The sequence below is a fragment of the Magnolia sinica genome, chromosome 15, assembly GCF_029962835.1.
Source record: "Magnolia sinica isolate HGM2019 chromosome 15, MsV1, whole genome shotgun sequence".
Taxonomy (NCBI): Eukaryota; Viridiplantae; Streptophyta; class Magnoliopsida; order Magnoliales; family Magnoliaceae; genus Magnolia; species Magnolia sinica.
This window is the reverse complement of record NC_080587.1, coordinates 72,836,579-72,980,757: the sequence shown is the minus strand read 5'-3', so window position 1 is coordinate 72,980,757 and position 144,179 is coordinate 72,836,579. Positions and strand designations below refer to the sequence as shown.

The window sequence follows — 144,179 nt, the reverse complement described above, 5'->3', positions numbered from 1 at the left end:
GCTTAGGAAAAGGTGGGGGAGAGTCAGCAGACATCAGAAAACATGAAACAATGGGGAAAAAACCACAAGCAAAACAAAACTAAAGAGTATAACTCAAAGGAGAACACAAACCTCAAATTGAGAAAGCTGAGATTAAAGCAGGCGAGATCCACTTCCTTCAAATTAGCAGACAAAGAGAGGTTTAACGAAGACAGATGGAAACAGCGAGCCATTGGAGGAATCACTACTTTTTTAATGTTCTGGCACCCGACACAGTTGAGGTTCTGAAGCAAACGGTCAGGATGCTCAATCAAGTCGTGGTCATTTGGTAAAGACATGCACCCAGGTGAAATGTTGTCGCTTGATGACTCAGAAAAAGTTGCACGACTTGAACACCAATTGAGGTCGTGCATGTTAATGCAGCCATTCAAGCTCACATGAGTGAGATGTGTGCAGCAAGTAAGAAGCTCCTCTATGGCAGACTGGCAGATGGTCCCATATGATAAATCCAACTCACAGAGTGCCGGGAGTGCACCTTCTTTATAAAGGGAATCCAAAGAAGAGTTAGAGAGGTACTTGCACGCCTGCAATTTCAAAACCTGTCAAAAGACATGGTCAGAGACTCATAATTCAAATAGTACACATCCAGAGGTACATGCGAACATAGCACTGTGACAGTTCAGTGAAGCGCATGTGAAGACTTCTTCTAGGGGCTGTTTAGGGTGATGGATTTGGAGTAGGGATTTGTAACATCAGCGGATTTCAAAGCTCCCCCTTTTTTCTGTTGGGAGGATTTGCCAATATAGACCTCCATAAATCCATGGTTTGGCGCAAATCCAGGTCCCCACAATAACTAAACACTTGGCAAATCCTCAAAATGAGAGACCTTTTATAAACCAAAAAGGTAATTTCTTTGCAACCAATGCTCTCCAAATTCATGGATTTGTCATTTAGTTCCCAAACAGTGGACTTCCGAATTTGCCAAATCCAAATCCATGAATGACAAAGTTCATGGATTTATCAAACTCATGTTCCCATTTCCTTGACCCCCAACAGGGCTTTAATGGACTCACTGGACTTCCCAAATTCTCAAGATATTCTCAAGATATGGGCATCGAGCAAGGAAAGGATCAGGTTTGGTGGACCCCAAATTCTTAGGATAAGACTGCAGCAAGGATTGCTTACAACTCATATAAGTATAATCAGGTTTTAAAAAATCCGACAAAAAAATATTCACGAGTACTGTTCAAAGTCACAGTTAAATAATAATTGCTGGAAAAATATATGAAGCATAGATTTTAGGATAATGGTGGGGCAAAGATACAGGACAACTCATAAGTTGAAATATTCCCTTCACAAGTTAGACTTGATGCCTTTCACAAAAAATAAATTATACATATTGAAAAAAAAAAAAAAATGCATATATGTGGGAAAAATAGAGATTTTCAAATGGTGGCAGTGGTGGTGGTGCACAAGTAACAGTGTCCGGAGACTTACCTTTAACTGCAAACAAGATTCAAAAACAGGCTGCAAGTTCATCAAGAAAGTGTATGATAAATCAAGGTAGGTCAAATTTGGAAGCCGACGCAAAGAGGAGAGCCCATCAGGGCCAATAGACGGGCATGACATCAAAATTAGTGACTCGATATATGGGCATGAAGCAGTTGTGGCAGCCAAGCAATCATCCGTAAGCTGGCTGTATAAGCAAACATAATTGTCAGCCTGGGTACAAGAAATGAAGAAAATGATGTGAAATACAGGAGTTGAAAATATCACCTGCAAAAGGAAGCATCCAGAGATGTCAGGCAAGGACATATGATGGATGCTTGGGACAAAACACCACAACCCTTCAGCTCCAGACATGACATTTGTGGCGCTACAATCTGCAGGCTACTCAACTTGGGGCATATCCCCAGATTAAGTGACCGAAGACCGACCTACACAAAAAAGCTTCTTCAGTTTAGAATGAGCCACGTAAGATCCCCAATGCATTAACATTGTCTAAAGCAGCATTCAAAAGTATTGGACTTAGTGGCATTCTAAACTCGCAATTGTTGGTATTTTGAAATACACATGCAGATGGTGCAATTTTTCCAACAATTTCCAATATATGAAATTAACAGCATATTCAATACACTAAATTTATAAAATAAAAAAATAAAAAATAAAAAAAGCATATTCAATACACTGGCAACGATGGAGGGGTCTTCGTGGGAAGATCCATCATCACAATACAAAAGGGAAAATTCTTATGCATGCCCCACAGGTCACATGGTGTGATGGTCTTATTTTGCTGTCCCAGGTAGTAGACTTGAAATTGCATACTACTGATTGGATTGATCTGGATGTTTCAGGGCCAAGTAGAATATGTCCCCGAATTGGACTGACATGCTTTCTTGAGTAGAACCGTCCTACTATGATCTGGAGCTCTTGGAAAATGGAAACCAGACCAAGCAGAATTCCATTTCCACACTTTTCATGCCCCAAATATCAACTGGATAAAAACGGAGGTAAGATCCCATTCTTATCTGCATCCCAACCAACACTAGTGGCTCACGTACCGAACATGTGTCATACATACAAGAATGTCAATCCAGGCCATCCATGCCAATGGCCCAGTGTGGACGGAGCACAGGCAGAAAATCACACTTACCATTCAATTGGGGACCATCTCATTGGAAGGAAAAAATCTTACAATAGTCCAAACCCAATGTCTGGTATCAAATGGTTATGATTGTTTGATCAGTGTGATTTTGGGCTACGCTTCATCAAGATGGGGCTTACAATTTGGACAACTTCAATTCATGTACATGTATGGTTGATGGCTCACCACCAGTGTTGTCATTATCGTACGATTCGTATCAATCGTATGGTCGAATCATAATTTGAAGTGAATCGTATGATTCAGATATGGATCGTACAATTAAAACATGAATCGTAAAATTCGATAATGCACTCGCAAAACCGGAAATGCCCGGTCAAAATATCAAAAAAAAAAAAAAAAAAAGTTCTTCTTTTTTTCTTTTTTGCATTAGGAATTTCTGTTTTAAAGTGTATTTAGGCCCCACCCTCATTAGAAAAGCATATCTTTTGCAATAGGTAAGAATACATGTAAAATATTTAGTTATTCCTCTCTATTTCATTTCTTTCATATATTGGTAAAAATATGGATTTTTCGGAAAAGAAAAATAGAATATTTCAATTTTTTTTCAGCTTCTCCAAGACCGCAAAGGGGAAGCATGTTCAAGACATAGTTTTGGTCGATGTAAATTTTTGGTCATTTATCAAGTTTTACTTGAAGATCCATCGCCCATTGGTCAAGGTGCTACAACTAGTTGATTTAGACGAGAGGCCAGCTATAGGATATATTTATGAAGCGATGGATCGAGCGAAAGATGCTACAGCAAAAAACTTGGGAGAGAATGGAGATGAGTGTCCATTCGGCTATATGAAAAAATGTGGGTGAAGAAGCAATATTCGGCTATATGAAAAATTATATAGCAACAGCGGAATCTTTAGTTGAATAGGCCCTTACATGCAGCAGCTTGTTTCTTAAATCCTAGATTTTAGTATGATGACAATTTTCATCCAGACTTGGAGATTAAAACCGGGCTATATGATTGTATTGAAAGAATGGTCCCTTATCCAAGGCAAAGGGTCATCATTGATGAGCAAATGGATAAGTTCAAAAAAGCCCTATGATTTATTTGAAAGAGAGACAGAAAAATTAACTAGAACAACAAAGCAACCAGTAATTTTACTTGCAATTATTTTGCTTCAAGTTTGATTGTGTGCCTATTGTTTATATAAATTATATATGATTGTGTTTTAGGTCTATGGTGGGAGAGTTATGAAGATTAGTGTCCAGAATTGCAGAAGTTGACTATTCGTATTTTAAGTTTGACATATAGTGTTACTGGAGCACTTTTGAGCAAGTGAGACATTATTGAATTCATTAATCAACTTATGAATTCACCATGTAGACTGTAGTGAACAATAGCCTTATATTATTACATTCATGGGCTTGCAGATACATTCAAAGAAGAGGAATTAGACTTGAGCAACAGAGATTGAATGCACCCGTCTTCGTAAACTATAATCTCTAGCTCGAAGTCTGTTATGCAAAGAGAGAAATGACCAAGGGTTTGATCCTATACGCTTATCAGATATGAAATCTAATGATGAATGGATCAGGGAGAAAGAAGATCCTGCACTTCCTACAGATAACAACACCTAGATGGACATGGGTGAATGCTTTGTTGAAGGCTTGGAGGATGTGCAAGGTGTAGGCGGATCCACATCAAGACCAGATGGGCAACTTCGTATGACTTGTATTCGTATTGTTTAGTCTTGTAGGCTTATAATTATAAACTAATAGTCTTATATTATAATGAATTTTGCAACAAATATTTTGCGGTTCCTAGAAAACTTGCTATTCGAAGCAAGGCGAAGGAAAAAAGCAAAAATGATAGAAGCAGATGAGGAAGATGAGTTTATTTCAACATCAAATTCTGAAGATGAAGATGATGTTGATAATGTTGACCTCATTGGTGATGAGGATGATGATGATGGCACAGCCAATGAAGAATAGATTTGTTTGGACTTTTTTTCCCCTTTTGAATTATAGAAACAAGTGAATAGAAAATACATGTAAATTATGCAAGTAAATTAGGACGGGGAAAATGTTATTCTTTGAAACAAATAGAAAACTTACATATATATGGGATGGGAAAAGAGACTCATAATGCATGGCTTCAGGAATGCATGGAAAAAGAACCAAAAGTTTGACATGCATGCATGCCTTTTGAATGGCATAGAAAGTTGTATTTTGTTTTCAAAATTTATAGTCTGCATTGGGAACTCAATCTTGTTAACTAGTCATCAAGTGTGTTTACAAGGAGTTGGTGTAATTGGTCTAAGGGCACATTTGCAATGAGATAAATTCCCATTTGAGTTAAAATTAATTTTTTTTTGAACTCAAAACGGAATTTATTAATATTGCAGATGGGTCCTTTTTGCATAGACCAATTACACCAGCACTCACAAAGAGTTTGCTGTAAACAACATAATCATCGTTAAATTAATGATATATCTTACAGTAGATAGAAAAGCATGAAGTTAATCCACTTACAGGGCAAAAGGAGGCTCTTTCAAGATGATCACAACCATCCAAATGAACTTGCTCAAGATTAGGACATGCAAGTTCAAGAGAGGTCATTGCACGACAACCAACGAGTGAGAGACTGACCAAAGAAGTGCTATGGAATCCCACCATCATCAAACTCTGAACAAAGATGGCCACTCTCAGTTAGGAAAAGCAACTCCAGTTTGCACATATTAAAAAACAATAATTCATTGAATTAACCAAAAAAAAATGCATATTAACAAATGATAGGATTTAACAGGTAACAAAATCAGATGGCAGAACAATCTAAACACCGTCAGAAAGCAACACTTCCTCCCATTTGAATCAGAGACACTAAGCAATATTTCCCTAACAATATAATCATGTTAAAATGTTTCTCTAGCAACATAGCAAGCTGTGTCTGTAGCCCAAATGGTACACTTCAATCTCAATGCCTAGTCGTTTTGAAGCTCAATGTCCCAGTGCATGTAGAGTTTATGCCTCCGGGGGAGATTCCTAATCCTTCACCCATACTGAAGCATCCAAGTATCCAACTCAGGTATTCTAGTATTTCAAAGGATCCAAGTATCATAGGCAACAACATTTACCACGAGTCTTCTCTTTCTACAAGACAACATGCAATTTCCACTTCTTCTTGGACCAATTCAACAAAGAGTGAATGCCATGTGGTTGCATAAACACATTGTATCTCCATAAAGCCTCCATTTTGGCAAAAAAAAAAAAAAGGAGACTTGAAAGAATTCCGAAATATTCACTTTCAAATCTTAAATAAATAAACCATCACAGATAAGAGCATTTAGAAACCCTGGATACCGGATATGAACAGAAACTAATTCACAGATTTAAAACTATGCAGATTGATTGCAAAGGATTGCAAGAATGTTCAAAAAAAATCGCAACGGATTGCAAGAATGGTGGGCCATCGAACCTAATTAGCAACTTAAGCACGACTTGCACAAACACACATATATGCAAGCAGCTGACTTTGTCTTGGAAGGCTACAAAACTCTGACTAACACCTAAAAGAGAGATGAACTAAGAGGATATAATAAGGAGACCATAGTGAGTGCCTGTCTCCCAACTTCCAACCTAGCAAAAGGAGAAATGGGCTTCTAAGAAGTATAGAATCTATACGCTCTCAGAAAGACAGGGCAACAGCTTCCAAGGCACCGAATTTACACCAAAAAACCATTGAAAATATGATTGAAATGTCCCTCAATAACTAGTTGCTCGGACAACGAGGCCAAAAGTAGACAATTAGCTAATCACCTAGGCCAAAATTTTATAAAATCAAAGATTTGTATTAATACTTGGGGACAGACCAAAAAGAGTTGACCGAGGAAGTTCTAAGTGGGACAGTGAGTAAATGTCACTCAAAACCCACTTCTGAAACTCCAGGCAACAACCCTCTTACGCATCTAACCCCATAAAGGTGCCTTTTGAACAATCTTTGACACAAGCATCAGCACACTTTTCAAAGTTTAGCCATTCACCCCAAGGGCTTTGCCACATCTACCCTATCCCTCAACTTCAAATATAAACATGGATGCTTCAAAAGCACTGACATCTATGGGAAAATAAACATAAATGAACTTAGAGGAAGATATACATGATCAAAAGTGCAGATATATACAACCAGTACTTAAGTTTCTCCAGATGAGGGAGGGGAGAGGGGGAGTATATTCTGCAAAGTATATTTGAATTTCAATGGTAACCAGAAAATAGCACATGATAAAACAAACACAACACCGTAAAAGAAAAAGATTCATACATCGCAGTTGTCGAGAACCAATGACCTAAGCATCGGACAACCTCCACCATCACTAAAAACTTCACAAATGGAATTCGTCAAAGATTCACACTCAGTAAGGTCCACTTCTTCCAAGCTAATGCATTGCAATAACACAGTTACCAAACTTTCCTGCTTTTGCAGCACCAATTTCTGCATGACAAACAAAAAATTCTCCTTTAGTTTTTCCATTATTTATAGAATATAGAAGTGAAATAACAAGGAAGACTGACTCATTTGAAGAAAGACAGACCCGAAGCGAGTTTGATGTGATGTTGATGCGGTGGAGTGCAGGGCAATTAGAAATGGTTATAGATGAAAGCATAGGACTTCGCAAATTTAAATCAACGAATCTACAGAAAGAAGAAGCATGCTATCATAATTCAGCAATTGTTCATAAGATGTAACTGGATGATGAAAGACAGGTACAATGAGCGATACTTGCGGCAATGTACAAGACTGATGTTTTGCAAGCGTGGGAGATCCAAGGAGACCGAAGTCAATAAGCCACAGCAATCGAGCACTAACTCCTGCAATCAGTCTCATGATTCTCAACAAAATGAAAACTTGCAGAAAGCTGAAAAAAGAAAACATAGAAAGAGGCAAATTTTGAGGTGCAAAAAGCAAGTTCAGACCTCCAGCATAGAACAATGGGATATAGCAGCCATTGAAGCCGAAGTTATACCCTCACACGTATGAAGCTTTAGATCTGTCAACATTGGCAGTCTTACAGACTTCCAGCAGAGTAACGTAACCATGTAAGCTGAAGACCAAGCAAATGAATCAGTACAACAATGAAAGATCAAAAATAGATAGGACTGACCTCAAGCGAGATGTTAGGACAGTATGATGCATCAAGAACACGAAGATAGAGACAAGAAAGGGCTATTTCACGTAGTGTTTCATCACTGACACATGAACAATTGGACACATCTAACGATGCCAGTAGAGGGCAGGATGTTGCTGCTGAGCGAATTCCATTGTCTGAGAGCTTGTGGCAGGCAGCTATATCCAACACATGTAATAGGGGACAATTAAGGATTGCATGTGTCATGTTACTGCGCTTTAGCGACAAAGTTTCAAGTTCTGGGCACCTGCAAATTACTGTAGTTCAGCACAGAACTTGGCAGTATGCATAAAAGTTGCAACAATACCAGGCATAATTCAGGCATCCGAACATAACAAGGTTTTTACCTGACTGAGATACGAAGCACACGGCACCTTATAATATGAAGATGACGCAACCTGTCATGGTTCATAGGTATCTCCTGAACACCACTACCAAGAGATGCATCACTAATACTCAAAAAGTTCAATGCTCGACAATCGGCTAAGGAATGGAAAAAAGCATCGCCCAACTGCCCTTTACCCAAGATTAAGGTCTCAATATTCCTGGAGATCAAGCAGCTATATAAGCAACATTTAAAGGAAAATTACTTGGACGGAGATGAGATTTTTTTAAAAAATGCAGTTACCTTAGAGATGACAATGCTTCCGTAGCAAGCACGTCAACAGCAGGAGCACCCAAAATATTTACCTCAGTAGCATTCGGGTACCGGTGGCACATCTCTGCAACTGCAGAAGCAACGAACTAGTAAACATTTTCGATCCAGCAAAAGGATCTCCAAAGATTTAGGTTTCAAAAAATGCTTTGCATTCCCTTTAAGGCATATGCAGATGTTTGTACGTGATTAGGAGGGGATTATTGAGGAGGCATGTGAGGGGAGTGTCAGGCAATGACAACTTGCATGGACTCAATGGGTTTTCCAATGATGTCTAGCAGGGACTCACTGGCTCAGATATCAGAGAATTAGAGGGGGGTTCGCTCAAGGAGAGGGAAAGGGTTCTTCTATGAAGAGGGACAAATGTTTTGCTTTTACCAGACCTGTTGGCAGCAAATGAACAACAGAAGCCAAGTTCATAGCATTGTGGAAAATGGTTGGCCAAATTCCAAGGCATGCTAAGGATTGAATGATATTCCGAAAGTTATTGAGTGGTTAGAAGGAGCTATCTCCCTCTGTGGTGGGTTGTGCCATATCGCATTCATGACCACCTTCGATCTTGGGAAGTTGGAGGTGCGGGAAATCAGGGAAAGAAGAGATGGAAACTTGCTTTCCTGGCTGAGTGTTGGTCCCTTTGACTTTAAAGGAATAGCCGCTTCTTTGGGGATAATTCTTCTTCCATGGGGGACCCTTTGTATGGTGACTAATTGTATTAAGGAATGGGCTCTTTAAGGTCCTTTGGTTGGGGTTTCAGAGTTCAGGAATTCTTTTGTAGGAGTGTTGTCGGGCTTTCTTTTCTCTTTCCTGTTTTGTTCCTTGGTTTCTGTGTCCTGTTTGTTTCTTTTTCTGTTAATATAATTTCCTCTTTCAAAAAAAAAATTTTAAAAATCTCCCTGTGGTAGCCCTAAGTAATTTTTTCCTAGATGGAATGCAGCATATCTTTCTTTTTGGCATGGAGGAAGGCCTCCTGGATGAAAAACTCATAAGCTTCAGGTACAACGTGGTTGTTTAACACTGTACTATCCAGTGCCACACCCCACATATGCAGTTTGTTTTAGAGTGCCATTGTTAGAACTGACCCTGTAACTTCTTTTCTTTTAATATATTTAGCTTTCAATTAATAAAGAAGTTCTTTGGAGTGAATTATCTTAAACAAGAGGGAGGTAGAAGTAGAAGACATACACTGAAATGAGGAGATATTCCGATTTTCAAAATTCAAACACCTCCAAAAATCTTCATGTGCACTAGCTGCTCGCCATTGTCTACAGACCCTCGCAGCTCGACAAAGATCTATTTGGACCAAGAACGAGAAAACCTGCAATTAAATTGATATAAATCAACAAGCCAAATACAGCATAAAGAGCCAAATAACAATAACATCCTTTATGAGATGAGCATGTTCTTACCATGTGCAACAAATCATCTGTCAGATCCATCCTGACCTCTAGATCTTCAATTTTCGAAATATTCGAGCCATCTCCATCATCGTCCTCTCCACCATTGGCATCAGTAGGGTTTCTGCCACCAACATCATTTGATACTGAGCTAAGGTTGAGGACCATCTCATTTTCAGATGGAACAGACGAACCCTGAGAAATACTATTGTGTCCATCGACAGCAGAAGTGGAAGCATCAGCACCTGAAGCCATAACAGCATAATGGCATGCCCTGCAAAAAAGCAAAAGCAATTGATAGTGCCCTAGAAAGAAACAAAAAATACATATATATATCGTGTGAAAGCATTAAGATAAGTGTTCAACAAAGTTCTTAATCTAAGCGCCAACTTTACATGTGCTCTCAACCTCAAGTACATACAGTACATATGTGTGTGCTCCTCTAATTGATTCATTTGTTACTTATATTCACACAACTTAATAACAAATGAATCCTTTAGATCATACCTATCAAGTTTCGTGTTTGTGTTGTGAGCACATGCACACCAAGCTTAATAAATTTGTGTGTGAGCATGCACTCCAATGGATTCATTACTTAATGAGTTTGAGCATGCGTACGTGTTGCCATGGGTTCATTAGTAAGTATGTAAAACATACTTTTAGTTATCCTTTTGAAAAAAAAAAAAAAAAGTTCATTACTTGTGTGTGTGCATGTGAGTGGGGGCATTGCAATCACACGCACAAGTGAGTGCATATGGGTGGGTGATCCGCAAGCTCATGTATGGGTGTGTGCATGTAAGTATATAAATCAAGCACTAAATTGCTAAATGGTAACAGCAACATGCGTGTACATGCACGCATGTGCATGTGGGTATGTGTATAATACTTGTTGTTCGAAATATCGGGTATCGCACCCTTGGGATATGGAAATATCGTGGAAACATAAGAAAAATGTCGCATGTATCACATAATGTATCTTGATCCAAGGGAAATATTGGGAAGCTTTAGGAAATTGTGGATTTTTTAGTGGAACTTCAGGAGATGTTAAAAGACACATGATTACACACTTAGAACTCAAAACATTACCAAAAAAAAATGTGCATGTCAGGCAGGTTGCCAGTCATTGAGCTTTGCCAAGCAATCATGATAAGAATAGCCGATCCGTAAATAGTTGGGACAAGGCATGGCAATGATGAATGATGATGAGTTTTCCATTGTGTAGGGAACAAAATCTATGCTATCATATCCAAAAGCAGAGTTTATATCATTCAAACGTCATAAAATTATTAAATAAATACAACCAAACACTAAAAAGAACCAAAAATATACTTCAGCCTTAAATCTAAATACAGTTGCAAGGCGGATTGAAGTTGCCATCCCTATCTATACCAAAGCTGTCTCCCCTATCTATACCAAGGCAATTATAATGCTGATGCTCCAGAACTACTATAATGTGCCAACTCATGATATAATGATTCCATGTCATGAATCTCTAACATATTGACAGTAATCATCCTCAGCAATGTGCACCAGTATACGCATCAGTGGATACCGAGTCATTACCATAACTATCACTTTTGCTCCCAGTGGCGCTAGTTGTAGTTGCAGCTGTGGTTTGGCTAGGCACCTTTACATCCATAGATGTATCCTTGATACATCTACCAGAGCCATACCTATGCCTGTATCTATCGGCATACTCGTGACTGTAACCATAACCGGATGACAGCGAATGGCTGTCATTGTTGTTGAAATCCTCAACTCGTAGCCAAACGAAGTGGACCCATATCCATGACGCAGTATTGAAGTGGAGACTCTTGCAACATGACAAATAGTGACTTGGTTGTAGGATTTTTGTGAAATGCAGCAGAATTTTAAGGTTATTTCAAAATTCCAGATTTAGTGATTACCCCTAAAGATCCTTGTCTTTGATACCTTTAAAAAAAAAAAAAAAAAAATCCCCACCCTTGATTTCATGTGCCGAACATGTGGTGGACCATCATTTCATCATCAAGTGAGACCAAAGCACTTTTAACAGTCAAAACAAAAGTAACAGTTAAAAACACTCATGAAGCCTTTTAAAACCTTTTAGGTGTAGGGCCTAGTAGAAAAACCACTTAATGAACCTTTAATCTTTCAAATCTAGGCCATAAACAAGTCCCTAGGAAACCTGTGGATCCATTGTTGGCCCATGCAAGATCAACAAACCTTGATAAATGCATTGAGCCGCACCCACACATTGACCTTGTAAAGCAAGCCAATGCACATAGAATCAAAACCTTGGCTCACATCCTCAACTTTTAAGGATTAATTAGATTCCAATACACCCTTAAGTCTATCATGGTCCAAGCCAATGAGCCCCCAGACTAGTGACTTCACCTTCGATCCACCAATGCAAGTGCCCAAAGGTTCAAACCAGGATCACGTATCCGTGGCACCCTCACAGCACCCACACGAGTAAGGCCAAGGCATACCAACTCGAAGTCACGCCCAATGACGAAGACTTTCCATCCTGACTCACGTTAGTCCCCTCACACAAAATGACCATATCCATCATCATGTGATGATAATAAACCACGCGACTATCCTTAAAACCTGTTAGATGGTCATGGTATACAGGGTACAAACATCCATAGACCTCGCCATAATGCGCAATCTCAATTTCCCAAAGATATATATATATATATTCATGTAGTTTAAGGTACTTCCACGTTTTAATTATGGCAGAGCATTCTGCCCATCTAGGATCCTTGGTCATCATGATCTACAACTAAAATCATAACTATCACGTCCACATGGCCAGTGGATGAGGATCGCATTGGTCCCCAATTTTCTAGGGCACAACTCCAACGTTCAGCTCTCTAGCTCATGGACATGCAATTGTGGGGTGAGCACCATGGTAAGGGTCCTCAATGGTGTCAGCAAATTGCCTCTCCATAGTGAATGAATTAAGAGGCTTCTAACTCGAACTCTACCTATGAACATCATCATCAATACCATCATCTCCATTGCCATATGGGGATGAAGTCTAATTAGCATTCTTTAAATCGCTCAAGTGCATGCAAATGATGTGCCATGCAACATTTATGCCTCACCCCCCACATTTTGGGCCCATGGGGTTCCTACTCCTCATCAACGTGTCAAACAAGTTATCTTGAGGGGTCCTTCTCTTGCTCGGGTGGTCACCATTGCTTTAGCCCCAACTTTATCTATATCAATGACCATCTATGTTGTAGTTGCTACCATCCTAGGATCAAGGTGTCGATCTACCTCGTTCAAGTGAGCCACTTAACCCACCAGAAAAGTGGGCACTTGACCTCCTCATCAATAGCATCCCTATGATGGCCATCAATTCCAAAGGTGGTCACGCCTTGCTCATTACCTTTGCTACCCACTGCTACCTCAATGGCAACTTCATGATGCAATCGCATAAGATAAGCTTTTGGAGCTTTGTGTATCCTAGCATGTTTCTTTTCTTCATATTGATGAGAACCAACGTGCTTTAGTTTCACTCGTGTGGCTATGACTTCAAGCTAGTACATGGACCATCAACAGTTGTAGTGTTGGGCAATTAATTTCATACTTAGGCTACCACTCACCTATCAATTTTTCCTGTATGTTTGTGGTCACTAATACAAGTGCTTAGTAACAAATTAGTAAATTAACTTTTACGCATATCCAATAAACTCGTCACATGGCATCATCATCATCCTTGATGCCACTGTAGCACACCGCTCCTCTCTACATGCAACATCAAAACTCAGCACATCCCTGATAGGCGCTTTCACCTCATTTAGAATATTAGGGCAGTCCTTTACATTACAATACCCCCCTTAGCCAATGCTCCACCAACTGGGATACTCCACCACTCTAAATATTACACTAGTTAAATATGGATCCATATTTATTTCCATCAAAAAAGGATTTACATCCGATGTCAAGCCGCCTTCCTCTTAACATTTAGAGCAAGGGAAGACAATAAGAGTGCTAGAAATAATAATCAATATCGTGTTTAAAATTGTCTTTTCATAATTATTTTCATCAACATCAAAGCCTCATCCAACTAACGGGAGTTCAGCATTTTTATAATTATTTAATTAAATTAAATATGTTGGTGCAATCTAGTTAGTCAATGAGATCTCAAAATCTGGATCACAAAGAATTGGACAAGAGTACACCCACAAGAATATTTGAGTAGAGAATGAGAAATAGCTTTATTGATATCAACCTTCTTCTCTTAAAACACTGGAGAAAACTCACTAACTAGAAAATTTGGAATGACTACCTCCTAACCCCAGCAGACCCTAAAGACAATCCCTACAAATCTTTATTGTAAAACCCCCAACTATTAAATTGATTTCAAATCAATCTAATCTACCTACTATAGCAACAAGCCTAATAATATTAAAAGCAAATCTAGGAAATAATCATCAAAATCTTCAATCACATCTTTATATCAGCGTCCATATCTTCCACAAATAGTAAATTGCAGTTCTTGATATGTAGGCCCTAAATCTAGCAACATACAAATACAATCCAAAATCAACACATGTTCGCCCCTATGGTGGGCCATGGACCTGCATCATACACTCAAATGAGTAGAATGGTGGAGTACGATTCATGTATCTGATCCAAATTAATTGGGATAAGGCTGATGATGATGATGATGATGAAGAATTAAAATTTTCAAGTGATCAATATTTTTAGCAATACAAATATGTAATCTCTCAAAAAAAAAAAAAAAAAACAAATATGTAAGGGTATCCACATTACATATCTACAATATAGCAGCCAATAAGAATTTCTCTCTTTCTTTAACTTTTTAATAGAATTTATTTTTCATTAAACTTTGTTTTTAAATGAACTAATTCCTTTTGAAAATAATAGTGCTCAGATATTGAATAGAAATATGTTATTACTCATTGCATCTATCTATTTTTTTTAAGTGTTGTTTTTAATTATTTTACAAATAATTCTTTTCCAAAAAAATTAAAAAATGAAAGTGTGGCCAATCTGTAGGTCAGCACGCACACATCATCATCATCGAAGAATTTTCCCAACTAATTGGGGTCAGCCGGTTGGCTATGCACATATCATGCTCATGCATGTTCAACCTACGAACATCAACATATTTTTTTTCCACAAACATTCTGATTTTAAAGAGTGAAAAGAGAATTTCTTCCACTGCATAGAGTAGCTAAATAAACACATATAGCATCTTGTTATTAAAAGGATTGAAAGCAAGACGCAAGGAAGAGTAGATACCAACTATAGGGGGCCGCATTGCTCATAAAATGACCCTCTAATATACCACTTCATGTCCTTATTTCAGCAGCTGGTGAACTAGATTTGATGGTTGGAAAGACTACAAAGAGATTTCCTCAGGCAAGGTTTAGAAAATAAGCACAAATTTCAGCTAGTGGAATGGGAGAAGGTCTGTAAGTCTCAAAAACAGAGAAGTGGAGGGTTAAAGATTTGAAGTTCGTGAATTTAGCTCTTAAAAGTAAATGTTTGTGGATATACATGGAAGAATATGATAGTCTACGAAATAAAGTGAATGCTTGCAAATAAAGTGAAGAACAAGCACATCAAGGCCACGAAAAGCAGTTTTTTTACAGTTGAGAATCATTTCTCCAAATGGACGGTTTATAGTTTTTGGAAGGGTGAATGTATAAAATTTTGGAAGAATATGCCGTGTAGGGAAAAGCTGTTATATCAAGAATTCACTAGATTGTAAAGGATGACACCTGTAAAATAAATTAAGCTCAGTCAATGTTACAAAACCTCAGGCAGCAAAGTAAGCATGGACTTGAGGGACGGGGAGACAGCTAAACTCATGGAAATCTTGTTAGAGTTGGAAAGGGTGACACCAAACCTGATCATGCGAGACAAAAAGAGATGAAGCCTCTGTATTAGCGGACAGTTTTTCAGCAAAATCACCCTGTAACTCATTTTGGCAGAAAGAAGCAAGAGTTGTTGCAGCGTTGACAACAAATCTTTGGTCATATAGGAACCTCCAAGAGTTCTTGCATTTGAATGCTTGTTGGAAAAGATAAGGTGTTACTGTTAAATCATGTGAGGGGCAGAGAAATGATCGTAGTGAATGATTTTATTGCATGCTTAAGAAATGAGGAAACAACGGTCCAACTATTTAACCATTGTGCATATATGATGGAAATGCAGTGGGGTTTCTCAAGTTATATGTGGGATGGATAGGATGATGACTGAGTCCGAGCATTGATTGACAGGTGGAGCAGGGTAGTAAAGATAAAGGAAGTTGATTGTTATGGAGGTTGTCCACGATGCAAGAGTGTGGCAATTGAGAAAGAACAAAATAATAGAATGTTTAACAAGTCGGAGTCAGCAGGTAAAGTGCTTCACAGGGCCAAAATGACAGTTAGTTCGTGGGCCACTCCTTCAAAAAAATCTAGCCAGTGCAATAGGAATTTATTTATTTTTTAAAGCTAAATGTGAGCGGGTGATAACTGAGTTGATCGGGCATTCATGGAAAGACTGGAGCAGATCCTCAAGATAAACGGGGTTCATTGTTACGGAGGTGATGTTGGCAATAGTGGCAATCTAGAAAGAATGAAATAATAGAATGTTTAACAACTTGGAACGAGAATGTAAAATGTTTTGCAGGGCTAGGAGGAGGTTAATTTCTTGGGCCAATTGTTCAAGCGTTTTTACCTAGTGATGATACCTCATCATCATGATTTTGTAGCTTTATCTTTCTTACTTTTAACTTTAATAAAACATTGTTGCACATTATTTAAGAGAGAGAGAGAGAGAGAGAGGGAGGGAGAGAAGAAAAACACTCAACAAGGGAGGGTAAAGTGATGCAGCCTGGGAGATAAGTGCATCCCATGCAATGGGCCAAGGGTAGGCCTTACCCAATCACATGAATGATGGGTAACCCATTACCCAATTTTGCAAAAAAATAGAGACATGCTACAGTGCGGCTATGGTGCCTACTACCATATCACTGCAGTATGCAGACTATGGTATTGCTACATTGATGTGCTACGGTAATGCTATTTCTTGAAACTCGGTTGAGGTACTTTTTTAAGAAGCTGTTTAGATTAGAACAAAAAAGGGAGTTATACAGTTGTATTTAGAAGTAAGCCAGTGCTGAGATTCACTAGGGGTCAAGTGTTAGGGTACAGTCTGGGATTCTATAGCATGAACCATCTACCTAAATGCTGGTCCAACTTCAAACCATGCTTCACACTCTTGCTCCCGCTTCGAGGCTGTTTATACTTGCTAACCTTTTCAAACGGACGCTTCCCCACACCCACACACCAAATCTGCTACCGCTTGTATCAAAAGGCTCTCTTTGAGAAGCCGGTGGATTTTTTTCTTTCTTCTTTTTTGCAGATAAGAGTTTTCTTAATTATAAGTGTAATTTTTTCCAGAGGTAAAATCTTCATATAGTAATTCTTATTCTCATTAGTCTGAATCTCAGCATCTCTACGTGGGTCTAAACACGACTTAAATGACTGATCAGCCCCCCTAGTTTGTACCTTTAAAGCCTTGGAAGTTTCCAAGCTGATGAAGATTCTCCAATCCATAGATCTTCCAAAAAGAGGATTCCATCACCGCAACCAATTCTTAACCACACCCTTAATGGGAACTTCAAATTCTTCCAAATGAAAGGATCCATTGCAACTCACCACACCACCCGGATTCCAATCTCTATTTTTTAACCATATTTGCAGGCTATAACCCCATTTTAACTAGATGTAACCTCTATCTTTAACCAGTAACCTCTATCTATGACCACTCAGACATGGCTAGGCTTACGAGCAGATTTTACTTTTTTTTTTTTTTTTTTTTTTTGAAAGATAACGATTTTTCATTAAAAAGAAAGGAAAAGATACGAAAACCAAAAACAGCAGCCAAGACTGCTGAGATAGCAGCCAAAGGCTAAAAACCAAGAAACAGGAGATCGCACTCCTTCATGGATTCAACATGGGTGGCCCATTCAAAAATTAACACTTTAGCTCTAGAAAGCACCCAATCAGAGGAATTGGAAGTATCACGAAAACATCTACCGTTTCTTTCCTCCCAAACACTCCACCAAGTAGCAAGAAGGGCCATTCTCCACAAAATGGATCGATTCTTGCCAACAACCATAAAAGTACAGAAAACCAGCATTTTTCAAAAACCAGCATCACTTAAAGTTTTAGGGCTCAATTGTGATCCATAGTGTTCACAAAGAATTGATGCCAACATGTTTTCCACCTTCCAACGATGATTGGCAGTTATCCAATTTGCATTTCAAGATGGTATATGAAAAAACCGATCGCAAAAAAATTTGCCAGCATAATGATCATCACCGGACGGTGTGTGCCATGTGTTCACACAATCGCTTCCGATGTTCTATACCACGGAAGCAAGCATCGGATGGCTACTCAAAACATAATTTCCAACAAAAATCTAGACAAAAATGCCCAAGGCATGAACAATGTGAAACCCAACTCGAGCAATCCTATGATAAACCATCCAATGCGTATTTCGAAACAAAAACAAACGGGGAAAGATACAATTTTGACTGAATTACAAGCTAGGAGAGGGGGGGAAAGCTCATTCTTTCAGCAGGGGAAAAGAAAAGAACTCACTCAGAATGGAAAAGAACTTTCGCCCTCTTGTGCGTGAAATCCCAATCGCAATCGACTCTCTTAGACCCCAGACAAGCCATCTCTTCTCCGTCCGAACCGCATCCGATCTCTGCCAGAACCTCCGGCAGCCCTTCCCTATGGCCCGCCACTGACCCATACCGCTCAAAGTAGCTGGAGCGCCCGATCGTCTGCTCCCACCCTGACCGCTCCCCCTCATCATGTTCCCTCGCCGCAATATCCGTCTCCAAACCGTCCGATCGTCCGCCCGGGCCGTCCCTCCACCGAGAAAACCCTAACTGGAGCCCATCCGACTCGGCATTCCCCATCCTCCTCTCGCTTCCGTCGGCCATACCAGATCGTACGGCCAATATCTCATGCGATGGAGCGGGATCGGAACCCTAACCCTAGCAGAAGAGTGAAAGGCGCGAGCTTTCCAAAGGCTGGATCGAGAGCTCCTCCTCCCCTTTAAAATGCCGGAAACCCTAAAACGTTCGGAAGAAAGGAATTGTGCAACGCGACGTACTGAAATCTCTCCCTCTCTCCCTCTCTCTGGTATCTCTGGTTAGATCACGCGTCGAATGCAGGATGGAAGAACGTACTTATACGGCTGGGTTGCTGGTGGGACTGGAATCGTGTACGCCGCCTGTTCTAAGTAATGTGTGAACGTGCACAAGTCTGTGGGACCTACCATGTTTTATATGTAAAATCCATCCCGTCTATCATCTTATATACTGTATATTACTTATTTATTTAATAAATTAACTATATCCGTCAGTCCAATGGACCACATCACATGGAACAATGGAGATAGGATGTCAACCGTAGCTTTGTGTGTTAGGCTGCCATGGGGCGTAAATTTCATCAAATCCGTTAATCAGATCTAATTCACTACTATAAAGTCAAAATTATAACATTAATTGAAAATTAACTCAGGTAGGCTATAACCTTTGGAATTAGATATTTTTTTAGCAATTTTACACTGTTCTATTGGTGTGGGCTATAGGAGTTCTTAATCTAAAATATCTTATATGTACGGTGAAAATAATGGTTATCACATGATGGACGGAGTGGATTTTCAGATAAAATGTATTGGGCCTGAAGAGATTGGATGTTTTACGCGTTACGTTAGTCCGGTGTGGTTTACGGTTCCGGTCTTTGGTGGAGGCAGCTCAGGCAGAGGTTGATGAGAGAGACTGCAAGGGGTGAAGTGATTCGCGCGAGGGGATATTGTAGGAGTTGTCGATGCGGTGCCTACGTTGCACACGTGTTTGCAATATTTAAGTAGAGATGGGCCAGTGGTGGTGAATATTTTCTGGCGGTAGATTCTAAGAGGTCCGCGGACCACCCTCATCGGTTGAGATGTGCATTTTTGTATATTAGCTTTTGTCATATTATCAAGTTGTACGTGCCTCCACCTGGTGAGTTTGCTAGTTTGAGATTGAATTTAGGCTCTTTTACGGTGTTCCTTGCATGATTAACGGACCAGATTCTGTACTTATGTAATTCTCAGGTGACCGTACCGCGATTCACCCGTTCAATCCCTCATGCGAGAATAGCCTTGATGCTTGTAGCGGAAATAATGTCTCAAGAGAGAGAGCAACGTACTTTTGAGGGCGATTCGCGCGAGCAGAGAAGCAGGGGGCGATTCGCAGTATTCTTTCCGACCGAACCGATTTTCCAACGCGTCCTGCAATAAAAAGAAGGAATGGGTCGGGCTTTGGTCCGGTCGGGTCGGGTCGGGTCGGGTCCGATAACCCCGACCCACGTTTCAAACCAGCCGATAATTCTTACCAGGACCTAACTCACAGCCCACGACCTTTTGATATGTCCTAACCCACTTAAAAATTCATAGAGTCTGACCAGACCAGACCAGGGTCGTTTGGCATATGTGTGGTGGGTGTGGATTTATATAAACCACAAAAGGATAATTTGTCTGCTTCTGTGACTTGGCATGAATTCGAATCCAACTTTCATTGTATCTATAATTTTAAAATTTCTCACAGAAATTGTGATTTTAATCTTATTTAGCATCGATTTCTCTAATGGTCGTCGAGACAGCGATGGTTTTAAAACAATTACACATGCCAGTGACAGATAAATAGAATTTGGCCTTGAGTGCGCCACACTATAATATTTACATGAAATCCACCCAACCACCGAGTGAGTCGCCCCATGATGGACACATGGTACAAATATTGAGATATATTTGTGATTTGGGTGGAGTAGGTGGACCATTCAAAGAGAAGTAACATGAAGGAGAAGTCCACCCTTTATTTTTACATAACTCGCTATGACGCATTCGTGAGAACCATCCCAACATTAAATGGGTCAGCCCATCTTAAGTCTAGAGCAAAAAAAAAAAAAATCAATTGACCCAGGCTAAAGGAAATGGTTTGGAGAGAGACATTCACCCTTAAATTTTTCATGGCCCACCATGATAATTATATGAAATTCTTTCCAACCATTATATGTCACTCTAAAATTTATGTTAAAATACCATATATATATATATATATATATATATATATATATATATATATATATATATATGGCTTATCATGATTAAGTAGCCCAAGCAAAGGATAATAATTTGAGGGGAAGCATTGTCTTGTAAACTATTTCAAATCACGTGGTCCACGTAAATCATGGATGCTCGCTAGGCATAACATGAGGTGACACACATGGTGGTCCACTCTTATGGTCATCTAAAGCTCACCAACAGGTTTTGCGGACCATCAATGGGTAGTTTAAAATTAGTTTGGTTAATGTGGGCATTTTCAGATTAGGTTAAGTAATAAGATTTTTCGTATAGGGCAATTAAGGTTTGAATTATCTAAATACATAGTGCAGTCTATTCATAATTAGCGAAAAAAATGATGATTTAGTCCTAATTACCCTAATCAAGATTCATATTTCAAATAAACTGTAAATTTTCAGAATTAGTATGATATACTAAAATTAAAAAAATCTTAATTTAATCACACGGTATGATTCCTAACATGATCATAAGCAATTTCTAAGAAGACATCGAATATTAACTCTAAGATGAAAAACATACGTCCGATCCATTAACAACTTGCAGTTACAAAAATTTATAGTTTCAACAAGTCAAATGCCTGTAACATTGTTTTCACTTTTATTTTGTAGATTATTTTTGTAATTTCTATAGCAATTTATCATCAAATCTATTTTAGCCCCACCAAATTTCATTTTATTATTGAGTTTCAAAAAAAATATTTTTAAATTTCATAAGTAATAGTTGCCTGAAACCAAAATTTTTTTATATAATTTACAATACATCATAAAATCAACCTCCTTTAAGTTTGGTTTTTATTTTATATTTGTTTTTTTATGAAAGCATACTTAACGATCTTAAATTTGGCTTTTGAATCACCTCAATAGGAGTTGTATAAAAATATATATGTATGAATTTTTAATATCAGCACATTGAAATTGTCAATCTATAAACATTGTTATTCACTCCTGTTTAAGGGGTGATGGTGTCACCATTGATGCAATAGTGGCACCATTGACTGAAGTCCATTTTTTATGGTGACACTATGGAATGCACGGTGGCACCATGGAATGTTGTCTACTCTTTCCATAATTCAAACTCACTCGGTTGGGTGATTTTGATGGACCCAAAATCACTTATTTTGATCTCAAACATACGTAGATATATGCACTCAAATCGAGAAATCAAATATAATTCACAATGACATTTTATTCCCAAGTTGGCAAAAATTTGGGCACTACACCTAACAATGTTGTCCGTAGTTAGCAGGTATTGAACGACACTATGTAGGCCCCACCACGATGTATGTGTTTTATCCACCGTGTCCATTCAAATTTTTTGAATCATTATAAGGCACGAGCAAAAAATTTTAAGGCAGATACAAGTGTAACGTCCTGAAAATTGGCACCCGAGTATATAAACTTCAATCCCGAGTTCTCTGATATTAACTTCATAAAATTCACATGTGTCTTCATTCAAATTCACATTTATTCAACACACGAATAATCAAAGTAGCGCAATTCAACTTAGCAAAACTAAAGCGAGGTAGATACAACAAAAATCCATAAATACATGACTATGAGTAAAAAATACAATTTCAATAATGGTAATTGCTCAAAATGGAAATTATACAAACCACAATAAATATACAACCAAAATTACACATAAAACATGCCCAATCGATGTCTCTAACATATACATGCACAAAACTAAAATAAAGGTAGAGTCTTCCAACTTTGTCTGACACTCTTAAGACAACATGGCGAAAGTGCAAGCCAACCCAAGCCTACCTGTCGGAAGCCTCGATAGCATCCGCAACAGCAACGACGCATGGTTGATTTTTTAAAACACCGTCCTACGTAGGAGTGAGTGGCTAACTCAATGATTCTAGTAGTTATAAGTTACACATGTTATAAACTCAATTACCAAAGTTAATGATAAACAAGAAATCAAATATTTTCTAAATACTATTATTAAATGCATGAATGAAATTATGGAACGATACATGCGCCTTATAATCAAACACTTCATCACAAGCTGCTTCAATGCCTAATTTACAAATGAGAACACTCCCTCATGAGCGGCTCTAGCACCAAATTGCAACTTATCTTAACATATGCATGATTAGTCGGGTGGTTATTGATTTCAATTCATACAATAGATTGGCAAAGCTGGGATACCGATGTTGTACTACGAGTTCTTATCTAGATCATATTGCAGTTCTTCACCAGTGTCCCTTTATCCAAATTTATGTATCACCCGTTTATCTCGTAAATTAACAATTCCAACGGCATGGCATGATACTCAAATGTATGAAGTTCAACTTGGTATGGGCCGTCACCTAAACACTGAGTATGATCACTTAATTATGAGGTGCGGGCTTATTACATAAAACCAAATCACCATAAGGAAATGGCTTGTCACCAAATTTCACTTATAACCGGGTTGTTCGAACGATACTCTGTCACAAAACAATTGGTCCAGCAATTTGACAGGGGTCATTCAAACGACAACATTTCGCATCCATCGGTACTTGTGGGTCACTACAGCGAGGCTTGTCACCCCATCATAAGCCGACAACTCGAACACGGTATCCCATATTATTATGCCCAGCTCATGAGTCTTAGTGGGATCGTATCGCACTAATGGTCATGAATGGACTCATTAACTGGAAACACGGTATCTTATATTTGATTTGATCGTGTCATAAATTGTAAACATACATTATCAGTTGACAGTGGACTAATTTGATAGACCTAGGAGAACCTCAACATAACCAGCATTGGATGTAGGCATCCTGTATAGTTCAGCTATTGTCGGTCGTCCGTGTTCGACCCCGAGTCGATCGAACAAGCATGTGATGGCCGACCTAACTCGGCCCGCCCCTTAGTTTGAGCGATTTAACGACCGACCCAATATCGTAAGCAATTTTAAATATCACTAAGGGCCAACAATTAGTTAAGCAATCATAATAAGATTTCATATAATGCCTAAATTTAACAACAAAATCACTCAAGCATTTTATCAAACACGTGAGCATTAACGCCACAACACAATTGCATAGGCATTTAATTGAACATGTAAGCATCAATAACACAATATAATTATATAGGCATTTCACTGAACTTGTAAGCATCAATAGAACAATATATTTAATCACTTGGGCATTTTTATCAAACATGTAAGCATCTATGAGCAAGCAATAACATATGTTGCGATTAAATTGAAATGTGAATATTTTAGCATATACTAACCTATCTACAAACAATAAAATCATTAATCGAGACCCTTGATGGTCGATAAATGACGATTTATAAATAATGGTTCGTACATTTATGAATGAATCTTCGATTTTGAGTTATTGGGGTTAAGGCTTCCCGAGACGGTTTACTAGTGCCCTGCATTAGTACGATTAGCTTATAAGGATTCATGCATCCAACTTTCAAGACTCATATCTCTAAAATAGACTTGCTAATTACCTCTAATCGTCATCAGAGCAACTTCGGCGATGCGGTGCGGTTGCGATCATGTTATTGGTTAGTGGGGATGAGGCATGACTCTTCCAACCAATCCCTCTCATCCGCATTTTCTCCCCCTTTTATCCTCTCCCCAGTTGTAATAGAAAATTCGTATGAGAATGAGATGGTGGAAATTGAGGGCCATTTGTGCTATTTATAGTGCCGAAATATGTACAAATAGCCTCGATGACTCTTTTCTTAATAAAACTACAATGGGGGAGGTTGTTCTCAACTCAAGGGGCCTTTCGGGTCCTCACTGGCTTATTTACACAATGGTGCAGGTGTCTTACTATAGGATCTATGTTTCGACACAACTGGGTGGCGATTGAACAATCCAATCAATTACAGGGGGCTTATTCACGATCGATGATCATTAATGATCGATCAGGGCCATGACCATACGAATATGTGTAGGAAAATATCATTAACTCGCACCTCAAGTTTGCTCGAAACCGACAGTCATAAAGTCGCAACTTTGCGAAAAAGCAAAGAACCCAATTAACTTAAAATTTATGATTTCTGTCTATGGCATCTACACATCTCATACACCCTGCCTTTAGCCGAAATTGAGAGATTATAAACACTATCCCAACTTGTCTCCTGCGATGGACGTCAAGCCCGGCAAGACGAACATTATTCAATAGTTTTAAGACTAGTGACCCATTAACGAGCGTTTTAGAACTCGTTTGGATAATCACGATATTTTTACAATGAATTCTGTAGGGAGATTTTCATGTGTGCGATAATTGGTATTTGGATTAGCTATATTCATAATGTGACATATTTAATGTTTAATTGATCGGGTGATTCGTTGACTTCATATGGTTGATTAATCTGATTTGTGCAATTCTTTATTGGTACTACCCACGTATAAGATCACATGGGGCGTCAATGGTCGGTAAGTGACAATGTAGGATAATTATATCAAAAATTTTCAAGTATTTTTTAAAATCTAAAATAGCAAAAATACATTACATTACAACAAATCTCATGTGCACTACACTACAATAAAATAGTGGTGATTGAGTGTAAGACCCGTATCCTAGTCCGAACCGTCCCGAAGGCTTCCACGATCTTCCCGGTCGAATTCCGGCAACCTTCGACCTTTATCCAACGTTTGTACGCAATCCTAAGTCAAGTCCTGTCAACCAGAGTCGACTCAACCCGAGACTTGTACACTAGTGACCGCGCCATCGCTGCGGTTCCGATACCACGTCTCGCGTGCCGAGGCGATACCCAAGTCAGGAGATGTGGGCCCACGTTCAGTTCAAGAAAAACACTGCATGTTGCAAAATCCAAGAGAATCTCTATCAAATGTCACATATATCAATCAATAAATCTCATCAAGGGTCAAGTACATGTCAAGTACACATCACCTCACACCCATTCTCAAGCAACCCCAAAAGTCAAAAAGTTCTTACACACCTCATACCTTTCTTACACTATCTACCCTTAAAGTAAAAAAACTCTTACACACCCATCACTCACCACATTCATCACCCATCTCTCTCTCTCTCTCTCTTTATAACCCCCCCTCTCTCTCTCATTTCTCGAGCTCAATTCTAAGCAACCAAAAACAACACACGTCCAAACATTTTATAGCCTTCATGAGAACTTTGTGCGTGACCCACTTCCTACCCTCTCATCTCTCATCTCAACCATCCAAACTACATCTTTTTCGTTAGGATCCCAGCTAAGGAGCAAAGGAAGCCTAGGAAGCAAGAAGAAGTGGACGGTGGGTGATTTTGGACCCATATTTGCATTTTTTTATTTACTATTTTGTAATTAAAGGGCCACATGTGGTGGGACCCACTTCGATGTATGCTTGTATCCATGAGGGGCCCACAGTGGCAGGGCCTCTCTGTTATCTCTCTCTCTCTCTCTCTTTATATGATCATGGCCCACCTATGATGTGTGTATTGTACCCATGACATCCAACTGGGGGGCCATTTTGATCCGTATTTTGGGCCTGCATGACTGGACGGTCACACAGGCCCGGATCAAAGGGAAACACAAATATTAGATGGATCCAAAGTCAAGTAGGCTAGGTTCATGTGGGACCCACCATGATGCCCGTGTGGTATCCACGCTGTCCAGCGTCCAAGGATGCTGGACGTGGGCTAACGGTGAAGTGTGGACTGACGTGGGGTAGGGTTAACAGTGGAGTGTGGACTGACAATGGGTTTACTAACAGTGTGGGCTGATAGTGGGGTCCATGGGACCCATCCACGCCCTTCATCCCTTTCTATGGGCCACACCATGGTGTATGTGTTTGATCCAAACCGTCCACTGCCCCTGGATGGTGGGACCCATGTCCGTGTGGGGCCCTCCTTGATACGTTATCCACACCCAGATCCATAGCTCCAGTGGTAGGCTGAGTGAAAGATACCTCTTTTCAACGCTGGGGTCTTGGCATTGATTCCCTGTATGGGTGGCTAACAGGGAAGTGTGTGCGGATAGTGGGGTCTGTGGGACCCACCCACGCTGTCCACTCGTTTGGATGGGCCACACCATGCTACGTATGAAGTCTCCACTGTCCCTGAACGGTGGGACCCACCCCACGTGTGGGGCCTCCCTTGATGTATGTGCATGTCCAGGCCGTCCAGGGCTTGGACGTTGCATCTTTATTAATATAATATTATTATATTATATTATATTAATTTATGATATAATATATTATGATATTATTTAATATCATATATTAGCTAAGAAGGTTGGGCCCTACGTGGGACCCACCTCTGCTCCCTTTTAATGCAGTAAAGCTACACTGGCAGCAGCTATAGATATATATATATAAAATATTATATTATATACTTTATATATATATATATGGGTGGGCCCTACGTGGGACCCACCTCTGCCTCTTTTAAGCAGCAGCAGCTGTATGTTCAGGACAGCTATATTGCTGCTATGCACGGCAACAAGTGGACCCCATCGCCAGCCGCTGTACACGACGGCAAGTTCCATGGGTCCCACCTATTCCATCCATGCCATCTATCTATGGGACCCACCATGATGCATGTGTTTCATCCAAACCATCCAACCATTTTGAAAGATAATTTTAAGGCGTAAGACTAAAAATAAGATAGATCTAAGATTAGGTGGACCACATTATAGGAAACAGTGGGTTTGAATGTCCGCCATTAAAACTCTTAGGGCTACCAAGTTTGGACCAATACGATATTTGTTTTTCCTCTAAATCTAGGTCTTTGTAACCTTGTGAATAGACTGGATGGGAAATAAACTCTATGATGGGGCCCACTAGAAATTAACTGTGAAAATCACTATCACCACGGTTAGATACGATATGGTCTAGTTGATCTTTTGATATGGTTCATTTTTTTTATATATAATATTCTATATTGATTTTCTAAAAAGAGATGAGTTGGGCTCAGCCCATTTAAATCGGCCTAATTGATTTGCCCATTTAAATCGGCCCATTTATTGGCCCATTGATCGGCCCATTAATTCGGCCCATTGATGCGGCCCATATGATATGACCCAGTTTATGTATATGGGGCCCAATGAGACGTATGTGAGGCCTTTTTGTGTAGGTCAAATATGATGTATATGAGGCCCATTGCGATGTGAGATCCCGTCATGATGTATGTGATGATGTTTTTGGCGGTCATGCCTTGAGAGCAATGATGGTTTGACGTCCATATTGTAAGAGCAATGATGGTTAAATGTTCGCATTGTAACTCTCCCTAGGGCCTATTGTTAGGCCCATACTTGTAGTGTATAGGCCGTCTAGGCCCATCTTCATTACGAACATAATCCATTACCATATAACATGTTTCATGCTTATACGCATCATATGTATGCTTGATATGAGGAGTGACTAATCATAGCATGTCTTCGGGTAGATTATTTACGGGGTCCCGGATAGGCAATGTTGCCCTACATAAGCGCACGATATACGCAGGATTACTGCATGACCGGATAGTGTGATTCATGCATTTCGCATTGTATGACATGGTTACTGTACGCCCTAGCGACATCAGGGCCGTAGCCTCCATAAGCGTATCATAGTTAGCAGGATTGGATACCGAAAATCTTGTTTTACATGGGGTGCTATAGATATCCTTGAGTGAAAGTCCTTAAACCCTTATGGTACCAAGAAGTCGTTCCAATGTTTAGATTGAGTGGGTACATGAGCGCCGAGTGCCGATTACCAGATGACCGCACTTTCTACTGTGTTGTGGTCGGTTGGAAGGGGGCGCGGCCTTACCCGCCCGAGAGGAGGGGACAAAGCTAGGCTGAGTTTGACCAGCTCGAGGAATGGGTCCGCTATCGACGAGTCGGGCCCGATATTGGCAGATGGATAGTGAGGTCTCTTCCAATCACCTTGTTGTGCGCGATGAGACGACAATCTGGTTCGGAGTGTACTAGACCCTGGTTATATTCCAGAGTTGAACTGTATTGATATATGGGCTTAGGTGAGGATTGGTGTGCTTGGTTTGCATCTTGCATCGCATGGCTTTGGTATAACTAACATCATTCATGCCTTACATCGCATAGCCTTGGTACAGCTAATGGTATTCATGGATTTATTAACATGTTCCGCATTACTTTGATATTGCATAATTATATTACTACCTTACGCACACACTTTTACCACCCTCTAAGCTTTTCATAAGCTTATGTACGACTGCTGTGTGCAGGTGACGTTGGACCGCAGCAGCGCTGAGGCAGATCATCTTAAAGCTTTTTGTTCATTATCATTGTATTTCCCTTTATGTGCTTTGTACTTGTAAATTTTTTATCGTAGTGGAAATGTGATGAGGTTTTTGGTTGTTGTTTGTGGGTTTTGCTTATTAAGAATCAAACTAATATTGAAAATCCTCCTCGTAGCATCCCAGGATTGGAACCTGGCAAATGGGCGCTGGAAGCCGAAAATGGGGTGTTACGAAGGCTGTCGGCGCCGGATTCGGCGATCGAAAATTTTGTGAGCCCGGTTTCCGAGTTTGGGGCGTGGCATTGAGCGCCCACCATTAAAAACTTTTCAGGGGCCACAAAAGTTTTGGATGAAGATAATATTTATGTTTCCCTCGATCTAGGTCCTTATGCCCTAATTAACATGTTTGATGACAAATAAATATTATAGTAAGCCATATGAAGTTTTAATGGTAGGCATTCATTCAATCACTATTGTTTCTCTTATGATGTGACTCAGTTGAGATTTGGATCTGCTTCATTTTTTTAGCTCATTCAATAAAATAATTTGAAAAAATAGATGAACAGTGCAGATAAAGCACATACATTATAGTGGGGCTCACATAGCGCTGTCTAGTAGGTAATCCACATCCATGTTGAGAGGGGGGAGTGTCAAGTCTAATCGTTGGACCACAAGGGATGATCCACTCGATAGGTAACTCTCAAATTATTTAATGTGTCTGAAATCCAACCATTCTGGTGTTTTGGCCTTGCCATCAGATCACTTATGACAAAATTTAGAATTAAATACTCATAAAATGACCCACGCCATAGAAACAATGTGTAACTAATGATTTAAAAAAAAATGCATGGTCTACTCCATGAGTGGATATGGCAAAATTTTACACAAGGTTATCCCTGTTGGTGGGATTTACCTATTGAACGAGTTAGATAGCACACGTGTGAGATGTCAAAAGACATCCACTTGGTGGACTGGAACTTATGGTATGAACGGTTAGGCTTGATGCTTCCTTAAAAAAACAAGGCCTAAACAATCAACAATATGAATTGCACTTGTATAAAACAAATGAATAACTGAAAGACATGGGTCATGCCTCAAATTATTTGTACTTGTATATAGACATCCAAGTTGTATTATTTGTTTGGTTTCAAATGTATGGAGTCTACACGGTGAGGATTGTATCCGATATAATTGATTTCCATGCCTAGGGCTGGGTGCTGGTGGAATAAAAATGACACTTCGTTTAACTATCTATTGTGGATGTTGATCGCGTGTGAAAGCCTTTGGTAGGAGTGGCCTGTGATGGTAAGTTGGGTAGGGGCCGCTGTGATGTTTGTGAGGAATTCACCCACTCCATTTGCTTTTTTGGATCATGTTAGGGCATAGCCTGAAACTGAGGCAAATCTAAAACTCAAGTGGGTCGCGCTATAGGAAAAAGTTGGTAGAAAAATGGATATTGTTGAAACCTCAATAGAGTCCACCATGATGTTTATATTCCATTTATACTGTTCAAGAGACCATTTCTATTAACATGAATTTTAAACATAAAAAATATTAGTGTCATTCAATACTTCCGTGGCCCCACGAATGTTTCAATGGTGGACGTCCAATCCTCACTTTTTATAGTCGTGCAACCCACTTCGAGTTTTGGATTTGTCTCATTTTTTAAGCCACATCGTAACATGATATAAAAATAAATAGATGGATGGATATACTCCTTGCAAACATCACAATGAGCCCCACCTAACTTTTTGTCTTATAAAGTTTTATAAAAGGCATTTTCAGCTAATTTGCCTCATTTGTTATGGTCTGAAATACAAGTTATCCATGTCACTTTTGCAAAACTGTATGATAATTATTGCATGTGATTTCGAATATCTCTCCAAAATATCATAAGAATGCAATGCACAACATACTCTCAACATCACTTCAAGATTTTTTCATCGGAACATCATCATGAAAAATACTAAATGTGAATGTGTTATATAAATATATATTTAGGATTTAAATATATTTATTATTTATAATAAATATTTTATTACTGGTAATCTATCTGAAAGCCTTCAAAATTTGAAAGTGTCTAATAAACTTTTGAGCCTCGATGTTGGCAATAACGATTAAGGTTGTCAACTGACTGAGCCAGGGTGGGTTTCGTGTTGCTCAATTCAACATATAATCCTTTAAGGAGCCATTGTCAAAAAATAAAATTTAAAGCCTTGCCACTATCTAACCCACATGATAGTTTTATTTGTTATTGATTGAGCTAGCTTAGCTCATGATCATATACATTTGTTTAACTTGAATGTAAAATGAAGAATCTTACTAGCGTATCGGGGATATTCTTTAATCCATACCTTTCAGTGCCACATTACTTGTCAAAAGTAAATCAAATGATCAATATGACGCCACGTGGTAGTCGTGTTATGTGTGGTATATATGACTTTAAAGATGAGTTAGAGCCATGAGATAAAACTTTAAATGCTAAAGTTGTATCAAAAATATCATCTGTAAAAGGAAAAAGTCTTATTAAAGTAAGTATTGTCTCAGTATTAAATATCAAAATCCTATCAAAACAAATATCTATCTAGCATTAAATGTCAGAGTCATGTCAAAAGTAATTCTCTACGCGTACCAAAGACAAGTGATGCAAGAATTCCACTGACTTTTCTATGCAGCAAGAGTCCAATAATATGAATACTTCAACTGCGCACAATTCAAATAAGTGAGAGTATGTCTCTGATAGACATAGTCATACGCGATATGCTACATTTATGTTGATAATCAAGAAGATTTGCATGACTAATCATCTAAATCCTTCACGATATGAAAGATTACGCAATGCCATCATCTCCCACGAGGCTATACAAACAACGCACGATGAAGAACTCTAGACATCGTATCAACACAACTATATTGAATTATACGTTGCCCATTCACTATAGACATTTATCTTTTTATTTCATTTTAGTTTAACCCTATCGTCACGCATAGTATGGGGCTCTAGTTTTTAATTAATAGTGTAACAACCCGACCAATCGGTACAGTGTCTTGGGGCGTCCACGTAGGATTTTCCGCAGGACCGAACGTTTAAAACATTCGTGGCAGGGGTACCATCAGCTAATTAACATAGGATTAGCTCGTTTGAATAAACCAGACAGGCCATGGCAAGACCAAAGGCGGGCCACCAAGTTGGATGACCATTTACACTGAGCAACAGCCCGTACGGGCTATACCGCAACACCGAAAGGTCAGAAAAATCTAAAAATTTAGAAAACCATAGAGCTCACTGGGCTTGCGGACCATCGCGGACCGCGGACCCAGTGGACACTTAGAAGTGGGATCTGACACTGACTAAATGCACCCCACCCATGCCAGGACCAAATCTGGCGTTTGCAAATGAAACCGAAATTCCAAGCTATCCGACCATCGGATCTCTTTTATATTTACAGTGGAGGTCTAATGGATTTTCCTACACCTGTCTACTAACTCTGGGACCCGATCATGGGTCGGTGACCGTCGATCACAAATCGGACTCGTACGACCAAACCCCAGGTCCGATCGTCCCCAAATTTTACATGGCCCTTCATCGGGTCATGAAGCACCTATCCTAGAAAATTCATAGCCAGGGGACCACCAGAATCACTCCAATCACTAGAATGGGCCCCTCAGGGCCGATTAAGAATCAAAACTGTTGACTTAAACCCCCAAGCGTCCATCCGTTTGTCTCCAAATTTTACACGGGCCCTAATCGGGCCATAGGGCACCTACCCACCGAATTTGGTGGGCAAAGGAGTGTTAGGGCCACTCCAACTTTAAAAGGGAGACCTAGTAGGCTATTTTGAAAATTTGAGGGAACTTAAGGCCAAATGGCCCAAGTTTAGGGAATAAACCCTATCTCTCATAACTCCCTCTCCCATTTGCTACAACCACCAAGAGAGAAGGAGAGTAGAGGAGAGTAAAGAGGAGAAAGAGAGAAGAAAGAGATTCAAGGTGGACCTTAGATCAAGTGGGGTCCCAAAGAGAGTCAACCCTTCCAACTCCCTACCTCTCTTGCAAGGAGAAAACTCCTCTCCTTAGCTTCAACAACCGTCCATGGGTTGCCTAGGTAAGGTTTTCACCCATCCTTCTTGAAATTCATGTAGTAATGTGGGTTTGGTTTGAAATTCTAACGTGCAATAGCTTGATTTAGGGATTCCGACCGATCGACCCCAAAAACCCTCTTTCCTAGGGCGTTTTCCGAATCTCCAACGAACCATAGGTGCAGACTATTACTCCTAGGTGGCCTAGCACCAAATTCAATATGAGTTTAATGATTATGATTGCTTGGAGGATGCATTTAGAAAGTATAGAGAAAACCTAGGAATTTATGTCTATTTTAATGGTGTAGAATTGTATGTTTTTATTTGATTTCCTCACATGATGCTATTCTTGCTTCTTACTTGACTTGTTGAAATTTGATGATCGCTTGTTGATGACTTGTTGGATTGCTCATATGATGATACCCTATAGAATGCATGCCTTATTTACTTCATGTGTAATTTGTTTCCATGAGTTGTAGGAAGTGAGCAACTTCCTCACCAACACACCCAACATACATGCACCATTGCTCATAAATTGTTAGCTTGCTTATTAGGTGAATCTGAATTATATGATTGAGATATGAGAACATGATGATGATTTTACTAGTTGATATCTCTGTCCGTTGACATGTTGTGGACCACCATCCAAACCCTAGGGTTGGCCAAGGAAACGAGGAAAGTTAAGGCGGTCTCGTTGGTAGGACCGCCTTGAGGCTAATCCCATGGATTTGGGCGAGTGCGTGTGGGCGACTGTAGTTAGACTATGTGGGTTGCTTGCACCCGATGTCGTTCCGCCATGCACTTGCTTGGACTCGTACGGTCTAGCCTACCGTCTGGCCAACCACGATTGTTAACCCTGTTTGCTCATATTTGTATGGAACCTGAGACACCCCACAACCATTATAGCCCAACAATAACCCACTCGGAATTGGTCCACAGCCTCGTGAGCCGGGCATGGTGGAATGGGACACTGTGCTCGAGCTGTCGGCCTATGCTGGGGTATCGCGCCTCCCCGTAGTGACCGCGAGTGATCCCTTTCTCTTGGCACTCCTCATATGCTTGAAGTTGGGGATGAGGAACCCGACGGGATCACGGACCGCGGGGCCTCGGCCTCACGCATTGGGGGGTCTTGGCCTCGCACCCAGATTAGGGCATTAATAGGTGGGGTGTACCAGATTTCCCAATTTGCTGGATGAATAAACCTAACTAATAACTTGGCTAACACGACTGCATCGCATCGCATTAGTTAGGTTGGCGACTCGGCAGTCGAGGTCGCACTGAGGGAGTGTTGGCATTGGCAATCGTTAGATGGTGTCGCACGAGGGAGCATTGTGGTGAGGGCATGCATCATGTCATGCTGCATACATGCGCATTAATAAGATTACTTAGGCGTATGTGATTGCCTGCTTTTCATTAAATTATATTAAAATTGTTGCCTGCGATAACTTGAGATTAATAGCACCCATTGAGTTGATCACTCACTCCCACTCTGGGACGGTGTTTTAAAACACCGACCAGACCCTTTCATAGATGCAGGTGACTCGGGATTGGAGGAACCTAGCGAGGCGTGCCTGGACGAGGAGGACGAGCTATCATACTTCCAGCTGATGGAGGGCTCGCCGCCTGCTTGAGGGGCGGGATTGGATGGCTGGGCAGTGGGCTCAGCCTCATTCTTTTGGACATAATATTCCTTTGTTGTTCTGATTGGGCAACACCTTGTGCGACCCATTTATATTTTTGGACTTGTTCATACATATGTCAAACCTCTTCCATTTCAGCAGACTTGCGTGTTCATGTTTCATGTTCAGAGAATTTCAGGCTGCGCAACATAAACAGATTAAATGCATGTTAATGAAAATCTGTATTAGTGAATCTCTGGAACTCGGGAGTTGAGCGGATGCACGACCCCCGATTTCCAGGGCGTTACAAATAGTCTATCTATCCGTTTATTCATCAACGACATCTTGCTAGATTATAAGGAAGATTATTCAGTTTCAAACGAAAGACTTTGGATATTTTCTATTACGTGCTAGGTGATTTCGCTGACCATCTTTCCATAAAGTTTGGTCCACATAAGATGATGAGCATATAGTCAAATCTCGATCGTCTTGTCGCGTGCTTGGTTCCCACTAATACCAGGAATAAGTTGTTGCCTCAATGATCATTTCTTCACATAGCCCTGTCTGAATTGAGTAATGAACAAATTATCGAAGACTCGCCCTCTATCAGTTATCTCGCCATAAGACTTGATTTTCGATTGAACAATAAACGGGCTACCATCTCACACATCATGATTGTCTCGATACAGAGCTCAATCCATAATTGAGTAACAAATGAATCGTCGTCCCTCAAGGCAATCGTGAGTGCGTTATTATAAAAATCATTAATTAAATAATACTTTCGACTTATATCTTTTTATTTTCTTATTATTTTATTATTGAAATACGATTGCTATTACATTGAAAAAACAAGTCCTTATTACATAAGGTAAAAAGAATTCATTGAGGATGACTAACTTGTACTATTTTGTAAATTGCATGATTGCTGTGACAATTACTGGCTAACAAGGGTGGCTAACTCCTATAATTTGATCTTAAACAATCCATTTTAGCATGGGAGTCACTAACGTTTAGTCAAACATTGAGTCGAGTGCGACTTTTGCATGCTCATACTTTACTAGTCACACGAGTAAACCAAATACAAGACATATTAACATGCGTGGCATCGTGTTTGATTGAATTGCAAAAACATTTTGAATTAAAGCTGATATTACATATTATATCAAGCTAAAACCTCATTCCAATCAATTAGTGCTTCCAATGAGTTGTGCCTCTATCTTACATGTTCACTTGGTTAAACGATTTACGAGAGCTTAAATCATATGGGCCTCACATGTATAAGCATGTATGTATACACACACACACACGTTGATACACACACATTTGCACGTGCACACACATGTAAATATATGTATAAATGTATACGTGTGTGTATGTGTGTGTATATATATATATAGAGAGAGAGAGAGAGAGGAATGCTCACCTCTGCACCTTCTTACATGAGTACCGTGAGCACCTTTTCACACGTGTCATGAGTACAAAATCTGAATGATCCACGTGATGTGGCACCCCTTGAAAGTCTATGGGCCCAATTTATAGCCTGATCCAAAACTCCAGTGGACCATAGCAAAGAGAATGCAAATCAAGGGAGGAAATTGTTTCCTTTTACCATGGCCCACCAGATTTTTGAATCAGGTTGAAAGTTGGGCTTATGATGTTCACGCGGATCATTCAAATTCTATGCCCATGACATGTGCGAAGGTGCTCACGTAAGAAGGTGCATAGGTGAGCATTCACACACAAGTGTGTGTGTGTGTACATATAAATGCTCACCTGCGCACTAGTTCTCATGAGAACTTGTGAGAACTTCACAATTCATCACACAAGATGTGGGCCCAAAATCTAAACCGTTTGTGTGATGCAGCACCCCATGAAATCCCTCAGGCATGACTTTCACTCCGATCCAAAACTTTGGTGGGCCGTGGAAAAAGGAAATTGTTTCCTCCCTTGATTTTTGTCTCTCTTTTGCCATGGCCCACCAAAGTTTTAAATATGATAAAAGTCGGGTCCTGGGGGTTTCATGGTGTGTTGCATCACATGGACAGTTCAATTTTTGAGCCCATATCACGTGTGATGAGTTATGAAAAAGTTTTCGTAAGTTCTCGTGAGAATTGGTGCACACGTGATATATTCATGAAAATGGAAATGGTACTATAAGGTTGACCTCACCGGAACTTGCCATGAGGTCTAGCTGTATGGGTCCCAACGTGATGTGTATTGAGCATTAACCCCATCATTCGGATGCACCATTCCACGGTGGGCGATGGACTTAAAAATAAAGTCAATCCATGACTTGGGTGGGCCATGCCACATAATAGTTAAGAGGGGTTACCCTCCCCTTAAAACATCCATAAACATTTATTGGGCCCATCGAAATGTGGTTCACAAATCCAGCCCATCCATTGCGTGTGTCCCACTTGGATGAGGGTTCAAGTCGGCCTCACCTAGTGCTTTTATATGTTTTAGGCATGTCTTCACATAGTTTTAGATGGTATGACTCACCTGAGTTCCCTACGTGGCTGATTTTTGGGATATCCCATGCTGGAAAGGGGACTCATCAAATTCACGGTGTTGATGTTTGACACATATCATGGTGGGGCGCACACAGCTCAACCTCATGGGAAGTTCCCTTGAGGTCGACCTTATAGTACCATTTGTGTGTGTGTGTGCGCGTAGGCGCATGTGCACGCACATTCACACATGTGGATTTATATAGGCATCGTGCGTGGGCTTACTGGATTCCTGGAGCTTGGTCCAAAATTTTTAAGCTCTTGTATCTAATCCCAAGCCCAAAAACATGTGCCCCAATTGAGTTCATAATACTTAACGCGAATTGGCTAGTGATCCCAAGATTAAGCAGTTAGCTGATGTTGAAGCTCTGTAGCCCTATCATGATTTAAGTGTTTTATTCACACCATGCATTCATTTTGCTGTCTCATTTTAGGGCATGAGCTAAAAAAAAATAATGAGGTGGATCCAAATCTTAAACCAACCACACCACAGGAAATAATGTGGAGTGAATGCTTACCATTGATTTTTTTTCTAGGGCTATATAAGCTTTTGGGCGAACATTAACAAGTTGATATTTGTATTTTCCCTTCATTTAGGTTTGTGTGACCCTATGAATAAGTTAGTCAAATAAACATGATGGTGGGCCCTGAGAAGTTTTTAATGATGGATGTTTAATCAATATTGTTTTCTATAGTATGGTCCACCTGTCAGTTGAATCTGCCTCAAATTTGAGCTCATGCCCTAAAATAAGATGTCAAAATGGTTGAACTAGATAAAACACATATATTATGGTGGGTCCACGGAGCTTTGATTGGTGTTGAGTCCATGATGTTAACGGTTTAAATAATTTCCGCACGGTACTGTACAGACACTGGCCCACAACACGGTACGGAGAAAAAAAACTCTGATACTCTGGCAGAGCATGCTCCATGAAACACAACCACTTAGATTATTCTTTAAATGGAAAATGGAAAAAATCCAAGGATCCTATTTCAACAAACAAAGGTCCAAGAATCGGAGGTTATAGCTGTTCAAGGTGACAACGGATTTCACAACTTAGTGTCTTGGTGCCTGCGCATCAAGCGTCATAGGCGGGCAGAGCATCAAAGAACTCCCCTTTTATGATGTGGACCCGAATTTAAACGGGGCCAATTTGTCAGACCGTTTAAAAGATCAGGTCAGAATCGGGTTTCTCATTTTGGGCATGGTTAAAAAGGTCGGTGGAGCGGATCCTTAGGCTCGGTTAAAACTTCGAACTGGTCATCAAGGGCGTGTTTGGGCAGTGGGATTAGAAGGGATTAGGTGGAATGGGATTCATCTGGTCCTGTGCCAATTCCACTTCATGTTTGGGAAGAATGGAAAAGCTTGGGATTAGATTAGATGGAATTGCATCGGTCTCGTGCCAATTTCACTCAATGTTAGCAAATTGTGTAGGTCCCACCATGATGTGTGGGCTATATCCACACCGTCCACCCATTTTTTGAGATAATTTTAGAGCATGGACCAAAAAAATCAGGTAAATCTAAAGCTCATGTGGACCCCACCATAGAAAGCAATGGGGATTGAATACTTACCGTTGAAAACTTCTTTTGGGCCACATAAGTTTTGGATCTACCTCATTTTTAGGCCCATGCAAAGCAATGGGGATTGAATACTTACCATTGAAAACTTCTTTTGGGCCACATGAGTTTCGGATCTACCTCATTTTTAGGCTCATGCCATAAAATGAGGTTACAAACAAATGAATGGTTTAGATATAACACGTGTGTTATTGTCAATAATTTCAAATGATGGTGGGTATATCCATTCAATGTTCCACCGTTTTATCAACAAAGCAGGGCATTAATCTTATCCCATGGCAACAGGGGACAATCCCTGCCATGGGTAATAATTATGTTTTTTGAATCCCATGCAACCTAATCCCTTCTAATCCCACCGCCCAAACCGGCCCTTATGAGTTTTGAAACAACTGGTCGGACCACAAGGTACCGTCCACCCAGTTTATTATTTCTAACCAGTTATGTAAGTGCAACATCCAAGCCAGGAAATTGGTTGGTCCCACCATGAGGATCACCTTATGACACTGAAAACAGTTTCTAGCCATTGATGAATGACAAAATACAAGTATGGTCCCTCTGACAAATGGATAAATCCTTCTGATGGGACAAACCTACCGGACGGCTTGGATGCTGCAGGAAGATGACAGGTTAACAGTTATCTGCTGGGTGGGCCGCAGCTTACGGTCCAACCGGTTGGACTCGAGATCTTCTCACAGCTATAGCCTCCAAGTAACAGTGCTCTTGGTTGCATCGGGACACTGGACAGACCAATCGATCCATCAGTAACTTATAGTGCTCTAAAAGTACATGCCATCAGATCATAACCGTGAAATTAGTGGGCCTATATTAGACGAGCCATATGCAAAAAATCAACGTTGATTGGAAGTTCATTGCCATCATAATCGCCACCTGTTGTTTCAACGGCCAGGGAAGTGGAAAAGGCTCCGTGTAATTTCCAATCCGTCGGTCTGGGGATCCCAACCATCCATCCAAAGAAACTAATCATGGATGCGTGATGCTTAAAGCTTTTTGCAGATCAGACGAGCTCAACCATTGGATCAGTGGACTATAAATGGACGGTGAGTGATCATATGGATAGATTCGTTCAATCTGGAATGTTTTTGGGGCATACCGTATCCACAGTAGGGCGATCACATCGACGGTCCTCGTTACCAGTCCATGGGCCCCACTCAGTGCAAAATGGACGCATCGAGACCATCCAAATCACTAGTTTCATAAAGAAATCAATCACTTTGATTGAATGATAATAACCATTTGATCTTGGTCTCCAATGTTTGGATTGGCTAGCCCTCTTCTCTTCAACTGTTTGACAACCACCGCTGGACGGCCTGGATTGATTTTTATGTAGGACGTCAATGGTGGGTGACTGTTGTCCATGGCCTAGGTGATTCTGATGGATTCATGTGTGGGCCATATGCATGGTGGCCCGGGGTGTACGTCGAGTCGAACCGAGTCGAGTTGGCCTTAGTTTGACTCAGCTCAAACTTGGCTCGACTTGGTCCTTGAGCCTGACTGGTCAGCTCAGCTCGATTCGCAATAGCACGGGCCAAGTTCGAGCTAAGATCAAGCCAATTCCGCCGTTGAGTCATTTCCACAAACACCTGAAGTGCAACTTCAAAAACCCATTGTTTTACGATATGAGACAATGCTTTTATGGGTAACATAAAAACCAAAAAGATAAAGACAAAAAAAGATATTTATTTAATATACATACCTTGTTTACCCCCGGCCAAACCTTCCTTGCCACTAGCCACATCTCGTTGAGTCATTTTATCAAACAGTTGGTGAGCAACATCAACGGTAAAGTAATCGAGTCACCAAACTGATTTGATCTGAATTCAATTTGATCGGGATTTGGTCAAAGTTGAGTCGAGTTGGGCCCTGCTCGAACTCATTTTCGAGCTCAAAAACATCAACTCAACTCGGCTCATACACATCTTCAAACTGAGATGAATTGAGCTTTTTCGAGTCGAGTCGATCCACCAGCTTGGTTCGTGTACACCCCTTGGTGGCACGTGATTGAATTTGATCCACCATCTTCGTCATACACGTGGCATCTGTGTATGAGAATCAAGCAAAAAAGGAGAAACGCCCAACATCCAACGGGTGAAATCTCACGAAGATAGATGGGCCACCACAAAATATGGGCCACGGCACATCCAATCAGAGGACCACCACATCGACGGTCTAGTCCTCCTTGCATGGATCATTGGCTATCGTTGTCCATCTTAAAAGGATGTCTTAGATCGTGTGATTGGATAGGTATTAGGGCGTGGCCCACCCCATGACGGGTCCATCACATCAACTGCTTTTGGCAAAGTGGGCCCCCACCCCTGTCATTGCTGGGTCAAACAAGAGGACACGGATTAGGTACAACCTCCACCAGTACCTTGCTAGAGACAGGCGGTCCTAACAGCGGCTCTGTGGGGCCTACCATGATACATGTGTTTTATCCCCGCCGTTCATCCATTTTTAAATATCATTTTAGACGTGAACCCATGAGTGAAGTACATTAAGGCTTAGGGGGACTACACTGTAGGAAAAAGTGGGGATTTACCTCCCACCGTTGAAATCTTTATGAGGCAACGGAAGTTTTGGATCAAGCTAATATTTATGTTTTCCTTTCATCTATGTCTATATGACCTTATGAACGATTTGGATGGAAAATAAACATCACTGTGAGCGCTAGGAAGGTTTCAACAGTGTGCTTCATCGTCAACACATCTTCCCATGGTCTGTTCTGCTTGAGCCTTATATCAGCCTTATTTTTATAAATCCACCCTAAAATTATCTATAAAAATGGATGGATAGCGTGGATAAAACACATACATCTCTGTGGGTCCCACATAGGCCCTGCCAGGACCGTCCGTCCCTAACTAGATACTGGTGGGGGTAGTACGGAATCCGCGTTCGAAACAAGAAGAGGTCACTTTTGTCAATCTAACTTCAAATCAGCGTCAATCGAATGTGTCATCCGAGGACACGCTCTGATACTTGGGTTTTTGTTTGCTATAAGCGGGGCCCATATTAACGTATCTAGGCTGTTGGTATGGTGGGACCCACTTTAGATGGCACAAAAATCGTCGGATGGCCTTTTCCTCGGGTGGATTCTTGTGGATTTTTTTGCTTAACTGTCTCCTAAGATTGTACGGTTAAAATTGTTCTATAGCAGAGATTCTTAGGACATGGTCCATCAATGGAGAGACTAGGAGACCAATGGTCTGGGTCGAGCATGACTGGAAAATAAGTTTGGAATCATCTTACCACCCGTTTGGCCGCGCGGATTGAATGGTATTAATGTGGATGAGATCAGATTTAAGGTAATGATGACTACGTCAGTGGATTGCTGACAATGATTGCTGACAATGCCACAGTATTGGTGTATCCCATGGCCAAAATTCCATCCTTTTGGGATGGCTGGCATATCCAAGGATGCCAAACGCAGATCCCATTTGTCCGGGCGTGGGATTACATGCAATCCCACCCCATGAATTCCATCTTATTTCTCTTCTCAACTCTAATTCCTCCATCTTCAACCGATTCTTACAAGGATTAGATAAGAGAATCTGGCGAGGAAATGGGATCAAGATCGAAAGGTGTACCGGGAAGCTGCAATGGCTCACACTTGTTGAGGTCCACTTCGGCAATGGCTCGGCCTGTGAAACTGCTATCGATGACCTTCTTCATGAGATGGTATGTTATTGGCTCTTCATCGGTTGGGTGGAATTGGAAGCCCGGAGGAAATTAGTTCTCACCGCTGTTAAAGTAATTGAAGATTTCCATGGCAACCCAAGTTGAAATCAAAGCAAAGAGAAAGCAAGAGGGATGATTTTAGAAGTCAGTGAAGCTCTTTAGACATAATGATTTAAATTCAGAAATCAGGGTAAGTAACAAGTGAATAAAAATCTATCATTCCTAGATAGAAAATGAAGGCAACAACAGAAATCAAAGTTAGGAATAAGGATTCTACATACCCCCAAGTGCAGAGACACTAACCAAAGCCTAAGAAAAGCAGAAACATGATAGAATATTTCAATATCCCATCAAAAATTCAAATTCAAGAACACGGATTTCAACCTAAAAATAACATAAAACAAAGTCGAAAACCGCCATAAGGAGGAAAGAGAGAGACAGAGAGCAAAGGTAAGGGATAAGATTAGGAGGGATTTCGCAATCCCTCCATATCCTCCTCAAATCTGTCGATGGATTCAAACTGACTGAAATCCATCGCCGTCCAAACAGGTAAGGGATGGGATTAGGAGGGATTTTACAATCCTATCCTGCCCAACCCCTCTTAATACGCTCGAATCCACTTGGCCAAATGGGCCCTTAACCATCCCATTGCTGGAAATCAAATCCACATCTAAAATGAGAGGTCTTCGTCCAAAAGTCAATAAGTAATCGCGATCGTCCAATTGATGCAATTTTTCAATCCATTTCCCGTTAACAAAACGGCCAGCTATTTAGACGGTTATGATTGGTCCACATGCATGCCACGTGTAGGTAAATATCCGTTCTTAGATGGAAATGCTAAGAATATTCGTGATGGGAGAGATTGGAGAGGCATTCCCTGCCCCAACTTTAAGATGTGGCAAAGGAGTCAAGATCTGCTTCATTGATCAGATCAGGCCCACCGAAGCTAAAAATGGGACCGTCCATCTTCTGGCGGGAAACAAATTTACATTGAATATAGGTAGTTGGTTATTGTCTAACTGTCTAGTCTCCTCCCATATGGACCCAATTAACGAGCAGACCAGCCTATCTCTGGGAACGAAATGCTCCCCGAGTCTGGATGTAGTTTGGCTAGTGACCCACCACCATCAAGCTAGCTAGTGTCGAAGCTTTGTGGGCCCCACCATGATCAATATGTTTTATCCACACCGTCTATCTATTTTGCCAGATTATTTTAGAGAATGAGTCAAAAAATGAGGCAGGTCCAAAGGTCAAGTGGACCACATCACTGGAAAGAGTGTGGATTGAACGGTTATCATTGAAAACTTCTTAGGGCCCCACAAAAGTTTTGGATCAAGCTGATATTTGTATTTTCCCTTCATCCAAGGTTATGTGATATAATCAACAGGTAAGATGGAAAAAACACATTATAGCGAGCCTCAGGAACAGTTCAATTGTAGGACTCGTAACCACACGAGACCTTTCATATACTTATACTTAAACAACAACATATTCCCAGTGGACCAGATCGGCGAGTTTTAATCGTTACTATACTTTTGTACCGTAATACCTCGAGGCTTGTATCTTAGCAACCACGTGGGCGCTACAATTCCAACACCCCGCAACATGCCCCATTTTGACCCTTAGATTAAAAGTTACAATTTTAGCATAATCCGAGATGGGCCGTACAATGCATGCGGGCCCCATTTGCATAAATATCTATGATGTCAAATCAATCAATTTATTAATCCATCAACCCATCTATTACTCATGTCACTCTCTCCCTACTAATCAAACAAACCCATGTCATTCTCATGCAACCCATACCCTAACTTATGCTAGCCATGATTATTTTCTTATTTTTTTCCCATTTTACCCCTCCATCTTCCCCTTATTCCCTCCCTATCCTAAAATCTCTACCACAAAAACACTCTAACTCCTTCTCATTTTTACCATTTCTTAGCAAGAGTAGATTGAGATTAAGAGAGAGAGAAAAATATTAGAATGATTAGGGAGAAATTAAGAGAGTGAGAGAAGAAATAAAGATCAGGGAGATATTAAGAGAAAAGAAAAAGAGCTTGTGAAAGTATTATGATAGATAAAGAGAATAAAAGTAAGAGAATAAAGAAAATAGTGATTAGAGGGGGTTAGGGGTGGAGAGGAGCTTGATAGACCGTCCGATCGCTGATTCAAGCTGATTTAACCGTCCATCCTTCCAAGTGAGTGCATGGGATGGTCAAAACCCTCACATTCTTTGTGATTTCTCTTTTTGGTGGGCCCATAAGGGTGAGATCCACCTTAATCATATATTGCATGTCACGATCACTTTATGTCCTAGCGACATCAGGGTGATGGTGTCCACGGGCATATCGTGGATGACCAGATTAGATATCGAAAATATCTGTTATAGCATTAGGGCGCTATCAATGTTCTTGGGTGAAAGTCTCTAAACCCTTGCAGTACCAATAGGATGCTTCAATGTCGAGATCGAGTAGATAACATGAGCATCCGAGTGCCGAATACTAGTAGGTCGCGTCTCCCACTGTGTCATGGTTGATTGAAAATGGGTGTGACCTTATCCGTCCGAGGGAAGGGGGCTGTAAGCTAGATTGAGTTTGACTAGCTCGTAAATGGGTCTGCCATCAACAAGCCAAGTGGGCATTGACATACCATTAGCAAGGTGGATAGTGAAATCTCTTCCACTCACTTAGTTATGCACGTAATGGGGAGACAACCAATGTTAGAGTGTACTAGAACCCAGTGATGTGTCCAATGACAAACCCTATTGATACGTGGACTAGTTAAGGATTGGCATGCTTGCTTGCATATTTGGAATATGACATTATGCCATGTAGGCCTTGCACTGCACAGCCTTGATATGACTAACATCATCTATGGACTTGCCAGTTTAGCATTCCACCATTTCCACTTACTCTGATATTTGTATACTTGGCACATGCATTGTGCATACACGCACGTACTATCTAAGCTTCGTATTAAGCTTATGCGCGTTCGTTACGTGCAAGTTATGCTGGACCGCAGTGGCATTGAGAGAAGAGCATGTGCCCAATCTTTTGAAATTTTGTTATATGATGTATTTTCCTTTCAGCACTGTATTTAAATATTATTGTAATGCCCTGAAAATCAGCACCTGAGTACAAAGATTCCGATCCCGAGTTCCCAGGTGTTAACTTAATGAGAATGCACGTGTGTCCTCATTCAGATTCAAATTCATTTCACACACGGATAATCAGAGTAGTGCAATTCAAATTAGCAGATCCAAAACGAGATAGATATAATAATAGATTCAGAAATATAGAGCTAAGAGTTAAAAATATAGTTCCAATTGATGATTGCCCAAAATGGGATTATACAAACCACAATATACATACCCAAGATGGTTAAAGTGTAAAGCTTCCAGTTTACACCTAATTCTCCAAAACATAGCGGTGTTGGCACAACCCGATATGAGCCTACCTGTCTGAGGTATCACTAGTACCTGCATCAATGATACGTCCGGTTGGTGTTTTAAAACACCATCCCACGTGGGAGTAAGTAGCTAACTCAGTGGTTCCATTAGTTCTAAGTTACACATGCTATCGCCACAATCAGCGCAGTTAATGATATACAAGAAATCAAACAATTCATAAATACTCTTGTTAAATGTGCATATGAAGATATGACATGATACATGCCCTTTCCAAACAACACTTCCTCACACGCTACTCCGACCACCTGGTTCGCAAATGACAACACTCCCTCAAACGTGCGACTTTAACGCCTATTTCGCCACATTCTAACCTAATGCGATGCAATAAATAATCATGTTAGTCGAATAATTATTAAGTTTAATTCATCCAGCATGTTGGCGAAGCTAAGATATCGACATCATATTACGAGTCCTTATCCGGATCACGTGACTTGTTGCCACATGTAGCAACTCCTTACTAGTGTCCCTTGAGCCAAATTTCGGTGTCACCCGTTTATCTCACAAATTAACAATTTCAATGGTATAGTATGATACCTAGATGTGTGAGGATTAACCCGGTATGGGTCATCACCTAAACCGAATATAATCACTCAATTCTAAGGTTGTAATAGTCCACAACACGCTGCCCCGACCGACTAGAGCACTATTTTCAAAGGAGGTCCAGATCAGACGGCTTACCCCGACCCACACTCGGACCACAGCCCAGATGAACAGTGGCCGGAGCGTTACAGAGGTGAGGGCTTATCATATAAAACCAAATTACCACAAGGAAAGGGCTCGTCACCCAATTCCAATCGCGCCTGTGTCGTTCGAACAGTACTCTAGTACGCAACTATCGGCCGGGTAATTTGACGAGGGTTGTTCGAATAATGGTCTATCACCTTCATCAGTGTTCACTGGTCACTATGGGGAGGCTTGTACCCCAGCATAGGCCGACAGCTCAGACATGGTGTCCATACCACCATGCTCGGCTCATGAGTCTTAAGGGGATCGTACCGCACAAATGGTTATGAATGGACACATCTACTGGGAACGGGGTATCCTAAATTCTATTTAGTCGTGTCATACATGATCAGCTGGCTAGTGGACTAATTTAATTGACCTGGGAGAATCACGACACAACCGACATTGGGTGAAAGCAACTCGTGTAGTTTAGCTACTGTCCGCCGTCTGTGTTCACACGGATCGATTAAACAAGCCTAAGGTAGCCGGCCTAACTAGGGTCACCCCTTGGTTTGGGCGATTTACCGACTAACCCAACATCTTAGCAATCTTAAGTATTTCTATTAGGGGTGCATACGGGTCGGTTCAGTCTAGTTCTGTGGTGAAACCGAAACCAAGCCGTTTCTTAACAATTCTACATTTTTTGGAATCGGAACCGGACTATTAGCACCCTAGAACCGGACCGGAACCAGATCGCGAAAAATAGTTCAGTTCTGGATCGGTTCCACGGTTCTGGGCATTTAAAAATCCAGCCCAGTTAGTGATTCACCAAGAACTTTTGGACCTAGATCCGCTCTATGGGTCTTAGGTATAAGATCCCTACAATGACGTACTCAAAGCGATTCAGTTATGATTTAGTATTTAGATAAAGAAATGAAGATAGGTGTTCGTGCCTTCAATGGAGAAGGTGGCCTTAGAATTGAAAGATTTGATGTGCCACAAGGAATTCAAAGCCAATAAAGTTCTCACCACAAAATACATGACTTGGAGAACCAAAATGCTGAGCAAGCAATGCAATGACAAGTAGTTATAAATTAAAAATAACAGAAGCAATTAAGTGCTGCTGCTATCTATCATGGCGCTCCGCCAATATTCTTTATAGAAAACAGAATCGATTCATACGTACCATTGTCCATATCTGACACTTCCAAAAGATATACCTGAATGATTCAAGGGCATGTAAATGGACAATTGTAAAAATTAGGAATTGATACATGCACATTTAATTGGCCAAAACTCAATCGGAGCTCACCAGATGAACAGTCCGATCACCTATTTGTGTGGGTTTTTTTTGGCCCAATCTAAAAAAAATGAAAACACTAAACCCACTGCATCATAGAGGCTGGAAACCAACACCCAATCTAAAACAAATGGTGTGGGAAGATCAATGCATATTCCAACGGTTCGAATCAACGGTTCGGTTCGATTTTACAAGGTCCTAAACCGGAACCAATCCGTATCTAACGGTTCTCGAAATTTTGGAACCGGAACCGGTACTGTGTAGAACTAGACCAAACTGGACTGATCCAGCGGTTCCGGTCCGGTTCCATGGTTCCACCGGTTCGATGTGTACCCCTAATTTCTATAGACCAAACTCTATATCACATAATTATAGCATAAATTTCACTACACAATCACTTAGGCATTTCATCGAACACGTGCGCATCCATAAAATGTTACACTCATTAAAGCATTAAATCAAACATGTGGGCGTGCATAAAATAATACAATCACTTATGTAATAAATTGAGCATGTGAACATCGACAAAGCAATACATTCTACCACTTAGACATTTCATCGAACATGTGAGAATCCATATCCAACCAATAGTATATAATACAATCAAACATGACATACGAACATGCTAGCTATTACAACACATTTAACATAAGATACCATTAACTGAGACCCTCAAAGGTCGATAAATGATAACCTAGAGATAATGATCCGCACCTCGTGACAATTTGCTTGACTCACGACACTCATAGGATTAGAAAATTTGAAAAAATGATCCCTATACAAATTTAAAAGTAATTAGGTAAGATTCATGCAATTTATCATATAAAAATCTAGACAGGGAAGTAGGATTTGTTTTTTACCTTCCAATCGCGAATGAGGCGGATACGACGAAGGAAAATGATTGATGTTAGGGATTTTATTGGAGGAAACCGATGAAGGGGAGCACTAAAGCCTCCCCCACTCATACTCTCTCTTCTTCTTTCTCTTTCTCTTTTTCTCTTTCTCTAATTTGAAAAATGTAAATTAGTATGGGGAAAAGAGGTGCCCAAATGAAGCCCTTATATAGTGTCAGATTTAGTGTAAATGGCACCAAGGGCTTGATTTTTACTATACCAGCCCTATGAGAGAGTTTTTTCTAACCTTTAGGGCCCATTATGGGGTGTACATGCCGATATACACCATAGGATATTTAGCCCTAATAATGATTTACGTATGGATATGATCGGTCCGCCGTTTGGATGCGCCAATCGACAGATATGATTAGAAGCCTGTTTAACGGTCACCGATAGTCGATCGGGGCTGCGGTTATATGTATATGAGAAGGGAAATATCCTTAACTCATATCTCGAGTTTGATCGCGATCTAACGGTCGAAAATCCACAACTTCGCGAAAGAGCGGAAAGTCTATTTCACTTAAGTTTTAGCCTTCAGATTAGGGTATTTGTGTATTTCAAACACTCGGCCTTTGTCCCAAGTTGCGCAGCTTTGGGTACTATCTTGATTCTCCACCCGCGATGGACGTCAAGCCTAGCGAGACGGATGTTATTGTATAGTTTCGGAACTACTGGCCCACTAACGAGCGGTCTAAAGTTTGTTCGGAAAATATGGATATTTCTGGAATGAATTAGGTATCAAGATTTTTTGTGCACAATTATTAGGGTTTAGATTAACTGTGTTCATAGTGTGGTCTATTTATAATCAGCAAAAAGGCTATTCAGTCTTAATAACCATAAATGGTTGGTTTTTAAACTAAAAGAGTAACTGGATTAATTTGGCTTGTTAATTATGATCCGACTCCTAATTGTCTCATCTTTGAGTGGATCTTTAATTTAGCTATGGTAGTCTTGATTAATTAGTGATAGGTTGGCTAGATTTGGGCCCTATGTGAACCAGTTACGAAGTTAAACTCGATACTTAAGTGATCAGAAATTTCAAAGGTTTTTGGAAATCCAAAATAATGAAATCCCAGGACATTACAATTATATTAGTAGATATGTGGTGATAATGTTTTGGTGTCTTGGGTATACTTGTGATTATGCTCATTTTTAAAAAAATTCACCCTGAAAATTTCCATTGTAGGATCCTGAGATCAGAACTTGGTGCATGAGAGCTGGGAGCCGAGAGCCGAGAATGAGATACTACGGAGGCTGTCGGCACCGGATTCAGTGGTTGAGAATTTTGTGAGCCCGATTCCTAAGTTTAGGGGTGACATTAATTACCAATGTTTCCTGTGGTGTTGTTCGTATTAGAACTAGATCTGCATTATTTTTATCACCATTCCATAAAATGAGTTGGAGGAATGGATGGACGGCGCCGATAGAACCCATACATCACGGTGGCTTATAGAACTTTGACACCAGCTAGCTTGCTGGTTCTAGGTCCTCAGCTGAACTGCGTCTGAGCCACTCAGCCCACCTAATAAATGACCGGGATCCAGCAACGTGAGACACGTGAGCCGCGAATGGATTCGCCCTCAAAAAAGGGGAATTTAAACACTCTGATAGGGTGGGATGGATGATACGAATTACAATCCAAGTCATGGTCCCAGTATAGATGCATCAGGAACCACAAATTACTTTCATTTGATCATTTAACCATCAGATTGGTGTAGATTTATTGGACTGTTAAAGGTGGAGATTTATTGGACGGTTAAAAATGAAACTATCCTATTTCACCAAACAAAATTTCACGAATCAGAGGCTATGATTTTCCAAACAATATGATTTTGGAAATGTAGATTAAAAAAAGTAGGTTCTACAATTTAGACGGTTTAAATCATACCATTTATGCAATTTATGAGTGCTGGAGTATCAAGAGGCATATGCTGCCAGTGTATCATATATCATGTAATTCCGGGGTTATAATCGCTCCGCGAGGAAATGTTAAAAAACGTGGGTGAAAAGGGAAATTATCCCAGATATTACATCAGTACCATACACTTATGGTACCGCAGGTTATTTTTATATGAATGTATAATACATATTAATATCGTATCCGTTCAAATGGTTTATATCATCTTGGATATTACTGATACTGTAAATAAGGTTAAAAAAACATAGGATGGACCACAACATTCAAATCAATGATTGGACAGGTATATGACAAAATCACATGTATGGTCCACCACATTAGTGGACCAGACCTAATTTCTCATCAGATTATCTGCATAACGATGAAAAACCACGTGCATCGATCTGAGGTACTGGACATATGATAAATTGGCGGGAAAAAATGTGCAGCACGGCAATCTCACGGTACAGGGCCGAGTACCTAATCATTTATCGGTGAAATAAAAAGGAGTTCCTCGGATGCTTCTTAAAAGCCATTATCTCCGTTTGTTTCAGGAATCGAGTCACGCTAGCGGTGGAGCTTCAGGAGCCGAACCGTGGCTCAGGCGACAAAGTTTCACACGTGTGGTCCCGGAATCCTATCTGGTCCACCCATCATATGGCCCACACGCGCAGGTTCAACAAAGACCGTTGATTTTTATTTATTTTTCTTTTTATTATAACAGTCCATGTTAATAACGAGACTTCCTCGGCCCATCTTCCTCGCTTACGTGTCAGTTGTACAGGACATCTCATCCCTTTAACGGTGGACACATCATGAAGATTGCTTGGTAAGAAAAGTAAGCCGGTCCAATCAAATCAATTTACGGCGGACGAAGGTGATCTGTGGGCCCCACAATGATGTGTGTATTTCATCCATTCGGTTCATCCATTTTTAAAGATGATTTTAGGGCTTTTTCCCAAAAATGAGAGGAATATAAATCTCAGGTGGACCACACCATAAGAAAACAATAGTGAGTGGATATCCATCATTTAAATCCTACTAAGGCCCACTGTACTGTTTATTTGACATCCAATCTGTTGATTAGGTCATAAAGACACATATGAAGGGAAAAAACAAAGATCAACTTGATCCAATACTTTTATGGGCCCCAAAATTTTTTTAATGGTTGACATTCATTCAACACTGTTTCCTATAATGTGGTGCACTTGAGATTGGGATATACCTCATTTTTTGTATAATACCATAAAATTATCTAGAAAAATAGATGGACGGCATTGATGAAACACATGCATCACGGTGGGGCCCACAGAGCACTGACCATCAGCCATTGGCTGGTGGCAGGGGGAGTAGCCAATCCATTTCCTACACGACTGCCCCTTCGGCTGTAAAGATGGGAGCCCTTCTTTAATCGTGGCCACAACTGCTCAGTCGATTGGCATAATGTAAAGAGTCATCAGCCATGCAACACAAATCTCTGTGGGGCCCTTTGCGATGCGCGTGACATCTGCTCCGTGCATCTTTTGTACCAGATCTTGTTAGAAAACATCACCATCAGCATCAACATCATCTAAGCCTTGTAAAAAAATGAGGATGATCCAAAACTCAAGTGGGCCACGGCACAAGGAAAGGTGGGGATGGGATCATCTAAGTTTTGGATAGATTGAACGCTCACCATTAAAACTTTTCGTGGGCCACAAAAGTTTTGGATCAAGCTGATGTTTCTTTTCAACCTTCTTCGAGGTCTGTACGACGTAATCAACAGGTTGGATGTCAAATAAACATTACAGTGGGCCTTAGGAGATTTTTAATGGTGGACATTCAATCACTACTGTTTTCCGGTGGTGTGGTCGACATGAGTTTTAGATCTGTCTCCTTTTTGGCATCAAGCCCTAAAATGATCTTTAAAAATGAATGGACGGCGTTGATAAAACACATACATCATGGTGGGGCCCACAGAGCAAACACATACAAACGGACAGGTTCGATCACATGACGGTGGATACGAGGAAGGTTTCAATGGTGGGCATCCCCATCTCGACTGTTCCCTGTGGTGTGGCCCACTTGAATTTTGAATCGGCCTGATTTTCAGGATCAGGTCCCACCACGGTCTGGCACAAATGATTGACGGAAGGGATTTTACGCAAACATCACAGTGGGCCCCACGGAGCTTTTGTTGCACAGGCTCTAGAAATTCGGGTCCACTGTCCAGGGCGTGCTCATGGCTGGCCCTTCGAAATGATTACGGCCAGCAATTAACCCCTTTAACCGCATCCAGCGCGGATCACTGTAACATTTCCTCATCTTCTCTGAGAACCATCATCTCTCTTGGACGGCCAGCTTCGGACACGTGTCAGCTATCAGCCAACAATTTGGTGGGCCACCCCCGGACTTTCCATAGTCCATCAACCATCCCAATCAACTGGTTGGGCAGAAGACGTCCAGAGCCACGTCTTTTGTTCATATCCATACTCAAACATGGACGCCGCTGGCTAGTGACGCTGACACTAGCGAGGTTGTTAGTGGTCGGTGCTATATGGAACCAACCATGATGTATCTCTTTATCCGCGCCGTCCATCCAATTTTTCCGATAATTTTAGGGCTTGGTACAAAAAATGAGATATATATGAATATCAAGTGGACCACACCACAGGAAAACAGTAGTAATTGGATGTCCATCATTAAAAACCTCCTAAGGCCTACTGTAATGTTTATTTGACATCCAACCTGTTGATTAGGTCATAAGGACCTGGATGAAGGGAAATGACAAATATCAGCTTGATCCAAAACTTTTTTGGTCTACAAAATTTTTTTAATGATGGCCATTCAATCAACACTGTTTCCTATGATGTGGTCGACTGAAGATTTAGATCTATTTTTAGTTTTTTTTTTAATCATAAAATGATCTTTAAAAATGGATGAACGGAGTAGATGAAACAAGTACATCATGGTAAGGCCCACAGAGCACCGACCACTAGCCAGTGGTAGGGTCACTAGCCAATCCGCGTCCCTCAAACATGTGGCCCACCTGACGATTAGACCAGCCTTGGCTTAAAAGTAGAGCATGTTCCACACAGATCCCTACATCCCACGGTCCCGATCGCTCACGCGCATGCCACATAAGCGCGAGCGCTGCTCCTCGCCCATCCAATCTGTCCTCGCTCGGATCGCTGTAGCATTACTCCAAAGTCCAAAACAGGAGTTAATGAGTTTTACGATCCTCATTAACTCAAAAACAGGAGTTAATGAGTTATACGATACTCGGCCGGTCCATGAAACTTGATACGCAGTCACTCAAAACTTGTACACGTGGAAGACATTAACTCGAAATAAACCGACAAAATGATGGAACAAGCTGTCGTCATATCACAATCCCAAAATAAGTTTGGTTGGAAAATCCTAACATCTGATTCACGGACACCTGTTTGTTGGAATATGACCCTTGGTTATTTTTCATTTTTAACCGTCCATAAATGTCCGCCAATCGGATGGTTAGATAATAAATCTATGAACCAACATTACGACAGTCTAATTTAACTTATGGGCATGACACCCATGCAATTTCCAAGCGCCTGCACATCGTCACGTACCTCCAGCTAGAGTATCAAATGATTTCTCCGGGAGCTAAAGGAAGTTTTCTCCATTACATCCCGACGTATCACAATGTGGTGCGTTGAAGCTTTCTCCCTTGAATCTGGATCATATTACAGTGATCCAAACGTTTAAAATATGATTTTTTTTTTATTTTTTTGGATATTAAAAAAATAAAATCTCTTGTATTGGATTATTTAAACGATTTGAATGTTGGTAATTTTTAATTAAAAATGGATGGTATATAACCGTTTATAATTTTTTTTTTTTAGAATAATCCTATAATAAAAGTTACTTCTACCGAAAAGACGGTTTGGATAATTGAAACAAACTCAATTCCAATCGCTATGGTCCGGACGTTTTGCACTGCAATTCATCAGGATGTATCGAAGCAAACCCGAAAAAAATGGGAGCGGATTGGTGTGACTCGGGTAACCCCTGAGTGACTGTTACCTATACCGTGGGGCCCACCTTGATGATTTTTTGTATATCCAATCCGTCCATATAATTCTACGGAACATTTTAGCACTAGATCGAAAAAATTAAGAAAAAAATTATCTCAGGTAGACCACGACAAGTGATTCACCATTAAAAATTCGAAATGGCAAATCGTAAGGTTTTCGTAGTGCTCATTTTCTTTATAACCAGTTGATAATGTCAAGAAGACATGGATGAAACGAAAATACAAATATCAGCTTGATCGAATACTTTCGTGGTCCATAAAAAGTTTTTAATAGTCTTTCATCTCTGTTTCTAGTGGTATGGTCCATTTGAGATTTTGATCTTCTCAAGGTTTGGGATCGCGTGCTAAAATGATATGTTAAAACATATGGACGGCGTGGATATACAAAAAATAAATCAAGGTGGGCCCCATACGGTTAGGGTAAGGTAACAGCTAATCCGCTCCCGAAAAAATACTCTTATCTCCTGTGGTTTTGTGTCGCAAAAACACATAGAGACGATCGCATGAGTTTGAACATTCGACGCCTACGAAGCCCTTCCTCCAATTTTCTATTCTTTATTTAAATAAATATTAAAATCCTCTATATATATGCGCTTTCATTTCTGCTCTCCTCTCTCTCTCTCAAAGCTGCAGAGAACCTTCCATGGCTGCCAGTTCTCTCTCCAAGGTAAATTGACTTTGATTTTCTTTATACGAAGTTTCTTCCTCTCTGCAAGCGATTTCACTGCCAGTAATTTATTTAGTAATTTTCTCGATTTTTTCTCATTTTCTCGGTGTATTTTTTGAATCCGATGCTATTTTTTTCATTTATTCTTATTATTAAAAAAAATAAAATCTCTGATCATTCGTTTCATCTGAATTTCTTGCTATTTTCATCGATTGAAGTCCTCGTTTGGCGTTCTTTGATGAAAATTCTGCTCTTTAATATCTTTTCCAAGGTTATGTTTCTCAAAGCGTGTCAGCATACATCTTAAGATATGATTTTGTTATAGGATCTTGGCCTGAAATGGATGATATAGAATTCAAGGCGACGTAGGAAACGCTGAAAGAGGAGTTATTCGATACTCTGGCTGTGTAGGATGCTTGATACCCAGCACTTAGAAATGGTACATGTGGCCTATTTTACCCCAAATGAACCTGCTAGATTGTGGAATCCACTGTCCTTAAGTTACAGTATAAAAATCAGGTCAAATATATGATTCTGTTATAGGATATTGACCTGAAATCAATGATATAGAATTCAAGGTGATGTAAGGAGTTATTCGATGCTCTGGCTGTGTAGGATGCTTGATACACAGGCGCTTAGAAATTTTACACTTGGCATATATTACCTCTAATGAAACTGGAATCCACTGTCCTTAAATTACAGTATAAAAATCAGGTTGGTTGAACAATCCTAACCTCTGATTTGTGTACACTTGTTTTTTGAAATAAGACCATTGGATATGTTTCATTTCTAACTGTCCAATAAATGTCCAACGATCTAATAGTAAGTAGTAACCAAATTAGTGTAATTGTTTTGCTCATGATACATCTAAACTGGTGTGCAGAATTTGGATGGTTTAGTTTGAATGATTTGTATGCCACACGAGAAATTTCTGAGTAATTTCTAACTGCCTGACAGCTTGAGTATCATCCATCACACTCTGCCAGAGTATCAAAGTATTTCTCATACTAAAATTTGTTGAAATTAGGCCTCTTTGGATTGAAATTAAGTTATTTAGTTTTGAAATTGGTAGATTTGGGTAGATGAATAATTACTGGTCAGATGCTGTTTTATTACTTTTAATTACTCTTTTTAATATCAACTAAAAAAATCTTGTTTGATTGAGGGGAGTGATTCCTCATATAAAGTTCATTATGAAACATTTGAATTTCCTACAATATTATCTGTGAGAATAATGTTCTGTGTACATCTGCTGGAATATTACAATTAGGTCTCACTTTCATAATATAACACTCGAGGAATAATACTGGAATGATGCCCACAAAGTGCACATGGGAAACATCTATAACGTTAATGTGGCACTTGTTTGTAGTGATCAGGATGGTTCACTTGGTGGGCCGCAGCCCAAAAGTTTGGATAGTCAGACAACTGTAGCTATCATGTTCGATGGCTGACAAAATTGACAGTTAACGCGAGAAAATTATAACTCTACATTCACTAGGCAACGTTTGCAAGAATTGGATGGTCAGAGCCGTCCAATCATGGCACCCTTTCGGCTTATGGTATGTCGACGCAGTGGCACGCCAGAATCAATGGTCCTGATCGGTGTACATATTTGGCTGGTGTATGACGAGGATGCCATTCCATATAATGCCCATGTAGTGCACATTCTGAATCAAATTAGCATCTCTAATAATGATTTTATGCATTTCAAAGTTTTTCTTTTTAACCAAGATGTGGACAATGAATGATGTGGCAGGGATAGATATTTAATTGGCTGCTAGTGCAAGATGGCTAAGAATGAAGACTCTGGTAGCCCTGGATGGACTGCTTCGTATATCATGCAGACAACAGAGGACGTTGTCGCAAGAGCGGTTGCTGCTGCAGCTGCAGCTGCCACCGTTCATACCTCACGCCCATCTGTGATCTTTTCATCCAAAGATGATCATGGCAACAGCCAACTTCAGAAACTACAAAGACAGGTTACAAGAGTCTTGAAGGGGTTTTCTTCTCCACCTGAAGTTAAAAGAGGAGCTTACAATCCAGAAGTTCTTACCAGCCAAAAGCGCCAGTGGGCAAGCTTACAGTTGCAGTCCTTGGTACGTTGATCTTGCTCACCTTGTCATTTGCTTCTGATACTTCAAAATTTATTGTGCGCAAAGGGTATTTAGAGCCTTCTTTGTTTTTCATAGGGCAGTGGGTTAGTGTTAAATTGTAATGCGGTGCTAGCTTTTGATGGATAATGTTTCATTTTGGCCAACTGATGTTTTGCACCTCTATAACTTATCTCACTGATGCTGAATGTATGTAGACCACCAGATTAGCAGTCTATTATAAGCAAGATGGAGGCTGGAGACATTTTCATAAAAAGAAAAGAAAAAAGATGGAGTCTGGAGTTCCTGGATACTCAGAAAGAGATAGTACTGTGATGGGAATCTGGGAAAAGCCCTCTCATTAACCTTCTTGTGGACTTGTTTAGCTATTGGGATACTGCTCCATTAGGAGCAAAGCTCCAAATGGCAATTGGTGTTTCTTCTTCTTCTTCTGCCCTTCATCTTGGCCATTATTATTGGTGCAAGAATGTTATGCCTCCTAATCTTGTGACTCGAAGCCACGATTGTCATATGCCACTCATCTTTCAATCATCAATCGTGTCTGGTACATCATTTTAGCTTCATACATGATTCAATGCGGATAGTAATTTAAGCAGATGATTTAACAAATGGGTAAAACTTATCCCAATTGAAAAGGATATAAATAGTTACCATTTAGAAGATCAAATAAGATCAAAATCCATTTTCAGATGCCACAAGATTGATGGAAGGGACTGATAATGGGCTTGGAATTGAATTTCCAGCAGCCTACTAGTTTCCACAACTAGAGAAGGAAAGAATCTCTCCAATCAAGAAGGAGAGAGATTGTGGATGGATGCGACAGCCTTCTAGGAGGGAAAATCCACCAGTACTATAGAGGAAACACTTCTCTAGAAAAAAAAAAAAACAAAACAAAAAACCCTACTTAAAAAAAAAAAAAAAAAACTTACGCACACACACCCCCACACACTCACACCGTAGTGGGTTTTCACCACCTATGGATACTCGAACCCTTGACCGGTTGTTGAAACTCCAGAGAGTCTTCCACCCGAGCAAGAGTAAGGATCCTAAAAAACCCTACTTCTATTCAATAAAGAATATCAGCATCATCATACTTCATATGTATGGACCTAGCCCTATTTACAAGATCAATGACAGCGAAATTCCTGAAAGTTAAATACCTATCTAAATTGCTATTGGTCCACGTAGAATTTCCTTAATTCATCTCAAAGTATCATTTGCTAAAGTTGTAATACAAGAAGGAAATAAACCTACACAGAGAAACCACATTAAAGAGTTTAACTTCCACAGATAACTTGTTAATATACAACTGCATGGGCCTATAGGTCCGTAAGGTTTTACAAAACCCTAAATGCACTTTATGGTTTGTATATTAACCATACAAAACCAATTGGTTGGACAAAACAAACCAATCTGTTCTTGTTTTGGGCCATCTGATTGGATTTGTGGGCTCCACAGCACACTCGGATGCTTAGCCTTAATGATCAATTAGTGGCACATGGGATCCACTTGTGGGCCTCCTCTTGTTCATGCGCTTGATGGGTTGTCTGCATGCATCAGTAGTTTGATGGAAATGGATATTTGTATTCATTACTAACCATTTAGTTATTGCTGGATCTTATTATTTTCAATATGATAAATTGTTGGTTCACTGTGTACAACGTGTGTGGGTGTGTGTGTGTTAGGTGCGTGTAAAAAAAAAAAACTGTGTACAGCGTAATGCAATAGGTCTATCAAGTTTCTCTAATTTTTCTTTCTTTCTTTCTTTCTTTCTTTCTTTTTTTTTTAAATATTTTTTTTTCAGTTTTCTTTTAAAAAGAAGTGATAGCGAACTGTTATTACCGTCGAGTTTCTTAATTTTGAGACTTTTCTTTTTGTTTGGGTACAGTATTTTGAGATTCCAAGAGTCTGAGGATTTTTATATTACCATTCTGCTGAAAAGTTTCTTTTTGATTTTGGCTGTGACAAAACTGGCATCCTTGTAAAAGTATAGTTAGATATTTGAAAATCTTCTTATCATTGCAAATCACGTTTATGTAGGACATATTTCTTAATTGTCTGTGGAAGCATTTCTCAGTCTTTTGTACCAGATGGTGATATTTTATCTCTTGTATTTCTGTTCGTCTTTATCTTGTTATTTGATGTCAACATGTACATATTTTGAATTGCATGCACTCCTTCAACTGGTTGCCCTGTCTTGATTTGTGTTTTATTAACCAGATATCTCTGATACTTTTAACCATGCAGGATCAAAGGCCTGTCAAAGAGCCTTCCAGGCTTTTTGAGAGCATGGTTGTTGTTGGACTTCATCCTAACTGTGACACTGAGGCACTTCAAAAACGGGTGTATGAGGAAAAATCTGATGGTCCAAAGAAATTACGAAGTTCACTAAGTTTCCAGCATCAAATTCACGGAGAACCTAAGCTTGAACCACAGGTGCTGATGATTGAATGTAGTGTTGAAGTGAAGCAACTCACATTTCTCATTGTTTATATAAGTTTGACAAAAGAAATAACTCTTTTTCAGTAGTTTGACAAAATGACTCACATGTCTCGGTGTTTATTTCTGGCTTAGCATTTCCCTTAGCATGCTTCCTATGCTATGCAAGTATAGGTAGCATGCTAAGGGAAATGCTAAGGGAAATTCTTTATATAGGTCTTTGTCAGATGTTTTCTTTGTTTTGGTTCTTCCAAGATGCTTGATTTAAATCAGTGCTGCAGATGACTTCTGTCGAATTCTTCTCAGACTGCCGATGAGACTTGTTTTTATGGTTGTTGTCCCATCTTACAATGCAGTTGGAAAAAAATATAAAGAATTACGCTTGTCACTTGCATGCAAATTTTGTACCTGAGGATTAGGACATTGAAAATGTAACTTATTACTTTTCCATTTTCAGGTTTTGTTTGTTTATCCTCCGGAAAAGCAACTGCCTCTCAAATATAAGGATCTTCTCTCATTCTGTTTTCCTGGAGGTGTGGAGGTTTGTATTAAATTTAATGGTGTGTTGCTTTACGTATTTTTAGCTTTCATTTGTATGATCTGCATTATGAAAATATCTTTGGTATTTTTAAAATATAGTGATATGCTTCTGGTACTTTAAGAAAACAGCAATTTTCTGTTAGCATCCTGATGCAGGACAGAAAGGGGTTACTTGATATTTCAGATTTTGGGTTAGATGAGGTCTAGGACTGGTCGAACAAGAGTGAAGAGATATTTAGGTGGGGTTCGGTATTTCAGAAAGTTAAAGAAAGACAAGAATAATCTGAAGGATAATCAACTGAGTCGTATAGCCTGAACTGGGGCTGTTAGAGTCTCATCTTAGACCTTAATTGAAGATTGGAGTCACACCAATTGATTAGAGATGTCACACCTCTAAAAGGGGTTGATGGAGTCACTCCACCAAAGAAGCAAATAAGTTCTAGAAAATTTTGTTTTCATTCATTCATGCTCAAAAGAGAACTAGCAAATGGCTTTTTATAGAATAGAAAACATTCTGAGAAGCTACATATGATTAATTGTCAATCTAGGAATATACTACTTTATATATCTTATGTTATCAATTCATCTTCCTATGCAATCTTAATTTCCAAGGCCACTTTTTTGTTGGAAACCACCTTCTTTACCATGCATTTCACCTTTCTCAAACCAGCACCATCTATAATGACTTTAACTATCTTCTAGTCCCTAGGCACTGGGGTTTGCATGCAAGTTATGGGCCTGTTTTGGGTACGGGCTTGGATCGTAGGCTTGAGTATAAGACTCTCAATGGATCGGGTTAGATCCAAGATCCGATTCACTCCGAACCTGTACAATGCAGAGTTGGATCTTAAAATAGGTCTGATTAATTAAATGGACCAGATTCGGTCTATAAAAATAAATCCGAATTATATTCGGGTTGGATCTAGATCTAGTAGTGAGATCTGATCGGATCCCCACTATTGCATGCTTCAAGCAGTCAACTGTTTCGACTTCCACAATAGTGAATTTTGTGTGGCTGTTCAACTACTGCTCTTTAGACTTCAATATTCTTGCATGATTCAAATTGAAAATATTCAAACTGCACCATTTTGTTGCTAAATTAAATATATTATCTTATATATTTTTTAGATTTGTGATGTGGTGGATTCGGACCAGATCTGACCCGAATTAGATGGCTATATGGATTTTTGGGTCGGAAATGGATTTGGCTATTTATAAGTGGATCGGATATGGATATCACTTTTTGGATCCGAGTTAGATCCGAATCCAATCCGAATCCGGCTACAAATTTCCAGACTTGGAGCCGGATCCAACTGGATCCGATCCAGATCTGACCCATTGAGAGCCCTACTTGATTATATGCCTGAGCTGTTTTTTTGGGCTTGGGCCTGTTGCCATCACATCTTGATATTTTCATTTGGAGTCAGCATTAAGCCCACATTACTCTTTTTTATATAGATGAATTAACCAATAGCATTTGCCATTTGTTAAGAGGTTCATTTGTGTATGTTTTTTGCAGATTTTGTGGGTATTGCTGGCAAGTCTAGAGAGGTGTCAGTGCTCAATTGGAGGTTTTGAAGAAGGCTTTAAACTGTAGAGGTTTTAGAATTAGAAGAACCAAGACAATACTTGGAACATAACTTAAGCAAGAATAGTTCTAGAGGCATGGCTTTAGTTGAGATCAGTGGGCAAGAGATTCCTCAAAGCGACACATTTTGTTTCCTTGCTCTATAATTGAAAAAGAATTTAGAGATCTATGAGGATGTCTTGATTAGAATAACAGCTTGGTCTATGAAGTGGAAATGTGCCTTGGGACTTGTGTGTGATAGCCTCATGCCAATGAATAAACTCATGGAGAAGTTTTCTACTATTTAATTGGCTATGCTATATTATGTGTGGACGAGTGTTGGGCCATGAGGAGGCAACATGGGGACGTGTGTTGCAGACATAAGGAGGTCTAGATCGACAGAATGGGAATGGTAGGAAGGATAGAATGAAGAATGAGTCATCAGCAGCGGCCCAAGAGTAGCCCCAATAAGAGAAATGATAGAGAACGTATTGAGATGGTTTCACAATGTGCTATAAAACTTGGAGATAGCTTTGATAAGGATGGGAACTTTGGTTAGGATTGAAGGCATGTTCACTAACTGCGAATGATCCCTTTGATGTGAATGATTTGTGGAACAGGAGATGTAAAGCCAATTCCGAACGGCTTTCTAAAGGTGCATTGTCTTGATTGCGTGTTGAGATATGCATTCTTGAACTATGGTGATCTTGAATAGGCATCCTACACCAATAAATTGAATAATCATACAATACCACTAGACAAGCACTGATGATTTTGTATCTAGTAAAAAATGTATCGTTGTGTGTGGAAGCACTTCTTTGGATCGTATGAGCCGATAAATGTGTTACCATCAAGAATATCTAAAAGGAATTTTGCTCTTCCTTGCATCTTGTGCTGGGAAAAGGAGGTGATGACATATCATCTTTCATGCATTGCAATATGTCATGGGAGATCTGGTGTTTTCTGTTTTCGTGTTTTGAAGTTTTTTTGGTGCTCCCGGATTCTCTTGAGGACTTATTCTTTAGTTGGTCCCCAACCCTTCGAATCCTGGGGTAGAACCCTGCTCTGGATGCTTCCTCATGCTATCATGTGGATCAAATGGTAAGAACACAACAAAGTTTTCGAGGATGTCTGTCTCTTGCCTCTGATAGCAGAATCCTCCTTGTGAGTTGCGGTCTTGTCGCCGAGGAGTTCAAAGTGGTCACTATCTCAGACCTTTCAACAAGTTGGGAGCCTTGTTCTTTGGGATAAATGTAGGAAGCCGAAAATGATAGATAATGGACTTAAATATGGATGGTTGTTGCATAACTAACCTGGCGAACTCCGCAATTGGCAGTGCTGTACACTACGGGAAATATTATGTCAAGGTGGCCTTCTTGGGTCTAGTTCCTGCAGGTAACTCCAAATGGGTTGAGTTAGACACCACTAGAACAGGCCTCAAGCTCTGTTGAAATCAAACTTCCAAGCGTTTAGTGGTGGAAAGCAACTTGTTAAATGAGGTTGTGTGGGTTTCTGGCTAACATGTAGTTCCTGGAAAGTGTAGTTCTACTATTAATGAGATCCAGGCCCAAGTGCCATTTATCCATGTTTTCTAGGCATGTTGCTGGAGAAGATTCCTCAGAGGATGTTTTAGGGGCTTCCAAGCCTTCGCTTGTGATTGAAAGTGTTTTGCTTTACCCGAGTGGACTGTTTTTTTTTTTCCTTTCTAATAAAAATTGTTCCTGCTGATTAAAAAAGAAGAAGAAAAAAGCAAAAAAGAAAAGCTGATGCCAAGTATCTAGGACAATTCGACAATGATGATGATGATCCCGGATATTTTCACATATCTTCAGAACCCCGAATATAATGATAATATCCTGATATGGGATTCTTTTTGTTTATTTTTAACATTCTTTTACTTAAAATTTCTTGTTATCCCAGAACCTCATCTCTACCTGATCCTCCCTCTCTTCTCTCTCTCATCTGCTCCCTCTATTTCTTTTAACCATCTATCTACTTTTCTTTATCTTTCCTTTTATTGTTTTTAATTTTATTTTAATTTTTTTAATGCATTCATTGTTTTCAGTTATAGTTTTTCCTTTACAGAATGTGTCCCGAGAAAACCTTCACGATATTTTTTTGGGCTGAGAAATTGCTGAGTATGAGATTTGTCACTTCAGTCTCGGGTTTCCCACTAGGTGACTAGAGTGTCATTGAATGTTGGATCATCTATGCCTCCTTCCAAATCTTTTCTTGTTTGATCTTCATGATGATGGATTGTTTCTTATCCCTTATCTTTTTGCCTTTCAATAAGCTTAATTGAGTTAGTGTACTAGTTTGTACCTTCTGGGAGAAAAATTCTATATGCATTTTCTTATATATTTGTTCAATTGAGTCATTTATCAGTGGATTACTGCATATATATATTTTAGTGGATTACTGCATATGTTGTATTATTGTCTTTGATAAGCTTGCCATAATTTTAGCTTTGACAGGTAACCTGTTTCTGCATTATCTTCTGAAAACTCTATTAATATTAGTTCATGTGCAGGTTCATGCTGTGGAAAAAACTCCTTCGATGAGTGAGTTGAATGAAATTCTTCTTGGGCAGGTATAAATGCTATTAGAACTCTTTACATTCTATCTCATGATATTTACTTCATTAATATACAAAACGCTTGTTGGGCTTACTACATGTTTCTTTTGACCAAAGTGACAAATTTGATTACTCAACCATATTTCAAATATGAGTTACGTTGATCATTACACGTCCTAAGTAGAGCTGTTCCCACCTTGTAGACACTAATAGCAATTAACATATGGCTTCATTCTGCAGGAGCACCTTAAACAAAGTGATCTATCCTTTGTGTTTCGGTTACAGGTAAATTTCAGGGTTCTTTTTTTTTTTTTTTTTCCATTTTCTTCTTTTGGTCACTTTTTTCTGTTGTTTGTCTTTGGTAAAACAACAATTTTGATCACACAATTATATGTGGATTATTATTATTATTATTATTTTTTGTATCCACTATATTGGTATTCTGATAAAGAATGGTGGGAATTCACCTTTTGTTTTTTGTTTTCTATAAAGTGGCAGGTTAACCACATGATGACATTTCAATCACATAATGCATGGAGGTTTTTTGCCTGTACTTTGTGTGTGTGTGTGTGTGTGTGTGTGTGTGTGTAATGTCCTCTGTTTGCTAGATACACTTGTCAAATGACGGTTGATAAAAGGAAATAAATAAGGAAAATTCCAATCAAATGAGGAACTTATTTGAAGAAATTTTTTTCCCTGATTGACGTTAAGTATTTTAAACGCAACTAAATTAGTCAACAAACTTGAATACTTGATCCACGGTGTTGAGGGTTAGAAATGTATTTTTTTCCCCAAGAAACCTCAGGTAAAGCAGTGCTCAACATCATTATTTCAAATACGCGGATGACACGCTTCTCTTTTGTGAAGCTAAGGAGGACTCGGTGGATAACCTTTGGAAAATTCTGGTTTGCTTTAAAGCTGTCTTGGGTTTGAAGATTAATGCGGCCAAATCTGAAATGCTTGGAGTGCACGTAGGTGGGGATGAGCTTCACCGCTTTACTAGCATCTTTGGTTGTAAGTCTGATGCCTTCCCTTTCTTGTATCTGGGGCTACCTTTATGCATTGGGAAGCCAACTAAGCATCCTTGGGGCAGGGTGATTGAAAGAATCGAGAGGAAGTTGGCCTCGTGGAAGTGTCGCTATTTATCTATGTGTGGCTAGTTGACTTTCTTAAAGAGGACATTCTCCAAAATGCCCATTTACTTCTTGTCACTATTCAAATGCCCCAAGTCGGTGTTGGAGAAGTTGGATAAATTGAGAAGGAATTTTCCAATGGGAGGGTGCTAATGATAAAAGGAAGTTTCATCTTCTTAGGTGGGATGAGGTTTGCAAACCTTTTTTTTTTTTTTCTCTGGGGGATGCTTCTCGAGATATGGATTTGGCATTTTGGGGTGGAGGAAGGAAGGCTTTGGAGACAAGTGATAGCGAGCAAGTGTGGCACGCAAGAGGGTGGATTCCTGATAAGTCTGTTACTGTGGCGGAATGTTTTTCCATCATTGAGGGATCGATTGTTTGGTCTCCGCCCTGTTGAAGGAACTTGCTGGAAGGCGAGATTGATGAGATTGCTGAACTTCTGAACTTCCTAAACAATGTTTAGCTTCTGGTTCTTGAAGAGGACTCAATATATTGGTCGAGGCATCGTTTGGGGAAGTTCTCAGTGAAGTCATTCTTTGAGTTGATCCGAAGGCTTCTCCCCAGTCTGGTCCACCCCACCTGTTCCACTTTTGGTTCTATAGAGCTCCTCTTCGGGTGGCGGTTTTTGTTTGGCTTCTTGGAAGGAAGAGAATTCTCACGGTAGATAATCTGCAGTGGAGATCCCTTGTCCTCCTGAATATTTGCTTAATGTGTATGGCTAACGTGGAGTTCATCGGTCATCTTTTCATCCATTGTTCCTTTGCCCATAGTGTTTGGAACCACTTCTTCAATGTCATGAATGTTAATTGGGCCATGCCAAAGTCTGTAAGCGAGCTGATTTGGGCATGGCACGACAAAGGAGTCAGTTAATCTGGGAAGGCTATTTGGAGATTACTTTTAATGGTGGTCTTTTGGGCTTTGCAGGGAGCCTAGATTGGGTAATGTTTTAGAAATGAGGGCGTGGGTATAGAAGATGTCATTTGTAAAGTTAAAGAGTTTTGTGCCTATTGGGTGGCTCATGTTAAGGCCACTGTGGGCGGCTCTCTTTTCTGAAGTTTTGTTGTTGGGGGTTGTTTTCTTTGTCCACTTGTGGTTTTTTAATAAATTGTTGTTGTCTCTCAAAAAAAATAAAAGAAAAATTCAAATGAACTACATAAACTTGGGTGACTTTTGAAGTATGAATAGACGCTTGAGGTGCCTCATATCTTTAAGGATGCAAAATCATCTCTACAAGAACTTGACATTTAAACTGATCTACATTGTCTCTTTAGGAGTTTATCTATACATTTTTCCAGTCCTTTTACACAATGAGGAAATAAGATCAATGTTCGGAAAAGGATGTTTCAAATGCATTCGAGAATTTCTGTTGCATATTAGAAGGCCTCATTCATTTGTGCCTCTGCAGGTTTGTGTTTATGTTCCTTGCGTATGGGAGGAAATGGTTTATTGGTTCCAAGACTTGGGATGGTACCTACTTTTATAGTGGCAGACACAACAAAAATGTCACTCTTGGAGACGTACACAGAGATTTATGAGTGGCAATAAACAATACAAGATGCATTTTGTTACTTTTGGAAATAAAATTTATCCCTTTTTTATAGTTTAGATGATTCTGATGGAGCAATAGAATCAGATTTCTTATTTTTCTGGTTTTAGTAGCCTATGCCGAGCATATATTTGTGGTTTTGTGATAATGGGTCTCATAAAAAGTTCATGCAACTACTTGTGTGTAGGGCCCACTTTGTTATGTGCATGACATCCAGCCCCTTTGGCAGGGTTACCCCACCATGAAAATGGGATGCCTCATTAAATCAGGCTGATCCAACCATTAGGTGGGCTACATTGTTTTCTATGTCGTAGCCCACCTGATAATGGGATTGACCTGGTTATTGGGGTGCCCCATTTTCATGGTGGGACGACCCTGCTGGTTGGGTCGGATACAATACACACACCATGGTGGGCCCAACACGTGACTAGTTGTGTGAGCTTTCCATTTTCTTGTATGCGATTCTCATGTGGAGTTCATAAATGGAGCAACAGAACAACCAAGTAGAGGAGGTTCCAGATGTAGCGAGGGAAGATTATAGCATTGGCCAGTAGTTAGTGCTTTTGAGTGTTATAACTTAGAAGTAGCACTTTGTGGGAAGCTTGGGAGCTGAATCCATATTCTTCAGGGTAGATGACCTTTTGTCATCTATTTCCTTAATCCATTTGGTTGACGTGTGATGTCCATCTCTGTATTCTGAGTATGTTTTCGTGTTGCGTTCTTCTGTTTAATAAAATCTTGTTTTGATTGAAAAAAAATAAAATCTCATTTAGAGTTCTATTGTTTTTCCTCAGGTGGCTGATGATTCAACTTTATATGGATGCTGTGTGTTAGTAGAGGAAATTGTACAAAAACCTTCAGGATTGATTTCAATGATTTCAGAGGAACAGCCTTTTTGCTCATCCTTGAGCCGTCTTGTCATAACCACACCCCGGTGTTATTGCATACTCTCAAGGCTTCCATTTTTTGATTTGCATTTCGGTATACTTAAAAGGTGAATTTATTTATATTCTTTTGATATTTAGTTGCCTATGCAAATATGCATGTTCTTTTGAGCTAGCCGTTTTCTTTATCTTCTGTTTCTTTGTATATATTAGTGTACACAGTCCTGTGTGTACATGCAGTCCACCATAATGCTAGTGTACAGTCTTGCGTGTACATGCACTCCACCATAATGTTATTGCATACAGTCCTCTGTTTATGCCAAAAGAATATCTTGTTTATTTGATTTGATTGCATTGTGATTGTATTGTATATAATTACAGATGATCTCTTTGTATCCTTGATAGCCATAAATAAATGTCATGAGAGGAGAGGATACATGCTCTCTAGTCTCGTTTCTATTCTTCCCAATGATTCCTCTCTTTTTCTATAAGGTATCGGAGAATTTCTGATCCATAAACTTTTCTGGGCCTGGCATGCTGGTATGGCTGTGGGCAGCATTAGGATGAAGTGGAGTCTCGTTTAAGTTTTGCTAACTGCCTTGTGGATCATTTGGGGGGAGCTGAATAACCGCTGTTTCAGGAATATCTGTGCTCCCTCATCAGCAGCAGTCTCTAAGGTGTTCTCCCTTGTTAGGGACTGGGATCCTCATTGATTTGGTCCATCCTTTAGGATCTTCATTAGGATGTATTTCCTTTTTTTTTTTTTTTTGCTTTTCTTGTCTTCTTTTCTATTGTATTCTTTGCCTTCGAGCTTCTTCTTAATATTATTCTTTGCCTTTCAAAAATTAAAAAATTAATCCATTTTTCAATCTTCCATTCTCTCTCCTTGCAATCTTCTTCCTTCCCTTCCTTTATCATCATTTTTCTTCTGTTTTGAGGGTCCACTGTCTCCTTTTTTCTCCCTAAGATGATGGAAATTTGCTGAAATTCTCCATCATCATCATTGTATAGATGTACTTTCAAAATGGGGATCGCATGAAGGCTTTATAGACTGGAAGAGAATATTTCCACCAGCAGGCTTCGGCTTAAGGAAAAAGCAGCTACAGCAGGGTTCAGCAGACCCCCTTCTCGGCACTTGCTGCAACAACCTAAAATCCCAGGTTGACACCACTGCTTGCACTGGAACTAGAACTTGACACTAACAAGTGCTCTAGACCCAAGATTTGGCACCCCCAGCTCCAGGCGAGATCTAGGTACCTTCCAGACCCATGATTTGATGCCTCAAACGAGATCTAGCACAATCGAAAGCTCTCGATCGATCTCAGATCCTGCACACCCATCTGCTTCAGAATCCCGTTCTGGTGCCTTCCTACTGCAACCTCTTTCCAAAGCCATTGTCATCGCTGACATCCATCTTTGGTAAATCCAGCATCATCCACCAGACCTTTCAGCCCCGTCAGTGTGACAGGAAGCCTATTCCGAGAACCCCAATCGCTTGATGAGTCCTGTCGTTGCTGCCTGCTTCACTGAAAGCCATTTCCAGGCTCATAGTTGTGTTCTGGGACCAATTCTGAGGACAAGTACCTGCAAACTTGCTGGATCTTTGGTCCAGTGTCTTCCGGTTAGTGTTTTAAATAGTGCTCGTAGTGTAGCGTACCCATAGTGCTATGTAGCATAATAAATAGTGTAAATCCCTTGTAGCATACAAACGCTATAGCTACATAGCATGTAGCGTATGTAGTGCACGCTACTATACACACACACACACACACACAATTTCATTGTATTTAATGTTGAGGAATGTGCACTTGTATTGTACTTAATACTTTTAACCTGTGGGATTTTTATTTCTTTTCATACTTGTGACTTGTGGTTTCAATTAGACATTATTAATTAAAGTGGTTTGCTTAGAAAGTTGAAGTGATAATTATTTGATTTGGTTTATATATGTGGATTGACTTTTAATAAATGATAATTAATAACTTGTTTGAACATGCTTATATCTGTCTTTTAGGCATATTTATTTATTATTATTTTTTCTTACTATTTATCATATTTTTTCTATTTTTAAATTAAAAAATAGAAGTATTGTGTAGTTTATGTCACATGCTACTCTATTAATGCTACATGCTACAGAGGGCGGCAATTTTCAACACATTTCAAGCTTTATCCTATTCATTCCAGCGGTAGTTGATTGGATCCATTTGATCTATTTGGTTTTCTTTTAACAATGGTTGATTTACTGAAAAGTGATTTAAAAGCCCACATTTTAACAAGACAATGATAATCCCAGCCTGTCTGTTACTTCCATTAGACTAGAGAGGAGCAATTATTTAGAATGGTCATAAGCTGCATAGATGTACATCGGTGCTCGAAAGAAGTTAGGGTACATTAATGGCTCTAAGAAACATCCTAGATCTGATGACTCGGCTTATGCTGATTGGGAAAGTGAAAATTGGCTGGTTATATCATATTGTCATGGTTGTTAAACTCAATTGAACGTCACCTAAGTAGAGGTCTATAGTCTATACTTCTTGAAGATAACAAAGGATATATTAGGTAAGATTGTGAATATGTATTCTTAGGAAGAGGATTCGATGCTCTTATACCACTTGACACCACAATCAACAGCCTCCAGGAAGGAGAGTGTGCAGGCTGATCATGGGCCCACGATCCACGGTCGAGGCCCAGGCTCATTAAGCCCAAGCCCAAGCTCTATAGCTGGCCCATCAATAAGGAGGCTTAAGCCTCCTATTTAGGTAACTAGCTAGCAAAATCAATTAGCTAGCTATGCAATAATCAGTCTGTCAAATTTCTTATTTGCATTCTTATCCCCCAGGCATTTCTTCTATTACTTTCCATTTTTGTAATAGGTTATTGGTTGTCAATAATATTATGAATCTTCTTATATGTATGTCTTAAAGCTCATATAATGGCCTAGCATGAGTGGTACAAAGACACATTTGAATTAAATAAAAATTCTAGAACGTTTCTTTCTACTTTTTGTGATCTTTGTGCTTACCTTGGAGGTGCTTATGCTTGGGCAGACCCTCCCCATTAGCCAGCTGTGCCAGTTTGGTATCAAAGCGGGTCCTAATGGTTGGGTTGAAGTCCTGGATTTTCCAGGTCATTTAATCATAAAATCCTGCATCTTTTTCTTTATTTTCTTCATTGCATCCAATCGCCCCCCCCCTCCCAATTCTTTTTTTTTTTTTTTTTTTTTTCTGGTACAAAACCCAAAAGTCCAATTAACAAGGGGAGGCTTTGCCAAAAATTTGGCGGCCATTTACCATCCATAATCCTGCCCAAAATCAGCATTGTTCCAGCCCATTAAAACCCACCAAATCAACTCTATTCCAGCTCATTAAAACCTCAAAATTTGCCCCATTCCAGCCCATTAAAACCTCAAAATCAGCCCCATTCCAGCCATAAAAACCCTTAAAATCAGCCTTATTCCAGCCCATTAAAAAAAGACAGCCATATTCTAATCTAAACCCAGCCTCATCTCAATCCATTAAAGCCCAGAACCTCAGTTCATTAAAAATCTTTTGTTTTTTTTTAAAAAAAGTCCTATGCTCTGTCCATTACTTTGGCGGCGTCAACACCTGATACAATGTCTACCTATAGTGGTCACATCTATTGAGGAAGGCTTTTCGATCAACAACGAGACAATTGCACTAGTCCTCAGGAGTTCGTTTATGACTTCATGTAAGGACTCTTTGCAGAGAGAGCCCATGATGCTTCGATAGAAATACTCAAGAAAGACAATATCACCAAGAAAGTACGAGTTGAAGTTTCATATTTCATGGGTCGTCTTGATGTAAAGGCCTTTGTCGACTGGATTACAACGCTTAAAGATTATTTTGCATGGTATGACATGAACGATGTCCAACGAGTGACCTTTGTCAAAGCTAAACTGAAAGGCCCAACAAGAATTTGGTACGTGAAGCATCAAAAACAATAATCTCATCGTGGGTCGTCCTGCTATCACCAGATGGGTTGACATGAGAGAGAAGCTGGAAAGTGAATATTTGCTTTCAGATTACATGGATACTCTTCTCCAGGAGCTCCTTGCGTTAAAATATGGAACTTTATCGGTGGATGACTATATTGAGAAGTTCAATGAGCTTTCTATCTGTTGTAAGCTTGCAGAGACGGACCGTGTAACGGCTAATCACCATGGGGTATGGGTTAACTCATAGTCAAGTGGCCAAACCAAATACCACATACGCACATGGTTAGGAGGCTTAAGTAAATGCCACTCACGTGCGATCAAGTGACTAGGTGTGCATCCTACACACATGGTCAAGGGGTCTAAGCAGCCTCACATATTATCATAGCTAAATGGTCAAGCATACTACGCTTGATGTCATAGTTAAGGAATTATATATACTTCACATGTTGTCATGCTTAAGGAGTCAAACATGCTTCACATGCTGTCATAGTTAAGTAATCAAGCACAGTTCACACAGATTGTCATGATTAAATGGCCCGTTTCATACACGCATGCTTTAAGGACTAATTAGGCACCTCATACACAGATATTGGGGCTGACCTTGTGCACTACGGTCCATGTAAGGTTGATGAGATCTCAGCCACCACAAGAGGGTGCCTTGCTGATTTTTCGGTCCCAATAATGTACATTGAGTGGCTAGTTTAAAGCCCTTCACACTTGGCCTTTGGGCTGAACTTGTGCCACTCCTTTGTGCTCAGTGGGGCCATCCTAAATGCTATTAACTCATGGCTAGATGGCCCACTAGAGAGTTCGGTCCACACAAATTTAAGGGCTGAAATCAGCACCCCACTAGTAGTAATAACATGAAACACATTACATTATTCCATTCAATCCTAGGGGCTGATCGAGGCATAGCTTATAGGAAGCTTGGGCACTTGTTTAGGCATCATTCCATACTTGTTTTAGGGCCTAAGGATGGCCATACCCTTCTGTCCAAAGTGGATAGATTGGGGGACCTGAAACTGTCCAAGGGCGGGACGTTTTGGGCCCACCAAACATCCTCCTTTGGGCTCACTTTAAGCTCCTCTTGGGCATAGTTTAGGGGCTGGATTAGGGCCCATCCTGAATATGATTCAAGGGCTGGTCTGAGGCCCTCATACAATTGTTTAAATGGCCCAACAAGAGGGTCCAACCCAGGCCCAAGTGAGGGTCAAAATTCAGCAACATGCATTGCACTTCCACCCTAAACATTGTAACATAAATTTTAGGAACCATTTAATCATCAAAGGGGAGCATTCAAACGTCTAAGATGCATCATGCGTACATGAGATGAGGGCTGGAAGTGGACCACCCAACTGGCAAACGAGTGGGAGGTGTGGGGCCTCCAAACCATTCAAAGGTTGGGATGGTTTGGGCCTACCAACTGCCCCAACTATGGGCCCATTTGGGGGGCCTCATGCATGGTCTAAGGGCTGGTCTCGGCGCCATCTTTGGTGGGTCCAGGGATGGGTCTAGGCTCACTCCAAATTTTCACTGGATGGTTCCTTTTGGCCAGCTTGGTTAACCCAAGCAGTTGGGCTCAAGGGGCCTCCAGTCTTACATAGTTTTGAGTCAAATGAAGGGCCCTACATTCATGTGTTGTGGAATAACCGTGGACCCATTTTTGGTGGGTCCAAAGATGGGTCTAAGTCTATCCCAAAAATACTTTAAATGGCCATGTGAGGCCAACAAGGCTGGCCCAAGAATCAGGCCCAAACACCGCCAAGTTTTATCATTTTGGGGCTCAAGCAAGGGCCTTGACCACATAGTTTTGGGGTTGACTTGGGGCTCATCCTTGCTGGACCTTCTTAGCCCATTTAAGCCCACAAATTCCATAAACATCCAGGGACAAGTCTGCCCCTTTGGAAGTCCCATAGATGGCTCACTTTTGGACCATCCAAACTGTCGTTCGAGGGCTACACCTTGGGTCATTAGTGCATGATCCAAGGGTCTTTCTTTGGCCACCGTTGGCACCCTGGATCTCAATCCTTATGACCTCAAAAAAAGTACAAAAATAACAGAGATAAATCTAAACAAAAAGTCCCAAGTGGTGGGCCTCTTAGATCATCGCAACCATCCAATGTATGGGACCTGGTTGGAGCGTCCAATTGGGCTGTTTAGGTGCCCACCTAGGTACTAAATCTCAGGCCACCAAATCATGGGAAAGAAAAAGGAAGAAGTGCAAAGGTGGGAATTTTTTATTTTTTATTTTTTCGGGGGGTATGGGTATAGCCCACCTCTATAACCTCCTCTCTTTTCTTTGTTCTTCCTTCTTCTTCTTTTTCCTAAAATTTTTGGGTGTAGGAAAAATAGGCTAAGGGCCTAGGAGTTTTCCTCATATAGAGTTTGTGAGTGGAGTAACTCATCATGAGTTGTAGGGGGTGAGTGGATGGTGATGTAAGGGTGCGGGTAGCAAGAGGGTTAATGGAGGGTATGCATGGGTGGATGTGGTGACAGAGATTGAATTGTTTGGAATTTTGGCTTCCTAACCAGATCCGAGAGGTATATTGCATATATGTACACTTAGGATATTGTAGGTTACAAGAGATTTGAATTTACAAACAAAGAGGGAAATAACAACGTAATAACAACCCTAACAAACATTTGATTTGAAATTTAAAATACAAAAGAGAGGTTTGTTAAGGTTGTTGGAGAAGATTAAGGGATTTGACTGTCTTTATTAGTGATCTCAGTCAAAGTTACGGATGTTTTCTGCTTAACATCCCCCAGCAAGCTGGAGGGGGGGAGACACACCCGCAGCTTGTCTCTAAGAGGACAAAACCAAGCTGAACTTAACCCCTTAGTGAACACATCAGCAAGCTGGTCTTGTGTGGAAAGGAACTGAAGGGAAATGTCCTTGTTAGCAACATTCTCCCGAATGAAATGAAAATCCACCTCAATGTGCTTAGTTCTGGCGTGAAAAAAAGGATTGGAAGCCAAGGCTAAAGCACCAATGTTATCACACCAGAGAATAGGAGGAGCAGCAAGTGGAATGCAAAGAGCCTGCAGGAGCATCCGTATCCAATACAACTAGCAGTGGCAAAGACAAGAGCTCGGTACTCAGCTTCAGTACTGGACCGAGCCACCACAGGTTGTTTCTTAGCTGACCAAGACACCAAGCATGAGCCAAGGAAAATACCATAGCCTGTAGTCGATCGATGATCATTAGGATTCCCTGCCTAGTCAGAATCACAAAAGGCCTGAAGAGATAGAGGACCTTTTGTGTACCATAAGCCATGATGAATAGTCCCCTTAAGATATCTTAGTACTCTTTTAGCTGTAGACCAATGAGAGGAAGTGGGACAGTGCATAAATTGGCAGAGTTGGTTGACAGAGAATGAGATGTCTGGACGGGTGAGGGTGCAGTATTGCAATGCCCCAACTGTTTGCCTATATTCTATCACTTGATTAGCAGTAAGTGGCTCACCACTAGTAAGGGACAACTGAAGTCCTGATGAACATGGTGAGGGAAAAGGTTTAGCTCCTGCCATTTTAGTGCGATGGAGAAGATCATTAATATATTTAGTCTGCCTCAAGTGTAAACCAGAAGAGTCCCTGTGAGCTGGCATGCCAAGAAAGAAATGCAAGTCACAAAGGTTCTTCATCTTAAACTGAAGCTGGAGCTGACTGATGAGGGAAGACATCATGGTCTGATGTGTCCTGGTCACTAAGATGTCATCAACGTAAATGAGAAAGAACAAATGAACATCATTGTTGTGATAAACAAACAAAGAGGAATCCACAATGGATGAGGTAAAACCAAACTCGTAGAGTGATTGGGACAGCTTCATAAACCAGGCCCGAGGAGCCTGTTTCAGGCCATAAAGTGATTTCTTAAGTCTGCAGACATAATCAGGAAATTCTGAGTTAACAAAACGTCTAGGCTGCTCCATATATACTTTCTCATATAACACCCCATGTAAGAAAGTATTAGAAACATCCAGCTGAGTGATAGTCCAGTCAAATTGAATGGCAAGAGTAAGAACAATCCGAATAGTTGCAGGCTTGATGACTGGACTAAAAGTCTCAGTACAGTCTATGCCACTTTCTTGTTGATAGCCAATAGCTACCAGCCTTGCCTTAAATCGATCAACCTCACCCGTTGAGGTTTGTTTCACCTTATAAACCCACTTGTTATCAATAACAGCATGGTCAACAGGCCTAGGACAGAGAACCCGGGTTTTATTGGCCATTAAAGCATCATACTCCTCTTGCATGGCATGACACCAAGCCGGATCAAGAGATGCTTGTTTGTAAGAACTAGGTTTAAGAGGTACCATAGTATTGGTTAGAGCAATAGGTGAGTGTTTAGTGGAGTGGAAGGAGGTGAAATTAGGGAACTCATGGGTTCTGAGGGTACCTGTTTGGGATCTAGTGGTAATAGGATGCAATTTTGGAGGTTGAGTGTTTATAGGAGGCGAGGAAGGTATGCTAGGTGCAGGGGTAGCTGAAATGGACAAAAGAATAAATTAAGATGGAGGGTCAGAAGTGGATATATTGGTAGGAGGAGAATTTGATTCGGTAGAGGAAGGTGTTTCAGTGACTATAGGAGAAGGATTAGGATGAGAAAAAATAGGAGGAGAATGAGATAAATCAAAATTTGAAATAAAAGGAATGGGAGGAGATGTACCTATTGAGGAAGACTTGCTGTTAGAGGTAGAGATGGATTGCACTTCTTCAGCTGCAGGAAACTTAGATTCATTAAACACAACATGCCGAGACACATATCCAGTGAGAAGAAGGATCAAGACACCTGTACCCTTTTTGATTGGAGCTTTAACCCAGGAAAATACACCTCTTAGTTCTAAACATCAGTTTGTCAGAGGAGTAAGGTCATAGGAGAGGATAACATGCACAACCAAAAGATCACAAGGCTGAATAATCAGGATCTGTTCCAAACAGCTTATAATAAGGAGTTTGATTATCAAGAATAGCTGTAGGTAGCCGATTAATGAGAAAAATGGCTGTAAGAAAAGCATCAACCCAATAAGTAGTAGATAAATGAGATTGAGCCAACAAAGATAACCCCATTCCGTGACGTGTCTATGTTTTCTCTCGGCCACTCCATTCTGTTGAGGTGTGTGTGGACAGGTGACTCTATGATGGATCCCATTGTTTTGAAGGAACAATTGAAAGTGTTTGGACATGTATTCCCCACCTCCATCAGTTTGAAGTTGCTTAATTTTGCAGGACAATTGATTCTCAATTAGGAGTTTAAATTTACCAAAGCAAACATACACATCTGATTTGTTATGAATAGGATAAAGCTAAGAATAACGAGAAAAATCATCAATAAATATAACATAATAACGACAACCACCAAGAGATTTGGTGGAACAAGACCACACATCAGAATGAATAAGCTCAAGAGGAGAGCTAGGCATAGAATTAGAGAAAGGAAGTTGTTTACTTTTGCCAAATTGGCAAGGTTCACAAACATCAAAATTATTTAAAGAACCAACAAAAGGAAGAGAGTGTTTGTTCAACAAAAACGATACAAATGAATTGGAAGCATGCCCTAATCTAGAATGCCAAACTGAAACAGGTGCTTTAACTCCTACAATGGCTGCCATAGCAAGCGGCTTATTGAGATCTAAACTCTGCAACTTGAGAGGATAGAGTCCACCACTACTGCCTTCCAGTAATGTCTGCCCCGTGTGATTGTCCTTAACAAAATAGTGAGTTCCAATGAGTATAAAGAAGCAATGGTTATCTAGACAGAATTGATTGATGGAAAGTAAATTTGCACAAGCTTGAGGACAATGAAGAACACGATCTAGTTTAAGTTTGGAAGTAGGAGTGTGAAAAATGGTAGAATCGGTGTTATGGATACTCAAACCTTGTCCATTACCAACAACAACATTCTCTTGACCAGTGTAAGGTTGATGGAGTGTCATCTGCTCAATATTGGCCGTGATGTGCTGATTAGCTCCACTGTCAGCAAACCAGGTCTCTTCACCTTCTTGTGTGGCATTAGAGTGTGCAACCATTGCAGCCAGTTGAACTAGAGGATGTCGGCCTTGGTAAGCATAGTCTATGCGGTGGAAGCAGTTAAAAGCTCTATGATTAGACTTGCCACAGATTTGACAGGGTGATCTAGGGGTGCTGAATGGCTGCTGCTGTTGCTGATTGGGTTTTGGAAACTAATAAGGCTGTTGGTTGGACTGTTTAGGAGGAGTTGGAGAGTGGCAAGGTATTTGCAATGAGGGCTGGTTTGATTTTCCAGGATATTTGGGCTTGCGGTTAGTGAAGTTTTGGTGCTGGGAATTTTGGTTGGAGTGTGGAGGAAAGTTGTTCTGTTGGGAATTTTGATGCTAAGGTTTTCGGGCAAAGAAGGCAAAGTTATTAGTGTCAGGTGAAATGGTTTTGAGTTGGTGCTCAAGTAAGAGTTCGTTGGATAGTAGTTCAGCTTGAAAATCTTCAAAAGAGATAGTTTTATCTTGGGAAGCATAGAAAGAGATGTGATAAAAGGAAGGAAAGAAGGATTCAAACCAGAGAATATATAATTAATCAGATCATCATCATCAATGTGTTTCCCGGCTGCACCAAGTTCTGCCACAATCTCCTTTGCATTATCTAGACAGGTGGAGTAGTTTCTAGAGCCTTGAGATAGGGACTGAAGTCTTCTCTTCAGATGACCAATCCGAGATTTGGACTGAGAGGCAAACTTGTTGGATAAAGTAGTCCAAGCAGCCTTTGCAGAAGTGATGCCATAAACCGAGGGTGCCACCTTATGAGAAAGAGTGACATTAATCCAACCAAGAACAAACTGATCCTTTTTGTGCCATAAAAGAAAGGCTGGATTGAGATTAGAGGTCTGTCTTCCCTGATCATCTGAGAGGAACTTATCTGGGCATGGTTCTGAACCATCCACGATGCCCATCAAATCATTACTTTTGAGTACAGGAACAATTTGTGATAACCACATGAGATAATTCTCCCCATCAAGCTTAGCCGAAACAAGTTGACTAAGGTTAGGAGCAACAAAAGCAACAACATGAGAATTTGAAGAAGAGGAAACCATGAGAATAGGATAGGAGAAAATATATGGATCAAATGTGAGTCAAGGGCTCTGATACCATGACAGAGATTGAATTGTTTGGAATTCTGGGTTCCTAACCAGATTCGAGAGGTATGTTGCATATATATACACTTAGGATATTGTAGGTTATAAGAGATTTGAATTTACAAACAAAGAGGAAAATAACAACATAATAACAACCCTAACAAACATTTGATTTGAAATTTAAAACACAAAGGAGAGGTTTGTTAAGGTTGTTGGAGAAGATCAAGGGATTCGACTGTCTTTATCAGTGATCTCAGTCAAAGTTACGGATGTTTCTGCTTAACATGTGGGAGGTGGGAAGAGGAGAGAGATGCAGTGGGCGATGCAGGATAGTGGGGTATGACCTAAGAAAGAGACTTAGTGGGATTTGTTGAAATGGATCAAGGGCTTTAGCTTTATGGGCTTGACTTGGTCAAAGCCCACCACATAAAGTGGTGATGAGGTCCACACATTTTGATCTTAGTCAACATCTCTTTAAATGTCTTTGTGTGTGCATGTGCATGGGGTGTGTGCATGCTTACTAGCATGTGCTTGCACATATGCAAGCATATGTGGGTGCGGGAGTGCGGTCACACATGTACAGGTTGCCGCGACACATACATGAAGTCTCAATTAGGCTCGGGAAAATTCCAGTTTATTATAGGAACACTTTAGAGATTGTTAATTTAGTTACAGACAAAAGATTAAAAGGAAGTTTTTGGCCATATAAGATAGAAGATGAGGACAAGGTCACATTCGCGAAAGTAACAGACGTATTTGACAAGACATGATCAAAAGAAGAATAGAAACTGTGATTACCAGAGATATGATCGGAGGCACCAGAGTCGATGATCCAGGGAGAATGATGTGATGACAAGAGGCACGTTTACTTGACTGAGCTAACGTGGCTGTAGAAGTGGAAGGAGCAATGTTGGACATAGAGCCATTGAAAGAGAGAAACCATGCATATTCTTCTTGTGATAGTGTGACACTGATCTGATTGGCGCTAACATTTGATGTAGTAAAAGTAGTGGGCCCACTATTAGCAAAAACATTGTCCATCACAAGAGCTTGTTTAGCTTTTGGAGTCTTTCCATGGAGATCCCAACAAACGTCCATGGCTGGATTTGTTAGACCGGAGTGAGTGCATATGTGATCTCCTCTACCACCACAACCACCTCTAGTGCTAATAGCCTTTTGGACCTAATCATTCCACCACGAAGTTTCCATATATGAGTGACTTATCCTTTTAAATAATACAAAAACTTCTTTCATTACTTTCCTAATCCGCTCAACCATCTCATTCACCATAACATTTAACTTTTTCCTCAAAATTCCAAATTCCTTCTTTCATGGACTATATTCAAGTTATTCTCAAAGTCCCGTGCGAGCAAATTTGATCTCTACCTTATTTGAGAAGACTTTGCCAAAGGCCCCCATTGGGTCTCACCTTTGCTTTGCCATCAACATTCAATTTGAGCTGACCACGATGGGGTGCAACTGTGTAGATAAGTTTGGGTAGAAGTCCGTCTAATTTGTCAATACCAAAGTCACGCACTTAAGCATGATACTTGAAGGATAATTCCTCTTATTTGGTTCTTTTGGTTGTTAGAAACTCTAGTGAAAACCTTACCTTCTTACAATACACACCCCAAAGAATTGAGAAGGCTTGCTAGAGAATTAACACCCTCTTTTTCAACACTTGTTCAATAATTCTCCACATGCTTGATAATTTGGATGAAGAAGTGGGGTGTTTATTAGCCTTCTTGAGAGGTTGAAAAGTGTCTCGATAGTTGACTTGTTAGAGGATTCAGTGGTTTGTAAAGGTCACAACTTGGGAAGATTCTCGGTTCGGTCTTTCCTAAGGTTTCTCACTGTTTCCCCCTCGCCCTCCTTTTATAACTTTCACTTTTGGAAACATGAAGCTCCTCTAAAGGTGGCAACTTTTGTTTGGTTGGTAGGCCGTAACGGAGTGCTAACTGTGGATAATTTATGCAAGGGAGGTTTGGTACTCCCGAATATTTGCACAATGTGTAGGAGTGATGCCAAGTTGTTGGACCACCTTTTCCTCCATTCCCATACGAGGAAGTTGTGGGATTTCTTTCGCATGACTTTGAATTATAATTGGGTAATGCCAGCGTCCATATCTTCCTTGTTGGCCTTGTGGCACGAAGGTGGAGCTAGGAAGTAAGGGAAGGTGGTGTGGAGGTTGGCAGTGATGGCTTGTTTTTGGGCTTTATGGGGCGAAAGGAATGGGCGTTGGAGCCGGAAGATTGGATAATCCGCAAGGCGGTGTCTTGGGTGCTCAAGTGGGCTTCCAAGTTTAAGGACTTGAACACCCGAGTCCTTACTGCCCTTTTGGGGTTGTAATTTTTCTTTTGCCTTTTTGTATTCTTTCCCGCCCCATTAATGAAGTTGTCATCTTTCATAAAAAAGAAAAGAAAAGAAAAAAAATTCACCTGCCCAATCTTCTCTTTTTTTTCTTCTTGTTTTTGGTTGTCTTTTTTTTTTTTTTGCTTTGAATTGATGTTTGCATGCATTTAATCCTCAGTTTTAGACATTTTTTCAGCATTCATGCTGAGTGTATCTGTACATGAAATCGACACCTCTCGTTTCTTATTATAAAGTTTGTCACGCACCACCACCACCACCACCACCCACGAACACAAATAGTAATCCCTCAACTTTCTTAATTTATTTATCCAAATCCTCTTTAGTTGAAGGAAAAAAAAAAGAAAAAGAAAAAGAAAAGAAAAAACTATTTAGTTGATCTTCTCTGAAACCATGCAAATTATTTTGTTAACATTGGTTTCTTTTCAGTTTTTGGAGATAGTTACTCAAGTTTGATTATGTTCTTTTGAATTTCTGTTTCGGATAGTTGGGCAGTTAATTGCATATTGATTGACTGACTAATGACATAGTTATGTTATTTCATCTTAGCAGCATTACACATCCTGACAAAATTTCCATTTTCCTGCAGCATCTTCACTGAAGAAAGGCTGGAACGGCTGACACAAGGAGTTGGTATGTTAGGTCTGGTGCCGCCTGAGGATTGTGATAAGGAAGAAGAAACACATGGTAAATCTGCCAAGAGTTCACCAAAGCATAACTGTACGGAGGACATACAAATACGAGTGATTGACATGTCTGAAGTGAGTGCAGAAGTTTCTGCATCTAGAAGTGTGGACAATGGGAGTGACCTTAAGCACTTTGACTCAGATTTGTCGAGGGAAGCCATTGACACTAAGATGAATTTTCAAGTCAATTCAGAGACAGGAGGGCTTACGAATAAAAGTGAATCTGGAGTTACATTGCAGGCTTCTAATGGCCATGATGTCTCAGTTGATGATGCCACAAGAAACAAACAAACAATTGAAAAGCGCTTACCAGAGACAGTGTTGCCTCTTTTGCGGTATCACCAATCTGAAAGTTCTGAATCATCTACCAGGTAGATCACTGTAATTCTCCTTTGGCCTGTTGACTTTGATGAGTCCTCCTTAGCAGCATATATATTCTAAAAATATGATGGTGAAACAATTCATTCTATTCCCGAATTAGCACAATCCTGTTCAAATCAAAATAGATCATTTAGTTCAGCAGATGTTGACTGATTGAAAGATTTTGGAACCGAAGTTGTTTTTATTTTTATTTTTTATTATATATATATATATATTTGACTCAGAGGCTTGCTTATGCATTTAGATTGGATTATATATATATAACTAATTTATTGACAAAGAGAAAAAATGGCTGCTGATGACACTGCTGAACTTTAGAGGGGATACAATTCTATCATGTAAGTGACAAAATGAATCTAGGACGACAAATTATGATGATCACCTAAAGACTGTGCCCATGCTTGTCTATTTCTAAGATCATATAAGCTACTTCTAAGATTTTGAAAAGAATTATTTGCTTATTTTTCTGAATCCAAGGGTTAAAGCTAAGATCAGTTGGTAATTTTTGTTGAAAAACTATATCAGTTTTTATTGGTTGAAATTAGACTTTTTGAATGGAGAAATGAAAACTATGATTGGATTATTTTGGAGTGTATTTCAACTTCTCTATAACTTTTGATTTGTTTTTATTTTCCTAAAATTCAACATGTAACATTTTGTGTTAAGTACATTCATGATTTATTTTCCCAAATGATAACAAATATTTTTATCGAAGAAGGCAAAATATACAAAAACCCATGAAGATAATGAATACATAGAACCAATAGACAGACAAGTCCTAGAGACAATTATTTAAGTACATCAATGATTGTTTAACTCAACCCAATTATTAAGTCATGAAGTGGTGTTCTATGGAGATTACTACTTGGCCTGATGCTTGGGGTATGGTAAAGTCGCTAATCTTTCTGTATGTTGTCTGCACAATCCAAAACATATAAGTAATTGTGTCATAGAATGTGTTAAAATTGCATTCCATGTTTTATCTTGTAACTGGTTAATTAAGTGATAAAGTATTCACTCTTTACCATATTATAGTGGATTGATTTGAAATTTTGGTGGAGACGCCTAATCTTTTGATAGAATTTGTAACTATTGCTATAGCATTTTTGTTTTGTGCAGTTTCCAGGGTTCCCCTTGTGATGACAGGCACTGTAGAAGTGAGATAGATGAAGCAGAGATGGAAGAGGCCTCTTCATCTGGCCAGGAAGATTTCAACGATCACATTGACATTCTTGAATGGGCAAAGGTTTGAATGCTTATGTGATTTAGACATTTGTTTCCTTTGTCCTCCTCGAATCTCGAGTCTCATAAACCTTCTTGTGTGGTATTTTAATTGATATTTCAGGCAAACAATCATGGATCATTACAAATAATTTGTGAATATTACCGGCTACGCTGCCCTGCCAGAGGTTCAACACTTACTTTCAACCCTCTGGAACACCTGCATCCCTTGGAATTTCATCGACCAGGCGAGACAATACTGCATATTGCTGGTTCAACCATTGATCTAAGATCTTGCAGTACGAGTTTGGAAGTCGCTGAGGTACACGATTGTCTTCGATATGACCATCATTTTTACCTCCTTTGACAAAAATGGAACTTTAAAAAAATCTGTTACTCAATTTCATTTTTGTTTATCATTTTGGTCAAAACCAAAATTTGGCTAATACTGCTGTTGGCTTTTATCAGGCACATGGTGCACTCTTGGCAGAGGAGGAGGCAATTGCTCTCTCCGTATGGACCATTGCATGCATATGTGGTAACTTGCGGCTTGAACATGTGAGTCTGTGCACTATGTTTGGAAATAATACTTTTAACTTAAGTAAAAAAGATTTGGTTATCTGCTACAAATAACTAAGAGATTTCTGATCTGCTTTGTTGACCGACATTGATTTATATGATCAATTTTCCAATAATCATCTGGGGTTGTCTCCCGTTCATTAGATGAGCTGGTGTAGACAGTGTAGTGTGTGTGAGTGATCCAGGGTTCAATCCCTGGTAGTGTTAGCTTTCCAAAAAAAAAAAAAAAGAAAAAAAGAAAAAAAAGAAAAGAAAAAAGAAAGCAACATCTGGGGCTCTCCTTTACTCCCCAAACAAGAAATTTCCTGTCACATTCTTGTCCACATAAAGAAATAACTTTAAGGATCCATTTTGGGCAGGAGATCCTGCATAATTGAGTCTTGAGTCTAATCCCAATTTTGGTGGTCACCATGCCCTCCATGTAGGCTCCGCATTGGATTTGGCACACTTGAGCAATAATTTTCTTCGCAAAAATGTAATTTACGACGTTTTGTTTGTTTGTTATACTTTTTTTTTTTGGGTTTTTTCAGAAACTCCTTAATTGCATTTATTTGGAGGAAAGCATCGATCTATTGTGTTGAATCCATGCCAGCCAAATCAGGATTAGAGTTAATCCCGATTATGGGGTATCCCCTACCCAAATGGACCTTATCCCATTGTGGTATTTTGTATTTGAAGGTTGGAAATATTCTTTATGAAGTGGTGCTGATGTTGCCAGCAGTTCATTTCAGATTCTAGAATGTAAAGGAAGAAGCAGCTTTAGAATGTTGAGATTTATATCCATTGTTTGAATTGGGTAATTTGAACATTTTTATTGATCTTACCTGTTGTGTACAGCTGTGCTTTCATGAGTGAAGCAGAAAAAAATGTTAGAAACTTTTATTGTATCTATATTTTCTTTTTTTGCAATTGCGAATTGAATTGGGACAGGGGATCTTTACTTTCACACACTTATGTAGTGCGGAATTATAATCATGGACGGTCTTTTTCTAGGAAGGATTACTTGAAGATATTATTACTTGAGAATATAGGATTTAAGGGCATTTCCTGACATCCTGTGATGGTTTATTTGAGACCAGAAATTCGACAGCTATTAGAATCTTAAAAAAATAAAAATAAATATATGTGCCAAGGGTTAAAAGAGAACAATGCTATTATTTCTTCAATTCAATTCTGTGTAATATCTCATGTTCAGCAAGTGGTGCATGATTATCTCCATGAGTTCCTTTGTTGAGACCTGAGACTAAAATATTTAGTTTTGTGTTGAACTCCATTTTAATTTTCCCTGTGATTATGCTTCTTATAAGTGGTTTTTCAATTTCATTTTCCTTTTCTTCTTAACATAGCTCCTATTAGAAGGCTGAAAGATTTTCTTGAAGGGATTTGCATTCTTTCATGCAGTGATGATTTATGCAATTTCAGGTGTTAACAATGTTTGCGGGGGCACTTTTGGAGAAGCAAATTTTGGTTGTATGCTCCAATTTGGTATGCAAAATTACTTGTAATTAATTTTCCTTTGTCATAAGAAAATGATGATTCTATGAGGATCAAATGCTTGCTCCATTATATTTTTTGATGTCTCATTGATGCAAGCAATCACTTTCTATACTTGTCTTTTTCTTTGACTTAGCTTTTATAGTTTGTAATTAGTTTATCATATCATTACAATTATGGCTTCTTACATATTGGGGACCGAATGCAGGCCCATGCTATCTTCTTAGGGCCTGTTTGGGAGTGTGGATTTGGAACCCCTAGGATTGGAAACCCCCTGGATTTGAAATCCTCCCTGTTTGTTTGGTACCCTGGAGTGTGAATCAACTTTAATCCAAAAGTACCTATGCATGGTATATTTTTGAATTTAATTACTAAATCAACTTTAATATCTCTAATTAGTGAGATATGTAATTTTTGACACAATGGTTGTGATAAGCCCGCTGAAATATATGCTTTGCCCGAAAATGATGAAATTCCAAGTCTCGGATGGGCCACAAGTGCAAATTCGTGTTTGAGTGACTAACCAACGATTTTTAATCGTTGATTTACATGGACAATGTTTGGACGGTACTGATTTACATGGACAATGTTTGGACGGTGCTGATCATCATTAGTGGGCCATGTGCCCAATAGAATGATAGTGTATAGTGACACACATGTTACACCTGCAACTATTGAAATGAATTTAGGTGTAATCCAAGCTCTCACCGTGGATTGCAAACCCCCTCAAAGAGGGGATTTGAAACCCCCAGTTACTTTATGCTGCCAAACAACCAGGGGATTTGAAACCCCCAGTTACTTTATGCTGCCAAACAATCAGGGGATTTGAAACCCCCTCAAATCCCCTCCAATCCACGGTACCAAACGACCCCTTACTCTCATTGCAAAATGGTCACATTCTTTCAAATAGAGAGCCCTGAAATTTATACAGTTCCTTTGGCATTCAGTTGTCATCTTTTTGATCCGGTCTTGGTTGCACACTTTAAGGGGATATGCCTATTATACAATAGAATGTAGTACTAAAAAGCCCTCTGTGTCATGAATTAGAGAGCATTTGATAGCAAAAAATTGTTGATTATTGAAGATGCAATTGTCTTTGCATCCTGATCTCCATAATCACGAGGGAAAATCTGGAACATAATACCTTTGATATCCAAAACATCATAATTGTAATGCTAGAGCAGTGTTCCCCATCATCATGTCACATTTGGTTAGCATGATCCTCTCTTATCATAATCTTTTCTCCTAGGCATTTGATGAATTTTGATTACCGTATGAGAGAAACCACTTGAAGGTACTAGATAACTTCATCTCTTTGTGGTTGGCGTAATTGCCCTAAGTTGTAAGATGTTGGTGGAGAGACGTATCAATATGTGATCTTTGTCGTGCGTCTTTCCTTATTGGGGGTGGTCGGGCCATTTCGTGTTGGACATGTTTCCTTTATATGCTGTACAAATTCTCTTAAATCAATGAAGCTATGGCTATAAGAACAGGAAAAGAAAGAAAGAAAGAAAGAAAGAAAGAAAAAGCATTTATTGCTCCTGAGAAATGTAGGCATTGAGCAGCTTATTCCGTTAAAATTTAGCTACAATGTGGTACAAGTTTTAGATTTTTCAATAGCACACACTTCAGAACAAAACCATGTTAAGTGCCATGTCGCATGGACACTTCAATATGTATCATGTGTGTCTGACATGCATCCAGTGTTGGTACTTCTAGAACAGTGTGCCTGCAATAGACCATCCATCCAAGGAAGGGAGAGGGGTTACTGAAGCACCCCTATCGATTTGTTGACATTACAAATTACACCTGAGTGTCTTGCACATATTCCTTTCAAGTAGTATGCATAGTGTCAAAGCCATGCATCCTATTTATTTGGGGTTTGGAAAATCCAATTTTCACACCAGTGTCAGATTCTGATAGTTGTATGATTGTATTTTGCCTTTGCAAACATTCATTACCTGACGTCCATTCTCATGCCTTTAGAACACGGGTTGTGTTATTCAAACTGCAGATATGCTTATCTCTGTACTTATTGCAGATTCTTTTTTAAGTAGTATCCATAGTGTCAAAGCCATATATCCTATTTTTTGGGGGTTTAGAAAATATAGGATGCATATGGGTGTCAGATTTTGATAGTTATATGATTGAATTTGTGCCCATGCAAACATATAGATGACTTCCATTCTCATACCTCGAGAACACACGTTGTTTTGTTCAATCTGCTGATATGCTATCTTTGTACTTCATTTCGGCATAGTATTATTTTAATTATGCCATCTGCTGATTTTCTTATCTTTGTACTTCATTGCAGCATAGTATTATATTAATTATACTTTTATTTACAGGGGATCTTGTCTGCTGTAATTTTATCAATTATCCCGCTGATCCGGCCCTACCAGTGGCAGAGCCTATTAATGCCGGTATGGATCCTCCATCACTGTGTTGTTGACAGGCTTTTCTTGACAATTCTGCTTCTGGGAGGTGGATGATGTTTCCTTTTTGGCTTTCATTCTCCCTGTGTTTTATTTAGGCTTTTGGAAGTTCTCTTGCTTTTATTTATTTATTAATTATTAATTGTATATCCAGGTTTTGCCAAATGACATGCTGGACTTTTTGGATGCACCCGTTCCATATGTGGTGAGTTTTTCAAGCTGGTTCATTTTTGTATATTTCCTATCTTTACTATCTATTTGACGGCACCTAAATACACTGTAATTTTGGCAGAGAATGCTTGCAAGTGATTATCAACTCCCATGCATGCATGTGGAACTTGATTGGATGACTGATGTCATTTGTCCATTCTGATAAACACATCTCTCACGTGGAATTTCTTAAGGAAGTCGTATGAAAATTTTCAACTTTAACCTTAAGGGCCTTTTCTGGGTAGCGGGAAAAGAAAAGAAATCAAAACTGTAATGATTACCCAATGATAATTTCCCAAGATTTTCATGAGGCATGGATTCCATTTTCTGGGTCTCTTTTGGATAGCAAGTAGAAATCTGATAAAGCTCTCATATTGGTTGCCTCGTATCTTGTGTGTGAGAATCTGACTATGGGGTTTGGGTAATGATTGCCCTTTGAAATCTAATGTTTCTTTGCCATACAAACACTGAAAAGTTCCATTATGGAAATAGTCATCCATTTTCTTTTCTTTTATTTTCCCACTATCTGAGCCCCAATCTTTTATCCCATTAAAATAAAGCCTTTGGGATTCTGACCACAAGCTTATAAAATTATAAATGAAAACAATTTTTTTTTTCTTCTTCTTTTAATGAAAGTTAAGTTTATCATGGCACATAAGATACTCTCTTTGAAGCAAGGTGTTCCAAAACAGTAACGGTGGCCGTAACAGCCACCACTGTTACTGTTATGATACGGGCCGTAACGGTCATTTTTTTTTTTTTTGAAAAAACTGTGACTGGACCATTATGGGACCTTTACGATCCATTACAGGCCGTTACGGCCCATTTTTCTGTAATGGCTGTTATGGCCGTTTCGACCCCGTAACGCGTAACGGCCGTTACATAACTGATTTTGAATATCTTGCTTTGAAATCTCATTTAGATGTATTCACTCTCTCTTGATCCGCTGTACTTCGTTTGTCGTGGCATTTATTGGGAGGAAAGTGATGCCATCTTTACTGACAGAAATACATATCCATTGTCAGTGGGAGTTCCTGTATAAAAAGGCATTACATATATTATTTTCATTATTTCTCTACATCTTTGTAGGTTTCATATGGATGGCCAGTGCAAAATGGTGTGAAGTGGTCTTTGAGTATCTTTTCTTATTTGAGGTTATAGTTTGTGGTATTAAGCAATTTTCTCTCCATGTTTAGGTTGGCGTAAAGAACAAATCTTCTGAAGTACAATCGAAGTTAGCAAATGTCATTGTGATTGATGCCGACAAAAATCAGGTGTGCATGCTCTTCATCAACCAGATGTATATCTTCTTGCCAAAACATGATGAAGTAGCTCATGAAGTTCAGTACCATCTTGGTCTAATACTTTCTTGCAACTCATGGCCATTTAATAGAGGAGTAATTTTACTAAAGAAGATTAATTTCTGTAATATGGGGTTTTTTGGGTCTTAGTGTTTTCAAACACAAGTGCCAATAATTATAGTCAGTTCATGCCATTGTACATGAAAGGAGTCAGCTCTTTGGTATGTAAGCTGAGCTCATACCCAAGACCTCAAATGCGGAAGCCAACGCCACCTACCACTGAAGGGATCATGTTTGATCTAGTAATTATCTTAAGAAAACTAGGAACATCTTATACCTTTGGAACATTTCACTCAAAACAAAGTGAAAAAAATGTAAAAAAAAAACATAAGGGATTATAAGTTGTCTTTTGTTATTAGTTCTTTTTGCTTGTTGCATAATGTTGCAGTGCTTTTAATTATCTGATCTTCCTCATTCCATGGAACAAGCAGGTGAGGTCCCCTGGACTACCGCAATTACCGCAGCATAAAGAGTTACTCTCATCTCTTAGTCCATATCATGCAAAGCTGGTGGGAGAAAGCTACTTAGCAAGAAAAAGGCCAGTCTATGAATGCACTGATGTGCAGGTATATCCTTTCGTGTGTGTGTGTGTGTGGGTGGGGGGGCAATCATGCCGTTAAATCACCCTGTTTATGGAATAAAGTTGGATTTTTCTTTTGTGGTGCCTTTTGTTCTTATTTATTTCTTAAATTCCAGGTCAATGCTTAATCTATTAGTTTAATCATTTTAGTCAGTGTCAGTTAGTAAATTAGCACTTCAGGGTACGCCCTTCAGTTGCACATGAGCTGCCTCATTTTTGGAGGTGCACCCTTACTGCAAGTCATGCACTGATTTTTGGGCAAGAATCCCAAACCATATGTTTATAATCTTATGGATGTATTTCAACGTCGATGGATTAGTTTGTTAGTTTTATTATGTCAAAACTCATGAAGTTTGCCTCATTGTGACAAATCACAAGGTCTATTCATACTACATAAAATTAATATTCACAAATCACAACCACAAATTACAATTCATGAGGACCCCGCAAGTCTCGCAAGCCATAGATGATTAATTACAGTTTGGTTATCCCACATGCATATGTAGCCCAACATCTATTCACACCTTTGCATGTGCCGCGAAGCCATACATGTTCGAGATCCTGGCCATTTGTTGGTTTTTAGGATAGTCCAAAATTGAGCTTCTGGATTAGATGAGACTTAGGACTGGTCAAACGGAAGTGAAGAGAGATTTATACGGTCGTAGATTCATCAGAAAGTTAAGAAAAGACGAGGATAAGAAAAAATGATGGACTGATTAAAGATTGGAGTTACACTAATCGATGAGTGATGTCTCTCCTACAAAAGGGGTTGGAATCATAACAGCAAGGAAGCTAGTGCTGGATTTTTTATTTATTTTTTGAATATTCATTCATGTTCAAAAGAGAATTAGTGTAAGGTTTTCTATAGAAGAGGAAACTTGTTAAGGAAACTATATACAATTAATAATCAATCTGGGAAATCTACTACACATTTCCCATTTAATACCTTCATCTTCCGAATGCAACTAACTTGTTTCCAATGCCACTCATTTGTTGGAAACCACCTCCATGAGTTCTCATGCATTTCACTGTTCTCAAGCCACCTTCTCCAGTGACTTCCTTTCTTTAATATCTTATACTTCCTAGGAACTTGGTCCTGTTGGCTGGCTCTTGAGCTTGGGCATATGCTTGGCTTGGCCCTTGGGCTTGGGCCCAAACCCACCTCAACTTTAACAGCTTGGCTCCATCATGTTGGAAGCTTGATATCTCTCATAGAGATATGGGTTAAGTTTTTGGTATTCAGTTGCTAAGAATTTCTGATATCCACCCTGTCGTGTAGAAACTAACTGGTCATCAAGCACATCCTTGATGTTGTTCTCATTTCGTTTAGGCATTTAAGTTAATTGAATAGCATTAAAGATTAAAAAAAGCCTTTCGGAGAGAAAATCTCTAACTAGAGCTGGAAGTCCAGCCCCCTTATTTATATCAAGTGATGTCCTAGATTACAGAAAATACCCTTGGAATCAAGGAAGAAAAGACGAAAAATAAAAGAGAAAAAAAAAAGGATAAATAAGAGGAAAATTAGATACGATCCATGGTTGAGAGAGAGAAGGCCCACGGACTAGAGATATGTGTCTACACTCCCCCTCAAGCTGAGGCATAGATATTAATCGTGCCCAACTTGCCAATAATATATTGTCCAACTTCAACGGTGACAGCCTTTGTGAAGATTTCCTCAAGTTGAATGGTAGATGGAACATGGTTATAAATAATGCCAGCAGTAACCTTCTCACAAACAAAGTGGCAATCAGCTACAATGTATTTTGTCCGCTCATAAAAACAAGATTAGAAGCTATATGAAGTGCAGCTTGATTGTCACGATGGTTTTTTTAATTGGAAATCCCAATTCAACAACAACAGTTTTTAACCACAAAATTTCACATGCAGTATTCGCATAACATAGTACTTAGCCTCAACACTCGTGTAACAACTTTTTTCTTTTTGATCTTCTAGGTTATGAGATTACATCTGAAAAAAATACAGTATCCTGTGGTAGATTATTGCGACAGCTAAATAAGATGCCATGCGGTGGAGAAGACTTAATGTAGCATAAGATGCGACGAACTGCTTCAAGGTGACTGGATCAAGGAGCATGCATGAATTGGCTAACCAAACTCACTACATGAGATAGATCCGGCCTCAACCGACTAACGAAACGTTGGTACATGCAAGGATCATCAAGGAGTTACCGATCATCATTCATCAGTTCTAAGCTTCTTATTAGCCTCTAACAGATAATCAATATGTTTAATCCAAGATTACCGGTTGAAGTTAATAATGATGCCCTTCTTAGAATAAGAGGCTTAAATTCCTAGAAAGTATTTTAGCGGTCTGAAAATTTTTATGTAAAAAACCTTTGCTTATATAGAGTTTCAATAAATAAAGTGTACTAGCATCATCACCTATAAGTTTGTAAAATTGATATCATCCACATACACACACTGTACAAGCCATACCGAATTCATTTTAGCAACATGAGCAAAAGTCTCAAAATAATCCTCACTATATATCTATATAAACCCTTTAGGTACAAGACGAGCTTTATATTGGGCAATACTATCATCAGGGTTGTACTTAAGAGCATACACCTAATGACAACCCACCAGATTATTCCCAATTGGTAAATCAACCATCACCCATGCATGGTTCCTTGCATGAGCAACCGTCTCCTCCACAATTGTCACCATAGTGGATAATTCAAAGCATTTTAAAGATTTTTAAGAATAGTGAAGAAGAACATTCAAGGGTAGAACAAAGGATTTGTGAACTGGAGACGAAGAATGATAAGAAACAAACTATTCAATACATGAGAGGAGTACACTGTCTTTTGGCTTTAAAAAAAAAGATTTATAGTAACAAGCAAATCCAAATATGAGTTTAAATATAAATCAATATAAATAGACAAGCTTGTTGGAACACTATCAGTACCTCTCGCCAAAGGAACATACTTTTTAGTGACCCGAGGAAGAATTGGAGTACTGACATTCCTTCTTTGATACATCTTCAAGTATGGTTTAGTCGATTGAGAATCAAAAACAATATTTATCTTTATTACTATCAGGTTTACAAGGAACATAAACAATTAGACCAGACTCAAGAATAGGAATAGGAAGACCATAGAATCGTGCTTCCCTTGACTGATAAAAAGAATATGGAGCATCTTAAAGAAGTTAACATCCATAGAGATAATGCTTTTTAGTAATTGAATCAAAACACTTGTACGCCTTTTGTAAAGACGAATATCCCAAGTAAATGTATTCGACAGCCCAATTTGACAATTATTTCAATGAAGATCAATATTATAGACATAACAAATACATCCAAAGACCCGCAATGGGATTCAAGGGATAGGATATAACGCTGAAAAATATTGAATAGAAGATTGAGTAGAAATAACCTTAATAATCAAATGATTAATCAAACAACATATATTAAAGCTGCTTCTCAAAAAAATAAAAAGTGTAGTAAAGACAACATGTGACCAAAAAGATTTAGGAACAGACGTACTAATGAGAAGAGCATGAGTAACTTCTAGGAGATATCTATTCTTTCTTTCAACGATTCTATTTTGCTGCTGGGTATACACACAGGTGGTTTGAGAATTAACATGCTTTTGAAAATAAGACATCATAGAATATGAAAGATATTGCTTTACTTTATTTGTATGAAGAGTACCAATATTAATATTAAGTTGATTTTGACCCAACAATGAAACACTCTGAAAATATGGTCAACCTCTTCTCAATTTTTCATCAAATAAATTCACGTCATATGAGAAGCATCATCAATAAAAGAGAAAATACTTGAATCTATTAGAAGCAATTGGAGTTGGACCTTATACATCAGAATGAACTAAAGGAATTTTTTTATTATTTATTTATTAAACTCTCTCCATAGAAGGATAAATAGACTTATGATGTTTGGCTAAAACACAAGTCTCATATTGTAAATTCTTGATAGCACTAGACTCAATTGACTAAGGCAAAAGAAGAAGAAGAAGAAGAAGAAGACGAACAAAAAGTAAAATTAAACTAGAAGGATGATCAAACTGACAATGCCAAATGTAAAGTTTTTCATCTTTTTATACTAAGACACTTAGTAAACTGACTTGAAGAATTTGAATTCGAATCTTGATCTATCCTTCTCACATCTTGAAAGACAATGATCAAGAACAAAATCACACTAATTGCATTCTCTTTTGTCCGTCCATCTATATGATGTATGAAGCAGTTAGATCTTCAATGTTGAAGATGGTACTGAATTGTACCTCTAGAGGAATGGTAACAAAATGTATTATTATCGATCGGTGGTAAATGGACAAAATCTTTGTTTTTCTGCTCCAATTACTCATCTTCGTCCAAGATGCTTTATACAAAGTTAATGGATTTGAAGCTACTGCCAACAATAACTTATTGCTTTACATGCTCGGCTATCATTTTTTCAGTTTGGTGCATATTGAAATTATTACAAACAACTTACTCTTCATAGCGCTCTCACTCTTAGTTGCTTTTGACATTCATTCCATTTTGCTTTTCCTCTAGCAAATAAGCATTTTCCCTAACTTGTTAGGATGAGGTAATGCCCAGCCTTTTTAAAATGGAAATCTCCCAAGCTTTGATCAAACTATTACCATGTCACCTTCCTTGAACTAAGAAAATCTACAATGATTGTCAGCTTTTCTTTGTAGTTTTCTGTATCGAGAAAAGTATTCTGTTGAACCTCATCATGAATCTCATAATATGCTTAGCAAATCCATCAACTTCACTTGTTCGAGTAGATAGGTGTTCTTTCACAGGTTGTACCTGTTCCTCCATTTCACAGTCAATAAAGCGTAGATGATTCCCTTCTGTGGACTTTCTTATTGATACTCACACATAATGAGCATGTTAAGGGGCTGTTTTGGTTCCAGTTGCTTTGAGGGTGGAATTTCCTTCATAGGAATTGAAGTCTTCTTCGGACCACTGTAGAGGCATTGTTATACTCATTGTATCAAAGAACCATGGCCTACCAAGCCAAATATGGCTAACTTTCATGCGGATAATGTTGCATCAAATTGAATATTCACAACCTTTACTAAATGAAAAAGTAACTGAGCGATGATTATTTACCAGAAGGGAAAAGTTATTTACCCATGTGACTTAGAAGGGGCATGGATGCTTCTCTACATCAAGCTTAAGCCTGTCCAGAAGCTCCTCCTGCCATGTCATGCTCATCCTGCTGCCCCTGTCAATAATAACAATACACAAGTGGCGAAGGGTTACACAAGCATTGAAGATATTGATCTTTCTTGTCTTCTTCTTTTGGGCCTGCTAGTAGTGGCCTAACCACAAGAGCCCATCCTTCATTCAGGCCTTCAAGACAATCATCATCACTCTTCATCAACATCGACAGCTTCCTCTTCTCCTTAGTCATGTTTAGCTCTTCTTCACAATATTTCAGATTTTTTGTGGTGCAGACAGTGAAGTCCACTGCATTGATAGCATTCAGTTGTGCTACTGTTCATCTTAGTGTTGTGGACTGCTGGTGTCTTTCCCTTTCAAGGATTCCTATATGGAAAACTGGAACCTCTTTGTTTGCTGCCCCTGCTAACCCAACTTGTTAACATGGTATTTGGGGTGCCACATGTCACATTAGAAGCTGGCCAAACACCAGAAAGATCCCTGGCTTGAAATCCTGAATGTCTAAAAGATTATAATTTCAAGTGTGAGCTGATACACTTCATCAAAGCTCCGTGTGCAGCTGCCTGTGATTTCGTTCTGAATTTCCACTCGAAATCTAGCTTTGTATCTTGCCGCCTTTCGTGCTTCGCTTTCTCAAACCTGGTTCTGAATGGTTAATACTTGCGGCTTGTCACCATGAAGCTGTTCTTCATCATTTTTAATTCCATCATCTCGTTCCATTGGATTTTCTGGAGCATGAGAAATCTCTAGCTGTGCAGAGATCCTCTCAGCTTCTCATGGCAATTCAGCCATCTGTCACATCCAAGGTTTTCGGCCATCCATTTCAATATGGGTCATATTGGTTACGATTCTTCTTCTTCTTCTTCTTCTATTTATTTATATATTTTTTTTTCTTTTGAGAAAACCTGTATCGGCCCCGTAACAGCCCGTAACGGGTACTTTTTTCCATAACGTGTAATGGTTGACACCATTATTTTATTTTATTTTTTAAAAAAAGAGTAAAAAAAGCTTGTTTTAATACTAAAAATTGATGTAGGACAGATTAAGGGGATAATCCAAAATTTGGGATATATGTTTTATGAAATTTGGACTGATCAAACAACAATGAAGAGAGATTTATGTGGTGGTTGATGGTTAGGTTTTGTGTGTTGGGTTTCTTTTGTTTTGTGTTTTTCTTTTGCCCTTGTTTCTCGTTGTATAGCTAGTTTTTGTTTTCTCTTTGTTTTTGCTGGGTTGCCTTTGGCTCCCTTTTAATAAAGTTCAATCTTTAAAAAAAAAAAATGAAAAAGAAACGAAAAGAAACAAACAAAACAAAAAACATAAAGATTCATGTTGTGGTCAATGTCTCACCTCTATCGAGTTGCACCATCAAGGGAGCAAATAAATGCTGAAATTTTTTGTTCATGGATGTATTTGTTATTATATTTTATACTTTATGGAAGGGGAATTTTGCTAAGAAGCTACATACAGTTAATAGTTATACTTATATATTTCTTATCCAATCCCTTCTCCTCCTTGGTAACTTAGTCTTCAAGCAGTCCACTCATCAGCTGGGATTGCAAAAAACATAATAATATATGGACTATTAAAGAAACTTTGCCGAGGATCGACCTTCAATGTGCATATGTACCCACCTGATGAGCAGACTGACCAGTTCTTTGGCCAAGGCAAATCTACAAGTATGGACCTGCCTAATGGATGAGTTGAATCTCCCAAATGCATGACTTGTTGGCACATGTGGAGGCACTTATGGGGCCCAGGGCTGCATACATGATCCATGTTCACATATGCAGCTCTGTATTAAAAACAATATCATGAAGGAATAGTTCCTGCCTTCCTGGTTTTTAAATCACCTTGTGCAATAAAGCTTGTGTATACACCACGCATGTGTTAGCATGGACATGTAATCCATTCATCCGGTTGGTCCGACCTTGTACATGTTTCCCAAAAATCAAATGTGGATCAACATAGGCATCCAATATTAGGAACAGGTGGATGGTTTAGAAAACTTCAGCCAAGTTTTTGAGAGCCGTGCATTTGTTTAGCAAACTGTGGTCCACTTGACCAATGGATCAACTTGATTCTTGAGCTAGGGCATCAATAAAGTGGTGCCGTTCTGATGGATGGATGGATTGGATCTTGGACCTATTGTGCCATGGTGGCACATTTGTGGCATGTACATGAGATTTATTGCACATGCGTGTGGGCTTAGAAAAAGTCTTAGAAACTGATAATGATATCATCTTAATATTTTTAAGTGGCTATTACATAGTTGTTGCTTCATGCTTTTGCTCTTCTCATGTGTAGGTTGAAGCTGTGAAAGGGTTCTTAGCAGTCCTCAGATCTTACCTGGATTCTCTCTGCTCAAACCTGCGTTCTCACACGATTACAAATGTGCAATCCAATGACGACAAGGTTCTCTCTGTTTCCTACCCCAAATTGAACATTAGTTTTGAGCCAAAAAAAAAAAAACTGATACTCTGGAAGTTAGTGCGACTTCCTTAAAAAGATTGTGGGCCAGTTTGGACAGCGAAATGTTTGATGGCTGTCTTTGCAAGGTTTGCAAATCTTGTGCTATTCACAGGTGATGTCAGCCATGCCCTATTGTTTTGTGGGTTTATACCCTCTAAACACTAGGAATGAAATTCTACTCTGAATGGAAACTTATCCTTACCTTGTCTGATACAAATGGTGTACCTATTTCACGGATGATCCTAAATTCATTCTCCTTACCTTTTCCTCATTTGTAGAACAGATTTTGTGATCTTAAGCAAAGAACAAGCTCATACATGTTATGTTACTTGCGTCACTGACACCAATGGATTTATCCCTAACATATTTTTAGTACTTGCTAAGCATTCTCTTTCTGTTCATATGCTTCCACTATCAGGTCTCTTTACTTCTAAAAGAGAGTTTCATCGATTCATTCCCAAGCCGCGACAGGCCCTTTATGAAGGTATGCTTGTTATTCATCCAAAATCCATTGATTTTCATGAAGTTCCTGCTCATGCCACATCACATTCCAGATTATCCAGATGCTTACGCTGGATGGAATGCCCTTAGCAATTCTGGTCCTTCGGTTGATTTTCTTACTCGTAGAATAACATATGAGAAAACATGAGCTCTGTAGCTGTTCAAGTAGCTCACATAGTTAAAGATGTCAGATCACTACAAAGCTTTGTAGGTTAAGCCTATCCTAGAACTCGTTGTGTGGGGCCCACCAGGATATTACATGATATCTAATCCTGCCATCATGTGTGTCCCATCATGTTGTCCTTGTCACCCAAACTCGGTTGGGTCACACCATGTAAAATCATGCATAAAATCTCTAAAATCATGAGCTTTAGCCCACTTGAGTTCTGCGCTACCTGATTTTTGGAGTGTCATTTCTTGGTGGGGCACATCTTCTGAATGGATTGGGTGCCATATACCAAACATAGTGGGCCCTACACACAATCTGGAAGGTTTTTTGTGGTGGGTGTACTGTCCTCATCCCAACCATTCCTGTTGTTTGGTCCACGTAAGTTTTCTATCGATGTGGTTTTTGGTCACCAAGGAGAGCATAAGTGAGCGCACATGATGGATGGATTAGATTTCTTTCATACACCATGGTCGACCCCACACACAACTTTGTAGGCATGGTTTTAAGGCTAAGATGACTTTGATGCGACTCGTCCGAGTCAAGTCGGACTCGGACCGAATCCAATTCGATACACCGAGTCACCCATGACTTTGGCGAGGCCAATTCAGGCCAGAGTTGACTCAAGATTGAACGATTCAGGCCTTGTCGCCGAGTCTCTTAACCATGGTTGTAGGTTAAAGGCATGTGGGTCCACCCATATGTTGCATATAAGCCAGATTAAATCTATACTAATATATAAAAGCAAATATAAGTTAAGTGTTTTAGAACTTTTTCTTGCACAAAATACCCTTTTCGAAGAATCTGATTCCACTGATTCCGTAGATCTAGATCCATCTACTGTGTGTGTGTTTCAAGTAAGTATAACTATTTTTATTGAGAAACCAACTTTCATGTCCTTTAACCCGGACACCCATTTGATAGCGTACAAACTTTCTTGTCCTTTAATCCGGACACCCATTCCATAACATACAAACTTTCATGTCCTTTAATCTGGACACCCATTCTATAACATACAAATTTTCATGTCCTTTAATCCGGACACCCATTCCATCATTTCCCTTTTAGCTTTCCAGTCTTCCTAAGTTCTCATCTGTTGAGAAAACAAACCCCTCGTGCACACCCCCCCACCCCCCCCCAACATATGCTGAAGTATTGCCATCAAAACCCAGCACCAAATCACTCTCTTCCTTTCCTAATCCTCTTCCTCCGTCATGCCAGGCCCTGAGAAGGTCTTCAACAGTCTTTGGCATTACCCAATCCATTCTGAAAATTGCTAGAAATTTCTCCCACATAATCTGCCCAAATGAACAATGAAAAAATAGATGGTCTATCGTTTTTGTGTCATTCATGCACTTGATGCATATGTTTGGGGAGGATCATGGATCTCTTTTGAAGATTATTTATGGTTAGGATATTCTTCCTCCCTACCAGCCACATGAAAGCCGCCACTTCAGGAGATGCACTATAGGACAGAAGCAATGGGCATACTCCAATCTCCTCGCATCTAGCGCTTTTTGTATCATATAGTAGAAAGAATGAACAGTGAAATTTCCTGATGGATGAACTTTCCAAACTGTTGTGTCCTTAAGAGAGTGGGGACGAATTCAATTTCCGGAGACGCTCCAAAAGCTTAGCAAACTCACTCACTTCAAGTTTCAACAACACACAGGATTCCACACACCATTCACACCATCCATCAGGTTCTCCACTCAATGTTAGGTTCTGAGGTAAAAAAATCAGCTAGATCCACAACTCAGGTGAGCCACCCCACGTGAACTAAGAAATTTTTAAGCAATTTTACATTGTTCCCGTTGTTGTGGCCCATGTGAGTTTTTAACCGGGGTTATTTGTATGATTCAAGTAGTGGTTCTCACCTGATGGATGGAGTGGGTTTTACATCTATGACATGGTTGGGCCCATAGATCATTGCACTCTCTCCTCTTTGTGCGAGCTACACGCAAAGAAGAGAAGAAGAGAAGTCTTGCAAGCTAAATGCTAAGAGCGAAGGAAGTGGGTTCAATCTAAGCCCTCCCTTGCATGGCATAAAATCTCAACCTTTCAAAAGGTTTGCATGCAACCACGTGTGTTTTCACTTCCATGTTGGTGAGTCGATATGCACCTGATTAATGGGTATGATGAAAGATATACACAGTGTTGGCCACCCATAGAAACTTGTGGTTGACATTCTCATTCTGTCGAACCTCATCATGAATGTCATTAATATATATATTATATATATTGGAAATTAAAAAAAGAAAAAAAGAAAAATATAAGAAATTAAGGGTAACTTTCCTTAGTTAATAGATAACTAATTTTACATATTTAAAATATATTTGAGAGAAATAAAATCAATCAAACATCAAGTGCTTGAATCTCAAATCTTCCAACTTTCAAAAGAGGGGATGGAGAGAGAGACCACATGGAATGTAAGAGAAGAAGAGAGAGAGTTTTGGAGTGAGAATATTGCAAATGGGGGAGGTTCTGAAGCCTTTTTATAGACAAAAAGTTCTTTAAAAACAAATAATAATAATGTGCCAACCGTTGCCCAATATACGATCGCATATGCTGGCGAACACATACATCGCATATGCGATCACATATTTCGCATGCCACATATGGATCGCATATGCAGTCGCACATGACAACAATTGTCACATGTATTCTGTATTGGAGAATTTTATGAAGGGTTTTTGGCAAAATATTGCAACATATCAATGGATCATGATAGTTTGTGAGATACATGGGAATTTAATTTCTCACCATGTATATCGTATCAGCCACATGTGAAATTGATATTTTCTCCTAAAATCTTCTTTTCTACTTTCGATATTAAAATCACGGTTACAGTGAACGAAAGAATTCTCACCTGATGGACAGAGGATGTTACATATAGAACATGGTAGGCCTCACAAAACTTCAGTACTTTACATGGTGGGCAAAACGAGTAGTACATACTATTAATGCTTAATTGCTTCTTTTCTAGTCATGCATTTGTTTTGTACAGTTAGGCCCACCTGAGGGTTTAAACTGCTCTGAGTTTTGAGTGATTAGGTCTAGAACAAGTGGGCACATGATGGAAGCTCGGATTTTTCATACGTGTTCTATATTTGCACTTGTGCTTGCGTGTAGATGAGATTGTGGGACTCAGCCAACAATAAAAGGAGAAGGAATTGATATTTACACCCAGTTAATAAATGCTCTTTTGTTTCTACTCCTGTAACACAACTGTTCAACTTTCTACTATTGCACTACTAACAGTAGGGGAAAAGGGTGTATCTAACAAGAGTAAAATCTTAAAATAAGATGAATATTTTTAAAATCCTAAAGTAAATCATTTTAATTTATAATAAATATTTTAGTATTTCATTTTTAGCGAGATTTTCCCGGTCATACTGTGAGAAAAATATAAAATTTTGAAAACCTCCCAAGAAATTCCTGGGGCATGAAATTGCCAAGAATAAGATTTGTCATCATGTGTTGAGTGTATTGCATCCAAAGTGAACCCCACCATGAAGATCAGATGCTCTAAAATCTGGCGTATCTAATTTTTATGTAGGGCACTATGAAGAATAATTGACAAAGAAGCTAGTGTAGATTGAAGATCGGAAGACGCCGATAAAAAATATTAGGTTATGATTCGTTTTCTTGAAAAGATTATTTTATTATTTCTTTCTACATTTAACATTTATTGCCTTCTTTCCAATATCTTCTCAATTATTTGAATTACTTGTCAAATTTTTAATTAATTGTTCAAAAAGTGCAATCAGTTAATTATTCAAATTTAAGCAGTTAATTGGATACGTTCAATTAGTTTAAATGATCTCAAGTTTTAAGTGATTGCTGCCCCTTATGAAGTCATGAATGTATGTTGCAAGATGTGGATCCACTGTTGTATATATTCCATCCAACCCACTCATCAGGTGCGTTCCACCAAGATGAAGGGACAAACCAAAACTCTTTAACCATTTCAAAACTCAAGTCAACCGAACCTCGTGAATGGAAATGTCTTAGGCATGATTGTACATTACGTCCTCTAGTCTCTCACTTGAGTTTTGGGTCGATATGTTTCACAAAGTGCGTCTAGAGTTAAAAGCAAGGCACACATAAGTTTTCAATTCCATGTACACATCATAGGTAGGCCGCATACTGCTTGGACCCATTTGTCAGTTACAAAAGAGACACGCCACCACATGCATTTTATTACTTTTTTAAAAGTTGTTTTCTTATTCTGAAATACCATTGTCATTGGATGGATTTTCAATGTCATGTTGGTTTATGTTGTGTGTATGTACCAATGTGTGTCCGTACATGCACGTGTGGAGGCCAGATCCAATGTCTATCAAGAACCATTTAATAAACAGTACCATCAACCCTATTAACCCGTAATATTGGTGAATGGTCGATCCATATTAGCTAATATGATAGGTCTACTCTTTGTTATGCCAATGGTGAAAACCACCATGGTAGGCTCTATAACATGGTGTGCCATAACGGTCATTACAATGCCTTAAAGGCCATTACATAAAGGTAACGGTGGCAACTGTTACATGTTACGGGGTCGTAACAGCCATTATAAAAAAAATGATCCATAACGGCCTGTTACACCCCCTATAAAAAGCCATAATGGCCCCGTAACAGCTGGTTGTTACGGCCCGTATTGCAAAGGTAATGGTGATGGCCGTTATGGCCCATATCGCAAAGGTAATGGTGATGGCTGTTACGGCCACTGTTACCATTGTGGAATTCCTTGCTCTGTAACCATTCAATCTTTTGATGTTTCTCAACTGTTGTACTTAACCTTTACTGTCCACTCAAGGTCCACTCAAGGATTGTTGAGGGATCAAATGGGTATGAGCTTCCAATCAATGTGATTTCGGGCCATGGTTAAAGCAAGAAGTAGTCTCCTAATCGCATTGTGCAGATCCGTCCGGTGAAGTGGCAACAAATATGTAAAAGATCCAAACTGATTGCTACAGTTAGAGGTGTACATGACTTGATCCGGCTTGGCCACTAGCTGACCCCGGCTCGAACTCGGCTCGGCTCGGTCCTCGAGCCTGACTGGCCAGCTCGGCTCGGTTCGGTCAGCAGCTCGGGCCAGTTCAAGCCGAGTTCGCCTATGCAGCATTTCCACAAACACATGGACTGCACCTTCAAAATCTCACTGTATGTAAAATTGCAGCAGCGGTTTTACATGCATTTCATCAAACACCTTGTAGGCACCTTGTAGGCAACATCAAAATCAAGAAAAAAACGTATTTTTTTCATATACATACCTTCCTTGCCACCAGCCGACACTTCATTGAGTCATTTTGTCAAACACTTGGTCAGCAACATCAATATCAAAGTAAACGAGTCACCGAACTGGTTCGATCTGAGTCGAGTCGAGCTCGGCCAAGCTCGAACTTGGTTTGAAATTTTTTCAAGCTCAAAAAATCAGCTCGACTCGGCTCGAACTCAGTTTCGAACCGAGTCGAATCGAGCTTTTTCAAGTCGAGTCGAGCAAGCTAACTGAGCTAAATCGGTTTGTGTGTAGTCCTAGCTACAGTCCCTACCTTGGCTAGGCCATACCCAAGGTATTTCGTATCGGTAATAGTGGCCATAACAGGTTCGTAATGGCCGATACGGGGGCTTAACAACCATTACAACTATTGTAACTGTTCCAAAAAAATTGCCTGAAATTTTTTGAAAAAAAAATATCTAGAAAACCTAGAATAATATTAATATTCCAAATCTGTATTCTTTTTTTTAAAAAAATAAAATTATTTGAACATGTTTGTGGTAACATAACCGTCCGCTCTTTTTGGTGAGAGTGTTCTATTGGGTTGTCTGGTGAATTTATGAACATGCTTCTATGTCTCTAGTATTTACACATCACAATCAAGCATTAGAAAGAGAGAGAGAGAGAGAGAGAGAGAGAGAGAGAGAGAGAGGCATGTATTCCATTATTTTTTTTCTATTTTTTTGAATAAATGACCCTCGGAGCTTCTAATCACCCAAATCGCTTCAATCTACTATTTTAATTCAAAAAACTATAGTACGAGTTGCCGAAATCTGTTGTAGAATTATGTAGAAAAGTTTTTGGAATGAGAAAAGTGGAAAATGAGGAAAAATGGATTTATATAGAAAAAGAAATGGCCAGTTTCAGTTGTTATGGGGGTAACGGTTGTGATGCCCCGTAACAACTGTTACAGCTTGGCCTATACGGTCCAAAAGAACCAACTACCCAGTTTTACCCCCGTATCGTGTAACAGTCATAGCCGTTACCTATACATCTCGGCCTTTATGGCCGTATTATAATGAATACGGAACACCTTGGCTATACCCCATCACATCAATTGGGCGATTCTAACCCATTGATGACCAAAGGAATTTGTTTGACTTCTTCCCAACCATCTATGAGGCAGATTGTCTTATCATACACGTCGGTGATGTAATTTTTCAATATTGAAATAGGCACTAATACCCTTTGTTTCTTTATGTTTGGTGAGCACAGCTCTTCGTGGACACACAGCTCTTCTCTGTACATACAGATCTTGTTCTCTCATTCTACCAAAAGGAGTAGTTTGGCTGCTGCTGCATCAATCGTTGGCGATGATCTGGATAGAATGTCGTGAGCCCAAACTCCATAATTCATATTTATTCTTCTTATTGTATGTTGTTTTCACCTATACAGTTTGTTTTCACAATCGGCGCAATAGAAATTTTCTGCAACCCCTCCTCTTTTCTTCTTTTTTCCTTCAACCTCCACAATGAAATGTAACAACTAAAGGTCAGGTGGTTTCCATCTTTACTTCACTATATATAACGAGAGGAGATTTGGAGAATTTTATCCCAGCTCAAGGAGGAAAATTTTAGGAACGGAAATGTGATTGTCAAGATCCGAAGACTCTGATACCATGTTAAACCAAATAGACTATATTGTGAAAATTTGTAATTTGTATTATTTCTCTCATGACAACTGAATATATAGAGGAGGTGGGTGATTTAGTAAGAGATCGAAAGAGATCCTCACAGATTCCAATCTAACCAAGTATAGAAATATCCCTAATCTAATTAGATACCCTAATTTAAAGGACATAGGAAATGATTCTCCCACAAGAAAGGGTATTTAAGTCATTCCCTTAAGTGTATGCGGCCAACTGCTCGAAGCTTTTCCCCTTTTAAAACCGGAGAAACTTTGATGCTCTGGTTGAGTGAGATGGTTGATACTCTGGCTCTAAGAAACTGTATAAGTTTGTGGGCTTTCATTTGGATGGATATCAAATATAGGTATGCAGTGTAAATAACACTTGCTAGGGTGGACCCTCTCTCCACGTGCATTGCACGTGACATACTCTACTAGTATCAGACCTAGTAATGGGCCTAGATTAAGAACTGGTGGGCCGAGATTACTGCGATGGACGTATTCAAAATGTTGATTTTTCCCTGCCCAGCCCCGGCCATTGCCAGCCCTAACTAGTATTTTGATTCTAGGAGATGAATAATGCAGCGTGGGCCCATTGTCCTTCCAGCGATGGCCTGCCAATATGTCTGGCTCGGTGGCCTAGGCCCTGCAAATAGATGGACCGAGCTCCTTTGTGGGAGTTTGACAAGTTCGTTTGTTGTTGTGGCCCACGCACCTAATGGATGGTCCAGATCGGTTGATATGATTGCCCAAATGTCCTGATGCAACTGAAATACGGCAACGTATAATGTCTGTATTGTCATTTTTGCATCAAAGAGGGAGTTGTGTAGATAGTTCCTAGACTAAGAGGATATTTGTCGGGAGAGTTATTTGATTCTCTGGCTGCATAGTACACTTCATACTCATGCGCTTAGAAACAGCTGAACAATCCTAATCTCAAAATCGCGGACTCATTTACGACGGTCCACTATTTTGACGGTCTATATTGACTTGTGTATATCAACTACGCAACATTTGTGAGGGTCCACTATTTGGACGGTCTACATTGACTTGCGTATATCACTCCGCAACATTTGTGACCGTCCACTATTTTGACGGTCTACATTGACTTTATATCACTCCGCCCATCGCGAACTCGTGCAGGAACAGCTCCTGGTTATAAGAACTTATAACCCGCTAGCAGAGGTACCACAACTTATGGTACCGTGCCATCTTTTCAGCCGACATGCCACTTGTGTAGGAAATCAGTACCATTAAAAAGATAGGCCCCATCATAAAGGTCACCCTTCTCGAATCGAAAATCAGATTGATACTATAAGTGGGCCACAACTATATGTTGGGTCAGACCGTCGGTGTCCGTTGATTCCTACAATGTGGGCCACTTGATGAGTGGACTGGGCTGATTTTTGTGCCACGTGATCTTCATGGCGGGGCCCACTTTTTTCATGGTACCGATGCCATACACAAATGGCATATTAAGGGAAAGATGGTCTCGTACCACAATTGCAATGTCTGACCGATACAGTGCATGATATTGTGGAGTCTTTACGCGTCGCAGTGGTACCTGATCCAATCCACTCATCAAAAGATGCTATGCTCGTCAAGACTGAGATCGGTCCATTCAATTAGGTGGGCCACAATTTAGGAAATGTAGCTGAAAAAAAAAAATGGATGAGGTTTTCTTAGCCGTTGAACTATTTCTAAACTTGTGGTCCACCTGCTGAGTGAACCAGATTTGTTTTACGGCGAGAACATCTACAAGGTCAGACCTACATGATGGACGGTTTGGATTTGTACCACCGATAAACCTGACACCTACATGACCTGCCTGTACATGCGTGGGCTTAGCTAAGCTCGATCGATGCGCTTTGTATTGCAGCAAAATCTGATGTTTTAGATCCACACCAGATCGACGGTCCTGGATGCTTTTTTGGTCCACATACATTGATCAGACGACAAAAAATCAAGTCGCATCGTGATACTTTGATCTCCGTTTCATCTACACCGTTCCCTTTTTTGTTAATAATCGAAAGCAGGAGGTGCCCACGCACTTTGATTGGTTTGCAAAAGGCGTGTGGGGCCCACATCTGAGTAGGGTGCGCCCTTTTCCTCCGGGCTGACCTTGCATGTGACCTGTCGAATCTCGCGCTTGCACGTTTTCCTCACACGCGCATGTAAGACTCTGAGGGAGTTACTTATGCTGGGGACCCGGTCACCAGGGATATCCCTGGTGATGTATGTGTTTATCCGGGCCCGGAGGCGGCTTTGTCCACGAAGGTCGGTGGATCCCGGACTGTGGGGCCTACTTTGATGTATGTGCCTTACATCCAATCCGTCCATCCGTTTTGAAAGCTCATTTTAGGGTTTTATGCCAAAAATGAAGCAGATCCAAGTCTCATATGGACCACACCATAGGAAAAAAAATGGTGATTGACCATTAGAAAAAATTGTAGACCACAAAATTTTTGGATCAATCTGATATTTGCGTGGTCACTTCATCTAGGTATTTTTGGCCTTATCAACATGTTGAATGGCAAAAAAACATTCTGATGGGCCCCATGAAGTTTTTAATGGTGGATATTCAATCACCATCGTTTCCTGTGGTGCGGTCTACCTAAGATTTGGATCTGATTTATTTTTAGGATCATATCCTAAAATGAGATTTCAAAACAGATGAACAGCATGGATGTAAGACACATACATCACGGTAGGCCCCACAATCAGAGATCCACTGAAGCCCCGATTTTATCCAGGCTGCTGTCCGTTCTGCCCACTCATTTTAAAACATGGGACCAAAAATGAGTCAGATCTAAAGTTCAAGTGAACCCACACTGCCATCTGTTTTGCCAGCTCATTTTTTGGCATCATTTTAGGGCATATGCCAAAAAATGAGTTGATGTAAAGCTCAAGTGGACCACATCATGCAAAAAAGTGAAGATTGAATAGGTACCATTGAAAACTTAGGCCACTGAAGTTTTGAATCACGGCGATATTTGTCTTTTCCTTTCATTTAGGCTTGTGTGGCTTTATGAAACAGGTTGGATGGCAAATAAACATTTCGGTGGTCTTTAAAGAAGATTTCAACAATAGGTGTCATTATCTTTGTGGTCCACTTTAGCACTGGATCTACCTTATTTTTGGTCTCATGACCTGCAATGATCTCGTAAAAACATAGATGGCATGGATAAAATACGTGCATTTTGGTGGGCCCCAAAGAGTATTATCTTTGGTGACGGTAGCCGGGAGAAGCGATTTAGTGGACTCGGGAATCATGAGTACTATGGTTGAGTAGGATTTGTCTAGTCATGAAACCCTCTCAAAGATAGCACTAGCAAAGCATGTTTAAAAGTTGTTTGGCAAAGAATGTTAATTTGAAAAGCATGTTGAAAAGTTGTTTGGTCAAGGACATGGATTGAGTACTACATCCACCCAGGTATACCTAAATAAAGATAGACCTAGTACGTCAGGCTCTATGGGGTCTATGATGTATGTGTTTTATTCATGTTGTCCATCTATTTTAGCCGATTATTTTAGTTGATGAGCTTAAAAAGAAAAGAATCAAAAGCTCATGTGAACTACACAAAGGAAATAATAGGGATTGAAAGCCTACCTTTGAAAACCCCCAGGGGTCAGGTATGTTTTGTATCAAGTGGATATTTATGTTTTTTCCTTTATCGGAAGCAGATTGCATGGTAACTCACTACCCTCTGCATACTGTGTAAAATTTGTGAGGTCCACCATGATTTATGTATTTTATTTGCTCCATCCATCCATTTTATTAAATAATTTTAGTGCTTGAACCCAAAAATGAAGCATATCTAATGTTCAAATGGAGCACACCACATGAAACAGTTGAATTGAACATCTACCGTAGAAAAATTCATGGGGGCCAAGGAAGTTTTGGATCAATCTTATATTTGTGTTTTCCTTTCGTCCACGTCTATATGATCTTATGAATAGGTTGGATGACAAATAAACATCATTGTGGGGCATAGAAAGGCTTCAATGGTGGAAATCATTATCCCCACTGTTTCCAATGGTATGATCCACTTGACCTTTAGATATGCTTCCATTTTTGGCTCAACCCCTTAAATTAGATGGAAAAATGGATGGACATAAAGGTTAGACCACATACATTCAAGGTGAACCCAACTGAGTTTACTCAGTATGATGAGAACGAACTGAGTAACTCAGTACCAATCCAATTTCCCCTCTACCCAAGTCTATGTGATCTTATAAAAAGGTTGAATGTCAGATAAACATCACGGTAGGCCCTATGAAGGTATCAATCATGGGAGTCATTTGTCACCACTACTTCCAGTGGTTTGGTCCACTTAAGCCATTGATCTGCCTCTTTTTTGGATCCGTGCCCTAAAATGATATATCAAAATAAATGAAAGACAAATAAAAGTAAAACACATGTATCATAGTAGGCTTGACATAGCCTCTACCAGACCGTCCCTCTCTAGTTAGGTGGGTGGTACCTAGTCCATGTCTTTTAGTCAAGTACCTCATCGAGGCCAATCTCTTTCAGCAGCACATGGTCTAATCAAATCTCATCAAGTGAAATTATTCTCAGATTAACTAATCCCAATTGGACTAAGGGCATGTTTGATTTTCCATTCGGTGGTAAATGCATTATGATTATTTTATTTCGTATTCACTGCACTCTTACCTATATTTGATTTGACTCCTTACCAAAAATTGAAATGGCTCCAAAATAATTGTGGGTCCTACCGTAATGCTTGTTGCTTATCTACACCGTTCATCCATTATGCCAGCTGAATTTATGGCATGAGCTAAGAAATGAGGCATATCCAAAAGCTCTAGTGGACCACACTACAGAAAAAAGTGAATCAAACACTTACCCTTAAAAACTTTTAAGGGCACTGTTTCTTTTAGCGTGGGCCACTTGTCATAATTACCCATTTACCTGGTATTTACACTTGCACTGAAAAATCAAACAGGTACTGAATTGCTGAGCTAGTGTATTTAGGTCTATGTCCCAAGATGAGATAAGTTTAAAAAATCCTAGCATTTAATCACGGGACGCTTGTTTGTTGAAATAGGACCACTCGATATTTTTCATTTTTAATCGCCCAATGAATGTCCACCAATACAATGTCCTGATAATCAAATAAACCTAACCGCCGTCTAATTTGACTGACTGACATACCAGTCTGCAATTTCGAAGTAGTTCCTGAGTGCCTGCGTATCATCCATCGCACTACCAGAGTATCATTTTAACTACGATAACGGCCGCATGGCTCCATTAACAATTGATCGGACGGGCCGGATGTTACGTAGCAGTCGTCACATCTAACATTGGACGGCTATGAAAATTTACATAATTTGAAGGTAACCAAATGATAAGTTAACACGTAGATTTGAACTTTCTGTTGGATGGCCGGCCGCAGGTCGATGATCCAAACTAATGTTAAAATGGGCCCCACCATAGACGGCCCTGATGCACCTGACTTCCCCGGTTCAGAAAGATTCTAACGGTCGAATATTTACCCATTCTTCTATTGAATGTGAGCCGTCCATTCGTTTTTTCTTAACCGTCTATTAGCCGGGACACCTATTGAAGGGCTGGTATTTCTCCACTTGGGAAGATTTTGGTGTTGGGCCATCCACCGTGGGGCCCACAATACCAACGGCTTGGATAAGTGAAACATGGCCCCACTTGGATATTGTATCAACTTCCTGCGACGCACTACATTGTATAATCCATCTTCAGGAACACATTATTTGTAGCATATGGACAACAGCTCCAAACTATTTAATTAATGAGATATATGATATTTAAACCGTCCACTGTAGATTCTGTTGGCTGTAGCTGGGGCCCACTTCATGTGCATCCAACCCGTCCAAAGCTCGGGCCCACCAATCATCAGGTCGGCCAGACCATCTCCAAAATCTTGATTTTCATGTGTGGCCCACTTGATGATTGGATCGGCATGCGTTTCAGGGCACTCCATTTTCATGGACATGCAACTTTTGGATGGGTTGTATGCTGCCACGTACACGGCGTGGGCCCCACACCACAGTGGACTGCATATGATCATTTCCTTATTTAATTCAAGCTCTAATCTCTATGATTCTTTTTTATTTTTATAATTACCTGAGAGATGCTTGGATTTTTATTTTTTATTTTTTAAAATTTCCAGGGGGTACAGACAGCAAGATCTCACCGTTCAAAATTTTTTTTTTTAAAAAAAGACAGAACGAAAATCTCACACAAGACAAGACATCAGCACCAACATCTCACATCCATCTAGAGATTTCTCACGTGCAAAGTCAAAACAAACACACTCCTTTGAGGGAGCGGTCTGTTTGGATGTACCGCTAATCGCAATTTGAACAGATATTTGTTCTGTAACAGGTTTCGGGTGGTGTGGAAACAGAACCATGTTATGTGGGTTAATTTTGTTCTGTTACAAATCATCAACCGTAACGTTACAAGTCAGATCCGAGCGATTCGGATATTGATTTGGGTCGAAAAGCAATCCACCAGCCTTGTTTTTCAGTACAGCCAAACACGCCCTTAATCAAGTTTCCTACCTTAGTCCCCTCTATCAAGAACACACCTACAACAGAAACCATAAGAAGGGGAGTGATCACATGTGCCCGGGTTCGAGCTGTGTGAGGCCTACCTGTGATGCTTAGGTGGAATCCAAACCGTAAATGCAGTAAGCCTCTCGCCTCCGCACGTCCACCATACATACAAAGATTCATCACTATTTCACTATCCACTACTGGTGTGGCCAACCTGAGTTTTAGTATGTCCATTCATCGTGGTGGGTCCCACCCGATCAACGGGTTGGATGGCATATCCCCATCACAGCATTCCCCTCCCAAATGTCCCCCATTGTTCTGTCTGGTGTGACCCACCTAAGTTATGGATATTGCTGAATTCCAAGATCTAGACTCCATGATACACGACCCGAAGCTTTGCACAGTAGATATGCAGGTTTTCTATTCTAAAACTTAGGACCCATGGTTTCAGTTGAATGCGAACGCTGCTGTATTTCTTTTCTCAACAATCTATCCACATGCAACAATCAAAAGGTTATGATCTTCATCGACGACAGGACACAACATACCATATGGGTGTAAGATTATTGAACCATAGACACCATCTACATATACAACACGCAACCTCGGGTCCCATATCCTGCCTGAAAAGGGAGCTATTTATCATCAAGAACAGCCTCATGGCCTTAAAGATGTATGAAGTAATAATAAGGTTTGATGCTGCTGCTGATTAAAAACTCAGTAAACACCCAAGAATGATGCATGAACATGAAAAGCAATATATAAAAAAAAATATCAGAATCTTCTTCTTTTTCTTTGAAGATAACATTTAATTAAAGAAAATAAAATGAAAATCGAAATAGTACATCAATCTAAGGAGAAAGAGTCCCTAGTCCAGAGTTTTTCCCCCACTCAAAACACCTTCCTAATCCAACGCATCCGCAATGTCATTTGCATCTCTACTCACATGGAAAATTAAGAATTTGAAACTAGAAGTAGGATCTTGATAGAAAAGGTAACTAAATTTTGACAGCTTGGATCGTGGATTAGACTCCCAACCAATAACGTTCTTCGAATCACCTTTTCCACCATCACTCTTCGAATGAGAGGATCAAAAAGGAAAAAAAAGAAGAAATCCATCAGCCTTTTCAAGGATTCCAGTTCTGCTACATTTGAGCCAACCGCAGACCATAAAAAGTCACTGGAACCATTCGGTTCTCAGCCCAGACGACACCCGAGTTACCAATCAAGGACCCATTTCCAATCAGCCGTCACTTTTGTCTCTCTTCTGACATGTCCACACTTCTGATCCCTCAACATTTCTGCCACTGCAAGTTCTTTGAATGCATTTCTTGAGAGAACCCATCTGATGATTTGAAATTTAAAAACCAACCACCATTTCTTTCTTGTCAAATACATGAAGTATTACAGATCTCCACAGACTTCTTCCTCCTGCTTTGATTGGCAAACGACCCTGACTGGCAAATAACCCCGATACGGAATTCTGTAAAGCTTGTAGTATCCTGAAGAACTTCAAGAAAGAAATCCACAACTTCTGTTCATTTTCAGATTCCCTGTATTTTGTTTCTTGTTATTATAAATTTCCATATCTTAAACAATAGATAAATAGATTGAATCAACGGGCAAACACAATACTGGACACATGTGGATCACCAACATATACATTATGAACTATGCAGCAATGGAGCGCACACAGATCAGTGAAAATGTTTTTCAGTCTGGGGCTATTGTTATGAAAAATCATTAACAGGTTGGTTTTTTCAACAATCAGGACAGGACTGCAAATCGCAATCAGAGATCTGGGCCGTTCATCAGGTAGAGTAACATACGCACACAAGATCTGGACCACCTTTGTAATAGATGTTGTCTTTTCCGAGCACTTGATTCATGTGTTCAGAAGCTGAGAAATCAGTAGATCATGTATTCTTTCATAGCAATCTAAAAGGGAAGTGCGGACACATTCTTTATGCTGCTTAAGGTCAGATGAATACTTTGGGATTTAAAGCTGATTTAGTGTCGGGTCTTTCAAATATAGGAAGCAGCTATCATAAAGCATGCTTCCTTCTTCCATAACATGTGAGATAAGGAAGATCTAAAAAAACAAAGGATTAGAACCTCCATCATGAAGTGGATCTATCAATGACTGAAAGAGCAATCCAATTTCTATTGACTAGAGGGGCCTTGCGAGGGTAGACAACTCTGGTCCAGAGGCTCTTGCTCTTTGTGAAGGGTTCAGAATTTTTGCAAAGGTTTTTCCGGATCCTTGATTGTGAAGGGGTATTTCTTAATGGATTTGTTGGCCTTTTTGGTGTATTCCAAAATAATTCCATGTTTTGTACCATTTGCAAAACCTTCTGAAAAACCATCTTGGTGTTTTTCTTCGTGGGAAAGAATAGTCTGACATGGCAAGTTGGCAAGGTGTGGAGAGTGCTTACAAAGCATACCACCTCCCATTGCTTTTGAAAAAAATTATATAATATGCTCTAGCCCGTACACACGCACAAGCCCCACCAGGGGTGAACCAACCCAAAACTAGTTAACCAACTGCATGCGCATGATACTTGCGACAAGTTCTTGATGGATGGAAAGACTTGTGAAGTGGGCCACATCCAACGAGGACCTATCGACCCGATTGGCAAAGATTTCCACCCCCTATCTTAACAGACAATATCTTTGACCGACTTAGAAGATCACTTTTATTTCTAATGATAAATATTTCTTTTGTCCACGTATGTAGATAGGCAAACCAGGTGGCCAAGCATCTCGTCGACAGTGTTAGTTGGGTGTCCCTTTCTACCAGGAATTCTTTCCCTCTTCTTTGATGTTGTCTTTTCTTTTAGTAAAGCTATTAATTTTCCAAAAGAAGAAGAAGAAAGAAATACGGGGCTTGGGCTTGCAAGTAAGGATTTAATGGGTATAATTATATATTGGCAGCTGATTTTGAAAAGGCTTGGAGATCAGTCTCCAGCTCCCTAGCCAAGTTCGCTTGAATTCTGCTGATGCATGCCTTCGATGTTCAAAGGGCACCATGAAAGTATTAAAAAAGAGAAGGATCGGATGATCATGGATCAAAAGCATTCCCACCTGCCCCAGATTTATAGGGGCAACCAAACACGCCACAAATCAATTGGAATTCACACCGGCATGCACAATACATCAGGTGAGATCCGTTCCTAGAACTTTTCCCGCAATAATGAGAACATTTTGAATATGATTGGGTAAACAAGATCTGCAGTGTCAACCCAAAGACAAGGATACGACAACGATAATGTTGATGCATGCCTAGACCTGCTGATAGGCATCACATCCCGAGCCATCCAAAACATGCACCAACGCCGAGATTCGAGCCCATTATCAAACAAAACAAAGCTTGTTCTTAACATAAAGATCAAAATACGAAATTCTATTTTACAAGCATATCAAATGCAATTTTATTCGAACAAGAAAAAGTATATAAAAATAATCAATTAAAGAATCGATCGATCTAAAACTCACGATCAATTCAGTAATTTGATAACAGTTCCATTCAACATGTAAGAATCAAATCAAATAACACATAATAATAAAAAAGTAAAATAAATGAATGTTCAACCCGCTAACAATTTCCAGTCATATTACCAAAGGGTAAAGAAATAATTAAGAGCGGAGAAGAGAAGATGTCAGTCGAAAATTACCCATTTACAATGAGCAAAGAACGGCGATGACCCAATTCACGAATCCGCCCGTAGTCACGAAAGAATCACCACCACCACCAACACAAAAGAAGAAATCCCGTGCTCTGATCTGGACCGTCCAAAAGAATTGTTAGGGTAGGATCCGAAACCCCAAGAAAGAAATTCAAATCGAAAGCGCCTCAAATCTGTCCTTGATCTTCGAAATCTGCCACCTCTTGAAACTCAGAAACCCCACAATAGCAACCTGCAGCGCCGCGGCGATCCCCAGGAACAGCAGGCCGATCTTCTTCCCCAGATTGATCTTGGGAGGCGGCGGTGGGGCCCGGCGGACCGGATGGTGGCGCTGAGATTTGGCCTTGTGGAGATGGGAAGTGGGCGGGGGAGGAGGGTGGCGGTGACGGTGGCGGTGGTTCTGAGGCTGCTGCTTCTCGTGGTGGTCATCCGAGGGCGCGACGACTTTCGACAGCTGGGATTTCCTGCTGTCGGTCTCCGGCGGTTGAGATGGCCCGACAGGGGCTATCGTCGACGGTGGAGATGAGGAATGGGTATGGAGGGGAGAAATGGCGAGGATGAGGATGGAGATCAGGGTTAGCAAGGGTGGGCCCATGATGAAGGGCTGGGATTTGGGTTTAAAGGTAGGGGCTTTGAGGTAATTCTACATAAAGGGGCATTTTTGTCTTTTTCTTCTTCTCCTCTCTTCTTTTCAGAGCTTGGAAACTCTGCAGAGAGAGAGAGAGAGAGAGAGAGAGAGGGTGCAGAAGCGAATATGAGGAGGAATGGCGGGTTTAACGGTTGGCCAGAGACGGGATCTGTACTCGCGAGAGTAGGATTTAGAATCTCTCTCTCCCCTCCCTCTGAGTAAACACGTGCGAAGGTGGCACGTGTTTCTGCGAGCCGGGTTTAACGGTTAGCCAGAGAACGGATGTCTAATCGCGAGAGTAGGATTTGGAATCTCTCTCTGAGTATACACGTGGGAATGTGGCACGTGTTTGTGCAAGATCGGGACCGTTCATTAAGGATGTAGATTGGTTACTCGGGAAGCGGATTGCGTGTGTGTTGACGTCACCAAGTTCTGTGGGCCCAACATGATGTATGCGTTATATCCACACCGTCCATCCATTTCGCAAGCTAAAAATGAACAGATCCAAATCTCAAGTGGACCACACCACAAAAGACGGTGGGGACAATGATTCCAGGACGCAGATTGCGTCCTACCCCGCCCGTATCCAGCTGGGAACGGGCAGGAGCTTTGAGTGGCCACCGTGATGTATGGGCCTTATCCACACCGTCCATCCATTTTTTTTCCTATCATAATAGAACATAGGCCAAAAAAATGAGGCAGATCCGAGGCTCAAGTGGACTACATAATGGAGATTAAACTCTCACCGTTGAAAACTTCTTGGGGACCATAGAAGTTTGGAATGGAGCTGATATTTGTGTTTTCTCTTCATCCATATCTATGTAACTTTATGAATAGTTTGGATGGAAAATAAACATCACGGTGGGCCCTAGAAAAGTTTCAATGGTGAGAATCAATATCACCTCTGCTTCATGTGGTGTGGTCCACTTGAGCCTTGGATTTGCCTCATTTTTGGGCCAATGCCATAAAATATTACGAAAAAATGGATGGACGGTGTGGATAAGACCCATACATCACGGCCCGTTCCCAGCTGGAGACGGGCCAGGTAGGATGCAATCCGCCTATGATCCCATCCAACCCGTTGATAGGTCACACAGACCTGGATGAAAGATAAAAACAAATATCAGATTGATCGAAAACTTCTGTTACCTAAGAAGTTTTCAATGGTGGACGTTCAATCCCCGCTGTTTTCTCTCATACATCATGCATGGTGGGCAACACTTAAATGAACAGCTCGGAACTTGAACAAGAGTGCATGATCACGGGCCGGGCCGGGCTTAGACCAAGGTCTTACTTTGTGGGCCCGTCTTGAATACCCTCGGCCAGGCCCGAGTCTGGATCCCGGCAGATCGTTGTCAGGTGGGCTGGCCTGGGCCTGATAGTAGCCGGATACGAGGCAGTCAGTACGCCCACCTGATGAATGGCTCAGATCTTCTCCGTGAGTACCGAGTAGCCAGCCTTGTGGTTAACTTTTGAGACGTTGGGGCACACATAATATCAAATGAGATCTCGGCCATTCATTAATAGAGCCCACCATCTAGAAACGGACGATGGATCTAATATTTATGAACTTCCAGGTGGTGTGGATTTTCCACTCTTGTCTATGAAGTGGCCAACAGATTGGACGGTCAAAATCATTACCATAGTATTGCCAAAAATTAAAATATCGATTCAGCTGATGCTATCAATATCACATGTGACCGAGACATATAATATGGCTGTTAAATCAATTAATTGAAATATTTTGTCAAAAACCCTTTATAATACATTGCGATGTATTGTAATGGTACTGCAATAATATATATATATGGGAAAAGGTACTATACACTCGAGCTGATGGGAACGTCCCATGAGGTCGAGCTGTGTGAGCCCCACTGTGATGTGTTTCGAACATCTATCCCATCAGTTAGATGCACCATTCCATCATGGGCCTAGGTCTCAAAAATCAAGTCAATCCATGACTTGTGTGGGCCATACCACATATAGAAGTTGAGAGGGGCCATGCACCATTAAAACATTCATAGTCATTTTTTGGGTCCACTGAGATGTGGTTTGCAAATCCAGCCCATCCATTATGTGTGTCCCACTTGGATGAGGGTTCAGACCAAGTGTCAGATGCATGCAAATTTCAGGTGGGCCCCACCAAGTGCTTTTATATATTTTTGGCATGTCTTCACATTTTTTAGATGGTATGACCCACCTGAGTTCTGTATACGGCTGATTTTTGGGATATCGCATAATTTAAAGGGGACCCATCAAATGCACAGTGTTGATAGTCGACACGCATCACGGTGGGGCCCACACAGCTCGACCTCATGGGAGATTATCGTGAGCTCGAGCATAGTACCTTTTCCCATATATATATATATATATATATATAAATTCCATTTTCTCTTAAAATTTATTTGAAGATTTTTTTTTTCTTTTTTTTTGAAATACAATGAAAAAAATGTATTATAAATAGCGGTGTACACAAACTGAGTTAGCTCGGTTAGCTCGCTCAACTCAGCTCGAAAAAGCTCGAATTGACTTGACTCGAAACTGAGTTCAAGCTGAGCCGAGCTGATTTTTTGAGCTCGAAAATGAGTTTGAGTCGAGCTCGAGCTTGCCTCAGCTTGACTCAACTCGGCTCGAATCCTGCTCGAACTCGGCTCAACTCAGTACACCCCTATATATACTTTTTTTAAAAAAATTCCCTCCCGCTTGAACTCGGCCACCCGCACGAACCCATCTTCCTCCCTCTCTCCCTCCTCTCTAATAACCCATTCTAATGTTTTAATGTGTTTCAGTTTGAACTCGGCTCGAAAGCTCGAAGCTTGAAACTAGCTCGAACTTGGCTTGAACTGGTTCGATTGCTGACCGAGCCGAGCTCGAGCTAAAGATCCTGGCTCAATCACCGAGCCGAGCCGAGTTCAAGCTGGGTGTGACTGGTGACTGAGCCGAGCCGAGCTAAAGCTAGTTCGACTCAGTTCGGCTCGATGTACACCCCTAATTATAAACAAGCGTCAATAGGCAAAGCTTTGAGCTCGAGCCTTATTTTATAACTAAACTCTTTGTTTTTAACATTACATTTTCCATGAAGTGGCTCAAGTTCCTAAAGCATCTCTCATTAGATAAAAAGAGACAGCAATGAGGTATTTAGATTACATTATTCCCACTAGCACCGTCCCACAAATATAACGCCGTCCATCAAAAACCTTGCAATCTTCAGGAACACCAAATCCAAAGTTACCTCACCTACCCTCTGAGTCCTTTCAAAATTAATATTTTCATTTTCACCGTCTACAAGCAGAAGTGCACTCTATACCCAAACTTCATTTAACTGAAGTAATTCCCTTTCACATATTTTGAAAAATCTATTTTTATATTCGTATTATATGATATATGCATTATATAAACTCATTTTAAATATAATTGTAACAGACAATAGATAGTTTAAAGATGCATACTAAGGAAGCTTGTTGCATATACCCTTTTTTTTAATGATTTTTTGAATTATTACCATATAATCATGTTTCTTTTAATATATTCTAAAATTTTATTGAAAATTTATAAATTGGTAAATTCCACCGTTTTCTAATATCATGGATACATATTTTTCATGAAATACTTGAGCCTGTTTGAGAGCGTGGATTTAGAACCCCTTGGATTCAGAACCCCAGAACCCCAGATACCTCTTGGATTTGCAATCCTCCCGGTGTGTTTACCACCCGGGAGTGTGAATCAACTTTAATGCAAAAGTACCTATCCGTGGTATGTTTAAGAGGGTTTGAATTTAATTACTAAATTAACTTTAATATCTCTAATTATTGAGATATGTAATTTTTGATACAATGGTTGTGATAAGCCGGCTTAAATATATGCTTTGCCCGAAAATGATGAATTCCAAGTCTCCGGTGGGCCACAAGCACAAGATCATGTTTGAATGACTAACCAATAGTTTTTAATCATTGATTTACATGGACAATGTTTGGATGGTGCTGATCATCATTAGTGGGCCACATGCCCAATAAAATGATAGTGTATGGTGACTTACATGTTACACCTCCAACTATTGAAATAATTTTAGGTGTAAGCTCTCACCTTGGATTACAACCCCTTTCACGGTGCCAAACTACTCATATTGCCTGGTGTGGAGCATGCATTGAAACCGATATTTTAATTATTGAGTAAAGGTAACGAGAATCTACCTGTAATCCAGACTATGCATCTGGTGGGCCTCACCCTGAAGTGGGGATGGCTAAAAAAAAACTTCATGGGACAATCTCAGCCATCCAAAGTAGGATTTCCCATTAGCATATGAAACCACTGGTATAATTTTCTTTTATACCGATTATTGCATGGGGAATTAATTGCAATGCTTCGTCCATGATGGGTGCCACCAGGCGAACAGTTAGGATTGCTAAAAGATGGGCCCCACCTATATGGGATGCTGGTCCCACTAGAACTAATGGTAATTACCGTTGGCCATTAAATACTTGGGATGTTGTGTACAAACAACTCAATCCGGACCATCCATTCCATAGGTCCTATAGTGGATAGAGCATGGCCCAAAAAATGCGGTGACCTGATAATCTATTTAATAATAGAGAAGGCCTGCAATGGACGGCTAACCAAGTACAGGAAGCTCTTTGGGGCCCACCAGTCACGTCGCTTAGATCCACTCCATCCATCAGATTATAACCCCTCATATTCATAACAGATGCAGAGGGTTCACATTTTAAAAGCTCACAAGAACCACACCAATGGAAACAATGTAATTGAGCTTAAAACCATTGAAGTTGACGTGCTGTGGCCCACCTGAGTTTTGGATCAGGCTGATTTTTGTACCTTCCCTTCATCTTGGTGAATCGCACCTGATGAATAGGTTTGATGAAAGATAGATCCCATGATGTCCCCACACAAACCTATGATTATCATCCCGTCCCCATTGTTTCCTGTGGTGTGGTCCACCCGCATCGAGAATCTGGTTGACTTTCGACCCTAAGGCCCAGCATCGAGGAATGTACCTGATGGACGGAGTGGATTTCACATATACAACATGGTGGGCCCAAGGTACTTGGGCATCTTCGGGGCAAAACGTGTGCTGTTAACCTTATTGAGGATTCCGGTCCGCTAAGCAATGCAGCAGAGCAGAGACTAGACTACATCATAAGCCATTTCCAAATAAGAACTGATCACCTACAGGCACCTGTACCACAACTTGTGGTACAGTGCCATCTTTCCACCAACACGAGGAAATCAGTACCATGAACATGACAAGCCCCACCAAGAAGATGGCTTTTCTCAAAAAACAGGTTGATCCGTTCACTTGGTTGGCCAAGCCAGTATATTGAGTCAAATCATCGGTTGCACATTGATTCCAACAGCGTGGCCCACCTGATGAGCAAACTGGCCTGATTTTTGTGCCAGATGATCTTCATAGCAGGGCCTACCGTTTTAATGGTACTGATGTCCTACAAATGTGGCATGCTGGCAGGAAAGATGATCTGGCACCTTACCTGTAGGTGATCAGTTCTCTCTCGAAATAAAATTCCATCCAAATGATAGTTTCAGTAACGAGATTGAAAAGGGCATTTCTGTCATATAAATTGTCCTGCATATTGTCAAATTACAAATTAATAGTATTATTATTAAAATTAAAAATTAAAAAAAAAAAAAAAAAATTTGCTGCCTACCATCAAATTACAAAGATCCAACGGTCAGTTCTCTGCAAAGGCTGGGGGATACTTTTATATAACCCCATCCGCCAATTGGAAATTTCCAGTATCAAAAAACCCAAATAAGATGGGAGATCTTTGAATTCGGTCTCTTGCTTTACAGGGCTCGTGTGGGACCCGCCATTCAATAGTCCTCTTCGTCATCAACAGCATCTCTGTTTGGTTTGTCGCTCTCGTCGTCTCTGATTTCTCCGTCACTTTCCTGCAACTCGGTGGAATTCTCTCTATGGGCAGCTGCAGGACTCGACTCCCGTGGCCTCCCTGATGGCTCGTCATCATCGTCAGATTCTGACCATGCCCCCCTCCGCCTGTTCATGGCGGATGAAGGTGCCTGCAACGGAAAGAAATGGCCAATCATAAAACCCATCAGAATGTGAAAGTCCACATTCAACTCTTAGTTTCTATGAAGAATGAGCGGTTGTGATCAGACCCGCGAAATTTTGGACCTGGTCAATGTTTTGATCAGACAGTTGTCTAGGTGCTGGCCGCCTAGGCGTGTTGGTTGTTACTTGTTAGGTAACAGTAAAGATAGGGATGCAGCTTGCCTGCGACCTAGACCACAGGAAGTTCCTGCGGTCAGAAGCCCACCATTTGTGAGAAATCCACCCTGCCAGCTCATGTGAGCATAAAAATGATGCAGATCCAAATGTCAAGTGGGCCACACAACAGGAAGAAGTGGGGAGGGAAATGCCTACAGTCAGAACATTCCCGTGGTCCACATTGAGGTTTATGTGTCATCCAAGCTGTTCTTAAGGACATTCCCACTGGGATGAACAGAAACTACAAAAATATTGGTCTGATCCAAATATTTTGTGGCCCGACGAATGTTTCAACAGTGGATGTTCAATCCCCACTATTTCCTGTTTTGTGGCCCACTTGAATTTTGGATCTGCCTCATTTTTTAGCTCATGTCCTAATATGAGCTGCAACACAAACATCACGGTGAGCCCCACCTAGCTTTCAGCGCAGGAACTTGCAGTCGGGGGCTGCAGTCAAACTGCGTTCAAAGATAGGAGAGTCATAATGTTTGACGAACGATGAAATTTACCAGGAGCAGAGCCAGCTGTATGTTAACTTGCCATGCAGCTCCATCATTTCCTCCATCCATAGCAAATGGTAGGCCCTGCTATGAACATCGCCTCACACAAAAATCAGGCTGGCCTGCACATCAGGTGGGCCACGCCATTGAAATCGATGGACAACCAATGGTCTGACTCAAAATACAGGATTCCCTCCTAATTGAGTAGATCAGACTGATCTTTTAGACGGCACTGGGGGCCACCTTTTTGGACAGACCAGATGTCCTACACAAGTGGCTGTTGGCTGAAAAGACGAGGCTGCTTGACAATTAGTAAGCAGATGGCTGTAGGTGATCTGTTTCTCTCTAGTCAACTCCCTAATGTTAAAACTAAACAGAAAGGGCATGCTACATGGTGCTTCATGGAAAGAATGAGTACTATCGCTTGGCCACACAACATTACACGTGGGCCCCCTCTTTTGAAGCCGCCAATCTAACGGGTGCCATCATGGGATGGAACATGGCTAAATACCTCTCCATTCAGATTATTCTAACCATCCATGAAGATGGGAGTTACCAAATGGTCCATACTCAACAGAGACCACATCAGATGGTTATGATCATCCAAAAGTTGGGCCCCACATGTACGCTTTGTAAGCCGAGCTAGTTCTTGATCAAGTAATGCATATTTACCGTGTCATCTTCAGCATCAGAATCTTCGAGGCCAGCAGCTGCAAGAAGATCTTGTGCATTCTCCGCCCCATCTACCTCCCGTTCGTTCATGACATTCACATCCTCCTCTTCCATTTCTTCATGTTCATCCGACATGTTAGCATCGGCTTCTTCCATTTCGTAGCGGGCCTTGGAACCCTTATCGCTCTTTCTCCTCTTCCCACCTTTCTTTCTCTTCTTCTCAGTCTGCCCACCCTCGTCGACATCTGTCGACCTGTCTTTCCGCTTGCCCGCACTTGCGGAGAAATTGCTCTTCCATAGTTCCTGCAGATGTAACAAATCTTCAGGGACCGCTTTCCGATAACACGGAACAATGAACAGGATGCACTGGTTGTAAACATCTTGCATGCAACTCTGGTGGACCATGTCCAGGCATCACCTCTATCAGATTATCCTAACCAACCAATTGGTGGATTGATAGTTAGGATGATCCAATGTTGTGGATCTCTGACGTATCACCTACAGTTGATGGGCCCCACCACATGAATAGTCTGGATCACCAAAACATGGACCACACATGAAAGGGAATGTGAAGAAGGCAAACGGATAGGACGCTTGACCTTCACACGCTCGAAATGCTCCTCCTGTTGCCTCACTTGCTTTAGCTCATCCTCTTGCTTTCTTCTCTCCAACTGAATCCCAAACCAAAATCCATAACACTATATTAATCTATGATATCTAAGTGTTTTGTCAATCTTCACAATAAATAATTGCAACAGCATAATGCATGATATGACCGTAACTTAGGGCTGGCTATAGACTGGGCCAGCCCATGGGTTCGGAACAGGCTGAAATTTGCGCCCATTTAACAAAGGGGCCAGGCCTAGGCCCAGATTTGAGTACCGTTATCAGCCCAAGCATATGTCGAGGCTCATTTAAATTGTTTTTATTTTATTATTATTTTTTTAATGATTGGTTAAGGCCCATTTATGACCGTTATGGGTCAGGCCTAGGGCTAAATTTCAGGTCTATACCATAACAGTCCTACTGGCCCGGCCCAAATCTGGCCCACTGCAAAGGCACTGACCTGAAACTTCCTCTGTTCTTCAGCTTTGCGCCGGGCTTCCTCAGCCAAGGTGACCTGACGAGCGACTTCCAGTCTCTGGCGGTTCTGCTGTTCTTCGCGCTCGGCTGCCTCGCAGTGAACTTTAGCAGCATCAAGCAAGTGCTTGCAGTATCCGACATGGGTCTCTATTTTCTTCTCGTCAAAGCCATGGAAATGGTAGCTGGATGCAGCAGACAACTGGCTAAATACACGGACGGCATTCTTCAACTCTGCGACTGTGGAACGTACCTACAAAAATTAAAAAGCATTCTCAAAGGAGCAGGATTTAACAGCTACATAAGGTGGGCCCTACCATGAAACCTTCCCCGGGTGAAAAATCCACACTGCTCCACTCATTGGGTGGGCCACCAAGTAGGAAACAATGGATGGTTTTAAATCAGGCACGTTGATGGTCTGATTCAATATACTCATGTGGTCTACCTGATGAGTGACTTGAATATTTGCACCAGGGGATCCTCATGGCTTAACCCACATTGTGCACAGCTTGGATCTTGTACTCCCATGACATCTAGGCATCTGTGGGTGGGCAATATCTTATCATCCACCAGGGAGACGTGATCATTCTCTATGTTGTATATGCTAATGACTGGATAAACATTGTAGAATCTGATCATAATCATCAGATTCCTCTCTCCATTGTGCCAACACATCAATATCGTCATTGTCATCGTCATCATCCTTGTAACCATTTTTTTCCATGCATGCCCCCTAATCAGGCCAACAGCAGGCAGGCATGCATCACTATCATCACCATCTGGACCAGAATCGTCTACAACACTTGTTTTATGCAGCTCCCAAGCTCTGTGGGGCTCACCATGTTTTATATGTCAATCCACTCCTTCCATCAGGTGAGAACCCTTATTTGAACCTTACATACAAAATATCAACCCTATACAAAAATTCTTATGGGCCATATGAATGAGAACAATGTAAAATTGCTCCTAAAACCTCTAAGTTAGCACGGTGTGGCCCGCCTAATAATTGCATCAGGCTGATATTTGTATTTTCACTTGATCCTGGTGAGCTACACTACACTAATGGGTTTGATGAAAGATACACACCATAGTGGCCCCACACACAAACCTATGGTTGGCATCCCATCCCCATTGTCCCCTGTGGTGTGGCCACCTGCCTATCTAGAAGGGAAGACTATCAACAGACCTCGTCAGCAGTTCTCTTTGCCTTCTGCAGCGTTGATGCTGAGAACTTTTGCATGGCAACACCTGCATCGAACCGCAGCGTATAATTTGAGGGTGCCAAGTGGATGGCTCTTAGTAAAGTCTTCTTGCAGTCTTGCCATTGTTCGGCCTCATAATGAGTCCGAGCTAGATAGAGAAGAACTTGGGTGTCTGTGTTATAATAGAATTTCCGCAAGCAATTTTGGTACTGCAAAACAGTGAGGAGCCGAGGACTGTTATTACAAATGCATGAAGAATGGAAAGGAGGAGAAAACAAGACGGTAGACTTGCCATTTTCACAGCCAAGGAAAAATGGCCTTGAGCAAAGTAGACATGTGCCAGATTTATCCATACATCAGGCATCTGAACAAAGATGCTTCCACTGGCACCTTCTTGAACCTACACCAGAAGAATTAACAGCACCCGCATATGAATTCTATCTCATCACTATCATATCTGAAAGAAACAGATCGAGAAAAGGTATTGGCTGACCTGTGTAAAGATATCCTTTGAAACGTCGAAGTGACCCTTCTCTGCCAAGACAACCCCGGCACCATTCGCAGCATACAGATTAGAGGGATGTTGTACCAAAACCTGTTTATCATGGGAATTTCAGATTCTCTTTTAACAGGCAATAAGAGCAGAATGATGTTGTCTCCTTGACTACTAAGAATCAGGGGTCTTACCAACTTGAGAATCATTTCCCTTAGCTTGAAGAAATTAATGCGATTTTGGATTCGCTCACTTAGGACAGTTCACCAAAATCTTTGTGAAAAGGGGAATTCTACTCTAAAGTCTAAACCATGATTTTTGCATTGTTGCTTGTAAATCTCTCTCACACTCACTGGAAGTTTCACTAATTATCATTTAAGAAAAAAGGATCCTTTCCAATCGGGATCAGCCAAAAACACATTAGAAATTCAAGAGAAGATGAAATTCCAGTTGCTAATAAAAGTCTTAGCATATGCTACAGTCTATAACACACCAATCCATATAAATTGGTGGTAAGAAATGCACATGATGTAGAAGGCCACAGTACTAATACAGAGGACTAGGGCTACCAATGGGCCAGGCCCAAGTTGAGCACAATCAGATTACTGAACATGTCCAGCCTGAGCAGTTCAAAACCCAGCCTGAGGGCCCGTTTGGATGCACTGTCAAAACCCAGTTTTGGAGATAAAACCCTTGTTTCAATCAGAAACGAGGGTTTTGCTTCGAACCCCCGAAATTGTCATTTTCAAGATCAACCAACGAACTAGGCGCTAAATTATCATTTTCAAGATCAACCAACAAAGTAGGCGTCAAAAAGCCCACTCACTGAAAACCAATCAGATTGGTTTTCAGCAAGTAGATGAAAATGTCGCTTTTACAGCAGAAGGCCTTTTGCGGAAGTTGCATCCAAACAGGACCTAAAACCATTTCATGCACACCCAGCCACCGTTTTTATTGGGAGTAGCAAAGGATTTTTAAATTATCATACTTTGGTGTAGAGCTCTTTAGCTTTCTCAAGATGGGTTGCTTCCAACTTTGGGCCTCTTTTCTCTGAACGAACAGCTGCAAAGTAGTTCCAGTTACCCTAAGCAACCCAAAGAGAAGAGTGTGTAAGGTCAGATATTGTTGAAGGGAATAAAGACCTGGTGAAGCATTACACTGGTGCCAGTCAATGCTTGTAAAAGTAGAGTAAGCAAAATTTACAGAAAAATAAGATAAGATAAAAACATGCATTGTGCAATATACACACACCAAAGATAGAGTAGCATATGAATCTTTTCCGTCAGTTGCTTCCCTAGCAGCCCGCAAGGTATCTTTTGCCTTTACCCAGTCATCGCTCTTAAGCTCCAAACTACCGAGCATAGATAGAGCATCCGGACACTTGTCATTTATCTTCAGAGCTTCCCCTATCTATGACAAGACAAAGCAACTAGTTGTTAGCATGTGGCTTGAACCAGCATAAGGGATAATGGGGCGAAAGTATAAGATATATTAAGTACCAATTCGATGCTAAGTTGAATATTGTTACGAGCTTTTGCAATGGCAGCAAGCCTCAAATAAGCATCTGAGTACTCTGGGTACTGTTAGAAAACAAAAAAACAAAAACATGTAACGTTAAGAAATGATCATATGCAGACTTCAGCATCCAGCACGCAGAGCATATCCTTAGTGTGTAGGGTTGTCAATGGGTCAGGTTAGGGTCCTTAGTACCCGTACCTAGACTAACCAGGTCTGGGTCTTAACGGGTTCTTGACAACCCGGATCCGGATCCAATCGAGTTCGGGCACCTATCAGGTCTTTGCATCTAGGTTCCGAGTTGTGTGTTGGGACAAATCATAGCATTTACATAATTACATGGTTTGGGCCACCCAATGGATGGATTAGATCGCACACACATGCCACTTCAACACGTGCATGGTGTGTAAACAAGCTCTCCTGCGTTCATGTGGCTTAGGAAACCTTGTTTTGCTGCTAGAATCATCAATGTGTGTGTGTGTGTAAAATTGTACTATTAAAACTAACTGGATCCAACCCGACCAGAACCCAACTCAACCCAACTTTTATCTAGGTCCAAAATGTGGGACATAGACCCGTTAAAATCGGGTCAGGTTCATCAAGTACCCACGAGTCCAAGTACCCATTGACAACCCTATTGGTGGGCCATACATATCTGACAAGTAAAAATTACCCAATCACATGCAATAAGCAGGATTTTTCCTCCATGCAATAATGCCTCGTCATGTATAACCATTCCCAGTATGTATAAGTATGGACATGTGTAGGCAAAAGTGTATCAATGCATGCATATGCATGTCTTTGAATATAAAGAGAAGCAGCCAGCAGGTGAAACCTTAAATAAGATCAGCCGGTAAAAAATGCTAGCTTTTTCAGTTTCATGCGATTGCTCGAGCAATCTGGCATAATTAAATAGTGTTGTCACTTTATCCCAAGGCAGTTCCAAAGAAACACCATCTTCTTCAAGTTGATGGAATAAACTCATGTCCTTGTATTGAACAACAGAGGCAACAGAGTCCACACTAGAGTTGCGTATTCTCCCATCCAGAATATAAAGCCAAATGCCATCGCCCAATGCCTCCTTAAAAGTCTGTTCTGCCAACTGAGAAAAACAGCAGGTAAAAGGTAACTGTGGAGTAAGCTAGAAGACAACATGGTGAATAGCTGTAGACAAGGAACTTCCAGAAGCGACCTTTTTCAAATGATGGGCACACTTAAAATCAACTAAATTGAAAGGCACTCAGGAAAGAAGAATGTGGAGGTAGACAGCAATCACGGAAGTGGACTTCTACCACTAAAAGATAGCATTAAATTAAACAAACCTCAAAGTCTCCCCTCTCGAAGTGAAGAACTCCAATATTGTTGAGCAGTTCTATTGGTACTTCTTCACCTCCCCTTTTGAGAAGACCGCGTGCCTGTCAGGTCATAGTTAGCTGGAATCATACATACTGTGTTTGGAACCTAAAACCAAAGAGCCAAGGGAAAACATTGTGCACAGAGTCGATGGACATGTATCCCCCTCCTTCTAAATATAAAAAGGCAGGAATCCAAATCATGTATCAAAATGGGATCTCTTAAAGGAAACCGTTCACATGGTACTGGTATCACCATTATCAGTGGTGGTACTGAGCTATTGTGGGCCCCACCTGATGTGCGCAATCATCCATTCCACCATTATCAGCGGTTGCCCTTAAATGTTAGTCCATGGGCCCAAAGATCAGCTCAAACAGAAACTCAAGTGAGCCATACCACATGAAACAGTTGGAGGGAACACCCCACCAATAAACTTCCCCAGAGGTTTGTGGGGCCCACCTCGTGTATATGTCACCCAACACACACACACACACCACCAGGATGAGAGGACCAAAAAAAAAAAGGCCATTCTCAAACTCAGTTGGGCCACACCGTGAATTTAGAGGTTTTAGGCATGATTTAACATTGTTCCCTAGAGTGTGGCCCCACCTGAATTTTGCAGTGGCCTATTTTTGGCTCTACAGTGAACATGAGGGGGATAACATGATGGACAGAATGGATCAGATGCACACATCACATGTGCACAACAATAGCTCGATACCACCACAAGTTGTGGCACTCGTAAAATGTGAGCCCACCACTTTCTTAAATCACATTTGACAAATTTTGGATGCCCACTGTCTTTGGATGGACAGAGATGTATGTACTGACTCTCTGCACACAATCGCTAATAAAGTAGTGCCCAAAAGAAAACAACAGTCTAATATGAAGTATCAGAGCAAAATGTCAATGTTAAATGTTACTCTTAGCTTCATCAATTTGCCTAGGCTTAAACTCGGATGGTATCAACCGTATCAATCCATCGAGTCTGTTGAATAAATAGCCGTAGTGATATAAATAAAGGCGCATATACATACATACAGATGGTATGTATCATACATGTAGATGGTATGTGCATTTGTATGAATGTATGTATACACAGTATCTACCAAATCAAATCAGCATGTATAATTTGTATGGCATCTCTGTTGAAACATAAGAAATAATAGTACCCGGGCCCTTTATCATGAATATTTGAAAATCACTGTCAATAACTCGGTTTAGATGCAACATTTTGTTTAAAGGTTGGCATAAAATATATTAATGAGAAGGAATGCATATTTGCCTTGCCATGCTACTGATACATGTATTATCTTTATGGCTTAAAGACACTTTCATAGGCAACGTTAACAATCATGGTAATAACACTAGAGTAAAGCATTTACAGTTTTGAAGGCATCTAGTGCAGCTCCTGCATCCGATGATATTAGCAATTCACCCAGCTCTAGAAACGCCTGCAACAAACTAGAATCATCAGCCCATGGGAGAATGACTATAGCAGATGCTAAAGGTACTCATTGCAAAAGTCAGAGCTCATTACAGTCACAAAGAAAAAATACAACGGTTATTTTGTGTACTCCAAACTTCCATAATAAGGAAAGAAAGGGATTGAGATCGCATTGGCGTGAAATAGCAAAATAATTATAGCGCCCACATAGTAGCTGAACAAAAGGTGAGGAGACCTTTTTAGAAGTTACAGATTTCAATCACCAAATACAATGGCTACCATAGCTGTGCTCCAAATTACCACGACCATTTTACATGAGTATGACATTTGGTCCTACTTTATCACAATTTTCAGCAAAAACATGCAACCATCAATTTTGGCTGGCTCAACAAATGGAAAGAAAATCCAGTTGACCCTCAAATATGCAAACGGACCCTCTTGAAGTTCTCACTGCAAGAACAAATTTTGCAAGGTGTAGCAGTAATATTAGTCTTGACTTTCTGAACCCTGCTCCACTGGGAATGTGTCAGTTCAAGCATCTAATGTTACATAGAAGGTCCATTCTCAATTCAAACATACTTTCCATCAGATAAATATTGGGTTCTGAGGTCTTTTGACATATCCAATTCCATTTGCATGCTTTCCTTTTTTGATAAATATACCATGTAAGCCAATCTGTTCATTTGTTATGATCCTCGGGCCAAAGATATGCATTAAGTTCGGTCTTCAATTTGTTCAAAAGGGGACCATGGTTCATGATCCAAATCATTGGTCTGACCTGTCCCACCATTTGTTGCCAAAATTTTCTCAGATTGGACTATCGTAGCCACCAATGTTTGGTGATTTTTAAGATGAATGGGAACTCTTCTATATATCTCTTCTCAACTGTCTGTTTTCGGGCCACAGATTGAAAGGTCAGTAGTTTTCAATCTGGGAGATACACGGCATGGTATATCCATGGTGAAGTCTTGTCAGACCAGCGGTCTAGATCATTGAACTATGCCCCCATCCACTTGTACAAACTAAAAACCCAAGTATACCATGAATATCCTTAGGGGAAGGATCATGTGATTGTTCACTGTTCATAATGAGGGTAGCATGCGCTTTGTTAGAATGCAATGGCATCTTGGGGTTAATCTAGTGACCAGAGGCATCTAGGACCTCTACTCACCCATGGTCTATCCATGGTAAGTCTTGTCAGACTAGCAGTCTAGATCATTGAACTATGCCCCATCCACTTGTATAAACTAAAAACCTAAGTATACTATGAATGTCCTTAGGTGAAGTATCATGTGATTGTTCACTGTTCATAATGAGGGTAGCATGCACTTTGTTAGAATGCAATGGCATCTTGGGGTTAATCTAGTGACCAGGGGCATCTCTGATTTCTACTCATCCATATGTGATTCTATGCCATGCCCTGGCAGGCATCTTAAGAGTGGAGGAAAAAAAAAAGAGAACCACCGTTCACAATACACATAAAATAATGTATTACCTGTGAATCACGTGGGTCAATTCTAGTAGCTTTCCGGAGGGTTTCCAAGGCCTTCTCAGTCTGGCCAAGCTGCACGTAAATGTGCCCAACAGCCTTTGCCAAGATGGAAAAGAAATCATATAGTTAGATGATGGAAGCTGAAGGTTTAAACAAGTTAAGAATTGAAATTCAAACTGTCTCATCTGAAATTTTAATACCTTCAAACTTTCACAGTTTTCAGGGTAAACCTCCAAAACTTTTTCAAAGTTTGAAAGAGAACTTCTAAAATCTCCCAACTTCAATTGGACTTGTCCCAGCCCTATTCCAAAGTAAAACAAACGGCAGCAGAAGACATGATAAATGAGTCCAAACAAATCACAAGAAAGAGAATCCTCAAGAGAACGGTCTAAATAGCAAATCAGCACTGCAATATAAGGCGCGGCGTCTACAGTATTGTGCCTGTAACGATACAATATTATACAATAATGATGAAAATAGTTGCAATAGCAAGAAATGCAAGATAATCAAGAATGTTTAAAAAGCCATTTGATTAGGCCACACAACTAAAATGCTGCAGAGAGAGAGAGAGAGAGAGAGCTCTTCATGCTTATATAAGAGATTATATAAGAGAAAAAGGGAGATGCTTTTAACCATTTCAAACAAAAAAGATTTATACAACTATAATGCTCATATAACCTACTCAAACATGAGATCGAATCATGAGAAACAGAACAGCATGAGAAACATCATAACCAAACATTGTTGATGGCGATGCATCATAGGATGTAGAGGATTCATGTGGCGAATTGGTGTCGTAACTGACCATAGTAAGGCAATACAAAATCTTGGGGCCTGTTGCTTTCCTTAACAGATGCCATGTAGTATCTTACAGCCTTTTCATAATCGCCCTGTGTTCAAATTTCCAAGAAATGGTAAGAACGCCGACTTTTCCCATAAGAAAAATGGACTCAAATTACAACCAAGTATAGCACAAGCATGATCAAACCACATGTTACAATAAAAGAAACAATCTACACAAGAAAGAGGAGGGTTTATTCAACCTTGCTATGGTAAGATCTCGCCAAATTGTAGAAAGAATGTGACTTCATCAGACCATGATCACTTACAGCCAGAGCAGTATCAGTTAATTGCTCTACAAGAAAATGCTGGCCAGTGAAGAAAAAATGATTCGCTAAATAATTTAATGCCATCACACAATAGGGGTATATCTCAAAAGCTAGTTGCATTTTCTCCATTCCTTTTTGAATTCCATCAGCTACAAAATCAAAACATCAGCCGAATAGAACAATGAAATTTTCCTCAAAATGAGATGAGAATGGAAATATACATACAATCTGATGATCATGAGACTCACCCTCATCTGTTTGCAAATCAATGATCGCAAGTGCCACGAGAGCTTCCACATTTTCTGGCTCTAGCTACAATTGTTATAAAAAAAAATAAAATAAATAAAAAAGGGAGCAATAACCTCAGTGAAACATTGATAGCATGCTACTGTATACAATTCATAAACAATAATCTACGTGCCTGCAGAACACGCTGAAAAGCACGTCGGGCTTTATCAAATTGACCCAATTTGTATCGGCAAAGGCCAATACCAAGCCTCACAGCTCCAGGACAATTAGGAAACACTTTCAAGACCCTCTGAAACCAAAGTTCATAGATATAGACAAGTTAATAGCAATAGCATCATCTGGCTTCCGGATTAACCACTAAGATGAGAATATTGAGAAAAGCATAAGGTTTTCAGAATATTGAGAAAAGCATAAGGTTTTCTTAATTAAAATGAGGAAAATGTACAATGCTAGCCAAATAGGTATACTTGATTAAGGTGTAAAAAAGGTAAACCTTATATAGCTCCAAAGAATCCGAATAGCGTCTGCGGTTAAACTGAACACAAGCCTGCAGCAATGGAAGTGCTCGTTTAAGTAAAGAACATGAAAGCACACAACACCAACTAAAAAAATGCATTGTATACTCTGTTTAGAAAAGCAATAATACGATCTAAGAGTACCTGACCAAGAAGAGCAGGGACATTATCACGATCTTCATCCAATACAATCTTAAATAAAGAAGATGCTTGTTCTAATTCACCCTTAGCCAGTAAAAGCTGGCCTGTATGAAAATAAACCCTTTAGCAATGAGTTTACAAAAACCAACAAGACAATTTCTTAGATATTCTGCCAGTACCCTACTAGCATACTGAGAGAGAGGGAAAAGGGCAATGATTCAATTCATTATGTTATCTTACAAAAAAAAAAAAAAATCAATTTATTTTGTCAATCTTAGATTGTCATCAGGTTTAAATGTACAAAACATACATTACTGTAACAATACGAGGACTACAGTAACTTTTATTGAAGAAATAAATACAGACACATATCAAAGAATGTTGTAATAAATTCCCTCTTCCAAAACTAGCTTTCCGACTGACATGATGAGCAAGAGATTCGTTGTTAACAAAAACCAGGCAAATCAATTTTCATTAGAGTCGGTGAACCACTCGTCCATTATGTGTGTTTGCTCGAGTGGCGTGGGATAGATGCCTCGCTATATTTAATATGCGTTGGGTGATGCTAGGTCTATTGCTTCCCTCCTCCCGGTGTGGCATGGGGTGGGGGGATGCAGGGGACAGTAGAGTGGCTTGGAGATTGGTTCTGTTGGTGGTTTTGTGGGCAATTTGGGGAGAGAAACAATAGGATCTCTCAGGACAAAAGTTGGTTGGTGGCGGATGTGGTAAAAAAGGGTAAAGGCGGATGTTCTTCAATGGGTTAATTGTTTCCTAGCCTCCAACTGCAGTGATTGGGTTCAGTTGGTAGGGTTGTTGTAATTTTCTCACCATTGGCTTTCTTAATAATAGTTGCATTACCTTTTCAAAAAAAAAAAACAATTTTCATTCCAATGTGATAAAGAAAATTAAGCAATTGATACTAACCTTTCCCAACCCATGTAGAAGGCTCATGCATGTTAATCCTTGATGCTTTATTGTAATACTGTGTTGCTAAAATAAAATGGTCATCCTTCTCCCTCTGCTTTGTCTCAATTTTTCCAAGATAACTATAATAGGCTCCCAAAGCATTTAGGATTGCTATCCTTTCATATTTAACATCAGCATAATATTCATCAATTTCTGCAATTTAAACATGATAGTTGAATCAGGCTATAAGTAAAACAAGAAAAACTAACACCATGGCATCGTGAACACTAGAAAATATCATTCGATGCCATGCAAGCCACAAATACTATCATACCAAAGAGAGAATCTTAATATTAGTGAAGGGAGAAAAAAGGTACCAGGACTTGACCCTTCTTCCAAAATTTGCCGGAACTGTTCTACTTTTCCTTGTTTGAAGTATTCTCTCTGCATCATTGCCAGTTGTCAATACAAATAAAGCAGCACATATGCAAGACAATCAGCAAGACATAGCAACACCCTACAAGTTTCAAGTGAGCTAGAGAATACCAAGAAAAGAATCTAGCCAGACAATATACACTACTAACTGAAAAATCATGGAACAAATAGGTAACAAAAAATGCATTAAGGGCCCATTTGGACACCCCCTCCAAAGGAGGTTGTTTGAGGCTTAAATCCCCTTTTGAGACAAACTGGGCGTTTTGATGTGTGTTGGATGCACTTTGCAAACCCCCGTTTCACCATCCCGCTTGACAAAATAGGCATTGAAATGCCAACTGGACAAAAACCAAAACCATTGCTTTCTGGCGAGTCCACCAAAAAAGCAGGTCTGAAATCCCCTTCTCAAACCCACGCCACATCCCCCCCCCCCCCCTCGGGCAAGTATGTCCAAACAGGCCCTAAAGAAGAGAAATCTACTTACAACTGTATAAACTATAAAGACAATGATATACTATCAAACTGAAACAATGTGATGACAAGGATTACACAATGAAAGGTACTAGATGCATAAATTATATATGCTCATTAACAGCCCCATGTCCATTGGTGCAGTAAAACACGCTGCTGCCATTCTAAAGCATGAAAAAGGAAGACATCAAGAATGGTTCCACACTCAAGCATCCATTTAATAGCTCCACCAGCATCTTATTGTCAGTCAAACATCAATATAGAGCACCCCACACCAAATACCTAATATGGGCAGAATAAATGGGTGTTCAAACAACCGCATCATATCCAACCAAACGTTACTTGTGGTTATTTAACCCTCAATGACACAGTGGATCGACTATGATATCCCTCCACAGTTACCAGAAATCAGGTATCTCCTTATGGAGTGATAAGGTCATTGAAAGGAACATGTGCTAGACACTTTTTTTTTTTCTTACTAGGTTCTTGCTTTTCGATTATCGACATTTGCAAATGTTAGCCTATAAAATTTTATTTTCACTTATTCAAAACAACCTAAAAAACACATGAAACAGACTATGCTAGGAGAGCAGCTCATTCATCAGCAGCTTAAGGACCATATAGAAAAGTAAACGAACCTCACAAAACATCCTAGGGCAGCTAATCAACTTGATAACATTAGCCCAATCACAACACCATTCAAATGAAGGTTTTAGCATATTCATCCCAGTCTTCTGCCAACTAACTTCTTCTCCAACAAAGTTTCTCCTCACTAACCTTCTTGTAGAGATCTCTATCCAAATCCCAATGAGGCTCTCTCCTCCTTTTCCTCCGTCAACAGTGAACCCAACTGCTTCGCATCGAAAGACATAATTTTTCAGAGAAATGGTAAGCGGTCCTGAAATTTCCAAAGCTCTGACCACTCCAACAGACTAATCCTTCACCTTAAAAGAAGACCACCACTTTCACACATCTGGAAGCCAAGAAATCCAACCACATTCACAAACCTAAGAGGAAATATCCCAAGACTCCAAATTAGAATGTGGCATTACTCCGTCTGATGTCCTCTTAGCAAAACATGGTAAGCCCCTTTGAGAAAGATTAAGGAAATGATTCCAATACTTCACAAATGAGAAAGCAATCCGAATGATTCATAAACATATTTCCTTTCTTATTTTTCCAAACAAAAAGAGCACCAGCTTAGAATGTCCAATAAGTCTGTGCTACCCTATGTGGACAAAAGACAAAGAAGAACAATATAAACCCAATAACATCAAACAGTCACAACATTACAATTCAAGCGTACAATAACCAACATTGGTAGTTCTAGGATGTTTTACATTGAACTTAGCCAGCTTATTACCAATGGATTTCCCTCCTGATAAATCCAAGATACATCCAACATCACAGACAGAAGTCAATCCATCTTTGGGAAATCTACAATAGTGCCCCCAAGGCAAGAGAGACTACTTGGGCCAAGTTACTCCATTGCCCATGATATAGACATACTGCAAGGACAATGCAGGGACACATTATACAGAGCTTACTTGGACAGGGGTGACTCCAATCCAATTGGGTAGGAACATAACCTATACCCATTTTGTTTCGTGCAGAAGATGAAATGAACAATAATTGGAAGAGAAACCAAAAAAAAAAAAAAAAATCCCCATTAATGAGTGTTTGACACACCTCTAGACATTTTGGGGAAGTCAAACAAACATGTTGAGTAGACTCATATCTCTTTCAATGGAAAAATACTGGAAAGGGCACTTTGCCTAGCTATTAAAGGTCTTTGTTTCCAAGAATTTTCTCAAGGGCTTTGCCTGGCTATTAATCCCAAGACGCCTTGGGAAAAAAGTGTAGTGGATACTAGTGCCTTTGAGAGTGGAGGCATTCGCATGGGCCACAGCCTCCAAGTAGATTCTCACAATCAACAATCTACAATAGCACAATTGGTCACCCCGAACGTGTGTTATGTGCAAGGAGGTAGAATCCGTGTATCAATTTTCATTTGCCATGAAGTGGCACGATATATTTGGGCAAGCTTCTTTAGCCTCTTTAAATTCAATTTGGTCCACCCAGTTTGGTAGCAAACCTTATGGATGGGTGGAATAGGGTAGCAAATCATTGATGACAAATCACTGAGCCAAGATTGTTGGCGGCAAAAATGGAGGCAAATCAAGCTAGTGTTTCAAAAGCATTTTTTACGAGTTCCCATTTCAGACCTTCTCCTGAAGTGGAAGGTGATCATTAAGGATTATAGGCAGTTGCCTCCTAAGGCAGGTCCATGGAAACCTCATCCTCCAGGATTTTGGAAATTCGGGGTGAATGGTAGTTTTGCAGGCAATCTAGGGCAATCTAACATGGGGAGAGCTTCACCAAATGAACATGGCGGCAGCGCAATCAAGTTTACCTTTTCGAACGGGCAAGATTTGGGCATATGAATAGAGAGGAATTGATCATGATTAAAACCATGGTGGAAACCACATATACAGAGTGCAGGTCTCGTAGTTGAAGGGGATTCATCATCCACAGTTGCTTGGGCCTCAGGGAAATCCCTTCCACGTTGGAAATTAGCCTTTCTCTTATATAACTTAGAGATACAATCTCAATCCATGGCTATCAAATACGAGGTCAGTAGAGGCTAAGTACATGATAGATGCTCTTGAAAATGGCAGGGTCCACGGGCGTTTCCCCTATATAGGGGACTCCTATCCGTTGCCTTCATGGGTCTTGTGCATTGTCCCTCTCGCTTTCTTTAAAAGGTCATTCGCTACCAAAACTTTTTAAAAAAATATATTATAATAATAGTGATGATGATGATGATAAACTTTACGAAGATCCCATTGCATTCCGCAAGCTCGTAGCATTGGTCCTGCTAAACTCCAATTTATTACTCTCTCCACTAATAATGCCCACTCCTTCAACTCATTACAAAAAAAAAAGGATTCTATGTAATAAGCTTTTGATATCCAACAACTCCTATAAAAGAATAATAACAAAAATCCAAACACTAATCTATCCAGCCATGAGGTAGCACAGCAGCTACTCACCCGGTACGAAAATAATTATGCATCATTTGCATGCTTGTCGCAACTTCGAATAGATCATATAGCAATTCCCTCTCTCTGAAAATATAGAAGAAAGGAGTCTGTGCACCGATATCCGCCATAAAAGGCCCAAGCCATAACAAATGAGAAGCTATACAACTCAACTCCAGCATAATCACTCTAATATAGTGCCTCTTTTAGGTACTTGAATATTTGCCGATTGTTCTGGTGCATTTACCATTATTGCCTCCTTGAACATAGTAGCTAAAGAATCCTAACGTGTTACGTAAGGTAGATAGTAGATACTATATAATTGTTCAGTTTTCTGCAATTTTTCCCATCCCTCTGTGTAAATAACCCAATACGGGTTCATAATCAATAACATCTTCACCATCTAGAGTAACGATGAGTCAAAGAACACCATGCATTGATGGTTGGTGAGGACCCATATTAACTATCATGAAGTCTTTTCTTATATCCGATACAGTCATATGTTTTCTTCCCCGATTCATTATTTCATGAATTGCTGAAAACGAAATGAGGTTCATCGAAATTCAAGATCTAATATAGCAAATAATTCAAACGAATCTTCAAATTAATGAGTTTTTTATTTTTAAGAGTCACGAGATTTGTATTAGAAAAACGAAAGAAGAAAACAAGCAAAAGAAGCGGATCCGCTGAGAAAGTGGATCAATTACACTCCTAGGAAAATAAGATTACAGCCCTTTAGCTTGTCAACATTAGCGGCCCATTCTACAATTAGCTGCTTAATTCTGCACACAAGGGACTCCGCCGAATTAGATTCATTTCTGAAGCATCTTCCATTTCTCTCTTCCCACACAGTCCACCAGACTACCGGAAGGGCCAATCTCCAAATTGGAGTTCGCTGGTGACCAAGCCTGGGGCCGTGCCAGGCCTTTAGAAGCGACCCGGTGGAATTAGGACAACACCAAGAGGTGCCGAAAGAGGTTAGGATGTGAGGCCAAATCTGATTGATATAAGAGCAGTGAACGAACAAATGATTGGTTGTCTCTTCTTCAGCCATGCAGCAGAGGCAAACGTTAGGGAGAATCATACCTTTCCTCCTTAAATTGTCGATAGTGAGCACTCTGTTCTTACCGACCAGCCAACCAAAAAAGACTGTCTTTGGAGGAGCCAGGTACCGCCAGATATGGTTAGTCAAGGATTCGGCCACATGAGGGAGGGGGGAGTCCAAAAATTTGTAGAAAGATTTGACAAAAAAAAAATACCCGATTTATCTGCCCTCCAGCGAAGATTGTCTTCAAATAAGAGATCCGGATTGCTGTTAGAAATGCGTTGAAGGAGGGCTACATATTCAGCAATCTCCCAGTCCTGTAAGTTTCTTCTACATTCCACATTCCAAACTAGATTCCCATTAGAAGAGGAAATACAGTCAGCTATCGAAATGGGTTGGTTAGGAACAATGCGATATATGTTTGGAAATTCCATTTTAAGGGCAAGATCTCCCACCCATCTGTCTACCCGGAATTGCACGTTCTAACCATTACCAACGGCAAAGCTAATATTTCTGAAAATCTCTTTTCTCATGGATAGGATTCCCCTCCACAGAGTGGAGGTCTTGTATAAAGAGGAATCTTTGATCCACCATCCGCCTGCGGAGCAACCGTACTTACTTTTAATTAAGATGTTCCATAGGGTTCCCTTTTCGGTTCCAAGTCTCCAAATCCATTTGCCTAGCAAAGCCCTATTCATAGTCTTGAGTGATTTGATCCCAGCTCCTCCAGCATTAGTGTGCTTACAAACCTCCTTCCAATCAACCAAATGAAATTTCTTCTTGTCCTCTAATCTATGCCAAAGGATGTCACGTCTAGATTTTTCCAAAATCGGAGCAGGGCATCTGAAAAATGACATAAAATATACCGGGAGATTGGATAAGACTGACTTGATGAGAGTGATGTGGCCACCAAACGATAGATATCTGCATTTCCATCTGGCTAGGTGATAATCAAACATGTTGATGACCTTATCCCAAAGGCATTTAGGCGGCTTACCATAACACAACGGGAGGCCCACAAAGGAGGATGGGAGATTGCCACTGGAGCAGTTAAGAATATCAGCGTAAAGATTGACCTCATACTGATCCATGTTGACCCTGAAAATCTTAGACTTTGCCATGTTGACTCTTAGCCTAGACACCGCCTCAAAACATTTAATTGTTGTGCACAAGTTGCACACCAATTCCTGATCAGCTTCGCTGAAGGTTCCCGAATATCCAACTGACCAATTAATTCTTTATAATGTACTCTATTTCTCTTTGAAAAATAAGCCAATAAACGTTAACGTTTTCCAGAATTTTCCACAAACCTCTTTGAGATAAATAGTCTTTTCGGTGCAATTCCAAATGTGAAGTCCCCGTATCTTATTGGTGAAACTGAATACTTGAAATTCAACAGACCCTTTGTTTTTTTTTCCTTCTTCTTGTGGAATAACTAAGATGAATGAATATATATATATATATATATATATATATATATATATATATATATATATATATATATATATATATATATATATATATATATATATATATATATATATATATATATATATATATATCTTTTCATTCTTTTCCACATATATGGATTTTAACAATCAAGAATAATAATAATGCCAGTCATTTAGATTTGGTACACGCAATAAAATAACCTAGATTTATTCATAGACTACTTTCGATAGAAGGAGATGGGACATTTCTGCACCCACAAAAGGGAGTGATTTAGACTTAAGAAAGTTTTGCTAATAATAATAATGATGATGATGAAAGTTCTGCTACTCATGGTGTGGCTCCCCCACCCTAGCTGAATCTTTCCCGGTCCTTTTTGTTGTTAGCCCGAATCCAAATATCTTGGTCAGTGAATGCTTTGTTGATGAAAATGGTGGAGGTATTTAGTTTCCATCCTTACGTAGAAATCTTTTTGACTTAGAAATCCAGGAGTTTACTCTTCTCCTCCTTCATATGCAGGTTTTTGTGCCGTTGTCTAATCAGGAAACTCTATCCGTTGGTCGATGGTGGGTTCAAGTGTGTTCTTTGTCCGATCATTTTATAGATCTCTTGCAGCCCTGGCAATGTTCGGAGCAGTTCTCACAAGGGCCCTTTGTGATCTTACGGAGTTCCTCCAAAAGTTGTTGTGTTTGGTTGGCTTGTCAGCTGAAACAAAATCTTGACAATAGACAACTTGAGAAAAAGAGGATTGCATCTCCCTAATGTGTCTTTTTTGTCTTAGGGCAGAGGAATCAGTGGATCATCTTTTTAGTCACTATTTTTTTCTCCTTGGACATATGGTGGAGTGTTTTGCGGTTGGCTAGAGTGTCATGGGCCATGCCCAATTTTGTGGAACATTTTATTGTAGCTGACATGTGGACACAGGAGGATCCCTTGGAAAAAGAAAATGGAGAATCATTCTTTTGACAATATTGTGGGCTGTGTGGGCAGAAAGAAATAACTGATGTTTCAGGAACATCAATGTTTCGAAGGCTGGGGTGTTCTCGAGGTAGTGTTGTTTAGGGATTGGGCCCCGTATTTAGGGTTTTTTGCCAGACAAGGGTCTGGTTCTGTATTTTTTTTTTCTTTCCGTTTTTGTTGTTTCTTTTTCTTTTTTGTTTTCTTCTTTTCGTAGTCTGTTCCTTTTTAGATAATAAAATTCTCACCTCTCAAAAATTTTAAAATTAAAATTTTAAATAAAAAAAAAAAAACAAAAAAACAATGGAATTTACTTCCCATACAAACAGGCCTTGAAAGTGGAGCATTGAACATGGAACAATGCGAATACACTGCCTGTTTTGAAGTAGCATATCACTAAAACAAAGTGAGACTTCTGAAAGTGGTCCGTTTGGTTTTGAGCATTCCATGAAATACTTGAATTTTCTTCCTACCATCAATTTGAGAACATGAAAGAAGCTGAGAACTAACCCGAAAGCGAGAAATTGCGAGGAATTTCAATAGGTATTGGGGAATTTGCATTGTACTCCATCCAATCATACTCACGCACATCCACCATACATCAGTCCAAACCACCCTAATCGTGGGCCCACTGTGGATGGAGCATGCACTGAGAGATGCGGTAATCAGGCGGTCCTAATCATTCAATTTCCCATCCTTCCATACACTGGGAAATTGGAAATCGATCGGATGGTCAGATCACCCGGTCAGTGTGAATTCAGAGCAATACACATCGACGGTGGGGCCCACAATTCAAATGGTTCAACGGACACGAATGCACAGTGGATATGCTGGCGAGTACAATCCACCGTGCTCCGGCGGAGTACAGTATAGTTCCAATTCAACAGGTATAGGGTTCAAAACGAGAAATTTCTGTCGGCGAAAGACAGACGGAGAGATGGACAGAGGGACGGAATCCGATGGACAGAAGACGAAACAAGGAGAGAGGACTGACAGCGATGATGAGCCATA

At 40.0% G+C, this 144,179-nt stretch overlaps 4 protein-coding genes and 1 long non-coding RNA gene across 10 annotated transcripts in view; 1 reads left to right on the top strand and 4 right to left on the bottom strand.

Annotated features, from left to right (window-relative positions):
- Positions 1–19,010, bottom strand: part of LOC131227716 (F-box/LRR-repeat protein 15-like) — a 25,161-nt gene extending 6,151 nt beyond the window's left edge. Inside the window, exons 1-15 of one of the 3 annotated variants that reach the window (XM_058223519.1) lie at positions 18,429–19,010; positions 9,823–10,084; positions 9,599–9,731; positions 8,390–8,489; positions 8,109–8,306; positions 7,738–8,008; positions 7,550–7,648; positions 7,344–7,444; positions 7,168–7,267; positions 6,897–7,067; positions 5,111–5,263; positions 1,756–1,916; positions 1,477–1,675; positions 112–578; position 1 (exon numbers count right to left, since the gene is read on the bottom strand). The exon at position 1 is cut by the window's left edge and continues 63 nt beyond it. In XM_058223519.1, coding sequence (XP_058079502.1) covers position 1; positions 112–578; positions 1,477–1,675; positions 1,756–1,916; positions 5,111–5,263; positions 6,897–7,067; positions 7,168–7,267; positions 7,344–7,444; positions 7,550–7,648; positions 7,738–8,008; positions 8,109–8,306; positions 8,390–8,489; positions 9,599–9,731; positions 9,823–10,084; positions 18,429–18,778 — 2,766 coding nt within the window. In that variant the 5' untranslated portion in view covers positions 18,779–19,010. Of the gene's footprint in view, positions 2–111; positions 579–1,476; positions 1,676–1,755; positions 1,917–5,110; positions 5,264–6,896; positions 7,068–7,167; positions 7,268–7,343; positions 7,445–7,549; positions 7,678–7,737; positions 8,009–8,108; positions 8,307–8,389; positions 8,490–9,598; positions 9,732–9,822; positions 10,085–18,428 lie in introns of all 3 variants that reach the window. The other 2 variants (XM_058223520.1, XM_058223521.1) reach the window with 2 other exon arrangements.
- Positions 19,011–55,383: 36,373 nt separating this feature from the next.
- Positions 55,384–105,772, top strand: LOC131227526 (uncharacterized). 4 transcript variants are annotated; one of them, XM_058223321.1, is made up of 20 exons: positions 55,386–55,564; positions 57,324–57,663; positions 59,926–60,114; positions 60,575–60,658; positions 64,755–64,814; positions 65,040–65,084; positions 68,273–68,472; positions 82,382–82,479; positions 82,564–82,849; positions 83,979–84,105; positions 84,205–84,402; positions 84,549–84,638; positions 86,082–86,144; positions 88,502–88,576; positions 88,743–88,793; positions 89,995–90,072; positions 90,591–90,725; positions 98,227–98,334; positions 98,810–98,875; positions 105,555–105,772. In XM_058223321.1, the coding sequence occupies exons 2-20, from the start codon at positions 57,355–57,357 to the stop codon at positions 105,621–105,623; spliced, it is 2,331 nt and encodes a 776-aa protein (XP_058079304.1). In that variant the 5' UTR covers positions 55,386–55,564; positions 57,324–57,354; the 3' UTR covers positions 105,624–105,772. The 4 variants fall into 4 exon arrangements, with proteins under 4 accessions (XP_058079305.1, XP_058079304.1, XP_058079303.1 ...); XM_058223320.1 differs by adding an exon at positions 55,890–56,003 and having other exon boundaries at positions 82,382–82,849; XM_058223319.1 differs by having other exon boundaries at positions 82,382–82,849.
- A 7,486-nt stretch (positions 105,773–113,258) lies between these two features.
- LOC131227553 (uncharacterized) lies at positions 113,259–116,347 on the bottom strand. Its single transcript, XR_009162359.1, has 2 exons — positions 116,198–116,347; positions 113,259–114,076 (listed from the first exon to the last, which is right to left on the bottom strand). It is a non-coding gene; the product is annotated as an uncharacterized LOC131227553 (long non-coding RNA).
- Positions 116,348–116,360: 13 nt separating this feature from the next.
- LOC131226994 (extensin-like) lies at positions 116,361–116,804 on the bottom strand. Its single transcript, XM_058222682.1, has one exon. It carries the CDS (start codon positions 116,802–116,804, stop codon positions 116,361–116,363), a length of 444 nt encoding a protein of 147 aa, XP_058078665.1.
- A 5,589-nt stretch (positions 116,805–122,393) lies between these two features.
- LOC131228174 (protein CTR9 homolog) overlaps positions 122,394–144,179 on the bottom strand; it is a 22,006-nt gene continuing 220 nt past the window's right edge. Inside the window, exons 1-24 of the mRNA XM_058224024.1 lie at positions 144,163–144,179; positions 136,148–136,214; positions 135,789–135,983; positions 134,868–134,968; positions 134,702–134,755; positions 134,377–134,497; positions 134,208–134,267; positions 133,894–134,108; positions 133,656–133,740; positions 133,051–133,151; positions 132,854–132,946; positions 131,297–131,365; positions 129,881–129,973; positions 129,394–129,660; positions 128,543–128,623; positions 128,295–128,453; positions 128,032–128,127; positions 127,044–127,145; positions 126,843–126,950; positions 126,535–126,759; positions 125,335–125,601; positions 124,868–124,939; positions 124,269–124,571; positions 122,394–122,888 (exon numbers count right to left, since the gene is read on the bottom strand). The exon at positions 144,163–144,179 is cut by the window's right edge and continues 220 nt beyond it. Of these exons, the coding sequence (XP_058080007.1) occupies positions 122,682–122,888; positions 124,269–124,571; positions 124,868–124,939; positions 125,335–125,601; positions 126,535–126,759; positions 126,843–126,950; positions 127,044–127,145; positions 128,032–128,127; positions 128,295–128,453; positions 128,543–128,623; positions 129,394–129,660; positions 129,881–129,973; positions 131,297–131,365; positions 132,854–132,946; positions 133,051–133,151; positions 133,656–133,740; positions 133,894–134,108; positions 134,208–134,267; positions 134,377–134,497; positions 134,702–134,755; positions 134,868–134,968; positions 135,789–135,983; positions 136,148–136,214; positions 144,163–144,179 (3,158 nt within the window). The 3' untranslated portion in view covers positions 122,394–122,681. The remainder of the gene's footprint in view (positions 122,889–124,268; positions 124,572–124,867; positions 124,940–125,334; positions 125,602–126,534; positions 126,760–126,842; positions 126,951–127,043; positions 127,146–128,031; positions 128,128–128,294; positions 128,454–128,542; positions 128,624–129,393; positions 129,661–129,880; positions 129,974–131,296; positions 131,366–132,853; positions 132,947–133,050; positions 133,152–133,655; positions 133,741–133,893; positions 134,109–134,207; positions 134,268–134,376; positions 134,498–134,701; positions 134,756–134,867; positions 134,969–135,788; positions 135,984–136,147; positions 136,215–144,162) is intronic.

What these genes read in the sequence shown, in the direction of transcription:
- LOC131226994 (XM_058222682.1), bottom strand. Translation starts at nt 116,804, where the DNA reads ATGGGCCCACCCTTGCTAACCCTGATCTCCATCCTCATCCTCGCCATT.
- LOC131227526 (XM_058223319.1), top strand. Translation starts at nt 57,355, where the DNA reads ATGGCTAAGAATGAAGACTCTGGTAGCCCTGGATGGACTGCTTCGTAT. An exon ending in CATTTCGGTATACTTAAAAG is followed by an intron (nt 68,473 to 82,381) that starts GTGAATTTATTT and finishes ATTTTCCTGCAG; the next exon opens with CATCTTCACTGAAGAAAGGC. An exon ending in ACATTCTTGAATGGGCAAAG is followed by an intron (nt 84,106 to 84,204) that starts GTTTGAATGCTT and finishes TTGATATTTCAG; the next exon opens with GCAAACAATCATGGATCATT.